At 49.1% G+C, this 141,736-nt stretch overlaps 4 protein-coding genes and 2 long non-coding RNA genes across 17 annotated transcripts in view; 3 read left to right on the top strand and 3 right to left on the bottom strand.

The window, feature by feature from the left end:
- Erich1 (glutamate rich 1) overlaps positions 1-4,044 on the top strand; it is a 136,719-nt gene extending 132,675 nt beyond the window's left edge. Inside the window, exon 7 of the mRNA XM_078030723.1 lies at positions 3,825-4,044. Coding sequence (XP_077886849.1) covers positions 3,825-4,021 — 197 coding nt within the window. The 3' untranslated portion in view covers positions 4,022-4,044. The remainder of the gene's footprint in view (positions 1-3,824) is intronic.
- A 5,962-nt stretch (positions 4,045-10,006) lies between these two features.
- On the bottom strand, positions 10,007-20,724 carry LOC144370244 (uncharacterized). Its single transcript, XR_013430134.1, has 2 exons — positions 19,674-20,724; positions 10,007-16,410 (listed from the first exon to the last, which is right to left on the bottom strand). It is a non-coding gene; the product is annotated as an uncharacterized LOC144370244 (long non-coding RNA).
- Positions 20,725-20,753: 29 nt separating this feature from the next.
- On the top strand, positions 20,754-52,667 carry Tdrp (testis development related protein). The gene is made up of 3 exons (XM_078030706.1): positions 20,754-20,985; positions 49,220-49,323; positions 50,292-52,667. Exons 1-3 carry the CDS (start codon positions 20,881-20,883, stop codon positions 50,635-50,637), a joined length of 555 nt encoding a protein of 184 aa, XP_077886832.1. The 5' UTR covers positions 20,754-20,880; the 3' UTR covers positions 50,638-52,667.
- Positions 52,668-63,729: 11,062 nt separating this feature from the next.
- Positions 63,730-116,229, bottom strand: Fbxo25 (F-box protein 25). Of its 10 annotated transcripts, XR_013430132.1 has the most exons (12): positions 116,101-116,229; positions 110,143-110,283; positions 87,069-87,172; positions 86,260-86,309; positions 83,651-83,743; positions 74,320-74,413; positions 72,671-72,855; positions 69,259-69,441; positions 67,259-67,402; positions 66,753-66,882; positions 65,238-65,264; positions 64,464-64,636 (listed from the first exon to the last, which is right to left on the bottom strand). XR_013430132.1 is itself a non-coding variant. In XM_078030705.1 (11 exons), the coding sequence occupies exons 2-10, from the start codon at positions 110,274-110,276 to the stop codon at positions 66,799-66,801; spliced, it is 1,071 nt and encodes a 356-aa protein (XP_077886831.1). In that variant the 5' UTR covers positions 110,277-110,283; positions 116,101-116,229; the 3' UTR covers positions 64,044-64,636; positions 66,753-66,798. The 10 variants fall into 10 exon arrangements, 9 of the variants coding, with proteins under 9 accessions (XP_021588172.1, XP_077886831.1, XP_021588169.1 ...); XM_078030705.1 differs by lacking the exon at positions 65,238-65,264 and having other exon boundaries at positions 64,044-64,636; XM_021732494.3 differs by lacking the exon at positions 66,753-66,882 and having other exon boundaries at positions 64,044-64,636.
- LOC144370243 (uncharacterized) lies at positions 87,173-110,136 on the bottom strand. The gene is made up of 2 exons (XR_013430133.1): positions 90,979-110,136; positions 87,173-90,207 (listed from the first exon to the last, which is right to left on the bottom strand). It is a non-coding gene; the product is annotated as an uncharacterized LOC144370243 (long non-coding RNA).
- Positions 116,230-116,292: 63 nt separating the features above from the next.
- LOC101972133 (zinc finger CCHC-type and RNA-binding motif-containing protein 1) lies at positions 116,293-123,959 on the top strand. Of its 3 annotated transcripts, none has more exons than XM_005334339.5 (3): positions 116,293-116,691; positions 118,242-118,373; positions 121,820-123,959. In XM_005334339.5, the coding sequence occupies exon 3, from the start codon at positions 122,722-122,724 to the stop codon at positions 123,373-123,375; it is 654 nt and encodes a 217-aa protein (XP_005334396.2). In that variant the 5' UTR covers positions 116,293-116,691; positions 118,242-118,373; positions 121,820-122,721; the 3' UTR covers positions 123,376-123,959. The 3 variants fall into 3 exon arrangements, with proteins under 3 accessions (XP_005334396.2, XP_021588166.2, XP_013217884.2); XM_021732491.3 differs by having other exon boundaries at positions 121,399-123,959; XM_013362430.4 differs by lacking the exon at positions 118,242-118,373 and having other exon boundaries at positions 121,399-123,959.
- The last annotated feature ends 17,777 nt before the right edge of the window (positions 123,960-141,736 follow it).

The raw sequence follows: 141,736 nt of genomic DNA, 5'->3' as shown, positions 1-141,736 counted from the left end.
TTATTTTTAAATAAATAAAGTACTGAGGGTCAAACCCATGCCTCACACAGGCCAGTCAAGCGCTCAGCCACTGAGCTCCAACCCCAGCCCCATCCTCGGAGGTCCTGAGACGCTTCAGGAAGGGTGCCTCTGGTGTTGTGACCCCATTGGCCCCTCTGTGCCTGTCTGTTTCTGCTCTGTGCTTTCTTCTCTGGTGAACTGCAGACCCCCCGGGTCTTTCACATTTCATCTCATGTCTGGCTCCAACGGCTTCTGCTCAGTGCACCTTCTCCCTGAGACCCATGGCCTCCACGTGTCCGGCTCACTGCAGAGACACAGGCCCTCTCACTCCCTAGAGCACATCAACTCACATAACCGTGAGTCCCAGGGCCTGAGCACAAGTCAGTCCCACACAGAGAGCAAGAAGCAGACTCTGCACAGTTCACAGTGAGCATGTGCAGAGGCCAGGCCTCTGGCACTCAGCAGACGTGCGTCGCCCAGGAAGCGCGGCTTCTCTTAGAATGAGTCCCTGAGACTTTGAGCACCGCTCGCTCGTGGTTTACCTTCTCTCCACTGGGTAACATCATGAATCATGCTTGGGGAATGGACGGGCAGAAAGCTTGGAGGAGACTTTCTCCTCCAGCATCATCCACGGGGACTTTGGCCAGAGGAGAGGAAGGTAGTGGCAGGTGAGGTGCAGGGTTCTCTGTGGTGCCTGGCACCTGTGGTGGTGGTCGGGTTCAGTCTTGGCAGCGAGACTAACGTCCTTGTTCCCCACCCACTGTCCCCTGGGGCTTCTCTCCCGGTGTCACTCTCCACGGCCCCGTCTCCAAAGCAGCAGCCAGAGCTGAGTCCTTTGCCATCTTTGACCTGATTTCCCTTTCACCACACCCAAAAAGCTCTCTGCTTCATCCCGCCATCCAGTGAAGCCCACTTGCCATATAACGCATCCCCAGGGCAGTACCGGGCAAATGTCATGGGGCCATCCTCCACTGCTGCTTAGGGCTGGGGCTGGCCTAGCGTGCCCTCCGTGAACTACAGAAATAAGGAAAGGAAACTTCCTTATTTCCAGAACCTCGGGCAGACCCCAGCCGCCTCCCACTGGGTGGCCGAGGGGGGACAGGAGCAGGGAGGTGAGACAGGAGGAGAGCTACAGCTCATCCAGAGACTCTTGCTTTTATAAATGTGACTTTTCCCTCCGCCTCTTTGTTTCCATACCTGAAAATGCCCGCTTGTCCTTATTTTGCAGGACACTGCCCCACCAGACTCTCCCCGTGTTGGATCCTACCAGATCTCCTTTTATCAGCTCCCTGATTCTGCAGGGCCTTTGTGTGTGTGTGAAATTCCCCTAGCATCCAGTGCATTCACAATGTCTCACGGCAGTGGTGACTCCAGAACCTTCCATCTCCCCAAAGACAGCCCTGTCCCCACCCCCAGTCACACCTGTGCCCAGGATCCCCCGCTCCTGGCAGCAGTCAGCCAGCTCTCGTGGATCTGCCCCGCAGGCGTCCGCACAAGTGGAGCTGCGCGGCCCATGGCCTCTCTCTCCCAGCGTCCAAGGCCAGCCCCCGTGGTCCTGTGTCCACATCATTTCCTCCTTTTTGTGTCTGAGTGATCATGTCCCTTGATTCTATGGAGAGACCATATTTTGTTTCTTCTTTTGTCAGTTGGTGGACATTAGGTTGTTTCCAACATTTGGTGCTGAAAATAATGCTTCTATTGACAGGAACAGACAGATGTCAGCAGTCGATTAAGGGAATAATTTACAAACTGGGCCCACTCACTGTGCTGATTCTCACAAGTGCTGATTCTTTCTTTTAAGAAAGAAAGAGAAAAAAAGCAATTTACACGCAGCTGTGTCTGGCTTAGGACATGCAAGACTGAAAGCCAAAATGTTGGGGAAAAACCACAGTGGGGGACAGTGAGGGCAGTGGGGACCTTTGTGACCCTTCAACAGACCAGATGCCAGAACTCAAGGAGAGAAGGAGAGTTCCCTGTAACTGCGACGTCTGTAAGAACCGGTTCCAACTGGAACCAGTCAGCAGGGGCTACAGCAACCCAGAGTGTGACCTGGAAGTGGGACGGCGGCAACCTCCTGTCAGTCAAGAGGCCACTGAGGGGACCCTCCTAGAAAACTAGAGGGACCCTAGGGCAGGAGGGGCCTTCCGTCTGCTCTCTGAGAGGTGACGTGAGGGCAGGCCATCCCTGCCTGAGTCACCTCTGAGCCATTAGACACGGCCTTCAGGCGGGGCCCGTCATGGCGGTCGTTGCTGTAGGTGGCTCCATTCTGGGTACAGGGCCGAGGCAGAAGGACTCATCCTTGTTTGTACCCGTAGACCACCACCATCTGCCCAGTACCTGGACTCAAAGTGGAGTAACTCGGGTTAGGCCCAGCCTAAAAACTGCTGTTCCTCCACCAAGGGGTGATGGGGGAATGCAGATGCGGGCTTGCCTGCTCTCACAGCCACTTTCCCTGCACCGACCCGTCACTCATGCCTGGTGCCGTGAGAACGGGCAGGTCTAGGCCCAGAGCACCACGTGCGTGTGGTTTCTCTTGGAAGCTGTGTTTTCAGTCTTCTGGGGCATGCGCTCCAAAGTAGACGTACAGGGTTCAATGTCAATCGAGTGACCCCTCCTGTTTTCCACAGCAGGCCCCCAGTTCACACTCCACAGCAAGGTAGGCAGGCTCCAGTTCTCCACAGCGAGACAACACTAGCTGTCCCCCTTTTAGAAAAGCACATGGGGGGGTATAACTGTCCTGGTGGGTGGAAGGGGTCTCCCATTGTGGTTTTGCATTTTCTGATATCTAATGATGTTGAGCATCTTTTCATGTGCTCGTAGGCCATTGTAGATCTTTGGGAAAATGTATCTCAATACTTTGCCCCTTTTTAACTGGGTTGCCGTTGTTGCTGTTGTTGTAAGAGTTTTTATGGTTTCCAGGTACTAGACCCTTATCAGATGTGGAATATGTGAATATTCTCTCCCATTCTGAGGTTGTCTTTCACTTTCCTCTTTGTACCCTTTGATGCACAATGTATTAGTTTGATGAAGATCAGTTACCCATCTTTTTTTTTTAATATTTATTGTTTTTAGTTTTCGGCGGGCACAGCATCTTTATTTATTTGCATGTGGTGCTGAGGATTGAACCCAGCGCCACGCACATGCCAGGCGAGCGCACTACTGCTTGAGCCACATCCCCAACCCCTCTTTTTGGTTTTTGCTTGTGTTTCTGGTGTCATATCTAAGAAACCATCGACAAACAAGACTGTGAAAATCTACTCCTGTTTTTGTCTGAGAGTTTTGTGGGTTTTGCTCTTCTGTTTGGGTTGATTTTTATGTATGACAGGAGGGAATGGCCTAAGCTCCTTCATCTCCAGGTGGATTTCTAGTTGTCCCAGAGGCATTTGTTGAAAAACTCTTCTTTCCACAGTGAATAGTCCTGCACTTCTTCAGAAGTTTAGACACACAATTTTAGCACTTGTAGATAATTTAATCTCCCCTTCTCTAATTTTTATATCCTATTTTGTTTCTTTTATCTACGTGCACCATTGCTAGTATGATATTATCTAATAAATTGTGCTGGTATTGGCCATGTATATGAGAATGTGAATGTGCTTCATACTAGAAACAGTGGCAAGAAAACACTCTTCTATCTCATTTTAAAGAAGGTTTAAAAATATACGTACAGTAACTGTGACATGATTTTTTAAAGCTACTGAGATGCACTGTCCCCACAGACACTCTTAAGAACCATCCTGAATTCTTGATCACTCCGCACTAGTTTCAGATCTTTGTTCCTGGTCTTTATTTTTGAGTTTTATTTACATCTTAATTGATATTTACAGGTGAGATGGGCTGTGCTGGAGGTCCCTGGGAGCCTGGAAGGAGCAGATGGGGAGTGGGCCGGACACAGAGCTTGGCCTGGTCCCCAGGAAAGGACTTCTGGTGTTCCTGTCCTGCTCCGGTCAGCTGGCTCTCCGCACTGAGCTGTTTCCCAGAGGAGAACTTCTTCAGGTCAGGCATCCCGTGTTTGGAAATGTAATAATAAAATTTACAGTAAACTGGGATGGGTGCAAGGCCCTCTGGACTCTCTGTTGCACAGAGCCCCTGTCCACCCACCGTGCTGCTCCAACATGAGCTTCCACACGCATCGCGGCGAGGCCGCTCAGCCACAGTGGGACAGCTGGGCCCACATCCTGCCTCCACGTGGTGGCTGCAGCGTGCCACAGTGGTGCATACACATATGTGCACACACAGTCACACGTGTACACGGGTGCACACTGACTCTCACGTACTGATTACAGCAACACAGCACACTGACAGACGTGTACTTGCTGACGCACTGACACACACTGATGTGTGGGAAGGTAGGTACAGAAACACACACGAACCATGGGAGGAATGATTTTCTCTTCTTTCATTGGTTTCTTGCTTGCTTGCTGTTTCTTGGGGGGGGCGTACTGGGGATTGAATGAAGGGGTGCTTAACCACTGAAACACCTTCCCAGCCCTCTTTTATATTTTATTTAGAGACAAGGTCTTACTGAGTTGCTCAGGGCCTTTCTAAGCTGGCCTCAAACTTGCAGTTCTCCTGCCTCAGCCTCCCGAGTCTCTGAGATGACAGCCATGTCACCATGCCTGGCCCTTTTGTAGTTCTTAACCAGGACTCCCTGAAAGCAACAGAAGTAGACCAGTATGCTCACAAAGAAGAAAACCCAGAGAACGTCTCACATCTACAGAGTCATCTTTGGCTGAAGCACAGAGAGGAGGGGGGCCCCGGGGAGGGAAGAGCCAAGGACAGCGAGATGGCTTGGCAGATGGAGACGGCCTCCCACAGGGCGACTTTCCAGAGCCCTCGGACACTGAGCCTGCCCTGGGATCGTCAGTGCCCTCTGCGGTGTGTCTGCTGCCGGCAGTCATGTTTCAGGGTGTTCTGTTCTGAGCCCCAGCAGCACCCACACAGAGGCACACTCTGCCAAGTGCTGGTCATCCAAGCCTGGGGAGTGCCTTGGGTCCAAGACAGCGGACACAATCACAGGTCACTGTCCCTGAGGCTGACCTGTCACCATGCTACCTCCCTGCAGCTCCTTGGCCCTGAACCTTGCTCTGGGGACACCTGTGGGGTATGGGGTGTGGAAATACGGGAAGAATAATCACCAATAAAGCCAGGAGAGACTATGGGGGAATGTGCCTTTAACACACAGACAGGAGATGTGGAAGCCACAGGAAATTATTTTTAAGCCGAAACAGTAGTTTCAGTCTCTTCTGGATGTTTAGACAATTGTGCTTGAATGAGGACGGTTTGTGATTATTCAGCCCATTTTCTCACCCCTAAGGATGTTAAGAGTTAATTAATGTAGTGGGAGTAGCACAGAGGAAGGCGGAATGGTACAGAGAGGCTCTCCTTGCCCACTTTGTAGCAAAAGACAGACCAACAAGAGAAGCGACAGCTCATGATCTACGTGACAGACTTCATCAGGGAGCAAGGGACTGGTGGCACCCACACCTGTGTGTTTTGCGCTCAGGGCTGTGGGAAACTGGACAGCCGTGCAGAGTGGGGTGGATCTCTTGTCAGGGGCTGGGGATGGACAAGGCTCTGGGTCCTTGTCCTTCTCTGTGCCCTGTGTCTGAGTTGAGGCAGGAGGAGGTGAGAGACCTGCTCCCTGGAAGCCCAACCAGCCAGCGTCCTGGACTGGATCCTCTGTCACCTGCAGGAATCGGGGGCTCTGCAGCCGGGAGCAGGAGTCCCATGAGAACCTGGGCTAGGATCAAGCCCCTACCCTCTGTCCTGCTTCCAACCTAGGACCAATCAGAGAAAGCCAAACACACTCTGCCAAGGCACACCGAGGTTCCCCCAGCGACTTCACAGCCGCCGGCCACAACCTCACCAGAGCCGGCTGCCCTTCCCACTGGGGCCTCCGGGGGTCTCTCAGTTCATCCAGGTGGCGGCTCTCTTGAATGACAGCCTCTGGACCTTCCCATCTGTGTGGGTCCTGCTCATTCCACCCTCAGGAATCCACAACTAAGTGCAGAAACCTCGGCCACCTGGGGCCCGGGACACTCCAAATGATACTTGTTGATGGATGCATCAAGAGCTCCACTGTACGGCATGGCTCTGTGTGACAAGGCCGCAGCCTCCTGATGCACCGTCTTGCAGGATGGGCCACTTCTAATCCCTTGTGCATGGGGTCTAATTTGGAGAAGATTTTTTCCAAAATAATGCAGCCGGATTCTGAGGTGTATCTGTAGCCAGCACTTTTTAGCAATAGGTTAAAATGGGGATATGAAATCGTCTCTTCCTCCTACAGAGATGTCGGCTGGCCACAGGAGGGTTCCATTCTGCAAAGAATTTTAACAGGTGGCCCATGTTCCCTCGATATGAACAGCATTAGGGAATCTCATTAGTGTCCTGGAAGAAAACGAATCAATGGGTTTAGGAATACTGCCCGCCCCGAACAGTGGCTCATGCCTGTAAGCCCAGCAACTTGTGAGGCTGAGTTAAGAGGATTGCAAGTTTGTGACCAGCCTAGCAACTTAGTGAGACCCTGCCTCAAAATACAAAAGGGCCAGGCTGTAGCTCAGTGGTAGAGCACTTGCTGCGAGAGCCCCAGATTCCACCAGTACCACAAAAATAAAATAGAATTTTAAAAGCCCTTAACACTGGCTGCAGGAAAACAGCACAGAACATAGCGCCCACTTGGCTAGTTGGTATCACGCATCCGTAGTTGTCAACCACTTCCGAGAAGCCAGCTGCCCCCTCCGTGCCTCATCTCTGCACTGACCTTATGGAGTGGTTCCCGGGGCCATTTAGACTCCTGTTCACGGGTGGCGGGAAGGCAAATGCTGAAAGGGCAGCCGCCGACGCAGGTCAGCCGCACAGCCCTGCTGGGGCTCTCTCCTGGCCACCAGTGGAAAAGATGGGCTCAGCCACTGACCCTGACTTCAAACTGACACCCAGGGACCTCAAGAGGCAGGTGTCCCCTCTGCAGCAAGGGGACTTGCCCAGGGTGAACAGGAGAGCAAACACAGGGATCACACTTTGTGCCAGGTATGGCCAGAGGAGGATGAGATGACCGCAGAGTGAAGTGGTGCTTCATAACACAGACGCATCAGGGAGGAGATCTTCCCATCTCAGGAAGTGACGTAGATCAGGATCCATGTTTTAGAGGCAAAGTCTCCCCACTGAGATAAAAGTTTCCAAACTGAGAATGAAGGCAGTGGATCACGCAGGGCCCAGCTGGGCAGTGGATGGTGCAGGCCCAGGTGGGCAGTGGGTGGTGCAGGCCCAGGTGGGCAGTGGGTGGTGCAGGCCCAGGTGGGCAGTGGGTGGTGCAGGCCCAGCTGGGCAGTGGGTGGTGCAGGCCCAGGTGGGCAGTGGGTGGGTGCAGGCCCAGGTGGGCAGTGGGTGGTGCAGGCCCAGGTGGGCAGTGAGTGGGTGCAGGCCCAGGTGGGCAGTGGGTGGGTGCAGGCCCAGGTGGGCAGTGGGTGGTGCAGGCCCAGCTGGGCAGTGGGTGGTGCAGGCCCAGGTGGGCAGTGGGTGGTGCAGGCCCAGGTGGGCAGTGAGTGGGTGCAGGCCCAGGTGGGCAGTGGGTGGTGCAGGCCCAGGTGGGCAGTGGGTGGTGCAGGCCCAGGTGGGCAGTGGGTGGTGCAGGCCCAGCTGGGCAGTGGGTGGTGCAGGCCCAGGTAGGCAGTGAGTGGGTGCAGGCCCAGGTGGGCAGTGGGTGGGTGCAGGCCCAGGTGGGCAGTGGGTGGTGCAGGCCCAGCTGGGCAGTGGGTGGTGCAGGCCCAGGTGGGCAGTGGGTGGTGCAGGCCCAGCTGGGCAGTGAGTGGGTGCAGGCCCAGGTGGGCAGTGGGTGGTGCAGGCCCAGGTGGGCAGTGGGTGGGTGCAGGCCCAGGTGGGCAGTGGATCACACAGGGCCCAGGTGGGCAGTGGAGTACAAGCATCTCATGCTCACTGTGCCAAGTCTCTTTTTTTTTATTTTAGCATATTCCTAATGACTTTATTTTAATGTTTCTATCTATACACATTCATCTTTGACCCAATTAATTTGTGTCCTGCCAGGAATCATAAACAAAAGGTATATGTGAAAGAGAAGGAATTTTTTTTTCTGTGTAACTTGCATTTTATTTATTTATTTATTTTTTACATACATGACAATAGTGGAATGCATTTCATTCATTATTACCCATTTACAGCACAAGTGTTCATAACTCTGTATATAAAGTATGTTCACACCAAATTGTCATTATACACATACTCTTTTTTTGCATTACAATTCTTTTTTTTCTTTACCATACGATTTATTTTTATTTATTTTTTTAGTCATACATGACAGCAGAATGTATTTTGACATGTAATACATACATGGAATGTACATACATCAATCATATTGCCTGTTCTATTCTGCTGCCCTTCCTATCCCCCTACTCCTCCCCTCCTCTCCCATCCTTTCTCTCTATCCAATCTAATTGCATTACAATTCTTAATACACCTATATACCACGATTTTTCATATCTCTGTATATAAGGCATGTTGGCACCAAATTCAAATCTTCATACATAAGGCATACATGAAGGGCATCTGAGTGGCAGGCCACTCCCCTTGTGCTGGGCCTGTGAGCGGCAGGATTGCTTACCCTGTAGGCACAGCGCCTGAGCATGAGGCCACAAGTTGGGGTCCCAGCACTGGCTCCATGGCCTGCTCCTCCATTGGTGGCCGCAAGGACAGTTGGCAGCAGTGGCATTGGTGGCTGCCTATAATCTGCTTAGCTTCTACCGAGTATATCTACACGGTAACTATGCAATGAAATCCCCCTGCTTCCAGCTTGGTCTCCCGGGGTCTTGGTATGTGACTCTGCAGCCACACTCTCCTCTATCTGTCCCATGGACCTCCTCACTGCACGCAGAGCTCCTCCTTGGATGCCTGCCTCCTGCTGTCTTCTAGGGCAGAACTTGTTTTCCTGTGTAGACTTTCACGGATTCATGTTTCCCTTTGGCTTCCTCCCCACCCAGTACGAGCGACCCTCCTGCCTGGTGTGCACACCTGTTTCACTTTCAGTGATCAACTTAAAGTGATTCTCTAACTTTCCAAAGACCAATCAGACAGCCCTGCCATCAGGAGGTCCTCAGGGTGGGAATAGAAAGGGCTGACTTTGTGAATTAGAAAATCTAAGTTGCTGCCTGTGTGAAAATATCACTGTGATTTTTCTTTGTTTGTTTTCATTTTCATTCAGAAGAGGATTAGGTCACAAGTAAATCAGGGGTACCTCCAGGACGAGGACACACACTGCGGCATCAGAAGGGAAGGAAAGCCACCGGGTCCCCCAGCTGAGGAAGGTCCTTCCCACCTGCCCCTCCCTACCCCTCTGCTAAGAATCCCTGGAATGTGTCCCTTTAGGCTGGGGAAGGGAGGCCCTTTTGAAGTCAGACCAGATTGGGCGGGTTTTATAAATCTGTGGGTAGATATTGTACTCACAAAGGAAATATCTACAACAATGACATAAACTGCAAAAAACCTGATTCCACACCTTTCCTGCGGGGCTGCGATCTGTTAGAGCCGGCTGCTGTGGAGCATCAAGGAGTGTGCCCCGGCCTGGGAGTCCCAGGCTCAGCTTCCTGAGGAGGACTGGAGTCCAGCCTCTCCCCAGGAGGCTCAGGAGGTGTGAGTCCCTGTCAACCAGTTCCTGGGGGAGGGTGCTCTCCAGGCCAAGGCTCCTCCTGTCCCCTCACTGTGTAGCTGGTGCTGAGCTGTGGGGAAGGTGTGGGGCATTTCCCACCATTCCTCCCCTCCCACTAGGTTCCTCCTGGGTGGGTCTGCTGAGTCCCAGACCACATTCTTACTGGGAGGAATAACTGGCCGCATCCAACCCTGAGCAGGACTGAACAGCAGTGACCCCATGATCCCCAGGCCACATCGTCCACCAGGACCAACTGTCTCAGTCACTGCAAAGCCCTGACCCTTGCCTGGGTGAGCCTCTCCAGCACAGCCACGTAGCAGTTGTCAGGTCAGGCACCAGTGGTCACCAGGAGGCAGCTGAACAAGGCTTTATTGAGATTCGCTCCAGTCCATCAGAGTGTGTGTGGGGGAAGTCGCACCCAGGCTCAGCCAGATTGGAACTTTATTGGGTTTAGGGCAGGCAGGGAGGGCTTGGGACAGGAAAAGGAGGTTTTTAGAGTCCCTTGTCCTCCTGGGGTTGGTTGTGGGAGCATCTTGCTGAGACCCTGCTGATTGACAGGTGGTAAGAGGCACCATCACTGCTTGTCTGTTGGCGCCTGATGGGTGGTTCTTTCGTGCACGCGGGCTGCCTGGTGCTTTGTTCCTTTAGCCACGTCAGGCTGACCCAACAGTAGCTCCCTTGAATGATGGCCTCTGTGCCTTCCCACTTGGGCTTTGCAGCAGGAAGCAAATCCCCACTCTGCTGCTGTCTACGTGCTGGATGTCCTTAGGCACTTGGTGCTGATCATCGTTAGTTTTTCTTCCAAAATACATATTCTTGGCGTCTCTAAACCACAATTTCTAGGGATAGATTGATGTGACTAGTTTCTACTTTCCTAAGCACTCCATGCAGCTCTGAGAAAAAGTACCACACTGGCCCAGCAGAACACGGACCACCAGCAAAATCCTCCTTATTTTGAACTGCTCTGTTAAGCGAGGCACAACTTGCTATCAAATTACTCAGCTCCTGCCCGCTGAGAGGGAGTCCTGTCGCTGAACCTGCCTGACCTTTGATATATCTTCTCTTGGGCGTGACACATTTTCCTCTGCTCCTAATGTTACAGCTGGGAACTTCCAAGACACCGAGGCAGCACGAAGGACCCCTTCAAACCCTGATTCTGTGATCAAGTCAAAGGTTTCAAACACCAAACACGTCGACATAGTTAAAGGGAAAGGGCACACTCTCAAGGGAGAAAGTGGCAAGTGTCCAGTGAGTCCTACTCAGGTCTCCCTTTTGACTGACAACAGGATGACATCAGACTGTCAAGTCCCCACTGCCATGACAACTCTAGGTCACTTTGGCCCCTGCTGACCAGTTCTAATTGTGTGTGTGTGTGTGTGTGTGTGTGTGTGTGTGTATGTGGGGGGGAGTACCAAGGATTGAACTCAGGTGCACTGACCACTGACCCCCATCCCCATCTCTATTTTGTATTTTATTTAGAGACAGGGTCTCACTGAGGTGCTTAGCGCCTTGCTTTTGCTGAGGCTGCTTTGAACTCGCCATCCTCCTGCCTCAGCCTCCTGAGCCACTGGGATTACAAGTGTGCACCACTGCACCCAGCTCTAATTGGATTCTTAAGCGAAAATTATTACAGATTTTATGGTTAGGAGGACTCATTCTTATTTCCCTGGGTTTTGGAAACTGCTCTCTGGAAAGTCCCCTTGGGTTCCCCTTATGGACATTATTGGGGGCTGCACTTCTCCTGCAGGTAACAGGTGGTTTAAGCCAGGTGGGGCAGCAGGTGGATTTCTTCTTGGAAGAGAGCATTTCCCACCACTCTGACCTCTGTGTCCCTTATCACTCGACTGGCTCCTGTTCACCCAGGGGCCAAGTTCATTCCATGGAGATATGACTTCAGAAGACCGGTCTCACCTCAGGAGCTTCCTATCAGTAGCCGCCCTGCGTGGCCATCACGCCACATTCTTGGGGTCAGGAACACAGAGGCATCCAGCCCAGGCACAGGCCACGTATATATATGTCAGCTCCAGGCCCTGAACTTCCCAAGAGAATCTCATTTTCAGGAGACAGGGACCCTTCAAGAGACCTCGGGACATGGTAGGATGAGTCACTTTGGGAACGATCTATCTGAATTGATTGGTCACCACTGCCCCATGACAGGTGGCAGCAAGAGTCTAAGCCCAGGCATAACACAGGTGGAGCTCTGCTCAAGGAACTTCCAGCCAGCTGGGCAAGATGTTCAGACCACGGCGTGCTGGGGAGGAGGGTCCCTCTAGAGACTGTTACGGAGGCCAGAGAGTGATCGGGAACATTCCTACAAAGACACACAGACTTACCGAGGACCTTTACTGTCATGGGGAAACCTTTATTATGTGGACTGACGTGAAGAAAGGCTGGATAAAAGGCATAATTTTCTTCAGGGGCAAGACAGAGTCGACAGCAAGTTCTCATGCACTGACATGAAAACTCTGTGGGATGTCTGTGCTGATGTCCCTCCTGGTTACCGGAGTCCCTGGGTCACAGGTCTCACAGGTCTCGGACCAGGGTGGGGCCAGTCAGCTCCTTCTGGAAGCTCCAGGGAGAATTCCGTCCTTTCTCGCTCTGGGGCCTGCATGTCTCTGGTTCTCTCTTCAGCCCCCAAACTTTCAACTCTCTCTCTCTCTCTTTTTCCTTCTGTACTAAGGGCTGAATATAGGACTGCACTACCACAGAACTACAGCCCCTGCCCTTTTAAAAATTTCTAAAATTTTGATACGGGTTTCACTCAGTTGCCAAGGCTGGCCTTGAACGAACCTGCCTCCTCCTGCCTCAGCCTCCTGAGAAGCGGGAATCAAGAGTTGTGTGCACCCTTTCCACTGACCGCAGTGATCTAGGATGATGGCCACAGGGGTTCACTTGATGCTTTGACTATGTCCCTTGTGGCTCTGAAACTTACATCCTTTTTCTTTTTCTAACCCTCTTCTCCATGATCGTCTCCCTAACTCATTTTCACCGAATCACCTCTAAAAAAGCCCCTGTTCCTGCGGACGAGCGGAATCAGGTCCAGTCCGTACCGGAGTCCGCTCTGTTTCTCCTTTGCTAGCAAAGCAACAGACCTCTTTTTCCTTTTTCTCAAACCACGTTCTCATTATTGGGTCGGCCTCAGAGACAAGCACCAAGCCTCAGCCACGTGCCCACTCCCTTCAGGTCTCCTGTGCTGTGTCCCTTCACAGTCACAGTCCTGGGATCAGGAGGGGTCCCTGCAGGGAGACCGTTGTCTTCCACCTGCTGAGAGGTGGGAGATAATACTAATTTCACTTTATTTCAGTGTTTTTCCCCCCAGATTCTTAAAAAAATGAGCACATGTAACTTTTTTAATATGTGTAAAATGTTAGTTTTCTTTTCCTTTAAATTTTAGGAGAATTCTTCTCATAAACAGAATTTAAATGACTCAATTGTGTTTTCTCATGTGGATATACACACCTGGATTCTCTAATAAGGCTCAGGAGGGAGGCCTGGCCTCCAGATCCTACCTCGGGTGGCTGCCTGGCCACATGGGGACAGCGTGGCACTGTTAACACCAAGGTACTTCCCCTGGCTTTCTAGGGCTGGGCACTCAGCCCTGACCTCAGGCCCTAGAGCCCCACCAGGGGACTCCTGCTGTCACCCGCAGCCCTCTGGAGACCCACTCACCAGGACAAGTGAAGGGTGTTGTCCACTCTGCAAGTACCTTTTCTTCCGGAGTGCGGACAGGGGGTGGCTGTGATGATGGCCCTGCACTGAGTCATACTGACGTGATGCACGACATCTGAACTGGGTATCTGAGCTCCTACCTACGATGATTTCTTATGCATGAATTTTGTGGCCATGAATCCCACCCATGATTGTGTTGGAGCCATGAACTATTTGCTGAGGGTGTGAGGGAGGACCTTTTTAGCATTTCCTTTCTGCTTTTCTTGTTGAAGTATCAAGTTTACCAGCTGGATTACTAAATTATTCTAAGTTGGTTAATGTGTAATCACTTTGTGCTTTTCATTAGATACAAAGTTGCCTGTTATCATTGCATCACTTTTTTTTAAATTTTTTTTATTTTTTATTTTTTTTTTAAAGAGAGAGTGAGAGGAGAGAGAGAGAGAGAGAGAGAGAGAGAGAGAGAGAGAGAGAGAGAGAGAGAGAGAGAGAATTTTTAATCTTTATTTTTTAGTTCTCAGTAGACACAACATCTTTGTTGGTATGTGGTGCTGAGGATCGAACCCGGGCCGCACGCATGCCAGGTGAGTGCGCTACCACCTGAGCCGCATTCCCAGCCCCATTGCATCCTTTTGTAAACAGAAAAGCACAATAAATATATTTTAAAATATTTGGGGGGGAGGGTTCCAGGGGTTGAACTCAGGGGCCCTTGAACACTGAGCCACATCCCCACCCTTATTTTATATTTTATTTAGAGAAACGGTCTCACTGAGTTGCTTAGTGCCTTGCCGTTGCTGAGGCTGGCTGTGAGCTGGTGATCCTTCTGTGTCTGCCTCCCAGGTCTTGCAGGTGTGCACCACCACAAAGACTACTTTAATACCAATATGGCATATGTTGCTATTAAATAGAATGAAATGGTGCAAGAAATATGTGTCAGGGAAAAATCCTGTAACTATGTAATCGGTTTTAAAAAGGAAAATACAGACAAACTTAACTTCAAAGTGCTGTCTGCAAACGAGTGTGGAGAACCATAAATGACTGTTTGCTACCATTATAACCCACACCTGAACTTCCCTAATTGTCCAACAGTTTTTTTTCTGGAGAATTGGATCCCATCTGACTTCCTTCCCTGGTCACTGGCTTTGCTGCAGAGAAAGAGGAAGGTTGGGGCTTCCTCTACCAAAGACTGTAATCCTGTATCCTGCTGTTGTTCTTTAAAAAAAGAAATATACTCTTGACATCTTAAAAAAAAAAAAAAGAAAAGAAAGAAATTCCATGCTGAAATGTATTTCTCCTGGGTCAGAGAAATCTCCTTCTTCTCCAAATCCCACGTGTGCTGAAAGTCAGGTCTATGTGTTCCCCACATGCACCTATGACTGACAGGGAGAGTGGGGTAGTGAGCTCCATTACTGGCACGTGTTGTGTGTGTGGCTGGGTGTATGGGGTGTTTATATAGGTGTGTGTGTAGGTCTGTGTGAGGTGTGTGTTGGGCTTGGGGTGTGTATACAGTGAGGGGTGTGTATGGCGTGAAACCCAGTGAACAGAAGGCCTGGTGCTCAGGGCTTTGCACACTGTCTGTGACCAGATGTTCAGGTTGGGGCATGATTCACACCTGTTTCGGGTGAGTTCTTATATAATCTGCCCAGGAATGCCCTCCCTTCAGGTGAGTAGGAAGGGGGCTGTAGGACCCTCTCAGCTCAGGCGGCTCTTGGTTTCCAGGTCCGTGGACAGCCTCCAGCAGGGCCTGTTTTGCAGACTTCTGGCCTGGTTTCCTGTCTGAGCACTGACAGTCAAGTGGAGAAGCCACAGGTTCTGTGCTAGCCAAGCTGGGCCTCCCGGGGCCTCCTTGCTGGAAAGGAAGGGACTGCCCTAACTCAGCCTCTTTGACCTGGCCCCTTTTGAATGAAGGAATGCAGAACTGCCCTGGTGAGCAGTGGTGGTGAGGGTCCCAGTGGGTGAAGAAGAAGAGGTGCACCTATGATAAGGACCCCACCCTCTCACCTGCTCTGCTTGGATGCCAGCGATCTCACCTGCTTTGTGGAGTGCACCCAGTTATCTCCCCACTCTGTGCAGGCTGGCTGTCCCACCTGCCCTGCAGGACCTACCTCAGCTCTATCCTCCCCCTGTGGCTCAGAACTGCTCTTCCCATGTGGGTGTGGCTGTTGCCTCTCAGGTACTGCAAGTCCTTTAGGTTAGAATCACAGCTCAGACGCATTGAGCACCACTGTGCATAAGGACCACTTGGAGATCCTCGAAGCTTTCTGTGAGGTAAAAGTTACTGCTTCACATAGGGAAGACCAAAGCACAGAACATGATATGGTTTCCCCAAGTCTCAGTGCTGCCGATGATGAAGCCTGTAGCCTGTCTGCTGGCACTGGAACCCAGGTCCTACCTCTGCTGCTCTGTGGCTGCAGATCACAGCCTTTAAACATGCTCGGTTTATGGGTCTGCATTTACACACGTGAAAAGCGTGTAAAGAAGATTATTTAAATAAAGACTGGTGACACAGAGTTTCTCCTCAACAGCCTGTCAGACCTGGGCTCTTTCCACTGGGCCTTGCCCATGGGCATGCTGTCTCCACCCACTTACTGTGAGAGCCCTGCTTCACCAGGTTAACCAGGACCCTCCTCTCCACACTCGACAGACCCCCCAACCCCCGCCATGGAACATCTGGTCACCCAGGCCTGCCTTCAGCTCCCAAGAGGTCAGTTTGCCTGAATCCCCCTCTCCTGGATTCTTTGCTGAGTGAATTTCCATCCACCAACTCGACCTGCTCCAGGCATCCATTCTCACTTGCCCACCCTGCACTTAGAGCTGAATCTACTCTTTCCCCCATTGTAAGACCCCAATGCAGTGGTCTCTGTACCTATTCAGGTGTCATCACTGCAGCAGTCTGCCTGATAGTCTGTACTGACGGTCCCTGAGTCCATTTTTTCACAGTGATGGTGCCAGGTGGGGTAGCCATCCTGGGCTCCCAAGCCCCTCACCAAGGACCGAAGCGTGCACCTTTGAACCTCCTTGTTCAGTCCTTGGGGTTCTGCGGGTGAGTGACTCCTGGGCCAGGTGCTCTGGACCAACGTCCCTTGAAGCTGGAAGGGGTAGATTTGGTTCTAGGTTCACTCTGGAGGTTGGGATGGGGCCCCTCTGAAGGGTACCTCCTGGGCATAGGCCTCCCTGGCTCTTCTCTGAGGGGGACGATTCTCCAGGGCTGGAAGTCTCCTCCTGGCTCTCTGTACCTCTGATGGACCCGGATGGACCCCTCCTTGTCCGTGTGGTTTTGCTGAGCTCAAAGCCTCCTTAGTGGCCTGGGGCTGTGGCTCAGTGGTAGAGCGCTCGCCTAACACATGCCAGGCCCTGGGTTCAAACCTTAGCACCACATAAAATAAATAAATAAAAATATTGTGTCCAACTAAAAAGTAAACACTCCCTTGGCCTGTCCCATCCTTCCCCTCCCATTCCAGCCTTCCGTCCTGTGGGCCTAGGCCCCTGCCCCCACTGGGAGTCTCAAAGGACTCGGGGACCCCAAAAGCCCCCTTGTGAGGCTGAGGAGAAAAACGGGGCTGTGAACCATGGACATCTTCTCTCCTCCGATGTCCTCCGTAAGGTCACATATCAGGGCAAAGAGAATCCCCAAAGACTCCTCCCTTGGCGTTGAAACAGCCCCCTGTTCCATCTGTCAGAAAACACCAAGTGGAGCAACCACAAGAGAGAACATCGTCGTCGGCCCGAGACACGGCCGAGACTTGAGAACAACACCCGAGATCCACTTGTGCGTCTCACGTTCACACTTGTCTAATAATGCACATTGCACATATGTGCTATTTTCTTGCCTCTGGTGGTATTACCAAATTAATTTCTGAAATTCCTTAAGGTTTTATTTAATTTGACTTAGACATGAATGAGCACTTAATTAAAAATTCCAAATCCCCAGAAATACTAACAACCCAAGTACTTTTTGAGTTCACATGACTCCTCACTCTTTGGTAAGATTAGTTCAATTTTGTTGGCTTAATAAAGACAGGTGTGGCTTTTGGGTTATTATAATTAAGTACAGTGCTTGAGGGTTTTTTTTGCAAATAAGATTAAAATATCTGATAGAGAAATATCTTGAGCTAATGGCTATCTTGTCAAATTTATATACTTCTGGCTTATAACATTTATACGTATAGAAAACCTTACTATGTATGGGTCTGTTAATAAGCATGCCCTTTTAGCCATGTTGAGAATTTGTACCATGAAACATCATGTATCTCAAGAGTGTGAGATGGCCTTAATAAAATTTCCTAGCTGGGGTTATAGCTCAGTGGTAGAGTGCTTGCCTTGCATATGTGAGGCCCTGGGTTACATCCTCAGCACCACATGAAAATAGACAAATAAAAGTAAAGATATTGTGTCTATCTACAACTAAAAAAAAAATTTAAAAAGAAAATTTGCTAGTCTACTTACAGAATGCTGACATATATCAGCCAGCCCTCAACCATCTAAATAGCTGAAAATGAGAAAATTCTGCATTTTCTATGCAAAAAAAGAGATTCCTTATGGGTGAAAATTATAATCAATGTATGTAAATAAAACAACTAAAAACAGCAAGAGAAGGGGGTCTGAATGAACAGTTTGCAAGAAAAGCAAGATTTTTTTTTTAATTTCTTTTTTATAGCACTAGAAATTGAATCCAGAGGCACTCTTCCTCCTGAGTTTTACTCCCAACCCGTTTTTATTTTGAGGCAGGGTGTTGGTAAGCTTCCCAGGCTATCTCTGAACTTGGCATCCTCCTGCCTCAGCCTCCTGTGTAGCTGGGGTGACAGGTGTGTGTCGCTATGCCTAGCAAGGTACGTTCTTGATGCGGGAAGGCGTGAGATATGAAGGGCATATACTTTGTTAAAGGAAGAAGAGTGATTTTTGTCCTACCCTTCTAGCTGGGATGACAGGTATGTGTCATTTGTCCTAATGACTGGTCATTTCAGGATGAAAAAAAGAGAAAACTACTGAATGGTACCTGAAAGGATATGGAAAGCAGCCAAAGGCGTTTGTGCGTTGTCCTGCTGGCAAGATGGAATGGATTTATAAGGTTTTAAAAAATGAACTTTCATATCAAAAGTACACTGGTGGAAAACTATAATTTGGTCTTTTTCCCATTAAAACTTTTCTTGGATTATTGATCATCTGGCTCTTAACCAGAGGTTGTAACAGGCCTGGAAGAAAGGCTGCCTTAGGAGACGACAGGCCTGGAGACATGTATGGAACCTTTGAATTCCAATCTTGTTCCCTTGGTGTTCTTTTGTGTCTTCTTTCTACTTATTTTTAAATATTTCCTCTACCCTTCCTTAGTAAGACTGCCTTTCTTCCATACTGCCTGGGATCTGCAGGGTTACAATTTAACTTCCAGTGACATGGGCCTGACAGCAACCTAGAACAGATGTGCCTGTGGCCATGTTGTCCTGGGCAGAGGGATCCTTCTGTTCCTCTGTGTCCTCAGTCAAGTTCCCACCTTGGACTGAAAGTGTCTTTGAGTAAGCTATGTTTGGACTCCGCTTTGTTTCTTTTTTGTTTCTTTGTTTCTTTTTTTAACTTTAATCTGTGTTTGTGCTACAGTGTCTCTGACAGCTCCCTGAAGCCATATGTTCATTGTGTGCTTCTCTAATCCTTAAGTTTTACCAGCCCAGAGCTGCCCATTCCATCTTGCTTGAAAAGGCACACAAGCTATATATATTCCCAATGTTCTTAAATATTTGTGCAGAAAGGAATTCCTAAATCTTCCTATATGGGCTGCTTGATCTTCAGCAGGTGCCTGTGCTTCTCAGATCTTGTGCTCTTTGGCCTGGTGGGTTCAGAGGTCTTTGGGGAGAGGCATGTGAAGCTGAGAACTGGGTTGGGAGAGGTGGTGTTATTGCCACTGTCTTGGTGCCCAGGTAACAGCTGATGTTCATGTATGTTTATGTCATGACCCTGTGCCTGAGTTCCTGGGCATCTTCCTATCTGAGTCCTGGACCAAGTTGCCACCCAGTTCCAACTTTAAAAGTTTTGTGGCCAGTCACTTTTGGAAAACCCACAAGTATACTTGATTATTTTTTAAGAGCAATCAAGTTACAAGGTTTAGAAAAGCCTTGTAGAAAATTCTGTAGTTTGGGATCCTAAATGATAAATTCAGTGTGAAAAGATAAGCAACATAGAAACATAGCAGGTAAAAATTTCTCCGTAGAAGCTAGTTTGCTGGGCAGGAGGGTATGCACATTAAAACTTTAACAGATATTAACAAACTGACTTCCAAAAGTTTGCACTGTTTGGCTGCCAAAAGTGAGTAAAGGTGTGCAGCAGGCCTCCCAAAGCTGCACCAGCATCTGTAAATATTTACCCTCCTGATAGAAGGAATGCTCATTTGCATTGCTCCTTTTGGATGAATTGTCATCATTTTGCATCTTGTTGCTTGGCTTTTCTGCAAAAGAAGTAAGAGTAGTTTGTCCTTCAAAGTGTGTGGGACTTAAGTGACTCTGGCCTGCTCAGGACCATCCTGGAAACGCCTTAGGGCAACCTGGAGCCCTCCCTCTCCCCCTCAAAGGCAGCCACAGCAGTCAAGATGACTCTGCCTGGTCTTCCCAGTGCAGTACAGCTGACTGCCTTGTCCACAGCTGGAAAACCAAGGATGTGACACAGAACTGACTGGTTACTGCCACCACGGCATGGCAAGGTCGGCCCTGTCTCTGCTCCTCTGGACCACAGATCCTGCGCGGGACCCTTGACCGTCCTCCCTGGGTTCATGGAACCTGCTCTGGAAGCTCGGTCTTCACTTCTCCTGCTTGGTCTGGAGTCCAACCACTGGGCCCACTGCAGGCTCAGAGCAGAAGCAAGCGCCTGCTGCCCATCAGGGACTAGTTCTTTTTCCCTGGGGCCTCCGTCCCCTTCCCAGCAAGCGCCGGCCCCCTACCAGTGTCCCACTCCTCTTTCAGCGCACAGACAGACCCCTGTGCTAATAGCCCAGGCCCCTCCGCCCGAGCCCCGCAACGGCCCCGCCCCTCTGCCCTGCCCGGAGCCCTCGAGGCGCCGCAGGCTGAGCATGCGCGGCTCCGACCTCCAAGTTGCCTTGGTGACCTGGGACAGGCCACGCCCCCAGGGGCTAAGGGGCTGGGGACCTGGGCGTCGGGGGTCGCAGGGGTCAGGGTCCGGCCCGGGGTGGGTTCTCTGGGTTGGCGGGGGTCCGGGTTGTGGGTGGCCCGCGTGGGTCGGCGGCTCGGTGGGATGGTCCTGCTGGAGGCCGAGCACCTGGGGGGGGGGGGAGTCGGGCACGACGGGGGCGGGGGTCGGCCTGGCCCGTGGGGACGGCGAGGGGAGAGCCACCGGGGAGGAGGAGGGCCCTGGAGAGCTGGCCGGGCTCCACCTGGGTGGACCTGGGGGGGCGGCCGCGGGGCGGGGGGGGGGGCGGGGGCTGGCCGGAGGTTGTGGGAGGGGGGCCGCCCGCCCGGCCCCGCCCGGCCACCGGCGGACGCCGCCGGAGCCGCAGGGAGCGCGTCAGCCGGGCTCAGGGCGGGGCCGTGGCGCGGACGGACCGGGTCGAGCCGCCCGCGATGTGGAAGCTGAGCCGGAGCCGGGTGCTCCTGGACGAGCCCGCGGAAGAGGAGGACTGCCTGGGGGCGGCGGCGCGGTCGGGGACAGCCGCGGCCCCGGCGCAGGTGAGGCGCGGGTGGGCTGGGGGCGCCGGCGGGGCGCGGGTGGGCTGGGGTGCGAGTGGGCTGGGGTGCAGGCGGGGCGCGGGTGGGCTGGGGTGCGGGTGGGCTGGGGGCGCCGGCGGGGCGCGGGTGGGCTGGGGTGCAGGTGGGCTGGGGTGCGGGCGGGGCGCGGGTGGGCTGGGGTGCGGGTGGGCTGGGGCGCGGGTGGGCTCTGGGCGCAGGCGGGGCGCGGGTGGGCTGGGGGCGCCGGCGGGGCGCGGGTGGGCTGGGGTGCAGGTGGGCTGGGGTGCGGGCGGGGCGCGGGTGGGCTGGGGTGCGGGTGGGCTGGGGCGCGGGTGGGCTCTGGGCGCAGGCGGGGCGCGGGTGGGCTGGGGGCGCCGGCGGGGCGTGGGTGGGCTGGGGGCGCCGGCGGGGCGCGGGCCCACAGGTGAGGAGGGCGCGCGACAGGGAGGGTCCGCCGTGAGGGGCGGGTGGGGGACGGGGTCGCGCTCGTGGGGGGCTGCGGCTGGTTAGGATCCCGGGCGTGAGGGGAACTTGCCGCGAAGCTCGTCCCGGGCCGCGGGTGCTTCTCGCCGTGTGGGCCCCGCGTGTGGTCAGTAGACGGCGTGGCCAGGGCCCCGCGGGTGGCCGGGGCTCCCGAGAGCCCCCAACGTGTCTGTCACCTCCCGGAGCCGGCGGCGGCAGGGCGCACGGCAGGGCGCACGGCAGGGCACTGTCCCGGCCGGCCGTCGGCGCTGCCCTGCACATTCCTGCGAAGGTGGACGTCTCCCGGCCCGAGACTGCGGCCGCGCCAGGTGCCGCTCGGTTCCGGGTGGAAGAGCCGAGAAGCCCTGACTCTCGGCGCCCGGGATCTCTGGTGGGGGCGCTAGAGGGTCGCGGGCTAAGTATTTGCACAACGCGTCTTTCCTTTGAACCTTGGGTTTTCCGAAGTTTGAAAGGCATTTGCTTGACAAATGTGGGGATATGTTTGGAATGGCTGGAATTTTTTGAGTAAAAAGAATCACAGGTGCTTCCTGTATGCATTCATAATCCTCCCCACCTTCTTTGCGTGTGCCTTGAAATTTAGGTCGGAAACCCAGCTTGCCTCCCTCCCTCCCTTTTCTTCCTCTTTTTCCTTACAATTCCTCCTTCCTTCTTCCCTCCGCTCCCTTTTTATTCTCTCTCTGTGGTACTAGGGATTGTATCCAGGGCTGCCCACCGCCACTCAGCCACATCTCCAGCTTTTTTTTTTTTTTTGTACTGTGCAGCATGCCTTTATCTTGTTTATTTTCACGTGGTGCTAAGGAGCAGACCCAGTGTCACACGTGCTAAGCGAGCAGTCTGCTGTGGAGCTATGGCTCTAGCCCCTCTCCAGCTCTTTTTGTTTTATATATTGCACCAGGGTTTCCCTAAATCGTCCAGGCTCCGCCTGGAACCTGTGATTCTGGGGCATCGGCCTCAGGGAGTAGCCACCGTGCCCTGCTAGCTAAAATTTCGTTTTGTGTTAAATTTTGAGCAGCTTTTATGAAAGCCAATGATGATTTACAGATCATTTCTTTCACAGTTGGAGTAGAAGAACTCTGAGACAAATTGTTTCATCTTATGATTTTTTTTACAGGAGTTCATTACCACTCCCAGTTCACAGAAATTGGAGTTGATTTCTTTCTGTTTCTGGTACTGGGATTGAATGAAGGGCTGGAGGTGTTGGTCAGTGGTGTGTTACCACTGACCAACACCTCCAGCCCTTGTGAGTTTTTATCCCCTGGGACCCCTGACCACCCTTTTCCAGCATTAGCAGGTTTATGTCATTCCCAGCTTACAGGAGTTGAAGTTGACTGTTGCATTTGAATATGGTCAGTACCAGAACTTGTATTAGAGAAATCACTTTTTGAGAGTATGTGGCCTTTTTACATTGACTTCTTTCACTCAATAATATGCTTTCAAGATTCCTTCATGTCTTTTTATGGATCAATAGCTCATTTCTTTTTAGTGCTGGATAATACTCCATTTTGTGGATGTACCAGTTTTGATCATTTTTCTTTATTATGGCATTGGGAATTGAGCAAAGGGCACTCTACTTCTGAGCTACATCCTCAGTCCTTTTAAAATTTTTTTTTTATGTGAGAAAAGATCTCAGTTGCCCAGGCTGGCCTGAAACTTGCAGTCTTCCTGCCTCAGTTTCCCTCTGAGAAGCTGGGATTACAGGTGTGTGTTACTGTGCCTGCCTACCACAGTTTATTCATCCACGTACCTACTTGTTTGCTTTCAACTTTTGGCTATTATGAGTAAGAGTGCTATAAACATCCGTGTGTGGGTTTTTTTTTTTTTTTTGTGTGTGTGTGTGTGTGTGTGAGTGTGTGTGTGTGTGTGTTAGGGCATGAGTTTTCAGTTGGTTTGGGTAAATGCCAAGGATGTGCTTTCTTGGTATGGATGTGGGTAGTTTTGTGAGACTGCTCTACTCCTTCCAAAGCAGCTCACCATTTGGCATTCCTAGCAGCAGTGAGAGAGAGTTCCTGCTGCTCCACATCCTCTCCAGCATTTGGTGTTGCCAGTGTTTGGATTTGGGCCATTTTTATTGGTGTGCAGTGGTGTCTCATTGTTTTTTAATCTGCATTTCCCCTGTGAAATAAAATATGCAGCCTCTTTTCACATGCTTACTCCCATCAGCATATCTTCTTTGGGGAGGTGTCTTTTAATGTCTTTGCCTCATTTTTAGAGTTTTAAGAGTTCTTTGTGTGTTTTGTATAACAATCTGTTATCAGATGTGTCTGCAAGTATTTTCTTCCAGTCTCTGGCTTTTATTCTAATTCTCTTCACAGTGCCTTTTGTAGAGCAGAAGTTTTTAATTTAAATGAAGTTCAACTTTTCAATTCTTTCATGGAATGCACCTTGGTGTTGCATCTAAAAACTTGTTGCCATACCATAGTCTTCTAAGTTTTCTCCTGTTGTCTTCTAGTAATGAGTGTAGACTGTGCTTTTTTGATACTTTATTAAGGATTGTCAGTATGTTGGAAAAACATTCAGTACTATCCAAAGTACAGGTATAAAGACACGAATTGGTATGTAAATACTGTGTATACAACCAGAGATATGAAAAATTGTGCTCTATGTGTGTAATAATTGTAAATTTATTTTTTAGGTATGCAATCTGAGATACTAAGCAAATTCATGTGGAAGCTGTCATATTAAAAAAAAGAACAGTAGAGAAAATATTTGTTAATTGTGGCAGGTCCTTCATACTTTTATTTCTTCTGGAGGATTGGTCTTTATCCAAAGCTAACTTCTCTTAGAATTAAATTTTAAAATTCATGACAAGTCTATCATACAACTGCTGCCTACAAATTTATTTAAATTTGAGAGAAGCAGAAACTAATATGTGAATAGTATTGATAGTACTGCAATTGATCACTTGTTTCATCAATAAAAGGTTTTAGAGTAGCAAAAAAAAATGCATGTAGTATTGAACGAGTCTGCTAAATTTGTTGTCTCAGTAGAAAGATGTTCTCAGTCCTTTTGTGCTTTCAACATGCAGGTTGAGAGTACACTGATGTTAGAAAGGTATTAGTTTACATTCATGCCTGTTCTGTCAGCTTCCTTGAAAATCAGGTCCACAAAGCTATAATCTGTGTGTGTGTGCATTAAAGAAAAAAAAATAGCTGAATGTTGGGTTCTAATAAGTTCAAATATGAGGTGCTCAAACTTACTACTTGGATCAAGGGACACTTTACTAAAGTAGTTTTAACACGGTGAAGAGTAAATTACCCTGTGATTCTCTTTAGGCCATTGACCTGTTTGGTCATAAGAACACAAATATTTTGATTAAAATAAGCAGGTTGATAAGGAGAACCACTCGTTGTTGTCATTCAACAAGAAGGAATGTGTTTTAATGAGTTTCATCTTAAGTAGGTCACTAAAGCACGTGGCAAAACCCCTTGGATACCAGTTGTTAGGGAACTTCTTCCCTCAGTCCTAAGGGGTGCATTGTTAATGTTTTTGTGTATCATGGAATCTGTATGCAGCTGTACAGATGCATATGTAAGGACACACATTTGCCTTCCCGTCACAGGCACCTCTCTGTCCTCAGATCGTCCGGTTAACAGTACCTGTCTCATGGAGGACTCTATTTTAGCATCGCCAGCTGAAAAGAGGTGAATTTTCAAGACTGTGCGGTGGTAGCTGTTTTTGGATGGATATGCCAAAATGTATTTGATGGGGCATATTGAGGGGCTGGGCTTTGTTTTGATCCTACCCCTGAGAATGTTAGCAGAGAGTGGAGAAGGAGATGCAGAGACCCAGCACTGGGGGTCTCCATGGGTGCATGCGGCTGAGCTGACTGCAGGCGGATTTGGTCAGCTGTAAGTCAGGGCCTTCCCAGACAGACCTTGGGGAATTTTCATGTTAAAAATATTTAAAGGGTTAGACATATTCTATAGGCATGGCCAGAAGGGATGGAGGAAGAAAAGAGAAAGAAAGGAGTCAAAGACTGTTTCAGGAATTTCAGAATCAGGTTGGAAGATGAAAAGAATGAGGGAGTCTGAGTCGAGACCCCCAGCATCCTCCTGTGCGGTGCTGGGAGGGCTCTTCTGGAGCTCGCTCAGCTGATGGTATCTGGGAAGGAAGGAGTGCCGTCACCTGGACAGTTGGTGGTTGGGTCCAGCGCCTAGGCCCAGCCAACCACCGCTGGCATCTGTCCAAGGGATGGTACAGTGGGAAGAGGCCCTGGTGTGCCTCAGATGTGCCTTGTCCACCATCCTGGCCTCTCTGCTTCTGTAGCTAACACATCGTTGCTGTTTTCCGTGAGTTGCCGCAGATGTGTGCCCTCTCCTGTCAGAAGCCCACGGCTTTCCCACTGGGCAGCGAGTGGCGATCGCTCCTGACCGGTGCAGAAAGAGGGTTCTTCTTCTTCCAGGCGCATTTTCTGTGTTCAGATGTTGAGTGATTGTATCCGTCCGTTTCCTCTGCTGTAGCAAGTGGGATAAACCGGAGGTTAAGTGGCACTCTCCACAGTTCTGGAGGCTGCAAGCTTGAGACAACGTGCTGGCGGCATATCTGCTCCCGCTGGCCTTCGGGTGGAGGGAAGTCGGCTTGGCCGCGGCCTCTCTTTGTGAGGACACTTATGACCGCTTTGACACTGACCACCGTCCTAACGCTTACCCCCACACACCATCCTCTGGGAATAGGGCTTCGAAAGGTGGATTTTGGAGGGACACGAACATTTAGACTTCAACAGGAGTGTTTGCTTGTATGATATACAGATTTTTCTTTTTTAATAGTCCTCTTTTGAGGACCTTTAGGAGCACATTCTAGTCTTGTCCTTTCACTTATATGAGGGAAATTTCTTCAAGTAGATCAATCATGAAACCCTTGAACAGTGAAGGTTAACTGCACCTCCCTTGCAGGGCCACCACAAGACTCTGCGGTGACAGATGGCAGCAGACAGTGCAGGCCCTCCATGGGGCAGCACCAGCACCCTCAGTCCGGTTCCTAACAGACCTCTGCTGAGCCCTGCTCACAGCACACACAGTACCAGGGGGTCACAATGTGAGAACTGATTAACATCTTCCAGTTTTGAACAGAATACTGTATTCCCAGGGAGAAAATTCTAGAGCTAAAGCTTCATTTTCTTTCTTTAATAGACACTTATTCATTAAAGAGCTCACACAAGGAATCCTGGAATCATGGGGGCCTTTCCCCTGGAGCCCTGGGCCCTCCTTACATTAAATTTGATACCCTTCCTGCTTCTGGTGTTTGGAAGTAACTGCTCCCTCCCTGCACCTGCAGAGAGCCACCGGCAGAGCAGGGACTGCAGGGTATGTGCCTGGGATCCACCAGCTGACAGAGTGAGCATGAAATGTCCCGTCTGCCTGCAGCCGACAGAAGACAGCTGTGCTCATGGTCTGTGCTCTCTGTCTGGATGAGACTCACCTGAAATCACAGGTGGGAATCCTCTCAGGCTTCCGCCTCAGTTTCCACCCCTGAGGCTGCTGCCCTTAGCCCCACTCCTCAGCCACAGCAGAGCTGGCCATCGTCCCCAGTGATCCACTGAGGGCAGAGGACAGCTGTGGACAGAGCACTCCGCCAGGCCTGCCGTGGCACGGAGCAGCTGCCCACTCCCACGGTGAGCCCGTAGGGTGTGAGGCAGTGCCCACAGGCACCGAGAAGGGCACTCCTCCAGGCCACGGAGTCCAGGGAAGACCAGCTAGAACTCCCAAGTTTAAAACTGGCCTTCACAGGTGCCCACTGCACAGGGCAAAAGGCAAGGCCTCCCTGATGAGCAGACCTGCACCTACAAGAAGATTCTAGAGCTGTGCTTTCCGGTTCCGTGGCCTTTAGCTGAAACTAGCTATTGAGAACCTGCACCGGGGCTGGGGCTGGGGCTCAGTGGGAGAGCACTCGCCTGGCACATGCGAGGCCCTAGGTTCTATCCTCAGCACCACTTACACATAAGTAAATAAATAAAATGAAGGTCTAGTGTCAACTACAACTGAGAAGTATTTTAAGAAAAGGAAAAAAGAATCTGAATTTTTAATTATTTAAATTTCAGTTTAAAAGCAGATATTTAATTTCAGTTATTGGAAAACTTTTCAGGATTTGTGTAACAATTCAGATAAAACAATCTACTTTTACAGCTGTGAATTTTATAACCCTTAAATACTGATCAAGTATTTCTGATGAAAATTTAGCACTGAAATTAAATGTAAAATCAAATGTAAAATGTGCCGATAAATGAAACACCACATATCTAAGACCAAGCATGAAAAAAGTACAATACATATCTCATGAACAGATTTTTATAGTTTACATATTTATGTAATTATATTTTGAAAATACTGATCTGAAATTTTGCATCAGAACTATTTTGATGAGCTACTAGAAAACACTGTTGTATGCATCTAAGGGACCGCAGCACTGCTGTGCCCGACGGGATGACCTCGGTCTCCTCTTTCTCCTCCTTACTCCTCTTCCCTTCCTCTGAATAACTCATCCAGGGAGAATGGACTAGGGCTCTTCTGCTGCGCTGTACCAGGTGTCCAGTAACAACCCTGTCGGCAGGTGTTGTCCGCTTACCCAGGAGAGGGGTCTGAGCAGGCGACCATCCTCCCCCCTTCCCCAGGTCTGGTGCCCTCCACTCGACCAGCGCCAAAGAGGCCAGCTCTGCCCTAGGGCAGCATGTCCTCGTCCACTCATGTCACAGGAGCCTGGCACCAGCATGTGCCTGGCTCTGCTCTTGGCGTCAGGGCGCAGCCTGCTTCACGGTCTTTTCTGTCGTGAATTTTCCAGTCCAGAACGTAGATGTCTTGGGACAAGTGAAACACGCAGCTGCTGGAGTCCAGCTGTTCCCCTTGCTGGCCGCAGCTCTGTGGGCAGCAAGCGTCCGCAGGAGTGCCAGCAAGGATGAAACATGAAGGTAGAACATTGCCTTGTTTAACCCCGGCCAGGAAGGAGCCCTTGCTATTCTGCACGTTTGCAGATACTTGCACGAGCACTTATTGATCGGCATGGGTGTTGGATGTGACAGGAAGAAGTAGGTATGTGAAACCGTGTCAAAACAAGCAGCAGGGCACAGAGGCAGCCTTCTGAATGGGATCAGTATTTCTCAACCCTATGTCTGATAAATGGTTAATATTTAATGTGCAAAGAACTTGTGCAACAATGAAAAAACAAATGAATTAAAAATGGGAAAGATCTATTTAAAGAAGGTAAACAAGTGCCCTATAAGCACATAAGATATTCATGACCAGTTCTCAGGGAAGTGCAAGTCAAAGCCATGAGAGATTACTTCACACTTGTTGGTGTGGCCACTGGAAAGAAAGAAAGACAGCCAGAAAATGACCAGTATAGGAGGATATGGGAAAATAGGACACTCATACACGATTGATGACTAGATAACAGGATGTAGCTACTTTGGAAAATGGTGGCAGTTCCTCTTAAATTTAAAATTGAATTACTCTATGATCTGGCCATCCTTCTTTTGGATGTATATCCTAAAGAAATGATTTCAAGATCACAATGAGGTATCTGCTTGCCCACATTCATTGCAGCTCTGTTCACAATAGCCAAGAGGGGAAAACAATCTAAATGTCTATGGATGGTTCCATGGTAAAGCAAATGTGATCTCGATGTTCGGTGGAATATTATTCCGTGTCTTATGCTGTGACATGGATCCACCTTGAGACGTTGTGCTTGGCGAATTAAGCCAATAATAGAAGACAGATAAGGCACGATTCTACTGGTGTGGAATTGAAAGTAATCAACTCTTAGAAACAGAGGCTGGTTGACAACCTCTGTGGTTGGTGGGCCTTGTTACTGGGGGTCCCATGTCCTACATGCTGATGACAACTGGGCCCGTGGTGGTGAGCTTGTCTCCAGCCCTCTCCTCCTGCAGTTCAGGGCCAGTGGTGGGGTCTGACTGCACCTTCCAGCCTCTGAGGGTGGGGTGAGTTTTCCAGGCCACCGGTCGTCTTGCCGAAGCCATCTAGGTCCTGTTCCGTGAGTCACCATATCAGCAGACAGTAAGTTCCAGTGGTTTTGGGAACTTGGCCGAGCCACGGATAAATACTAAATTTTGTTTTCATTTTACCACATGCTGAATTTTGATCTATTTGTATGGATTTCAAATTAGACTCTATTAAGATAATTATGTGAATGACTTAAAACTTTTAAAAAGTGATGAAATGCCCCAGTCTCGCCCTGACCCTTGCTTCCGGGCTTAGGTAAGTATTCGCTCCAGTCTTCTACTTTCTTGTGGCTTCATTTAAAAGAAATAAGTTCAATCTGCTTAGAATTATTTTGTCACAATGAAATGGATCTGTGTTTTCTCTCAGAATAACCAGTTATCTCAAATCCATTTTGAAGTGAGCCACTTTTCATTGTGAATCGTGTCTGTGTTTGGGGCTGATCGGGTTTTCCACCTGTATAGTGTTTCTGTCTGTTTTCATTTTACTTCCACAACTTTACTTAGTAAAGTTTTATAATCCATGAATTACTGGGTAATGTAAATTGATTTTTATTTTAGACTTGAGAAAATACATCCGCCTTAGCATGTTTATTATTAATTTTTTTGGTATTATTAAGCAATTCTATTGTCTTCTCCTTTTTCAGTAGATGACTTTTTAGAGCACTTTTGGGTTTACAGCAAGATTAAGTGAAAGGTACAGAGATTCCCTGTAATCCCCCGTTCCCACACCGTCTCCTGGACCAACATCTGCAGAGAGGTGCGTTTCTCGGTCAGTGAACCTGTGGAACTCCTCATCACCCAGAGTCCACAGCCGACCTGCGGGGCCTCTTCTGTGTGCTGCAGTCTGTGTGTGGGCAGATGTGCGACGGCAGGGTCCACCGATTCCCTGCTGAACACCGTTTCCCCTGGCTTCCTCCGTCCCTGGCAACCACTGACCTTTATTTTATTTTATTTTATTCTATTTTATTTTTTATTTTTTTATTGTTGGTTGTTCAAAACATTACATAGTTCTTGATATATCATATTTCACATTTTGATTCAAGTGGGTTATGAACTCCCATTTTTACCCCGTATACAGCTTGCAGAATCACATCAGTTACACTTCCATTGATTGACATATTGCCATCCTAGTGTCTGTTGTATTCTGCTGCCTTTCCTACCCTCTACTCTCCCCCTCCCCTCCCCTCTTCTCTCTCTACCCCCTGTACTGTAATTCATTTCTCCCCCTTGTATTATTTTTCCCTTTCCCCTCACTTCCTCTTGTATGTAATTTTGTATAACCCTGAGGGTCTCCTTCCATTTCCATGCAATTTCCCTTCTCTCTCCCTTTCCCTCCCACCTCTCCTCCTTGTTTAATGATGGTCTTCTTCTCGTGCTCTTCTTCCCTAGTCTGTTCTTAGTTACTCTCCTTATATCAAAGAAGACATTTGGCATTTGCAACCACTGACCTTTGCACTGGCCCTGGGTTTCACCTTTGAGGGGTGTGATGTACTTGGCACCGCAGTGAGCGGCCTTTTGGAATGGCTTCTTGGACTCAGCAGTGCGTTGCTTTCTTACGTGGCCTCTTTTTATGGTTGATGGTTCATTTTTTTTTTTTAATCACTGAGCACTTCCTGTTATCTGGATGTACCACAGTTTACGGACCCCCTCACCTACTGAAGGGCATCTTGGTTGCTTTGGAGTTTTGGTGATGAGAAAAGCCTATCTACACGTCTGTGTGCTGGTTTTAGTGTGGACACATGTCAGCTCTTCAGGGCTTTTGAGTAAGTAGCAGGGAACGTGCCTGCTGGGTTGTAAGGAACGGACAGACTGTCTTCCAGGGTACATGTGTCATTTTGCATTCCCGCCCGCCGCAGTGGATGAGAGCGCCTGCTGCCAGCACGTGGTGCTGTTTGTGTCTGGAGTCTGGCCGTGACGGGTGTGCAGTGCACCTTACCTGTCTGTGCTCCACACCACAGGTGCTGACTTGCATCTGTGTCTCTTCCTTGGAGATTGCTGGTCAGGCTGTTCTAGAAGAGTTCTTTGTGTATTTTTGATAGCAGTTCTCAGTAAGATATCTCTTGCAAATATCTTTTCCAAGTCTGGGTTTCTCCGCATCCTCTGCAGTGTTTTATTTGCCTCATACAGTCCTGAGGGACATGCTTTATCACAAGAAGTGACAACAGCTTACTGTCTGGTTTTACTTAAGAAGAAAGGAACAGACGAAGATCTTGTTTCTGCTTTATGCTCTGCCTTCCTCCCGAGCACCGTGCTGTAACACCTAGACCACTCCTTGGCTTTCAGACCTCTGGATGAGCAGGCAGTCCTGATGCCCATGTGCACTCGCCAGGTTTAATCCGAGACGTTGGTAAATGTGTGCCACAGAGGATGTGGACCAGAGGGGAGGGAGTGGGAGGAGGGCCGTCCTGCGCATGTCCCTCATCAGGGTCCACACAGCAGCTGTCAGTGTGTGTGTGTGTGTTGGGGGTGACATTTGGGCTAGGAGGTCACAGAGTGGGTGAGCAGGACCAGCCACCCAATGTTCAGACGGCCTGTGGCACATCGGGGGGATGTGGGCACCTCCGGGAGGGAGCCTGGAGCCGGCTGACCGCTCACCCTCCACTCAGTGGTGTGTAGCGTGCTGTGCCTGGGAGCCTGAGGCCCTGGAGTAAGCGGCCTGGTGCTTGTGTCCACAGCGAGGGGCGGTGGGAGTCCAGGGAGCTGCTCACAGGGCCTTGCAGTGCTTCCTTTCCCTGGATGCAGCTGCCCTCAGGTCCACGGGCTGCAGCCCTGTGGTGCTGCCACCACTGCTTCCGGGTCTGGTCTCCGCTTCCCCTGACCTTCTCCCCCAGCAGCTTCAGCTTATTATTTCAACCTCAGGAAACGTGGAGCCTCGTCCTGCCCAGTGTTATCTTCATGAGATCGGCAGGCCTGTTTCTGTCATGCTTTGTTTGTAATGTGGTGTCATCTATCACTAGAAGTCCCTGAGCGCTGTCTGGCCCTGCGTGGGGGGGTGTGGGTCGGGGTCTTCCTGGCTCTTTTCCATCCAGCCCTCATGGCAGCCCTCCCTTCCCCCAGGGTCTCGCTGGCTTCCGTGGTGGCTGGTGGCATCTCTGGCTCATGGCACACCGCAGCAAGTACCTGCATCTGTGGTGGCCAGCGCACACACTGGGCCCTGGGTCCTGCTCTGTCCCTGTGTCTCTAAGCGGTGGTCCAGGCATTCTGGGGGGAGAGCAGTGTCTTGGCACACTGGCCTGAGAGGACTCCAGCTGTGAGGAGGCTGGGTGTGGCTCCAGGGAGCACTGTGAGCCCGGGCCCTGGGTCCTGTGTGTCCTCCTCCTTGGGCTTGTCCCAGCTTGCTGGCTAGTCCTGTCTATCCCTCTGTGGCTCTGATCTTCACCTCCCTCTCCCACCAGTAACAGGGGACATCTGGAGTGTCCTTTTTTGAACAGGTGTCTGAACCTACTCAGTCTGCCTCCTGGGAGAGGGGAAGGGCATTGGACTGGCTGTTTGTGCTGGACCTGGCTGGCCCCTCACGCCTGCCCGTGCTCTGCCTGAGGTGGCTGCAGTCTCTGGCAAACCCTCAGTGCAGTTGTACCCTGCACCAGTTGCCCTTGGGTGACCCCTGGACACGGGGCCGTTGATCAGAGCTGTTCCCACCGTGGTTTGAGGTTTCTGTGCTGTTAAGGCGTGGGCCTGGCTTCCTGCTCTCAGTGAGGTACTGATTGCCCGATGGCACTGGTTTTGTTACCTTTTGTACCCCCTTGCTGTGGCCAAGGAGGATGTCGAGACACTGTGGGAAGAGGTGGGAGCAGGTGGAATTAATGCCAGCTCTGGCCACAGGTTTGGGTCTCATGCCACTCCTTAGGATTTTGATTGGCAGAAGTAATGGATTTAATGGATTATGTTTCTTCATTGGGATTGCCTTTTCCAGTTTCTTTAAAAAAAACAGAGAGATATTTTAAGCATTTTCAATATTGTGAAAACTAATATTTATCCCTCTCAACTCAAAGTGGACAAGGACCTAGGAATTAAACCAGGGACACTGCGTCTATTAGAAGAAAAAGTAGGCCCAAGTCTCCATCGTGTGGGATCAGGCCCCAACTTCCTTAACAAGACTCCTGTAGCACAAGAGTTGATATCAAGAATCAGTAAATGGGATGGATTCAAACCAAAAAGCTTCTTCTCAGCAAAAGAAACAATCTGTGAGGCGAACAGAGAGCCTACTAATTGGGAACAAATTTTTATTATATGAACATCTGATAGAGCACTAATCTCTAGATTATATAAAGAACTAAAAAAATCTTAACTCCAAAAAAAAAAAAAAACCTAATCAATAAATGGGCCAAGGAACTGAACAGACACTTCTCAGAAGGTGATATACAATCAATCAACAAATATATGAAAAAATGTTCAACATCTCTAGCAGTTAGAGAAATGCAAATCAAAACTACTCTAAGATTTTATCTCGGGCTGGGGATGTGGCTCAAGTGGTAGCACGCTCGCCTGGCACGTGCAGGGCGCTGGGTTCGATCCTCAACATCACATAAAATAAAGATGTTGTGTCCACCGAAAACTAAAAAATAAATATTAAAAACAATTCCCTCCCCCCCCCTTTAAAAAAAAAGATTTTATCTCACTCCAGTCAGAATGGCAGCTATCATGAAAACAAACAGTAAGTGTTGGCGAGGATGTGGGGAAAAGGTACACTCACACATGCTGGTGGGACTGCAAATTGGTGCAGCCAATATGGAAAGCAGTGTGGAGATCCCTTGGAAAACTGGGAATGGAACCACCATTTGACCCAGCTATCCCACTCCTCAGTCTATACCCAAAGGATTTAAAAACAGCATACTACAGTAGGGACACAGCCACATCACTGTTTATAGCAGCACAATTCACAATAGCTAAACTGTGAACCAACCTAGATGCCCATCAGTTGATGAATAGATAAAGAAAATGTGGTATATATACATAATGGAATTTTACTCAGCATTAGAAGAGATAAAATCATGGCATTTGCAGGTAAATGGATGGAGCTGGAGAATATAATGCGAAGTAAAATTAGCCAATCCTCAAAAACCACATGATTTCTCTGATTTAAGGATGCTGATCCCTAATATGCTGCCTGAGGTCGAGGGTGGGGTGGGAGTGGGAGGATTAAATGAACTCTAACTAGGGCAAAGGGGAAAAGGGGAGGGAGAGGAGGGGGCATAGGGGTAGGAAAGGTGGTGGGATGCGACAGTCATCAGTACCCTAAGTACATGTATGAAGACATGAGGGATGTGACTCTACTTTGTGTAAACCAGAGATATAAAAAATTGTGCTGTGAATGTGTAATATGGATTTTAATGCATTCCATTGTCTTGTATAACAAATTAACATTAAAAAAAATCAAAAGACCCCTCTCATTTCCTGAGTTTCACAGGAGGGCCAACCTGGCGAGCCGGTTATAAAACAATTAGCATTTAATGATGAGGTGTGCACGGGTTGTATAACGCGCGGATGGAGTATTCCAGAGTCTTGCTGAACAAAAGCACATTTGTACAAGGAAGGCCATGCACTGCTGTTTTAGGTTTGTAGATCCATCTGCTAACTGGACAATCTCATGGTTTTTCATTTTAGATTGCATAAGCAATTCCAAATGTATTAACTAACATGTTTTTATTAGGCAATGAGATTGGGTGAAGGTTAGAATGTATATTGGTTACATAAATTGAATCTCAAAGCACTATTTAGGAAAGACTAATTTTTATTTCAGCAAAATACTTTATTTAAAAATTTAGTGTGGGAATTAAATTTTCCTCACTACTCCAAATAAATAATTACCATTACTAGGAGTAATTAGCCGTTTAGTTTTCAAATATGTTTGTTTGAAAAGGACACAAGGTGGAGGTGCTCAGAATGGGATGTCTGGCAAGGCAGCCCACAGCCACAGACCACGGAGTTGGCTGAGGAACGTTGAAGAAGCAGACGTGCCTTTCCTGATGACTGTTTTCACATGACCTTTGGGCGTGGACTTTGTTGGTTAGGATTTAAATGGCATCTCCTCTTCTGTTGATGGCCCTGGCATCAGCTGCAGAGGTGAGGGAAGGCGGCTGGCTTGGGCAGTGGCTGGCCCTGCAGGGAGGGCAGCCCGGGCACATCTGCAGCTGGTGGAGGTAAGCTCCAGCTGCTGTGAGGCACTGGGCCCCAGGACTGTGGCAGAGCCCGCCCTCTGCTCTGCACATGAGGGGCATTGGAGGGCGGCTCAGCCTCTCCCCACAGGGAGGAGTTGTTAGGACCCTTGCCTTCTTTGTGCCTGTCTCTGCTCTCCACCTTTGCTTTAGGGCCCCTCACAAAGGGCTCATGAGACGGTGACTGGTGAAGAGGGAACAATCACACAGGACCCGTCCTTGAGCACACCACAGGACACACAGCTGCCTGCTGGCGAAGTGTAAAGGTGCCTTTACAGAAGTGCCTGCTAGAGGTCCTGTGGCATGACAGGGGGGGTTTGTGCCCAGGACCAGGGCAGCTGCTCTGCTGTGAGGAAGCCTCCTGAGCAACAGAGATGGGGGTCAGCGAGTCCTGGCTGAGGTGTCCTCCGCCTATTTGGCAAGATCCGTTGGCAGGAGGCCTCCAGAGTGGTGTTGTGTGTGTGTGTGAGGAGGGCTGAGGCTGAGAGGCCAGAGGATAGCTCCAGATGTGTCTGTCTTTCTACAGGGAGGGAGCTCATGGTTTGGGCTTGAAATGTGTCCCTTCCAGGCACTAGGCTCCCTCTGCAGTGAGCAGGATCTTGCTCCCGTCCAGAGACTGCACTGGAGAGGGCACACGCACCTGCTTGTGTTCCAGCCAATATGAATGGGGACAGGCCTCAGGCACCAGCTCTACTGATTTGTGAGCACAGCCTGAGTCCTCACATTGGCTGTGTGTGGTCCTGAACAGAGTGTAGGGTGTGTGTGTGTGTGTGTGTGTGTGTAAGAGAGAAACCTGGGGCAAAGTATGTGCATGTGTGGTGTATGTGTGAGAAAAAGAGAAAGAGATACTGGGAAAATTGCTGTGTGTGTGTGTGTGTGTGTGTGTGTGTGTGTGTGAGAGAGAGAGAGAGAGAGAGAGAGAGAGAGAGATATCTTGGGCAAAGTGTGCAGTGTGTGCGCCTGTGATCCTGGACATGTGCATCTGGTGTGTCTGGCTATGATGCTGCATCCGAGGGCACCTCGGTGTTGTGATTGTGCTGTGCCATTAACAGACAAAACTCTTCTGTGTTTCTACAGTGCCAGAACTTATTGAATAACAATATATCCACAGGCTACTGAACTCTCATCAGGGGCAGTTCTCTGGCCACACGAGGGTCGCCTGGCAGTCCCAAGCTGGGCAGTCGCAGGTTCTTGTGTTCCAACCTTAATATCTAGAATCTGAAACACACAAGCCACACCTACTTCACACAGTGATAGAAAACAGGTCACAGAGAGACTCAGGAAGGGCCAAGCCACTGCAGGGTTGCAGGATGCTGAGCCAGGCACAGGAGAGGCAGGAGTGCAGGGTCCAGGAGTGCCTGGGTGGGCAGACAAGGGTTTCAGGAACGGTTCCCAGAGGGGGTCGAGGCCGAGGACCTGGATGTGAGCAGTTTCAGTCTCAGAGCATCAGCTGACTGTCAGTGTGGAGTGGGCCATGCGTGGTTGTCACAGGCGGGAGAAAGCCTGCTCTCCTAGGTTCACTGCTGTGGCAGTTATCCTGGGTGAGGCTGTGATGAGTGACAAGGAGATGGGGTCAAGATGCTGCCATGTCCTGTCTTGGGGTGCTCCTCTTATGGTCATCCTTGAGGTTGATAATTTCTTGTGCTGGGTGTTCCTGATATGATTTGGGACATCCAAGTGTCCAGGTTTTCCTTGATTTAGTTGGATAAGTTGGCAGGTGAAAGTTATTTATCAGTTTGTGCCTGTGGCCCTTGTGATGTTAGGCTGGTGGTGGTTGCTTACATGTACAATCAAGGTGCGGAATCATTACACCTTGGTACATGGACTCAAAATGGAATGGGTTATGGCAAACTGCTGCTTTATAAGATGGACTCACCAGGCCAAGCACAGCCTGAGAACTGCTGTTCTACATACCACAAACACACCTGGGGCAGGCACAGCCTGAGGACTGCTGTTCTACACACCACGGAGTACCTCAGGGCAGGCACAGCCTGAGGACTGCTGTTCTACACACCATGGAGTCACTAGGGCAGGCACAGCCTGAGGACTGCTGTCCTACACACCATGGAGTCACTAGGGCAGGCACAGCCTGAGGACTGCTGTCCTACACACCATGGAGTCACCAGGGCAGGCACAGCCTGAGGACTGCTGTTCTACACACCATGGAGTCACTAGTGCAGGCACAACATGAGGAATGCTGTTCCACACACCGTGGAGTCACTAGGGCAGGCACAGCCTGAGGACTGCTGTCCTACACACCATGGAGTGACTAGGGCAGGCACAGCCTGAGGACTGCTGTTCTGCACACCATGGAGTCACTAGGGCAGGCGCAGCCTGAGGACTGCTGTTCTGCACACCATGGAGTCACTAGGGCAGGCGCAGCCTGAGGACTGCTGTTCTGCACACCATGGAGTCACTAGGGCAGGCACAGCCTGAGGACTGCTGTTCTACTCACCATGGAGTCACTAGGGCAGGCGCAGCCTGAGGACTGCTGTTCCACACACCATGGAGTCACTAGGGAAGACACAGCCTGAGGACTGCTGTCCTACACACCATGGAGTCACTAGGGCAGGAACAGCCTGAGGACTGCTGTCCTACACACCATGGAGTCACTAGGGCAGACACAGCCTGAGGACTGCTGTTCTACTCACCATGGAGTCACTAGGGCAGGCACAGCCTGAGGACTGCTGTTCTACACACCATGGAGTCACCAGGGCAGGCACATCTTGAGAGCTGCTGTCCTACACACCATGGAGTCACTAGGGCAGGCGCAGCCTGAGGACTGCTGTTCTACACACCATGGAGTTACCAGGGCAGGTGCAGCCTGAGGACTGCTGTCCTACACACCATGGAGTCACTCAGGGCAGGCACAGCCTGAGGACTGCTCTTCCACACACCATGGAGTCACTAGGGCAGGCACAGACTGAGGACTGCTATTCTACACACCATGGAGTCACTAGGGCAGGTGCAGCCTGAGGACTGCTGTTCCACACACCATGGAGTCACTAGGGCAGGCACAACCTGAGGACTGCTGTTCTACACACCATGGAGTCACTAGGGCAGGCGCAGCCTGAGGACTGCTGTTCCACACACCATGGAGTCACTAGGGCAGGCGCAGCCTGAGGACTGCTGTCCTACACACCATGGAGTCACTAGGGCAGGTACAGCCTGAGGACTGCTCTTCCACACACCATGGAGTCACTAGGGCAGGTGCAGCCTGAGGACTGCTCTTCCACACACCATGGAGTCACTCAGGGCAGGCACAGCCTGAGGACCGCTGTTCCACACACCATGGAGTCACTAGGGCAGGCACAGCCTGAGGACTGCTGTTCCACACACCATGGAGTCACTAGGGCAGGCACAGCCTGAGGACTGCTGTGCTACACACCATGGAGTCACTAGGGCAGGCGCAGCCTGAGGACTGCTGTCCTACACACCATGGAGTCACTAGGGCAGGCACAGCCTGAGGACTGCTGTCCTACACACCATGGAGTCACTAGGGCAGGCACAGCCTGAGAACTGCTGTCCTACACACCATGGAGTCACTAGGGCAGGCGCAGCCTGAGGACTGCTGTTCTGTACACTATGGAGACACTAGGGCAGGCACAGCCTGAGGACTGCTGTTCTACACACCATGGAGTCACTAGGGCAGGCACAGCCTGAGGACTGCTGTTCTACTCACCATGGAGTCACTAGGGCAGGCACAGCCTGAGGACTGCTGTCCACACACCATGGAGTCACTAGGACAGGCACAGCCTGAGGACTGCTGTTCTACACACCATGGAGTCACTAGGGCAGGCACAGCCTGAGGACTGCTGTTCTACACACCATGGAGTCACCAGGGCAGGCGCAGCCTGAGGACTGCTGTCCTACACACCATGGAGTCACTAGGGCAGGCACAGCCTCAGGACTGCTGTTCTACACCATGGAGTCACTAGGGCAGGCACAGCCTGAGGATTGCTGTCCACACACCATGGAGTCACTAGGGCAGGAACAGCCTGAGGACTGCTGTCTGCACACCATGGAGTCACTAGGGCAGGCACAGCCTGAGGACTGCTGTTCTACACACCATGGAGTCACTAGGGAAGACACAGCCTGAGGACTGCTGTCCTACACACCATGGAGTCACTAGGGCAGGCACAGCCTGAGGACTGCTGTCCTACACACCATGGAGTCACTAGGGCAGGCACAGCCTGAGGACTGCTGTCCTACACACCATGGAGTCACTAGGGCAGGCTCAGCCTGAGGACTGCTGTCCTACACACCATGGAGTCACCAGGGCAGGCACAGCCTGAGGACTGCTGTTCTGTACACCATGGAGTCACTAGGGCAGGCACAGCCTGAGGACAGCTGTCCTGCACACCATGGAGTCACTAGGGCAGGCACAGCCTGAGGACTGCTGTTCTGCACACCTTGGAGTCACTAGGGCAGGCACAGCCTGAGGACTGCTGTTCTGTACACCATGGAGTCACTAGGGCAGGCACAGCCTGAGGACTGCTTTTGTGCACACCATGGAGTCACTAGGGCGGGCACAGCCTGAGAACTGCTGTCCTACACACCATGGAGTGACTAGGGCAGGCACAGCCTGAGGACTGCTGTTCTGCACACCATGGAGTCACTAGGGCAGGCACAGCCTGAGGACTGCTGTTCTGCACACCATGGAGTCACTAGGGCAGGCACAGCCTGAGGACTGCTGTTCTGTACACCATGGAGTCACTCAGGGCAGGCACAGCCTGAGGACTGCTGTCCTACACACCATGGAGTCACCAGGGCAGGCACAGCCTGAGGACTGCTGTCCTACACACCATGGAGTCACTAGGGCAGGCACAGCCTGAGGACTGCTGTCCTACACACCATGGAGTCAATAGGGAAGACACAGCCTGAGGACTGCTGTTCTACACACCATGGAGTCACTAGGGCAGGCACAGCCTGGGGACTGCTGTCTGCCTGGGACAAGTGGCCCCTGGGATCTGTTGAGTGACCACGTTCTCTGAGCCTTCCAGCCCAGGGCTTGTGAGTTGGCCACAGCCTCATCATCAGTTCCCCTGTCACCCGGTCCTCCAGGCTGGTAAAAGGCCTGGCTTTGGTTTCACAGTTGATGCCTGAATTCCTCCGGAGTCACCCGTGTTTCAATACCTTGAGTGTTTAACATTATCTGAGTTCCAGAGTTCAGAATGGCTGGAGGCAAACAAGGTCTCTGCCTCTCTGTCCTTCTGGTCAACCCCGCCTGGTGCCCGTGATGGCACCGGCTGTCTGTGGCTCACACACCGCCTTGTGGTGACTGTCGTTCTCTTGAACAATGCAGGAAGCACAGCACTGCGGTGGCTCAAGGCGCTGCCCAGGGGAGTGGCCGTGGGGTGGCTGGCTTCACTCCATCACCAGAGCACACAGCACGGACGGTGCCACTGCTGTCCTCCTGATGAACAAGCTTCAGGGCACATCCAAGTCCCAGTCCCTCCCTTTAGCCAGAATGCCAGCCTTGTTCAGGAATGTTCTGGAGGTGTGGCGGGTTCCTGCAGGATATGGGCCGTGGGCTGTGTGTCCTGCTGTCTGCATGCTGCTCTTGTTCCCACCCAGAGGCAGGCTGTGTGCCTGTGACCCCTGGGGCCAGCATCCTTCAGTAGGTGCTCATCCTCAGTGAGACCTCCTGATGTCCAGCAGAGGCCCAGATGGTGTCAACTGCCCGTTGCTGTCCATGCCTCAGAGGAGGCTCAGTGTTCAAGTTTGGCACGGGAAGAGGTTGACAGCATCACTTGACACCATCCAGCAGGTGTAACGAGGAGCTGTCGTGAAACAGGCAGTGTCGGTGTTGTTGCACTGTGGGTCACTGTTGACTAGTAAGGGTTGCGTGAACACAGGGCCCTCCAGCTGATGATCCCTGGTGCTCAATGACCAGCCTGCAGGTAGAGTGCACAGAGCAGAGGAAGGTTCACGCCCAGGTGAGCCAGAGCGGGTGTGAGACTCCACTGCTGCTCAGAGTGGAGCCTAGTTCATGGATCGCTTCTGGGTCTCTCCATTTAGTGTTTCCGGATTCCATCATCGTGCACCTGATCCTGGAAAGAGAGCTCTGGGAGAGCCTCACACCAGCGCGGCTCCCAGGCCCCGGGAACCATGTTTCTTAGGAGGAAAGTGGCATGCACAACTACGTTTTCTCCCTGCCCATGAACCGAGGGGCAACCTGAGCTGTCCAGGGCTGGGTGCCTATGTGGCAGTGTCCCCAGGTCAGCCTTTGCCAGGTGACTGAATCCCGAGGACTCTGATCTCCTCTTGAGGAATCCGTTGATGGTTCTTCATCTGTGGGGCTTGGGAGGTGAGGAAGTTTAGGAGGTAGGCTCAGTTGGAGGGAGGGTTGTGCGGGCGTGTCCTTGAAGGGGACAACCTGTCCCCAGCCCTTCCTCTCTCCACCAAGTGCTCCCCACCATGACATTCTGCCTCAGAAAGGCCCAGAAACAACAGGTAACTGGACTGAAATCCCTGAAACTGTGAGCCAAAATAAACCTTTCCTTCTTTTATTTTTTATTATTATTATTATTTTTTAATATTTATTTTTTTAGGTGTAGGTGGACACAACACAATGCCTTTATTTTCATGTGGTGCTGGGGATCGAACCTGGGTCCCGCCCATGCTAGGCGAGCGCTCTACCGCTGAGCCACAATCCCAGCCCCCTTTCCTTCTTTTAAACTGTCGTCAGGGATTTTGTCACAGTGATGGAAAGCTGAGTAACAGAAAATTTTAATATAAAATCACTACTACTGAAACTTTGAAATTCTGGGCACCTGGACAGAGCAGGCATGCAGGCTGACCAGAGAGTGATTGTCCTGATTTCCTGCTCACTCGTCTGTGTGTCAGAGTTACTTGGTATTGTGTTTCCTTTGTCTGCCTCGTTGAAATGGCATTTTCCTGTGTCACATGCAGTCTGTCCCTTTCCTCGCCTGGTGAACTGAGCTTGATGGCCTGTGAGAACAGGGCCTGTACCGTGCAGTCTGGGGTCTCACCAGTCTTCACTTGGACCAGTACTTTAAGCTAGTTTTATATCTGAGGAAAATAGAAAGTGTCAATGATACCTTATCGTGGTGTTTAAGTGACATTGGGACACTTGTTGACATCTTGACGTTCTGTGCTGAACTGACAGTGCAGGATGGCACATGACCATCTGGCTTGGAGGCCCAGGGTGGCAGAGTTAGTTTAAAACCTTCTGGGATGTCCCCAGGGTAGGTGCCCTGGGTGCCGGGTGGGCAGCTGGGCTCTGCACACTGTGCAGACCCCCCGCACAGGGAGCTTCAGGTGAACAGTGGATGACGAGGCTTTCCCCATGGACCGGGCCCCTGGGGTGGTGCTCGGAGCTGGAACGTCTCCTCGTTCTGTGGCTCCCCTCTTGGGTTCCACACCACGGCTACTTCGGTTTTCAGTTGTTACTTTTTCTCTAGTTTTGAAGAAGTTTTTTGCCCTGTTCCCCAGAGGTCTTTTGGTTTGTTGTGACCTTCCCAAGAGTGGCTCTTGAGGGAAAGAGCTCTTGGGAGAGGAGAGTTCCGTGCCATACTCTAAATAGTGCCCGTCCCTACTGCCCAAGGTCCAGCGCATGCAAGGACCGATGGTGTCCTCTGGACCTTCAGCCCTGGCACCAGCAGGAATGCCGTCTGGGCGCACAGGTCCCTGCTGGCTGGGGGGCTGCAGCCCTGCCCCGACTCCAGCACAAGGGAGGACAGGCCCCCTGCAGGCTCCCTGCTTTGCCTGTGTGTGATGCCTCGTGAGTGGGGCCTCGGCTCTGGGGCTCTCTCGGGACGCCCAGCCAGGCACACCACCAAAGGGTACTGCAGGGCTGCAGGACGCCAGGCCCAGGCTGCGTGTTGCTAGGTGAGACGGGCATGGTGGCTCCTGCCAGAGCCCAGGAATGGACCTGTAGGGGCACTCTGGTCATGCCAAGTCCTTGTGCTCAAGGACCCTCGGCCTGGATCTACGCTGCCCACGGGAAGCGCCCTCCTGGAGGCCAGGCAGCAGCAGCCTTATGCCCGTGTGGTGTCCTGTATGTCTGAGCAGTCATGTGTGGGTAAGCGTGCGGGTCTCGTGGGGCAGCGGGGTGCTGGCTGACTGCCCGTCCAATCTAGGACGTGCTGCCAGGGCCTGCTCAGCTGCCCAAGGCCTGCTCAGTGGCTCAGGTCATGTGGACTCCGAGCATTTGAGGGGATGGTAACGGTCTTCAGTACATTCAGGCATCTGCTGCGCCTGTGCTGCTCTGCAGCATCCTCTCAGTGTCCAGCCTCCTGGCCATTGTGGTCTGCTTCTGCTGCAGATGTGAGCCCCAGTAGGGTATTGACACCAGCTCCAAGGGACAGGAATAGAAAGCGGCTCTCAGAACAGGCCTCAGCCTCAGGTCCTGAGCCTGTGCCTCTTACCACCTAGGTCTAGTTGAAATGTATAAATTTAATGAACTTTGACAAATGCTTAAGTCTGGAAGGATTTGACGGCACAGGGATGCTGCCAACTCTGCCTGTTTTGGTGGAAACAGCTTCAGTTCATTGGAGAGGATCCCCATAAGGAGGGGTCAGGGGATGCAGGGTTCCCAAAGTCCCAGGACTTGTGGAAGGTTTGTGTGAGAGACTGAAATGCTACAAATGAGGGTTTTATTAACCCTCCAGGAGTATATGTGCAAGGATAAGGAAGCCAGCAGGATGCAGGAGATGGAGGTGGTCTGGTCTTGGGGGTGGCTTGGTCCAGTGGTTGCTGATGCGCTCTGTCGCATCTGAAAGTGCGGTGGCCCACTTTGCATGTGTAGAACCGAGGGTTCTGGAGAAGCCTGTTCATGGAGAGTCTCCAGCCTGGTGACCTTGGCAGGTGGACAGGAGCAGTGCCCTGGCCACCCTCAGGCACTGAGTCAACGTGGATTCTACAGCAAGGTCATAGCCTACCCCCAACCCCAGGATTGTGCTTCTGGGTTTCTTTTTTTTGGGGGGGGGGCGACAAGGGATTGAAGTCAGGGGACTCAATCTCTGAGCCACATCCCCAGCCTGATTTTGTATTTTATTTAGACACAGGGTCTCACTGAGTTGCTTAGCTCCTTGCCATTGCTGGGGCTGGCTTTGAACTTGTGACTCTCCTGCCTCAGACTCCTGAGCCACTAGGATTACAGGTGTGTGCCACTGCTTCTGGCCCATGCTTCTGGATTTGCCATATTCAAGGCAGTAATTTAAATTCCAGCTGGGCATGGTGGTGCACACCTATAATCCCAGTGTCTCCACAGGCTGGGGAGGAGGATCGTGAGTTCAAAGCCAGCCTCAGCAACTTAGCAAGACTCTGACCTAAATAAAATATAAAAAAGGGCTGGGTATATCATTCAGTGGTTGAGTACCCCTGGTTCAATCCCCGGTCCCCCAAAGAAAAATAAATTCCAGTGCTTCTCCTTTCCTGTTGACTTTTGTGGAGGTGCCAGGAGAGGTTGCAGGTAGGGCCCATTGGGTGCCTGGGTGGGGAGTGAGATCTCTGTGCAGCAGGGAGCCGCGGGAGCCACTGTCCATGTGCTGGTAGGTGTGTGCCCTGTGGCACTTGGACAGGGGACACTGAGGTGGCGATGAACAACCTCGCCCAAATCCTGCATTCAGCCAGCCTCCTCTGTAGCTGCTGCTTCAGTCACATGATGGGCCTCCCAGTGCTCATAAAAACAGGGTCACTCTCTGGGTTACAGCTGCCGGGCAGAGATGCTTCTTCACATGGAGCTGGGCATGTGGTGGCTGCAGACCATCCTCCTGGTCGGCACAGCGCACAGTCTAGCGCTCTGTCTTCTTGCTGGTCTGGATGGTGCACAGTCTAGAGCTCTGTCTTCCTCTTGGTCTGGATGGCGCACAGTCTAGTGCTCTGTCTTCCTCTAGGTCTGGATGGCGCACAGTCTAGAGCTCTGTCTTCCTCTTGGTCTGGATGGCGCACAGTCTAGTGCTCTGTCTTCCTCTAGGTCTGGATGGCGCACAGTCTAGCGCTCTGACTTCCTCTTGGTCTGGATGGTGCACAGTCTAGCGCTCTGTCTTCCTACTGGTCGGGACAGCGCACAGTCTAGTGCTCTGTCTTCCTCTTGGTCTGGATGGCACACAGTCTAGTGCTCTGTCTTCCTCTTGGTCTGGATGGCACACAGTCTAGTGCTCTGTCTTCCTCTTGGTCTGGATGGCGCACAGTCTAGTGCTCTGTCTTCCTCTTGGTCTGGATGGCGCACAGTCTAGTGCTCTGTCTTCCTCTTGGTCTGGATGGCACACAGTCTAGTGCTCTGTCTTCCTCTTGGTCTGGATGGCGCACAGTCTAGTGCTCTGTCTTCCTCTTGGTCTGGATGGCACACAGACTAGTGCTCTGTCTTCCTCTTGGTCTGGATGGTGCACAGTCTAGTGCTCTGTCTTCCTCTAGGTCTGGATGGCGCACAGTCTAGAGCTCTGTCTTCCTCTTGGTCTGGATGGTGCACAGTCTAGCGCTCTGACTTCCTCTTGGTCTGGATGGTGCACAGTCTAGCGCTCTGTCTTCCTACTGGTCGGGACAGCGCACAGTCTAGTGCTCTGTCTTCCTCTTGGTCTGGATGGCACACAGTCTAGTGCTCTGTCTTCCTCTTGGTCTGGATGGCGCACAGTCTAGTGCTCTGTCTTCCTCTTGGTCTGGATGGCGCACAGTCTAGTGCTCTGTCTTCCTCTTGGTCTGGATGGCGCACAGTCTAGTGCTCTGTCTTCCTCTTGGTCTGGATGGCGCACAGTCTAGTGCTCTGTCTTCCTCTTGGTCTGGATGGCGCACAGTCTAGTGCTCTGTCTTCCTCTTGGTCTGGATGGCGCACAGTCTAGTGCTCTGTCTTCCTCTTGGTCTGGATGGCGCACAGTCTAGTGCTCTGTCTTCCTCTTGGTCTGGATGGCGCACAGTCTAGTGCTCTGTCTTCCTCTTGGTCTGGATGGCGCACAGTCTAGTGCTCTGTCTTCCTCTAGGTCTGGATGGCGCACAGTCTAGTGCTGTGTCTTCCTCTTGGTCTGGATGGCACACAGTCTAGAGCTCTGTCTTCCTCTTGGTCTGGATGGCGCACAGTCTAGTGCTCTGTCTTTCTCTTGGTCTGGATGGCACACAGTCTAGTGCTCTGTCTTCCTCTTGGTCTGGATGGTGCACAGTCTAGTGCTCTGTCTTCCTCTAGGTCTGGATGGTGCACAGTCTAGTGCTCTGTCTTCCTCTTGGTCTGGATGGTGCACAGTCTAGAGCTCTGTCTTCCTCTTGGTCTGGATGGCGCACAGTCTAGAGCTCTGTCTTCCTACTGGTCTGGATGGTGCACAGTCTAGTGCTCTGTCTTCCTCTTGGTCTGGATGGCGCACAGTCTAGAGCTCTGTCTTCCTCTTGGTCTGGATGGTGCACAGTCTAGAGCTCTGTCTTCCTCTTGGTCTGGATGGCACACAGACTAGTGCTCTGTCTTCCTCCTGGTCTGGATGGTGCACAGTCTAGAGCTCTGTCTTCCTCTTGGTCTGGATGGCACACAGTCTAGAGCTCTGTCTTCCTCTTGGTCTGGATGGCACACAGACTAGTGCTCTGTCTTCCTCCTGGTCTGGATGGTGCACAGTCTAGAGCTCTGTCTTCCTCTTGGTCTGGATGGCACACAGTCTAGCGCTCTGTTTTCCTCCTGGTCTGGATGGTGCACAGTCTAGAGCTCTGTCTTCCTCTTGGTCTGGATGAGGAACAGTCTAGCGCTCTGTCTTCCTCTTGGTCTGGATGGTGCACGGTCTAGAGCTCTGTCTTCCTCCTGGTCTGGATGGCGCACAGTCTAGCGCTCTGTCTTCCTCTTGGTCTGGATGGTGCATGGTCTAGAGCTCTGTCTTCCTCCTGGTCTGGATGGTGCACAGTCTAGTGCTCTGTCTTCCTCTTGGTCTGGATGGCACACAGTCTAGTGCTCTGTCTTCCTCTTGGTCTGGATGGTGCACGGTCTAGAGCTCTGTCTTCCTCCTGGTCTGGATGGCGCACAGTCTAGCGCTCTGTCTTCCTCTTGGTCTGGATGGTGCATGGTCTAGAGCTCTGTCTTCCTCCTGGTCTGGATGGTGCACAGTCTAGTGCTCTGTCTTCCTCTTGGTCTGGATGGCACACAGTCTAGTGCTCTGTCTTCCTCTTGGTCTGGATGGTGCATGGTCTAGAGCTCTGTCTTCCTCCTGGTCTGGATGGCGCATAGCCTATCACTCTGTTTTTGAGAATTCAGACTCCACGGGGTCCTGCCTACAGCTGCACCATGCCCTGAGCCCTGCGCAGGGGGACCAGCTGCTGCCAGGACTCTGCCAATGTTGACATGCAGTCCATCTCTCCTTGGCTTGTGACGTCAGGGTTCTCTGGGAGGAGGCAGCGGTGTGCTCGTGAGCAGCTTGTCTTTACAGTGGGTAGTTGGAGGCCTGCCTGAGTCTGCTCTGCTGGGGAGAAGTGGCATCCCACTTCTCTTTCCCATGGTGCCTGGTTGGTCTCCCTATGTCTCATACCCATGCTGGGTTGCGTGCTGAACCCTGAACTCCTGCCTGCCTCAAGGGTCTTTGTAGTGACTCCAGCCTGCCTCAAGGGTCTTTGTAGTAGACTTTGTAGTGAACCACCTTTTTCCACTGCCTCCACATTCAGTTTTCAAGGCAGCTTGATTTCTGTTTCATTTTTAACATTTCAAAGTATTTGAAGCAAGGCTGCCCCATGACACACCCTGCTCCCCAAGCCAGTCCTGTAGCTGGAGTGATGGGCACAGGGAAGTATTAAGCCGTGGGAGAAAGCCACATTTTCAGGAAACGCTGGTCTCTCTGCATACCATTGTTTGTTCTTATAGTATTTTATGGAGCCGGTGCCATTGATTGTAAGATATTCTGACTTCAGAAATGAAAACTGCATGAAGTCCTTTGTTAAGAACCAATACATATTATTTTTTCTCCAAAGCCTGCACTTGAGGTTGGGGTGAGGGCCACTGTCCCTCACAGGTGCTGACGCCCAAAAGTGGGGCAGAGGTGCTGGGGCCAGGAGCATCCTGCTCGAAATCTCGGTCAGGGCTGTTCTCCAGGTTCTGGCTGCCAGGGTTCAAGAGACCCAGTTCTTCCTGCAGTGAAAGCCGTGTCTAAACACATGCCTCGTCATCAAACCTATGAATGTGACTGGAGGAGAATGCATGCGGGACACAGGTGATGGACAGGTAGGCAGGACGCCGACACCATAGTCACCACTGGCAGAAACCTGGTGTGTGCCAAGGTGGAACAGGTCGCCCCACAGTGCAGCCTCATGCTGTGGTGGATGCTTCCATCCATGCAGGCTGCAGTGTCCCGGGAGATGGTAGCAGGACCAAAGCATCTCCTAACCTAGTGACATCGTCACCATCTAAAGCCCCAGGGCAGTGCATTACACGCTGTGATGCTGGTGTGAGCACACCCAGAGCATCCATCAGGTGTGTCAAAGTGCAGCAGGTGGGCTGTGTCCATGACCTTGACGAGCAGCCACGTCACCAGCTCATTGGTTCAGGGTTCATCCAGCACTGGGGCAGCATCGTTACCTCATGTGTGGGTGAGCACAGCTGGCCCACCTGTGTCCGCACACTGTCATGTTCGTGCTTCTCCCCAACCTGCCTGTCCTTAAGGCAGACTCAGACGATGAGTGTCGACGTCAGCAGCAATCTGATGCTCCCTTAACCTTTCTTTAGGTTCAGGGAGCAGGTTTCCGAGGTTGGAAAGAAGTGACTTCTCTGTTTAATAAGGACGATGAACAACATCTGCTTGAAAGATGTAAATCTCCAAAGTCTAAAGGGTGAGTCACCTGTGTGTGGAGGCGTTCACGTCTCGGGCAGCAGTCACTGGGCGGTGGAGCAGCTGTGTGACCGCAGGCCCTGAGCAGCCATCCTGACTGTGCTTGTGGAGCCTGGGGGCTCTGCCTGGAGCACAGTTGCATTCTGCCATGGTGTGGAAAGGTGAAAAGATCTCCAGGTCAGGTGCGTGTGGCTTTAAGGCCGTCCAACCTGCTTGAGGTTCTTAGTACTTTCAGAAAACAAGGAAAGCTCTATTGAAAATGCAAAGGCTGAATTGTAAACTGAAAGGTCTTAGAAACTTAGGCTCATGTATCACTGACACTTTATTATAAATATTTCACAACGTTAGAAAGTGCATTTAAAGTTGAAAATCAAGGCCACAGGCTGCATGATGGAACTGCCACTGGCACAGCTGTCAGGGAAGCCCTGCGATGGAGGGTGCATGCTGGTGGGCCTCAGTGGCCGCCTGCTATCAGGACCGTGAGTGCTGGTGCTCTTGAGCGGGAGCCCTTACTGTGCCCATGAGGTGCACTCTCGCTGTGGGCGGCCGGCTGACCAGCGTCTGCAGTGAGGCCTGTGGCGTTCTTTCCTTTTGTAGGATGTGTTCTTGACTCCCAGGTGCTCAGGTAGCTTGCTACTTGAGGAGCCTTGTTGAAAACCTGTTTGACAGGCCTGGCCTCCTAGTTTGGACCCTGGGTTTTCCTGGGAATCTGTCTGGTCTGGATGGTTCAAACCTTGTCTGGACTAAACGTAGCCTCTGCAGGTGATACCCTAAATAGCTTTTACCAGCTTCCTTACAACGAGAGAAACTGGTTTTCAAAATTTCCTTGTTAATTTTGATCCATATTCAAGCCTGCACACATAGGGTAGCTTTCTAAGCAATTTAAAACTTCTAGGCAACAGCTTCATAGATGAGTGCATTTATGGGATGACTGGGTCACCAGCATGTAACTCTTTTTCTCTCCTGCAGATCTAACTTACGTTTAAAGGAAGAATCGAAGACAGAGAAGAAAGCTGGATTTTGGGACAATTTGGTTTTAAAGCAGAATATGCAGTCTAGAAAACCAGATGAGATTGAAGGCTGGGAACCTCCACAGTTTGCTGTGGAGGATACAGCAGCTGGCATGGGGGACTCCGTGCACAGCCAGCAGCTCTGGACGGGCTGGGAGGGTGAGGACAAGGGCTCCATCAGGTACAGCAGCCTGACCAGCTCAGCCAGCAGTGCCAGGTGGAGCCTCCGGTCAGCGGGGAGGTTGGTCAGCCTCAGACGGCAGAGCAAGGGTCACCTGGCAGATGCCCAGGAGGAGGTGGAGTGAGTGAGTAGTGCCCAGTGCACAGCCTTGTGCTGCCAGGCGAGCCAGGTTTTGCTGGCCTGCGTGGCCTTGTAGCACACCATCCAGCTACGAAGCCTTCCCCCACGAAGCAGTAGACTGCTGGGTCCCTGCCCGTCCCAGGTGGAGCCCTGTGCTCCTGCCCTTGGGGAACCCGGCAGGGCCTGGGTGGTGCCTTATGTAGAAATGCCCACCTGCCACAGCCCAGGCTGCGGGAACTGGGTGTTTGACCCAGTAATGACGCACAGTCTGTCCCCCGTCGTGTGTCCAAGGGTCCTGCCCCTTTTCCTTCATGTGACATGTGTTTGGGCTGTGACTGACCCCTGGTGGCTTGCTACCCTCTTTTCACCAAAAGGTGAGATGAGTCTCCCAAAGGTCACGACACCCTCTGGCATGCAGGCTGTACCTCACCAGATTTAAAAGAGGTGTAAACAAATGCTGGAAAAGCAGAGGACACGTGTGTGTGAAACGGCAGCACCTTGAATGCACGCTGGTCTGACAGTGGGTTTTCCTTTGAGATTTTATTTTTACTTCTCGTGACTTCTTCTTTTTTTATCCTGGGGATGGAATCAAGGCCATGCACATGCTAGGCAAGTGCTCTACTGCTGAGCTGCACCCCCAGTCCACTCTTGAACTTTTAAATATTGCTTTTTATTTTCTTCAAACCTTCTGTTCACTTAGTTTACAGATTTAGGAAATTCTATAAAATGAGGCTAATTTTAGCCACTTGATAATTTTGTTTGGAAAACATTACTTGCTTATTATAGAGCAAGGTGAAAAAACTATACTTAAAGGTAAAAAACTGTACTTAAGACACTGAAGTGCCTATTTTCTATTCTTCCCAGGTGTTTAGTTTTTCAACACAAGATACTGTGATTGATGTTAGGTCTGTAAGTTTTGTTTCCCTCAAAGAGTAACTTTGGCTAACTCGATAGCATCTCACTCTGCCTGTTTCTGGACATGCTAACCGTCCTCAACAGTGTGATCCTGTATCAGGTGTCTTTGTCAGGATGACCTTAGTGTCGGGTGGGCCAAATAGCTACCTTAGGTGAAAGTGATAGGCTAGGAATAATTTTCTTTGTTTTGATTAAAAACAAAAGCTTCTAGTTACACTGTGCATTCCTTTCCTGGAAAAACAAAGCCAAAAAAAAAAAAAAAAAATCCTGCCCTTGAGTGTTTTAGTGTGTATTTCTGTGCTGTTCCGTGTACCTGGATGTTCCATTTAGTGTGTCCATGGAGAACCAGCTTTGCCTCGCGGCTGAGCACACTGTGGTATGTCAGAGCATCTAACTGCATTCTTGATAGAACAAGTTTACTCGATCCATTCATCTGTTGTCCCTTTATCATCCATGGCTAGCCACCCCTCCATACTTCCATCCATCCCTGCACCCACCCATCTGCCCATTTCTCTCTCCATCTGTCCATCTCTCCCCACATCCATCTGCCTACCTATTAATCTCTTTCCATCAGTCCATCCATCCATCCATCCAACTTTTAGAAAAAGAACAAGTTTACTCACTGAGCCTTGAGAAGAGGAGATGCTAAGTGCTATTCAAATAAAAACTGATCTGTTAGAGACTGTTTCATAAGGCAGAGGAGAATCAGAATTTTTGTGCTGTGGCTGGATAGACAGGTGCAGGCACCATCAGGTCAGAGTCTTAGAGTAGGGGCTGTGTGGGTGAGTTCAGGTGGATACCTGAACTTCCTGGGATACCGCCTGCTAGGATGGAAGATAGGACCCAGGCCCACGTGACGCCAGGAGCTGGTCAGCTTGTCTTTGGCCAGTCGTCTGTGTGGTGCACAAGTATACCCTTGTGTTTGTGTCTCTGGAGCGTGTGGGGCATCGCAGTCCTGGGGGTCCAGGTGGTGGTGGCTGCTGTGCCTCTGTTGTGTACCTCGCTGACATTGCTGTGACTGGAATATGCACTGTCAATCCAACTTTTCTTACCCACAAAGATCAATGTAAAAATGGCTTTTTTCTCTGTTGTATCTGATTAAAATAATTGTTTATGGTTTTTGGTGTAAACATTTATTGGTGTGCTTTGGGGGGAGGTGTTTCTCTGGAAAGGACCCCTTGGCAGCATGCTGTGCTGTGTTCACCCACGCGGCAGCTCTGAGACGTGTGCTCTCTGTGGGTCCAGGGGTTCTGACAGGAATGCAGCTGGCTTTGGGGAGGGACGGTCCTCCTCAACGCTTCTGTCTCCTTTCCCTGTGAGTTCGCCTGATTATCAGCATCAGCTTCTGATGACGTGACCTGACCGCAGAGCTCATGGCACCCCCTGACCCTGTGGATCTCACACACGTTGTCATAAATAAATGAGTCCCAACGGAAGCCACCGATGTGTCTTTTGCGTATCTGAACTGCTTTCTGGGTGTCCCGAGTGACCAGGTGCTCAGCACAGCGTCCGTCGGCACTTGCTGGTGTTTCTGGTCCTTGTGCAGGTTTTACCTTCTTGACAACTTAACAGTGGTACAGCATTTTACCTCATCATTTAAATTTGTATTTTGAAAGGTGTGTCCATCCCTTGGAAGTACATCTTCTGTGGAAGACAGTGGCCTCTGGCAGACGTGTCAACTCCCCTGAGTGCTGGACGCCCAGACGAGGCCCAGTGTTGTGTTTCCAGGGGCGTGCACTTTGGGCAAGAGGCACAGGGCCACACTGGCACCTCATCAGATCTGATTCCGGCAGCTGGCCCTTCCCCCTGGCCCTGCCACACTGCCCACCGTCCTAAGTGCTGACTGTGCCTGGCCATGCTGGTTCCTGCCATCAGGTTTGCCCAGCCGCAGCCCACTCCACCTGGGTGGCCAGATGAGAGCCTAGGCCAGGACTGGCTTCCTAGCTCATAACCGTCCCTAGGCGGTTTAAACAGGCGCATCTCCACCCTGGCTTATTGTGGGGCACGAGAGTTGAAGCCCTCGACCTGGTCCGTCTAGCACTGGCCGGAGCAGCGCCCTAGGGATCCGTGCGGCAGCATGATCCTGAGACTCGTTTATGGTCATGGAGCCAGCACTGCAGAGTACTGACTGGATGGGAGTTCAGTTTGTTTCAGGTAAGCGATTCAGCCATCACGGTCTGCTCCTCAGAGCCCAACCAGGCTGCACGCTTCCCTTCAGGCAGTCCTCCAGGGACCAGCCCTCTCCTCGCTGTTGGGGTCTGTTGGCATGTTGCCCAAGCCCCTGGGGACGGGCCTTCTCCCCTGGCGCTGGCCATGGGACTCATTAATCTCCCAGGGCAGCTGGGGTACAGCTACCTGAGAAAAACCATCTCTGGCACCTGAGTGCCTCCTGCAGAGGAAGAACCCCACAGGGGCAGACCCTTATGATTTCCGCTAGTGGGAAAGTGACGGGGTGGTTTTCTAGTATAAAATTGCTACTGAAAGGTTCATTTGAGCTTTATTATTCCCTGGAGCAGAGAGAAAGCCTGACGGTGCTCAGGCCATCAGCTTGGTCCTTTGAGGCCCTGGACAGGAGCCCGGTCTCCAAGGGTCTGCAGCATCCCTGGGGTTTCGTGAGTGTGAAGCGGGACCTGCTCAGGACTGAGAGGAGACGGCAGTGTGCTCGAGTGGGTGAGACCCTGCGATCCGGGTGCTCTGTGGTGCTCCCTGCCTTGAGCTGGTCTTGAATAGCTACAACCAACAGCCCTGTGAGTGAAGACCTCCAGGGCTGACAGCGGAAGGCAGATGTGCTGGATCCCTGCGGAGGGCTGGAGGGCTGGTGCCGCAGCTGTGTTTGGGTTGTTCGGCTGGGAGGCAGGTTGGGTGCTTCTGGGGAGCTGCGCAGGAGGCTGGGGGTGTTCACAAGGCCGTCCTTTGACAGTGTCCTGGGATCCTGTGGCTGTTCTCAGTCTCCACATCCAGAGCCCTGTCTTTCCCACCGGGAGTTGCCCCTGCTAGTGGGACTTCAGCAGATGTGTTACCTTTTATTATACCTCTCCATTTTCAAGAGGGGGAATATCAACTTCCTAGCTGGACCCACAGCCCCATGAACCCAGGTGGCCACATTGGGCTTGTGAGGGTGAGTAGCTACGAGAGTGGACTGGGCACTGCAGATGCAGATTCCCTGAGGGCCTCTCAAAGCCGTGAGCCTCAGGCCCAGCTGCTGTGGGCTCTCTGTGCAAAGTCCCCATCCTGCCCTTAGACCCTACCTTTTGCAGTTTCACCCACGGCCCTGACCCCATACACGGGAGGAAGGCGGTACCACCTGTCCCCAGTGACTGCTGAGAGTGCCCACCCCAGACCTGGGCCCCGGGATGGCTCACGGGCCACCCGTGGCTGGTTACGTGATGGCAGGGACACCCTTCTGTACCACTGCATGGTCAGGCCAGAGCTGGACAGAGCTGCTCTTCCCTGTAGACCTGGCTTAACAGCAGGGGCTTTTCCTCATTTCATTCTTCCTGCCAGGGAGGGAGGAGCCTGGGGAGAAGCCCTGGCAGAGAATGTGGGTGGCACGTGGGTGTCCTGGATGGGGGTGCCTTCTTCCCCTGCTGCCCTAGGCGGCTCCACCTGGGGGTGGGACGAGAGGGCTCACAGGAGCTCTGGAAGGAAACCGGCCACGTGGATGGGTGGTGCTCACAGGAGGCTGCAGACCGAAGGCCACGCTCTAGGTCAGCGGTTCCACGGCCAGGTGTTCCAGCCTCTTTTAAGGGTCAGCTGTCAGTTTCTTCAGGGTCACTGGGAAGCTGTGTGGTGTCCCTGGGTCCACTCTCAGCTCCATGAATGTCTTCAAGCCTCTCTTCCGATTGCATCAAAGACAAAGAGGACGTGCTAGAGCGGCAGCGTCCCCAAGTGGTCAGTGTTCACACTGAGTCTGCTGTGCAGACAGTGTCCCTGGCAGCCTGGGATTCTGGAAAGCTCCTCCCCACGGCTGAGATGACCATGCTGGTCCCGTGCTGTCTCTGTAAAGATTCACGTTCATGGCACGAGCAGCCCCAGCCGGCTGTAGAGCAGGCGGCCTGGGGGTGGGGGGCCGAGTAGGCGGGAGTCTCTAGGAGGGGGAATGGTCTAAGGGACCAGGGTCCTGGGGTGGGGTCTTTCTCTCTAAAGGGTCAAGTTTCCAGGGGGTAGGGCCTCAGGGCTCCAGAGTCTCAGGGGGCCAAGGACCAGAGGGGCGGGGGGATGCCGTCGGGGGTCTGGGGCCTCTGGGTTGACTCTTCTCTGCTGTGTGGATTTCTGAGAGCATGAGACTGAGTGGTGTTCATGAGAGCAGCCTGTACTTCCTGGCGTCTGTGCTGGCCTGGCCTTGATGGGAGGGTTCCATCTCTGTTTGTGAGGCCCCCACTTCTCTCAGACCCACGGAGGAGGAAGTGACATAGCAGACCCAGACCACGTGGTAAGTGCATGTTTTAAGTATGTTAAGACAAAGGGAGAATGGAAGACATTGAAAATAAGAACACAGCCAATTATTAAGCACTACGTGTTCGTGACTTGAGGTGTTTTCTAAATGTGGCATTAAGAAGTTCCGCATGCCACACCTAAGGGCATGAGAGTTTACTAGAGGCAGAGGTCAGCTGGACCAGCCCCATGCCACACTGGGGACCTGGCCCCAGCCTGTCCACTCCGTGTGTCCTGACGGCTTAGGTGGACCCCCCACCGAGCTCCACTCAAGCCCTGAAGCACCAGCTCAGGAAGCCTTGGCAACCAGGCACTTCTCTGGGCAGCCCCAGGTCCCCTCTGCACAGGTTTCAGGAACTGGTGCGGCTCGGGGTGGTGCAGAGACTGGGCTTCTCACATGGTGGACAGCAGTATGCCATCTGGGCTCCGCTCTTCCTCTCTCGCCTGTGCATGTGGTACTTAAAACCCTAACCTAGATGACCCTGAATGAGGCAGGGGCCACTGCAGGAGTGGGGGGATAAAACCATCGACTGTCTCCGAGTTGGAGACTCCAGTCCACACCTCCAGCCCTGTGGACGAGCCCCTAGATTTTCTGTAGAGATTCCAGCTGAAAACCCAAACAGGAAAGGAGCGAAGCACACCAGACACTAAGCACTGAAGTCGGTTGAGTGAGACAGCAGTGGCAGTGGCCAGCACTCTGCCCTCCCTGGGGGGCTGTCCCTGTGTCTCCTCTCCACACCTGCCCCTGCTGGGCCCTGGGCCCATGGGACTCAGTGCTTTCCCTCGGGGCTGGGCATGCTGAGCCACTTTGGTGACAGGAGGCAGGAGCACTGGCTGGCAGCAGTGGAGCAGGTTTGTTGGTGTCTGGGAAGGCTCGGGACCTGCACCTCCAGGCCTTGGTGGGGCAATGCCACGTGCCCTAAAGTCTCTTGTTCAGGCTGGCAGCTGCCAGTGTGGGACTGGGGACACTAGAAGGTGCTGAGGGCCGGCTTCCTGGCTCCTGGGTGTGCGTCCTGGTGAGCAGTGCCAGCAGCAGGCGGCAGCCCCCGTGGGCCAGGGCAGGGTCAGGCTGCAGGCTCCATCTGAGGCAGATGTTCTCACCATGCAGATCAGTGCTGTTGTGCCCTTTGCGTGGGCCTGAGCCTCTGGGCCTCACAACAAACAGGAGCAGAAAACAGACCAGGAGCGTTGGCCAGCTCCATGCAGAGGTCTTAGAAGGGAACTTTAGAATCCCCCTGCTGTCCGGGGCATCCTTCTAGGTCCGTTTTGTCCTGCAGCCTGGTGCCTGTCCTCACAGGAGGCCACAGGTTCCCTCCAGCTCCCTTGCGACTCCAGTCTGCTCAGTCTCCATGGGGCCTGGAAAGGGCGACGCCCTGAGCAGTCACCCAGTGTCGACCCAGACCACTAACCTCCGGGGAGGAGGGCCCCACCTGGCAAGGACAGCGTGTGCCCTTGACCTCCGCTTCCTAGGCTCTGGGCTGGAGGGTGGAAGGTTGGTTTTGCTTTTCTCCTGTAAAGTGTCTTCCATTCCTGACCCTCGAGGGACTGGCAAGGAATTAGGACAAGAGGAACACATTATATCCCAACCTCTAAGTGACGGTTAGTTGTCATAGTTACTCTGGCATATTTTAATTCGGCTCATTTTAGTTTGGGCAGAGAATATTTATTTGATTTTTAAACTTTACAATGAAAGTATACAAAAGCAGAACAGTTCCCTGGATACCCACATGCAGCTGTGGGTTGCGTGCATGTGGTGCTAATCTGTGTTGCACCTTCTGCGTGGTGCAAGGCTGTCCACTCCTGGGCAGGTGTGTTTTCTAGCTGTCTGTCAGACCAGAAGCTGATCAAGAATCATGCCTGGTACATGGCTGTTTTGTATCTGCAAGTTGAAAACGGGAACCACTGGCAAACCTCTCCTTCCCAGTTCTTTCTGAACATGGCTTCATTCTTTGTGACATTTGGCTTATTCATCTAGGTAAGGCATGGCTGAATTCAGGCTGAATCTTTGGCATGGACACTCCTGGGGCCTGCTCCCTGCAGCCTTGTGGTGTATGGGCTCACAGCTGCGTCACAGCCTAACCAGCTGCTGGGCATGAATCACGGGAAAGCTGCCGTGGACATCTGAAGCAGCCTCACCACCCTGAGCCCAGAAGGCCCAGGAGAGCTAGGCTCCACTGGCTCCTAGACTCAGCTTTCTGTGTGCCATGGCCAGCACCTTCTCTCCACCACTCCTGTGCACAGAGGAGGGAGGCAGGGAGAGCGTAGGAAAGAAGAGCATCTACCACTGTGGCTGAGCGCAGCCCCAAGGCCACCAAACCCTGCCTTTCTCCACCAGTGAGAGGTCACAGAAGTGGGGGAAGGTTGCATGTTGTGACCATGCAAATAGGTCCTGGCACTGAGAATGGCTTTGGGATGTCATCAGTGGCTCAGGTGGATGCTGGTGCCGAGTTGTGGCTGTGGAGAGCTCAGGGAGGCGCCTGTCTGGCTGGGCACAGGAGGGAAGCCAGTGTGGTAGTGGGAGTGTGTCTCTGGGGAATGGCTCCCTCAAGACCTCAGCAGGATCAGATTTGCAAGAGGGTGACTGACCCAGGGGCTCAGGAAAGACTGTTCACGTCCCATGTGGAGCGTGGGGCTGTGCGGGCTCCTGCCTTCCTCCCCAAATGCCTCCGGCTGCTGGGTGGTGTCTCTTCCTGAGGTCTTTGTGTAGTCCCACCCTGTGCCACACTCTGGGACTCAGCCCACGCCCTAGTGTGGGTCTTGTCTCTTTCAGGTGCGTCACAATAGTGGCTGCTTGTCCAAGAGGCCATAAATTTGGAAGTTAAGTTTGTGTTTCTAGAAACTGATGTCTTGGCGTGCTCTTGGGAGTTGTGCATGAGACGTCTGCAATCTAACCATGAAGGCTAGGGGGAGTGATATCAGTTCCTGTGGAATTACTCATTAGTCAAAATCAGTGTTGGGAGTTTTAGGGAAATATTTTTAAGACTCTGAAGTTACAAAGTTTATATAACCAAACTGTACTATCAAGAAAACTGAACAAACTGGGGTGGGATCGAGGTGATGTGAAGTGCCATTTGCTTTATTTGAGTTTTCTCTTGGAGAAGTGATCTTTTTTTTCTTTCCTTCCCTTTAGAAACCAGTGTTCAGAAGTCTTCTCCCTGGAGACTTCACAGCTGGCATTCTGTAAGGGGTCTCCACGGCTCGGCACCCAGTTCTGGGGGAACCCAGCTTGGATCTGTGCTGGCTACTTCTTCCTAGGAACCCAGGTATTTGGTTCTGAGCAGCAGGGAGAATGGTGCAGCCTACCATGTACCTGTTTTCACTTTTCACAGGGAACAAGTTATGAATCTTAAAGCAACATCAGAGAAAATATTGGAAAGCTACATCGAACTGTTAATAACTACACTGAAGTAGAATCATGGGTAACATTTTAAATACTTTTGTGTTTTGACTTTCTAAAAGAATTTTCTACAGTGAACATATTTTTGTCATCAAAAAACAGACTTTTTAAGTGAAAAATATCAAACATACACAAAGAAGAGATCATACCAGGTCAAGGCCTGCAAACCACAGCCTGCTGGCCAAATCTGGTTTTGCACAGCCCATGAGAGAAGTTCTTAGGTTTTTAAATAGTGAGGAAAACGGCATGACCTTCACGAGTCAGTGTCTGTGACGTGTGTGGACTGGCTGGCTGTTCCGCCCAGCGGCCCAGCAGCCAGAGGGACCACATGGCTGCCAAGTATCCACTGTCGGCCTCTCTGCAGAAAGTGTTCAGACCTGGTGTGAACTGGGAGTGCCCGCCCTCGGCCCGGGTGACAGTTCCTGACCAGCTTTGTTTGAATTACATTGAAGTGATACCCCGACATCTTAGGGGACAGTCTTACCTTCATGTTGTATTGAAAACTCACTAAGACCATGAACGAACCAATGCACCAAGCACCAAACTCCAAATGCACGAGCAAACCAAAGGACCAAAAAGGGCGCTCCAGGGCGAGGGAGACCCTCAGCACCTCCCTTGTGGGACCCACCGAGGCAGCAAGCGGCATGTGACCGCCATGCAGGGGGCCTGACACAGGCACGTGGGACAGTCTCCAGGACATACACTACGTGAGCCCATAAAAGACTGAAATCATAAAAAAGTTTCTGGTCACAGTGGGATGAAACTAGGAATCCACAGCAGAAAGAAAAGTGAGAAGTTCACAAATTTGTAGAAATTAAACGACAGACAACAACGAAGAAACCACAACGAAGACTAGAAAGTAAATGAAAACTAACACATAACATGCAAACATTTAAGTATGTAGTGAAAGCAGTGGCAGGAGGGAAATTTATGGCTGGAAACATACCTAAAAAGATGTTTTCAAATCAACAAGCTACATTTACATCCTAAAGAAGCAGGAAGAAACTCCAAAGCCAACAGAACGCAGGAAACAATGAAGATGAAGCCTGAGTGCAATGCAGAGTGAGGAGACAATAGCAGAACTGAGGCGTCAGGAGGCAGTCTGCAGACGTGGGAAGAGAAGCAGGGTCCAAGGCACTCACGGGACTCAGCCGTGAGCACACCCAGCAGGACACGCCCAGGCCCGGTGGCTGCACTGGAGAATCTGCAGTCCTTCTCAGATGTCAAACACGCACAGAGAACACCTCCAAATGCACGCTGAGGCCAGCATTATTCTGATACTCATACCAGACAAAGATAATCCAAGAAAATGAACAGTATCCGTGATCAACGTTTTTATATCAATATTTGATGAAATACAAGCCAATAGAATTCCACAGCACATGGAAAGGACGGCATATGACAGCCAGGTGAGCTTTGCCCTGGGGCGCATGGACAGGCGAGCTGTGCACCGCCCCCCTCCACTCTGCAACATCTCTCCACATGAGCAGAAAAGCATCGGCGGCCATCTCAGTAGAGCCCCACACCCCTTCATGTAAAAACTCCACAGATGAGGAACAGAAGGAGACAACCACCCACGATAGGGTCACAGGCAAAGCCACAGCACACATCACATTCAATGGGAGGAGTGAGGCAAGGTGCCACTCTCACCGGCTCCACTCAACACAGCACTAAAGCTCTAGCCAGAGAAACGAGAGCCAGCAAGAGGAAGAAGCCTCTGTCTACAGAGAACATGATCTCTGTAGAAATCTAGGTAGAAAACCTCAAAGACTCCATACACACAAAAAAATGAATAAATGAATTCAATAAAGTTAAAGGATCAAAAAATCAACATGCAAAAATTCAATAAGAAATCCAAAAGGAAATTAAGAAAATTTCATTTATAATAGTAACAAAAAGAATGAAATACTTGGTACTAAACTTAAACCAAGGAGGTGAAAGATTTGTCAAACTACAAAAATACTAGGCTAGGTCTGTGGCTCAGTGGTAGAGGCCTGTGTGAGGCACTGGGTTTGATTCTCAGCACCACATATAAATAAACTAGTAGATAAATAAGGTCTATCAACAATTAAAAACTACAAAACACTGATGAGAGGAATTAAATAAGACACCAAAAAAAAAAAAAAAAAAGGAATACCTCCTGTTCATGGATTGCAAGAACGCTGTCCACATGATCTTCAGATTTAAAGCAATCCCGACCACAGGCCATGGTACGTTTTGCAAAAATAGAAAAACCCACAGTGAGGTTCGTATGGAACTTTAGTGCAGCCCAGGGGTGCAGCCCTGCTGGGATGGATGGCCAGTGCTGCACAAGGAATCACCCTGTGTCCTGGTTGGGATGTGAGGGGTCCCCCAAAGCTGCTGTTAATGCAGGGATGTTGAGGGTGGAATGGTTGGTGGTGATGATGGCGAGGGCTGCAACCCCTCAGTGGTGGGTGTGGCCAGAGGAGATGTGTCCCTGGCTGTGTCTTCCTTGCAGCCTGCTCCCTCTCCCGGCTTCCAGGCTGCCATGAGCTGAGTGGCCCTTCCTCACCTAGGGCCCAGAGCCAGGGCGTTGCCACTGATGGACTGACCCTCTGAAACTGCGGGCCCCAAAGAATCCCTCCTCCTCTAAGTTGTTCTTGTCAGATATTTTGGTCTCAGTGACATGAAAGCTGACTAAAATAGCAGGTGAGGCGGCAACCTCACTTAGAGTATGTGCCCACAAGAAGCCAAAGCAGAGTCTTGAAGAGAGATCTAGACACCATGTTCTCAGAAGCCAAGAGATGGAAGTAGCCCAAGTGTCCACGGTGAATGAAAGAATGGACAGGACATGGGACGGCCACACAGTGGAATTTAACTCGACCTTAAAAATGAAAGGAAGCTGGGTGTGGTGGTGCACACCTGTAATCTCAGTAGCTCAGGAGGCTGAGGCAGGAGGATGGCGAGTTCAAAGTCAGCCTCAGCAATTTAGTGAGACTCGGTTTCTAAATAAAATAGAAAGTAAAGAGAGCTGGGGATGTGGCTTAGTGGTTGAGCACCCCTGAGTTCAATCCCTGGCGGTATCAAAAAAAGGGGGGGAGGCCTGATTTGCCAAAGCATGGACGGGCCTGGAGAACACAAGCTGGTCCCACGGTCCCACACACAGGGGGTGCCACAGTAGAGGCTTGTCAGGGGCTGGCAGAGTGAGCAGGGAGTTACTGTTTAATGGGGACAGTCTTCACAGAGGTGACTTTCCTTGATGCCACAGACCTGTGCCCTCAGGAATGGTTAAGTTCCATGAATCTTTTACTACACCCTACAGTCGGTGACCGACACCAGATGAGTCACCTAGAGTGAACCCTGAAGAGCGGCTTGCCACCACCTGCAAGCTTCCCGAAGCCTGTGATCTGGGGGTTCTACGCAGACGCCAGGGAGGCCTCTCCTGTCCCAGGATGAGCTGAAGAGTGGATCCCTACATACGCCAGGGAGGCCTCTCCTGTCCCAGGAAGAGCTGAAGAGTGGATCCCTACAGGACAGTACACTTTTCTCTGCGAGAAACTGCTCAATTCATGCAAGTTAAATGCAGATGTAGTGGTTCCTCAGCACAGCTGAACAGCACTGTAATAAATTACAACCTTTCAAGAAAAAAACCATACGAACAAGACAGCACCCAAGAGAAAACACAGAGAGCACAGTGCCGCCCGCAGCCCAGCATGTCTCTGAAAGAGGACAGCTGGAGATGCGCTGGTCACCTTGGTCCTGCTGTGGATTGCCCCATGCAGGCTCAGAGGCTACCCACTGCTGACCTTCACAGCAGCCAGGGCTTCGAATGACACAGGAGGAGGCTTCTGGCTGCAGCAGCCAGGGTGTTTATGATTTCATGAAAAGCTCTCCTCTGGGTCTACACACAGGGGCTGACGGTCTGCATCCATCTGGAGGGAACCTGTCATCTGACGTCAGGAAACTGTGCTTGAGCTTTTATGTCAGCTCAGCACAGAATGAAGGACCGAAGATCCAGAATATGTTATGCCTATTCACAAGTTTTAACACGCTTAGTCTTTTGTTTATTTACTTACTTTTGGTTGTTTTTGTGGTGCTGGGGATTGAATACAGCGCCTCATACATGCTAGGCAAGTGCTGTACCACTGAGCTATTTCCCTGATATTTTGAGGTGGGCTCTTGGCTCCTGAGTAGCTGGGATTGCAGGTGTGTGCAACTGTGCCCAGGGGAAAGGACATTTTAAAGAAATGACTTGCCAAGGTCTCTCACCCCACGCAGAGATGAGTGGACAGTGGTGCAGTTCCACACAGCAGCTGCTGAGACTTACTTGTATTTGCATTATGGAATTAGGGGTGATATTTATTTTTTTACATACCTTCATTTTCAAAATTTCCTAAAATCGACATGCTTTATTTTAAAATAAAACTCTTTAGACTGATGTGAATGACATCAATTGGCATCGTCTTCAGTCGGATGCACACTGGCAAAGCCACCCCAGGACACACGAGGCCACTGTGCTCCTGTGGCGGCCGTCTTCACGTTGTGCTGCTGCCCTTCTTGGCAGAGGCCTTCTCCTGGGCTTGGCTCCCCCAGCAAGGCTAGGGACAGTCCGCACAATCCACGCCCCGCCCCGCTGATGGAACATGCTCAGTGCTTCCCTGGGTCCCTCTGATACTGGAGGACTTACCTGGCATCGCCAATGCTTTTGTGAAAGTAACTGTGTGTGATATTTATTTTTTCTTATAATGTAAATTTACAAGGATCAGTGTTCTCCCCTCTTCCCCTGTGGGGTGGAAGATGTCCATGGAAAACTGTCACTTGACACCCCAGAAGCATATTCTTGGTCATTCATATCTATTTAGCACAGAATGTAGAGTTTAGAACCAAAAATCTTTTTGATCTGATTTATAAATATACAAAATTGCAAATTTTAAGATGCTTAGAAGAAAAGAAGTTTAAAAGGAAGAACAGAAATGATTTTCTTGGGTCTCCTGACTCCTTCAAAGACAGAAACGTACACCACCATTCCTGCTGCACAGCCCGGAGTGGCAGTTTTCATGTTCTTTCCAGTTCTTTCCAGAAGTGTGGGCCTCCAGATACGGCCAGTAGCAGAACCGTCCTGGTTTTGGTCACGAGAACACTCCACCAGCTAAGCGCAGAATGCGCGGTGCTCACATCTGACGGCCCAGCAGGGTGAGGGCTGCCTTTAGAATTTGAAGAGATCGATGAAGTGCTGTGGGGACACGGGCGTGAAGCAGCTGTCCGGGTCAGCCGCAGTGCAGGGGTGACCTGAGTCCTGTGGGGAGAGGAGCTGGGTTAGGAACTTGCCACTACCACTGTCAGTCACAGCTGCAGAGAAGACACCAGCACTTGGCAAAGGGGACCCTGACCTCACCCAGTGGTGTCATGGTACCTCCTTGGTGGATTCCTGAGGCCTGCAGTGGAGCAGGACACCAGTGCTACCCTGAGTGTGAGGAGCTACCAGTGCGGGGGCTGCTGGTCTCCCTGCCCACTCCCTCCCACCTCCTCCTGGCCCATGCAGACCTTGCAATTGGGATCCCTCTACTGGGCACAGGCCAGGGGAGTGGCTGGCCTCTGCCCACCTGGAGCCCTTAGTCAGGAAGGATGGAGAGAACCCAGGGTGTGCTGCCCGGTGCTGCCCACGGCCAAGGAGACAGAATTGTAGTTCAGAAGTGAGAGAAGAAAAGCAAGCCTGTGAAGAAGCAGACGCCCTCTTGGCAAGGCCGCGTGGGGCAGCACTGGGCTCTCCAGCCCCCCGGAACCGAGTGTGTTTTTATGGATGGTCTCCAGCTTTCCTGAGGGCAGGAACCTGAGCAAGGCTGTTGCCAGGCAGGGCGAGGAGAAGGCACGCGCAGCGCAGTGGAGACAGGCAGTACCTTCAGGAGCCAAGCGAGATGGTAGTCCTTAGCACGCAGAAAAGCCCGCGGGAGGCAGCAGAGAGGAGAAGGAAAGATGGGTTAGGAAGAGCTGCACGTGGTCATTCAGGGCTGTGCAGATTACTTATGAAAATAAAAATGGTAACTAGGGCAATGCAAAGTACGAAAAGACAGGAACCACCCGACACCCCGAATCCCATACAACTGAAGATAGTTTGAGAGAATTAAAAGGAAATAGAGTATCTGTGTCCCAAGACTGAGAACTCACAAGGCCCCTGTGCTAAATCTTCACAACTGTTCACCGAGAAACACAAAGCAAGGCTCATGTTTCAGTGTGCAAGGGACATTTGGGAAAGTCCTTCATTCCTCCTTTTCCCCGAGGGTCTACTCCTCCATGCTAGATAACGGGTGTGTGGATCTGGACCTCCAAGTGTCTCGTTCAGCCTCTACCAGGAGGACCAGCAAGCCTGCTGCTCCCCACAGGCCCCAGCCCTGCGCTCCTAGCCCCTCCGGAGGGTTCCCACATTCTCCCTGCTCATGAGTAGGGGCGGCTGGTCAGAGTGCTCATAGGAGATGTTCCCAGACCTGGGTGCTGGACAGGTCAAGCCTGCCTCACCTCAGGCTCTGGCCACAGCTCTGTTCCTGGAGCCCACAGGCACCTTGCCGAGTGTTCTGACTCAGGAAACCTAAGCAGCACCTCTTTCACTGACATAACCACAGAAACTCACGAGAAAGTATGTGTTTCTTTATTAACTACTTAGCAGATAGGGCGAGCTCCAATATTCTTACATATTCTTGTAAGAATGTTGATGTCTTCACCAAACTGAAAGGTTTCTATACCATGAAAAGTTATTTCCACGTATAGAATCATCATTACTTTCATCGTTTCTATAAAATCAAGTAATATGCTCAGGAGAAAAGAGACAAGCAACCCTTATCAGCATCAGTTCAAACTAGACGCACCGACTGCCACCAGCTGTGACTGGGTGGGAGCTGCGTTCTCAGTAGTGTGAGCAACTCAGAGCATCCCCTGGGCCTGGCCTGGCTCCCACCAGGTAAGGAGTCAAAGCAGGGTGAGAGCTGCTGCACAAGTCCTCTCCTTTCAGGCCAGGGCACCGGCAGGTGCCTGTGCCCATGAGGGGGAGGGATCGGAGCCATGTGCTCTGCTGGGACCACCCAAGACATCAGGACACAGGACATTCCCTGCTCTTTACAACAGGCCCCTCACATGGTCCACTCAGCGGTGGACCACCATAACAAGCCAGAGCATCACCAGTGGAGTCTGCAGTGAAAGCAGCTGTCTCTTTCCAAACACTCTAGAGCTTGCCTGTGACCCAGTCAAAACAGGATCTGCAGCTGCCCTCAATTCAGAGACGGGGAGCCAGACACCTGTTCCCAGGAGAGGCCAACCCTCGCCCAGCCTGGAAACAGTTGGGCAGGGGCCCTGGGCAGTGGGTGGGCAGCGGGGTCAGGACCGGCACTGCCATCAGCGTCAGGCCTCCGTAGTTTGCACACCTTTTCCCCACTGAAGCCCCAACATCCACACCATCAAATGCCAGGTTCACCACCGAAACGCATTCCAGGATGAGACAGTAACCAGCCAAGAAAACACGTCATGCCACCGAAGGGCCTGCAGGGCTGTTCCCTGCAGACAGAAAGCATGTCATCAGAGAGCGGGCACCAAGTCTAAGACCACAGTGGGCACAGGTGAAGGGCTCCAGCTCTGCTCTTCTGACACAGTGGGTGCTGTAGATGAGCAGATGATGTGCCTAAGTTTTTCACCAAAGCCTTGCTGATAAGTAACAACGTTCAGGAGCCACCTCTGCTCTTTCTCCTGTCACTGACATCCATGGGGAGAGGACACGGCATCTGTTTTCAACAGGCTGACTCAACAGGGCTGGTGAAACATGCCACAGACAGCGTTCTCCATTTTATTCTTACCTTTCCACTTAAAATACAGATGAATGATCTGTTTTGCTGCATTACAGCCCTCACATTCCAGGAGACACTTAAATGATTACCTTCCAGAAGAGGATGCTGCAGTGCCGGCAAAAATGCAAGGTGTCTCCATACTGCTCCTTGGTTGGGTAATACTTCTGAAGTGTGAAATACATCAACTTCCATTCTACATGTCCTTTTTCTGAAAGAATCAAATGTCTACAAAACTAAACAAACAAAATTCTGTTGAGAATTGGCAAATGATTTCCAAAACAATATAAAGCTATTTTTAAAAGGCAGCAGAGTTCACAAAACAATTATTTGAAATTAAACTTACTTGGATTACACCAATAAGGGACAAGTCAATGGTGGGATACCTGTATACTGATACCACTGCAGCTGTGCGACGGGTTTGATGACCCGGAACTGGCAAGGGACTTGTATGCAGAACACATCAAGAACACAATTCAATACAAAGACAGCCCCATGTAAGAATAGGCAATAGAATGAAAAAAATAAAGAGGTGCCCAGCCAGCCAGGGACACAGGGCACAACACCCCTCACACCCCACAAGTGTGGGACCCTAACGCCCCTGCCGGGAGTCGAGTACGGAGACAACTAGCCGGTTCCCCAGGCCAAACGCAGCCACACCTGGCCAGCAGCTCCACCCCTAGTAACACACCCTAGAGAAGGGGAGCATGTCCACAAACCTGGAGGTGAGCAACTGTAACAGCACAGGTGGCGCAAAGCCAGCGTCCCCCAGTGAGGAGTGGACAAAAACACCGGGGTGTCCACAGAAGGACAGAAGCTCGGTTTGTAGGACCGCATGAGCTGAGGGTAAGAAGCTAGATGTCCAGAACAGGGATGTCCAGAACACGGATGTCCAGGGACAGAAAGCAGACATGGGGTGATGATGCTTGACCCCACACTCGTGGCAGGGACAGCCACACAAAGCAACAGCATCATAAAGGAACGCTACACTCTTTTGGTTGTGGGAAAAGAGACGAGCTCTTCCGTGGTGCCCACAGAAGCCCAAGGTGCACCCACGGCCACAGATGGCAGAGCCTGCCGTCCGTGCACACCACAATGCCCTCACTCTGTGCCTTGCTCCTAAGAGCAGTGCTTTATGCCATACTCGAGCTGGGTCCCTGTTTCTGGGGACTCTGCAAATGATGATGGAGTCTGTGAGGAAATGTGCTTCTCATCGAGACGGAACCAGGGCAGCTTGAAAAGTAAAGGGGAGTCCTGACATACCCAGCTGTAAACAGCAGTCTCCTGGAATAAAAGCAAGCTCAGTTGCCCCCTCTTCTACCAGCACGGTGCCCACCCGTGCACAAGGGGAGCAGCCCACTCGCCCATGTTTTCTGACTCTGAATCCCTCACCCACATCAGAAGCTCAAGTCAAGCCTGTTGGTCACTTGAGATGACCGGTCCAAGCTCACTTCTGTTGGTTTCACCATGAGGATGCTTCCCACCTGCGCCCTGTGCACACATTTCTAATATGTCTGCTTCTTTTCCAGGGTCTGTTACTAAGCTACGCCTGGCCCTGAAAGCGCATGTTCCGTCCCACACCTGCACACACCCAGTGCTCACAGTACTTAATTGGAGTGATGTCTGATGAGCTGCACAGGGTGTCATCTGCCCTCCCCTGTGTGCAGAGTCAGCTCTGCAGAGGCTCTGAAGCAGTCCAGCAGGACTTGGCCGTGGATGGGGAAGGCCCTAAGCAGGCTGCCCTGAACACATGTCTGTGCCTGGGGACTCTCGGGTGAGAGCTGTGAGTGGGGACAGGAAGCCAGGCCTCCCAGAGCTGTGAGGCTTTTCCAGGACACAGAGCTGGAGATTAGCTCGTTAGATAAGGGGACCCTGGGGAACTTGTCACCAACAAGTGGGACAGAGAACATGCTGTGGCTGTGCTAGTTGTTTCTGGGTGATTTTCAAAATCATGGTTCTTTTTAATATGGAAAATTCAGCCTGATCACCCTGATGCTCAGAACTGGAGCCTCAGCCCCTCTCTCTAGTGGCCAGGACAGACCTGGCAGGGCACACGGGCCTCTGCAGCCAAGTGTGTCATGCACACACCCACCTGCTTTTCAGCAAAATGGTACTGACACAGCTTCTTCCACAGTTGCCTGTCCTCGCTGAGCACGTACAGGGTGGGCGTCACCTGGCCCAGGGTGACGACATCCCACCCGTCTGAGAAGCGGTGGAGGATGTTGCTCAGCGTGTGTAATGGCAGGTCGCTGAGGGTGAGGCCATCATTCACCTGCTGGAAGGAAACATGGACAGCATCTCGTTGAGGCAGCAGCAGCTGTCGTCACACAAAAGCACAGATGTACCCCAGTGATGCCTGAGAAGGTGGAGGCACAAGCCCTCCAAGGACGGTGGGCCACACCACTGAGCTCCCACACAGCGACCTGGGGCAGGACTGGTGCCAGAAGGCCACACACTCCACACACCAGCTCTATGCTCACGTTCAGAGCTGAGAGTTTCACCGGCTGTTTCAGGGCATGCCCAGGAGAAGTGGGCTCCAAACGGGGGAAGCGTTAATGTGACCAGAACGTGTTTCAGAGACAGTGTCTTCACAGGCCCCTTCAGCATGATTTTAGCTATTGTTTTACTTTTCTGTATTAAGATATAACTAGAAGCAGAACTTGTCTGTGTGTGTGTGGGTGCAGCCTGATGTCTGAGGCATAGGGGTTTGGTGATATGGCTGCGTGTTACATCACACAGCAAGGCCCACTCAGTGCGTCTGCAGTGGACTCTGCCGTTACCTACAGCCATCTGCCTCCATATGCTCCCCTTCTGTGCTCACCCCATAAGCCCAAGGTGCCCCTCTGGCTGCCAGCCCTATGTGAGTACACACACACACACACACGCGCGCGCGCGCGCGCGCGCGCGCAAAGCCATGTCCTCCCTTCATGCAGCTTGAGCACAAGCATGCTGTGCCTGCACTTGAGGGGATGCAGAAAGGCAGAGGCCGGGGTAACATGAAGCCTGGGTGGTGGGCCAGCTCAGCTCCACTGTGAGGCTGACCAGGTGATTAGTGGGGTTTGGGCTCACCCCCTGGGCTCTTTGGGCCTTGGTCCAGCTGTGTACCGTGGTGTACCACACCCTCTCTGGAAGTACTTCTTCCTAATGTCCTGAGATGATGCCTGGGTCTGTGGCATATCGGCAGCTTCTGGTTGTGCTTCCTGATTCTCTCATCCCCACTGGTCACTGCACTCTACTGTGAAGACCGCTGGCACTCTTCCCATACTCCTGCAGAAGTGGACACTGACCATCTGGTTTTGCAGGAGGAACTAACTTTGGGGTTTGGTTCAGGAAATCACTAGATTTCTGGGAGTGCAGTGTTCCTGCCATCATCCTCTGCAGGAGGACACTGTGCCCTGACATTCCCGACAGGACCCTGTGGTCTGTTTCTGTCTTCTCAGCTGATGGGACCAGGGTGGCGGCAGCAGCCCCACCCTGGCTGTCGTCCAAGAATGGGCGAGCATCCCTTGCCACTGACGAGCCAAGTGCTGGGGCTCAGCGGAAGCCATTCCCGTCCCTGCTGCCCAGCACAGGGCAGAGTCCCACAGGAGGCAGGTGCGTCTAAGCAGACCCAAACAGTGGCACTTTCTGAGTCTGTCCTACTGCCAACGCCATGAAGATTAGGCACAAAGCAACAGAGAGACTCCTGGAGCAGTGAGGTTCAGAGCCAAGGGCACGTAGCACCTGTTCCCAGGTCCAGCTTAAGGGCCCCACTGTACCTATAAATATGCAGGCCATTTGCAGGTGAGGCAGGGAGGCCTCCTGGACACTGCTGTGGCAGGCAGAGCCCTCTGCTGACTAGGCCAGACTGACCAAGGAGCAACACCCTTTGGGCTGTGGGATGGGCCTGGGCTGCAGTGAATGTCACCAATCCCACCTCTGGAAGCCCTACAGTCACAGGCCCCTTTATGTCATGGAGGACTGGCACCAACATCAGTTGGCCTGGACAGTGCCTGCCACCTCAGGGTCCTGGCCTGCTCCCACCCCACCCACAGGCAAGGCCCGGGCACCAGCGTACTGTTCTCTCCCCTCTTGCCTGCTTCAGAGCCAGTAAGGCCCATTCCCTAGTACCCCATGCACCTGCATTATCAGGTCCTCAGCAGCCCCTAGTGCAGGTGCTGCCGGCCCCTGGGCTGGGAGACCTCTGCTGGGAAAGCCTGCAGTCCCGACAAGCACCCTGGAGCCAGTTCTGCCACATGGAGGAGTTCTATGGACCAGCTGACCTCTGGGTGGCCTGAAGCCAGCACAGTGAGAAGCTATCGAACGCTCCAGATCAGTGCCACCCGGAGACCACCACCAAGCCCAGCCAGCACACACCAGCACACACCTCTGTCGCGCTCTAGACAGTGAGACAGTGCGCTTGCTGCCAGCTCCAAAAGCACAGGCAACAAAAGCAAGAAATGGCAAATCAGGCTTATCAACTCAAAGCTCCTACACAGCAAGGGAGACCACAGCAAGGAGCAGCCCATCCCATGAAGTAAGACGTGCAGAATGGGAGAAGTGTTGCAGCTTGCTCATCCAGCAAGGAGTTAATTTCTGGAACACACAGGAAACTCCAAAAAATCCAGTTAAAAATAGGTCAACTAACTGAAACAACATGTCTCAAGAGAGGACACAGAAATGGCACAGTTGCATGAAAACATGCAGCGTCACTGATCCTCAGGAAATACCCCTCACCACAGTCCTAATGGCTGTTATTATCTGGAGAGGATGTGGAGGAAGGAGGACTTGAGACCTGGTTGACAGGAGTGCCAATTAGTACAGCCATATGGAGAACAGCGTGTAGGTCCCTCAAACCTCAAACAGACCTTCAGTGTGATCCAGTCACTCCACCATGGGCTACACATCCAAAGGAACCCAAGCCCATGGGGTGGGGAAACTCCTGCCCGGCACATCCTCTGCAGCGTCATTTGCAATAGCTATGATATGTATCAACCCTGGTGCCCACTGATGGATGAATAAAGAAAATGTATACACACAGTGGGACACTATTCAGCCCCAAAGATAATAGAATCCTGTCATTTGCAGCAAAATGGATGGAACTAGAACATACTATGTTAAGTGAAATAAGTCAGGCCCAGAAGGACAAGCACCACGCCTTTTCATTTATGGAAGCTAAAGCTGATCCACAGAACAGAGGAAGAGTGGTTGCCAGGTGGGAAGGAGGATGGAATAGGAGGTAACAGGTCCAGGTGCTGCTGAATGGGAGGGTCATGGCTCATGTTCTGTGGCACTGGAGGATAATGATGATTGACAATAACTAATTGAATATTTCAAAGCAGATAACAGAGAATTTTGAGAATTTTCCCAACTCAAAGAAATGGCACTGAGGGGACAGCTACGCCAATTACCCTGACATGATCGTGATCATTGCACTGGACACACTAAGTGCCACTCTGTACATAAGTGCATATAGTTATTACGTGTCAATTAAACAATATTTAAAAGAAGAAAGACACTCATACCTTCGTCATCTGAAGGTTCTGTAGTTGTTGTTGCCAGTTAAGGACGGTTTCTAAACGGCAAATCCAAATGTTGATGTTGCCCACCAACACTGACTTCCCTACCCCTCTAATGAGGGTGCAGAGGGTGGAGCTCAGGTCCTGCAGGAGGTTCTTGATCAGGCGAGGGTTCTGGTGGTCACAGAGCACTGGAAAAGGAACACAAAGTGACGGGCTGACGTAATGAACCACACTGTACCCTGGTCTAGGCTCACACCCAGGTGTCTACTGACCATCCTCAGGATGCAGTATCAGCCTTAAGCAGAGGTGCCGCCACACCACGAGCCCAGAAGACCCTGTGTGGAGTGAATGCAAGCCTCGCAAGGACAAAGATGGTGCACTGTTGTGGGCAGGTGACAAGTCATTGCTTTGAACTATGTGAGGCCCTGGACAGTGAAACACTCACTGCTCTTGGAAACTCGGAGTGCAAGGGTGCCTGGGGAATGCCCATTTGCAAGTTGATTCCTTCTATGTTTGCCATGGAACTCACTAGTTCAGAAAGGCTTAATTTCAAATCACAGCTGCCCAGAGGTAGAGGAGATGGGTGTAACCTGCCAAGCCCCAAACAACTTATTTTTCCCATCTTCATCCTATTTTCCTCAAGAAGCTGGTCACACTGACACACTTTGATGTTCCTACCTATGAAAATGAAATACAGACTCTTGTTCTTTGTTAGATCCAGTCTCATCAGAGCTGGTCCCCATTGGATCCAGCTGTTTCACTTATTTCTCATATCTTTAATATTTCTAATCTGACTCACTGCCCTAGTTTGGGGAAACTGAGTAAACACCATGAAGTATCAACAATCAGAATCATATCAGAACACAGAGTGTGGATGCCAGGGGCCAGAAATGGTGTTCCATGGGGACAGAATTCAACTGGGCAGCGAAGATGTTCTTGAGATGGATGGTGGTGATGCACGCAATGCTGCCGAACTGCACACTTAACAATGGTTAGAGTGGTAAACGTCAGATGTATTTTACCACAATAAAAAAACAAGTGTGTAACTTTATTACAGCCTAAACTGGCTTCATTTTTGAGATATCCCAAGTATAACGAGATTTTTAAAAATTTTACATTTTATCAGCAAATCTTCAGGTGGAGCTACAATTTTGCCTTTAAAATGGTCAGTATACACTTTTTTTGTACTTGTCATAAAGAGAATATTTAAGTTTTACATGTGCACTAAACTAATGGTATAAAATTTAAAGTTCCCTCTACTGACTGCTGCTACAATAACAAAAGCAAGCTCATTAAATTTAAAAGAATATTATTATAGAATTATTGGCCAGAGTGAATGAACCACCATCTTGCTGTTTGTGGAGCCAATCAGCCAAGTACAGTGTAGCTGGCTGACCATGAGAAGGCACAGTGGCTCTGTAGAACTGGGAGACTGGTTCTCTGGGGTGCCAAGAGAGACTTCAGAAAGAAAACCGGCACCGAAAGAACTCTGGGACTTCAGGGACAACCTGCCTTCCTGTCTGACGCTGTCATGTGTCTGTATTGTTGTTTTTCACTACATAAATACTGGGGAAAGAGAAAAGAAAAATCTCTTCTTGCCCTAAATTTCTAATGAGGATTCAGATTATTGGAAACATCAGTGAGTGTCTTACCCTTCTGAACAATTTTATCCAGAATGTTGAAGTAATTCTTCTGTGCAACACCACTCAATGAAGTTAACTGGGATTTTGCAATCAGCTGCAATAGCTAAGGAGAGAGGGAAAAGAAAGCTAAGCATCTTCAAATCCATGTGACATGGAACACAAGTATGATGACAAGGCACAGTGCAGAAGGAGACACCTGGACCAAGGCTGCTGGCCAGCCCTGGGCAGTCTGCATCCATATAGGAAATGGCTATCACCTGTCTTACCCTGGGAACACTCCAGGAAGGCCATTGTGCAGGATGCCTTCTGCCCTCCAGGCCTGTGCGGGTGCTCAACAAGAGGCTACAGGATGGGGATGTGGGTGTGCCTGTCCTGATCAGACCCACTGTGATGCTATTTCACACCCAGAGTCACGGCTGTTTGCTGACCACACAATCAGAAAGTCAACAGGCCCTTCCCTTTGGAAACGGAAAGACAGAAGCCATGCCATGCTCCAGCTCTTTCAGCAACACTGGCAGAACATCGAGGGCCCCACAGTGAGGACCACTTGGGATCTGCAAGGTGCAAGCCTCACTCCACCTCTGCCTGCCCTCTGGCCTCACAAAGCTGAGGTGCTTTTCTTCGATACCTCTCCTCCTGGTTTGAGCCAACGGCCCTCCCCCAAGAGTCTGCCTTTAGGTGTGCTGCTCTGGCACAGCCTGGAGCCGCTCCGCTTTCTGGTTCTATCTGGACACCTCTGGCCTAACCAGCCTATCTTTACTGATTCAACGTGGGTTTGGCCTTATTTGTATGACATATTTTTGTTTGGTAACTTTTAAAGAAAGTCCTCATTTTCCTTTAGAACTTAGAGAAGTTTGTGTATTCAGCCCAGAAGTTACTTTTGTAATTTAACCCAGCACTGCTCTCTCACCCTCCTGAACCCCGACAGCACGTCTCAGCCCCAGTGGTCCCCAGCACTGCTCTCTCACCCTCCTGAACCTCGACAGCACGTCTCAGTCCCAGCGGTCCCCAGCACTGCTCTCTCACCCTCCTGAACCCCGACGGCACGTCTCAGCCCCAGCGGTCCCCAGCACTGCTCTCTCACCCTCCCGAACCCCGACGGCACGTCTCAGTCCCAGCGGTCCCCAGCACTGCTCTCTCACCCTCCTGAACCCCGACGGCACGTCTCAGCCCCAGTGGTCCCCAGCACTGCTCTCTCACCCTCCTGAACCCCGACGGCACGTCTCAGCCCCAGCGGTCCCCAGCACTGCTCTCTCACCCTCCTGAACCCCGACAGCACGTCTCAGCCCCAGTGGTCCCCAGCACTGCTCTCTCACCCTCCTGAACCCCGACGGCACGTCTCAGTCCCAGTGGTCCCCAGCACTGCTCTCTCACCCTCCTGAACCCCGACGGCACGTCTCAGCCCCAGCGGTCCCCAGCACTGCTCTCTCACCCTCCTGAACCTCGACGGCACGTCTCAGTCCCAGCGGTCCCCAGCACTGCTCTCTCACCCTCCTGAACCCCGACGGCACGTCTCAGCCCCAGTGGTCCCCAGCACTGCTCTCTCACCCTCCTGAACCTCGACAGCACGTCTCAGCCCCAGTGGTCCCCAGCACTGCTCTCTCACCCTCCTGAACCCCGACGGCACGTCTCAGCCCCAGCGGTCCCCAGCACTGCTCTCTCACCCTCCTGAACCCCGACGGCACGTCTCAGCCCCAGTGGTCCCCAGCACTGCTCTCTCACCCTCCTGAACCTCGACAGCACGTCTCAGCCCCAGTGGTCCCCAGCACTGCTCTCTCACCCTCCTGAACCTCGCGACAGCATGTCTCAGCCCCAGTGGTCCCCAGCACTGCTCTCTCACCCTCCTGAACCTCGCGACAGCACGTCTCAGCCCCAGTGGTCCCCAGCACTGCTCTCTCACCCTCCTGAACCCCGACAGCATGTCTCAGCCCCAGTGGTTTCCAAAAACTCAGGGTAAAGCTGACATTCTCTTGCCCCTCCCCCTTGCCCTGTGGCCCTCCCCCCACCTGGTGCTGCAAGCTGCACCACCTCTTCCCTGCCAGGGTCTAGGACATTCACTTCTGTCCTGCACCCTGGTCCTTGCATGTCACCTCCCGGCCACAGTTAGTGCACTGGGCCACTGCTGATGTCCACTTCTGTTGCCACTGCTTTCCTAGCCATCTCTTGATTGGTTGAAGTTAGTTTCCTCAAAAATGCTCATGATTGCCAAGGTCTGGACTAAAAACAGGAGCTGTGACCGTTTCAGACAGATCCTTCTACACTACCTTCCAGAGGAAACTCCTGAAGCACACAACTTACGAAGATTGAATCAGCAGGAAACAGAAAACCTGTACAGATCAACGGTGAGTAACAAGCCTGAGCACGGAGTAAAATCCCTGTCCCAGAAAAGTCCAGGACTACCCAGCTCCACTGCTGGGTTCTGCCAAGCACTTGAAGAACTAACTGCATTTCTTCTCAGACTACACCTAGGAGGGGAGGGATTATTCTAATGCATTCTCGGAGGCCAGCATGGCCTGGTGCCGAAATCAGGCCAGAACACAACAGAACACCACAGCCAGCATCCTGGGGGACAAAGGCCCACAGAACTCTAGCAACCGGGGCCAGCAGCATGTCAAGACGACTCACCATGATGGTCAGGGAAGCAGTCAGGAAACATGCACACGACTCATCCAGGGCAAAATCCACAAGGTTGCTTGGACAGAGCATCTGATGGAAGTCAACATCCTTCAGGACAAAAACCATTGACACAAGAGGGACGGAAGGCACACAGCACACGCCCCCAGCTACCAGCATCCTGGAGGGGCAGCTGAGAATTCTCTAGTCTGGAGGGGACCAGATGCCCACTGTGCACTGTCAGTCAATACAATCCTGGAAATCCTAGCCAGGGCATCCGAACTGGACCAGAGGAAGTCAAACTGTCACCGTTGGCAGATGACAAGGTCTGACTGCCAAAATACTACTAGAACTAATCATCAAATTCAGGAAGGTGCAGGATAAAAATCAGTGTACAAATGCAGCCTTTGGAGACAACACCGATAGAAATGGAAATGATTGTGTTATGTGAAATAAGCCAGACACAGTCTCTCTCATGTGGAATCTTCAACAGCTATTCTCACAGAAGACAGTACCACAGTGTGAGCAGGAGCTCGGGAGGGTTAGCAGAGGCTCGGCTGACCTGTGCCACACTACAGCTGGACAGGAGGAGCCCTGGTGTTGACAAGCAGAGTAGGGTGAATGCCCTTAACAACAACACCATGGATCTCAAAACCAGCAGAGTGATCTTGAATGTACTTGCCACAAAGAAATAATGAATGTGTGAGGAAATGGACAAGCTAGTTATAAACTATGTGGCCAGAACACTGTACCTCACAAATTTGTTCAATTATTATGTGACAATTAAAGTTTTCTAAATCTACTCAAAAACAATATTATCTGTGTTCCTATGTGGTCAGTGCTCCTGTCTGCAGCCTCCAAACAAAATGCTGTTTAGACACAGAGTCCACGAGGATCTGGCAAGGACTTCTCCATTGCCTAACGAAGAAGGAGCAGTCTGAGGGCCCATTCTTCCCACTCTGTGAGGACTCTGGTTTGTTTCCCTGCAGCAAGTCCCTTGCTTTGCCTTAGGGCCTAGCACCTGGGTGGAGAGCAGCCGACTCACACACAAGCCACCTGCCTGGGTCTGCTCTGCCATGGGGAAGAGGGCCAAGCCTTCCCTCCAGTGCTGCTCTCTGAGGATCTGGGGAGGGCACCCACCACCCCTCGTGTCCTCTGCAGCTGTGCTGAGCCTCTTCGTCCCGAGACGACCATGTGGCTCCGTTCTGATGGTCTGCGAAGCTTTCACCTCTACCCCCCTGGGCTTCTCCAGTCCCCCAGTGCCTCTGACTTTTTCTGCAGGCTCACCTGCCTCTCCCCTCACCTCCTTGGTGGTGCTCACATCTTTCTTCAGCTTCTGTCCTGAGCCTGCCTTTGCAGAACTGCCTCACTGGCTGGTTTCTGGTCCTCCATCATGTTGAGATGTGGTTACGGCATCCACCCTGCTTCATGGATATATTTTTCTGGTGTTCATTTAGCTGCTCTTTCCATATTTTCTTCAGAGAATGATCATGTGGTAAAAGCTATCTTCTCTCTTATGTCTGCTTCTGGGTAGGCAGAATCTCCTGGGCCCTGTTCTGCAGGACACTCCAGGAAGAGAAGCAGGGCAGCTGCCAAGCTCACCTATGTCAGGCTCCCTGCTGCATGGCTGCATGTGTGGACAACCCTGGAGCCCATCTCTGATATGACTGGCTGGAGAAGCCCTTCGCAGCTAGCCTCACACTAGCCTCTGCTCTTACTGTGGCCGGGTCCAGTACCCAGGGCTCCTCATGCAGCAGCGGGTGGTGAGTCTCTGCCACCCAAGCACATTTGCTCAGTCTGCCTATGGTATTTCTACCAGTACTGGCTGTGTGGGAGGCCTTACGCATCTCACAAAGTCCACGAACTGCATCTGTCTATTTCTTGGAAAATGGAATTTGTCATCCCTTCCTTCTTCTTGGGGGATTTTATTTCCAGAGAGAGAGAAGAAAATGCTAACTCACACAGCCTACAAACAACATTATAAATACAACAGTCCCATGGTCATCTTCTGAACAAACATTCTGCAGCTTCCATGTGTTTCTATGGGAGAACTCTGTGCTGAAATGACACAGAAGCAGAGCCAGGGCTTCGACCAGAGGACAGGTCAGGCATGAACCCAGTGAAGCTGAGAAGCCAGGGCTGAAACTCAGTCCTGTGCCGAAGCTTTCAGTATGTGTATGCTTTTGTGCACTTGCTGTGGTGTGCTGAGGATGGAGCCCAGGGCCTACACATCCTAGGCAAGCACTACACCACTGAAACACACGCCAGCCCTCCTCTCTTCTCAGTTCAGAGTCACACTGCAAACTAGGTCCTTGTCTATCCCTTGGCATAATCGGCACTGTAAGGCCCGGCCTCAGTGGAGAGCCAGTTCAGAGACAGGATTCAGTTCTATATATAGGTTATTAGCTCTGCTGCTAATAAAGCAGGGTTGACAGAAGGAACTTAAGATCTGCACGACAATGGACGTCTTGTCCATTCTGAATTCTGGACTGAAGTGGAGCCTCCAACACCCAAAAGCCATCCCACACACATTCAATCTGAGGACATGAAGGAAACAGACCAGAACACAAACAGCTCCTGTTCCTCAAAGGAAAGAGAAAAGAAAGTCATCATACCCTGTGTCTCACCGTAAGACCAGTGAGGGCGCAGAAGGGAGGTCCTGCAGCAGGCGGGGCTTCTAAGGTCAAGATCATTTCCATCTCCTGCCTAGGATGCCTGCCTCCTTTCAAGCCAGCTCCAGGCCACCTCTCATGTGGCACGCAAGGAGGAGGACTCTCCTATTACCCGGATAGCCAGAGGATGAGCAGAGCAGCACGCCAAACACCGAAATAGGGAGAATCACACTCAAACCTTCTTACCACCAAATGCCAAATATCAACAGATCGACTCCACGAGCCACCCCTTGGTGTCCTCAGTCCCCGGGGAACAGTGCGAGTTACAATTGAGCTCCAGGGGAGGAGCCTGCAGGGACAGTAGCAGGTGTCCCAGGAGATGACGACCCCCACCTCCAACACAAATGACACTTTCCAGTATTAGGCCTGAAAAATGCTTCAGAAAGATGCCAAAGTCATTCGCACAAGGCTTAGACTGGTCACCCCGGAGGGCTCACTCACGGACCCACCTGGGCCAACACCAGCATCTGCAAACTAAGATGATCCCGGGCAAAGTGACAGTTAAGATAAAAGGGCAAAAGACACAATTTACAAAGAAAATATAACAATCCTAAGTTTCGATATAGCTCTAAAGCAAATTTTTTTCGCATTTTGAAAATCTTGTTTAAAACAAAAATATTGTGGAAGATTTTTATTTATCTCTTAAAATTTGACAATTTTAAACAAGGACACAGAAAAACTAAGTAATCACCAAAAATTAATCACCAAAAATTATATCTTAAATAGTAAAAGTTATATCCTTCAAATAGAGAATTTGTATTACTTCATATGTCAGAATATTTATGAGAACCATCTGTGAAAATGGCCACAGAGGGGGCTGGGGATGTGGCTCAAGCGGTAGCGCGCTCGCCTGGCATGCGTGCGGCCCGGGTTCGATCCTCAGCACCACATACAAACAAAGATGTTGTGTCCGCCGAAAACTAAAAAATAAATATTAAAATTCTCTCTCTCTCTCTCTCTCTCTCTTAAAAAAAATAAAATAAAAAAGTCCATCAACAACTAAAAAATTTAAAAAAAAAAAAAAGAAAATGGCCACAGAGGAAAATGTGATCATATCAAAGAGGCCAGTCTCTGTTGATCATGAAGCTCAAATTCAGTAAGGCCAAACAAAACCATGGCTTCTGACCCCCTGGGCATTAGAGGGTGGAGGAGGGCAGCCAGCCTCAGCTCTGTCTTATTTCTAAGTCCGTCTCACAGCACCATGTGCACTGGGCAGAGCAAAGCAGCTGTGCTCCAATCTGACTTCTGGACTCACCAGATTCCCACGTGAGCATGAACTGAGCTGCAATCACAGAGGCATCACTTGAAGTCCTTGATTTGATGGCCCTTGATTCTCATGATGCCTGTGAGGCAGTGGTCACCATCATCCCTGATGCATGGATAACAGAAAAAGATGCAGAGAGAAAGAACAGCCCAAAGTCACAGCTGCGATGGGTGGAGCCAGTGTAGCAGGTCGGCTTCAGGGCTCCCCACCTCCTGGCTGGCTGCCCTGTAGCTCTCCATAACCTCCCATGGCATGAAGTTTGCTCATTTGATTTTGAGGTCATTTTCACTGTCTCTAGCTCAAAATGAACAGAACCTGTGGTCCTTGGGGCTGCTGACTCTCTGAACCAGTGTGCAGTTTGTGGTTTCGAGGGCTGCTGGCCAGAGCCTCAGCAGCTACCTGCAGACCTCCACAGGCTCCCGCCTACGACACAGCCCTCAGGTGCTCTAGCAGAGCTCCCTCCTGGACCACCCTTCATTCACTTACAATCCAGACGGGACTCGCCTTGTCCACAGACTTATGGCACTGGCAGAAAGACAGAGTGTTACTTCCCCCCAAGCCAACTACTTTCTAACTTATGTTCTAATTTTGTAAAAGCATCCTGAGTTGCTGCATTAGGCATGATCCACAAGTCACCTTGCTGAGAGGATAAAGTTGCTGAGTTAAACAAAAGCAAGAGGGTACAGCACTTGCAAACGGTCTCAAGGCGATTCCCATCTCAAATGGAGCTTAGGATCCACTGAAGACAAGCTTTTGTCAGCCCTCACTTGATGAACCAAGCCCAGCCTACCCCCATCATTGTCAATTATGCCCAAATTTTCTTGAAAGCACCAGAGCTACATGGTCAGATTCACTTCAGTTGAGGTCAGACGCCCACGTCAGAAGAGAGGTGCTCCCTTCAAGTGAAGCTGACTCCCACAGGAGGCCCCAAGGCTGGTCTCTCACTGTCCTTCCTCTTTGACAAAACTTGTCCTTAGGAGCATTAACACATTTTGCTCATGTACTTTCATCCAGCATGTTTTGTTTTTTAATTTTTATTTTACTTTTGTTAGTTGTTGATGTACCTTTATTTTTTATTTATTTATATGTGATGCTGAGGATGCAACCCAGTGCCTCACACATGCTAGGCAAGCACTCTGCCACTGAGCCACAACCCTAGCCCCTAGCATGTTTGTTAAGGGAGAAAATTATATAAATACCTGGAGTTAATCAAACAGGCTACTTTCAATCACAAATCAACCACTTAATAAAGGTTTTCAAAATATATAAATGCATCCTTTTCTGCATAAGAAATTCTGCTAACTTGGAAGATGGGAGGACATCCTTTTGTGAAGAATTTTCTTAAAAGGAGAAATAATATGCTCCATGCTTTCTAAGAAACAAGTATTCTTGAAAAGAGAAGGTACTTGTACTTGGCAAAAATTTTTGACAACTTTAGAATGTCCTACTAGCCAGTGCATACTTTAAGCCAAACTTCAGAGAACCCTTAACAGTGGCAAAAGTCAGTGGAGCACCTTACAACAAGCCGTGGGAAAGGTGACTGGTCTGCTCTTCTCCCACTCAGGAATAGGAAATGCCTACTGTGTTTGAGGACTCTGTGACACAGCAGGGCTCCGAACGCAGCATGACAACAACACATCAGCCCTTGACTTGTCCCTGTGGCGGCCCGCGGAGCAATGTCCACACAAGCGTTAAGGTCGGCATCTTTCAAGACTTATGTTGACCGACACGGTTTTCAAACGTCTTCTGACGACTGAGGAGCCACTGCTTTCTATCAGTTTACAGAATCATGGGAAATGAAGTGTCAACCACGTCTCCTGGTGCCAGGACAGCGAGATTTGGTTTCTGTCCTTGTCTTCTCACCCTGCGTCCTGATGGTGAAGGACCTACTATGTGCAGCCTAGTCCTTGCCCACCGCCACCTCAAGAGAAGCCAGAAGACGAGGGAGTAGCAGCAGCCCTTAAGGTGGGTCCCAAACTCCCACACACCAGGCACAAGGAGGCTCAATCACTTTGAGGTCCCTTAGCAGAGGAGTGGAGCCGCTCCCCTGAGCGGTCCTCCACAGGTGCTCGGCCTCTGCATCCTCACACGCACAGCCAAGGAGGCTGAGGCTACTAAGCCATCCTCAGCAGAGAGGTGAAATGTCTTTAAAACCTCATAATACCAGATGCCTTGGCCCACGGTGTCTTTCTAGGTTTCCAACCTCATTACTGAACAGATCTGAGAAACTGGGAGACAGGGACGAGATCTCAGGGCTAAAAAGACTGGGGAGTGATTCCCAGGGTTGAAAAGTCTGAATGAAGGCAAGAGTGACCAACTCTACCTACAGTAAGACCAAAGGGGAAAATACAATCATGCATAGCAAAGAAGGGTTAGAGGCTCGACCAAACACACCGTCTCTGATGTCCTGCCTCATGACCCATCTGCAGGCATAGCAGGACGTGCTGGAGAAAGCCTGCTTTCCCAGTAACTAAAGCTAAGGTGTGGCCCCTGGGAACTCAGAGCCCAGGGTGGCAGGGATAGCCTGCGGGAGGGAGGTCCCTGACTCCTGTGTTCCTTCCTGAATATGCCTCCTACAGCCAGTGGGAAGACCACTGCAGCTGCAAGAAGCATCTTGGGTACTCATATTCATCATCTTCAAAACAGGTATGAAAGAATCATCAAAGCATTTTTTTTTTCTCCTTCTATAGTACTGGGATTGAACCCAGGGCCTAGTGTACGCTAGGCAAGTGCTCTCCCACTGAGCCGCATCCCAGACTTAGCAAAGCTATTTTTGAAATAGAAAACTTACTTTGACCACGTATGTAAACCTCCGGATATCCTGGATGGCACTGGAGAAGTCCAGGCGGTTGAACGCCTCCCCTAGAGTGCAGTAGCCGTGCCTCTGAAAAGCAGTGGAGTGAGATTAGTCAGTGGTCAGCACAGTCAACAATCAATGGCTGCCTGGCCAGGTGGACATGTTTTAAAGTTGATGCAAAGTACATCTGCTTTCATACAGAAGATTTCTTCCATATGTATTTACAGAATCCCTCAGTGGCTTCTTTTTTAAATTTTTTAAAAATGTTATCCATTTATATGCAGTAATGAGAATCGAACCCAGTGCCTCACACTGTTAGGCAAGCGCTCTACCACTGAGCCACAATCCCAGCCCCTGGCTGTCTTCTTCTGCTATGGACAGGTAGGGCAGATACAAGTAGGCCCAAGGATGCTGGCATTGCACATGCTAGAGAAGGATTCCCCTGCAGGGGGTCTGCACTGCCCAGGGCTGGGAGTGTGCTATGGTAAGGTGGGTCCCAAACTCCTACACACCATGCACCAGGAGGCTCAGTCACAAGGCGCAAGGCTCCGAGGGCCCCCTGGCTGTGGGTGAGAGGTCTGAAGGCATGTGGTGGACCTGAGGATGGCAAGTTTCCAAGACAGGGGTATGGGTGCTGGTAATGAGGTCAAAGGTCTAACTGAAGAGTACTATCCTACCCTGCAGACCTCCCTTAATGGAGCACCTTGTACTCCCCAGTCTGCAGAACTCACTTGAGGCTCAGCAGTGCTTCTGAACTCCACCTTTGTTTCAAATACCTAATGTCTATAAGTAGGGTTGTAATTCAGAGTTGTGGGGACATGTAAACTGGAGGACAATGACAGGAACTATAAAAAGTGACAGATGACTCCCCAGATTCCAAACAGGCCAGTGGGGCTGGACTGGGGGCAGCTGGGGCAGCAGAATGTCTGCTGGTCTCAGATACGGCCTTGGAGGCACTCCTGGTTGTGTGTCCACGCCAAGGATAGTCCTAATGTGTGCAGAGACCAACCCCACGCTTATCTGAAACAGTCAACATACGTGTCCACTGAGCACCTCTTGTGCAGAATGCTTTCCTAGAGCATTTCCATTGTATGGTGAAGCCAAGCATAAACAGATACAGACTGCAACCTAATACATCAGATACATCCCAGCTTACAGTCTTAATTTCTTCTTTTTTGAATGAATGAAATTCTAAATGTTGGTGCAGACACCTCTTCCAGACAGCTATCATCCCACAACAGGAATGGGTCTGGTTCAGAGTGAACCACACAAGTGTGCTTGCCTTTGCAGGCCACGCGGGTGTATACCAGGTATAAGTAGGAAGGTGTGTGGGGGGATGAGGACCTATTAGCTTCCAGTGCCAGTCCTGAGCAATCCCAAGCTCATTAGACACTAACCAAGGACTCCTGGACATCCCTGTTGCCTGAAGACAAATTCTAGTTGTGATTTGTGCAGTAACACACAGAAGGTGAAATACTGAATCGTCTTTTACAAGCTCCACACCTTGTTTTGTACAAAACAAGGTTAGATTCTGTCAATCTTCCCATGGCGTCCCAGAGTACGTGTTAAGAACTAGAGTCATGTTATACCCATTTAACAATACTAACCACCACCAAATAGGTCAATAGTTTTCTTTCTCAGAATCTAATCCCTAAGTTTCTAGGCTGCTGGGCTAGTTTAAAGATATCCACTGTTAACACTTCCAGGACACTTAACTTATCCTAACTTTTACCATGTTAAATAATTCCTCCCCGAATTACTTTCCCCAACTGCTGTGAGTGGAAGCAAATGCAAAGTTTTGAGAGGGGTAAATAAGGGCCAGGCTTCCTTGGCACTAAGGAGAGAGAAAGGAAACGGAGCTGGAAGCTAATGAGGGCTTGATGGCTCTTAAGGAAGCTTTGCTGACCTGGAAATCAAAGGCTGGCAAGCATTCCAACTGCTCTGCTGCTCCAGTCGAGAGCAATTCCATAGGAGTCAGTCTCCACACAAAATGAGGGGCTCAATGGTCACCCTCACTCCAACACACACACATCAGAGCAAGGAGCATCCTCACCTGTAGCCATGGCTCCCACCAACAGAATATACCTCACAACCTGGTCTGAAATAACCACCGTGGGTTCAGAGATGTACAGGGGATCATGCAGTGTGTGCGCAGACACACACACACCACGCATGCACACGAAACAAATATGCAGAGCAAATACCACAAATACCACACATATGCACACACCACACATCTGCACACACCACACATCACATATATATATATATATACACACACACCCCACATCCCATATATCAGATGCATGACAAAACATACACAACACACAATGCATATATGCACACACAACACACACATTCAGGTAGAATATGCACTACAAACACACCCACATATGTGCACATGCACACATTCACAACCCACAGTCATACCTATGCACACGCACACAACTGTGATCATCGCTTCAGACGCTACTCACATATACACACCTATCAGAATGTGAATCACAAACCTGATATTCAAAAACAATAACTTCTTTAAGGTGACATTACATATTCAACAGAGGCTATGCGGGATAGGCTCCTATTTATAATAAAATACTTACTTCTTTTGTGCTTTCTTTATGGACATAGATCCATTTTTCACGATAAAAACCTGAAATAAAAATTAACTCTGTTTTTAAAATATGCAAGTTATTTCAAGATGAAGATCTTAAAGGAACCTCAGCAGTGGACATGTAACTAAGTTACTGGCTGCATTATAGGAACAAAGGTGCTTTCCGTGGGGCAAGGGAAACTGAAATGCCTTGTCCCTGAAGGGCTGAGGGTGCTGAGAGACCGCAGTGGAAATGACATCAGGTGACCCCCATCTCAGCAGCTGGAGAGAAAACTAGTGCTAGTGATGGCTGCAGGGACATCGGAGCGTGAATAACGAGGAACTACACATTCAACCCTCCTTCTGCACCTGGACGCCTCTGTGTTCCACAAACAAAAGCCTCTCCCTGCCTGCCTGCCTGCTCACACCGGAGAGGTGTCAGAGACTACGCTGGAGGCTGCCAGGAGAGTTCCGCCACCTTCCTGTGCCCTTCTACCTGCGCAGCCTCCCACGTCCCAAACTCCAGCTCCTCCCCTTCTCTGCTGGCTTCCCTGCTCAGGAATGGACTCAACGGTGACCACCCTCAGGATGGGGGGCAGCGTTGTGGGTTTTGCCATCTTCTGTCTGTATGAACCCTAAAATTCAAACGATTGAGATACACAACGTCTGATCACTAACTCAGCAGGCAACACTGGACAGAGTGCTTGCTGACACACCCATAGCACTGCTTATTTTTAAAAGGTAGCACAGCCAAAGCAATCAGGCATATCAACATACTCAACAAGCACAACATCGCAGTATTGTGGAAAATGATCTTACTTTGAGTATTTGTGTCATTTCTGAAATGGTCCTTTTTCCTTTTTTTGGACGCATATTCACATTCTTCATTATTGAATATCTCTTCATCTTCACTATTTAACATACTGAAATAAAGATACATTTTTTTAAAAGAGAGAGAGAGAGATAGAGAGAGAAAATTTTTTTAATATTTATTTTTTAGTTTTCGGTGAACACAACATCGCTATTTTTTTTATTTTTATGTGGTGCTGAGGATCGAACCCAGTGCCTGGCGCATGCCAGGCGAGTGTGTTACCGCTTGAGCCACATCCCCAGCCCCTAAAGATACATTTTATTAAAATATTTTCCCAGAGAGACCTCTACTTGGCTTTTTTTATAAACCACATAATAAGTATCTGATTTGCAATTCAGACACCAAAATAAAAATCATGTTAAATCAGAGATAAATCATGAGCTTCAATGTACCAGGGTAAGGTCTAATATTCTGTTTTCACTTTGAGAAATCAGGGATGTGCCCGGGTTCTTCGAGAATGTTACATGCATTAGAATCTCCCAAGGGTTCTGAGACGTTCAGTCAAGGCAGTCTGAGACATCAAAATGCTCCATCAAAACAGAGACCAGACACAAAACCATGAATTTTGTGGCCATGTAATGCCTGATCTGCTGACCACAGATGTGTCAGTTGCACCCTGACACATGTAGCAAGGTCAGCATCCCTGCCGTCCCCTCATCCTAAAGACATAACTGAGGCTAGTCAGCCTGTGGAACGTTTGCTTGATAAGCACCAACCAAACCAGAAGAAACAGACATTTTAACCACTAAAATATTCTGAAACTTTCTAATACTTCTCCTTTTTTATGAAATAAGGAAATAAAACCACAAGGCAATAAATAACTAAGCAATGCACACACCTATTCTTCAGAAAGTTTCTCCACTGTAGTGAGAAAAAACACAAACTGCAATCCACATCATCAGCACTCAGGATGCTTGAGATTTCTATTTTCAACACACTGAGCACCGAGGCTATTCTTGGCCTGGAAGTGCAGAGGATGCACTGTGGGGAGGAGCTGGCGGGTGGAGGCAGGGAAGCACTCAGAGCCAAGCCAGCACTGCCTCCTTGCCCTCCCGTGTCCCGGGAGAGAACTGTGAAGAGGTCCCTTTCACTCACCAGTGCTGGCTTCCCCCTGAATCTGCTCACCACTGTCAGCACAGGCAGCCCTGGACAAAGTGCGCCTGCCCGCTGCCTCCCCGGCACCTCATCCTACGCTAGCTGGTGTCACTGATTCAAATACTGAACGGAGACAATTTTGAACCACAAAAGGTTTTCCAGCTAAAGTCACAAACACACCAGAGGAAAAGCAGAAATTCACTGCTCTCCAGAAATAGTGCCATAAAAACAAGCAGGAGGCAGAAAAGGGTGGCTGACCAGGCCTCCCGCCAGGGGAGGCACACCTCGTACACCCCAGCACAGGGCAGCACAAGTCCTACAGCCAGATTTAACCTGCCCACAGGTGGGAGGCCACTTCCACAGAGGAAAAAATCCGCCTTGTTCCTGGCTGCCTGCAGTGACCTGCCTTCCATCACCTGGCGATGCCACACCAGTGGGCCCTGCAGGGGCACCTCCTTGGCACTGTGGGCACGGCAGGGCTCAGAGGACTTTGGGGTTAGGCCCGGAGCCCTACAGTGATATCCAAGAGAAGTAGCCAGTCTGGAGAAACTACACTTAGTTTCCATATTCATAAAGTATTGAAAACAAGGGGTAAAAGGCCATGATTTTGGGGAGTGGGTGTTATACTGTCAGGTTAACTAAAATGTAGAAGTGGGAAACAAATATGCTGCCTCTAAAACTAACCTACAATTGCATAAATACTAGGAGGGCAGTACTTAATGTTGCACAGGTCGTTCACTCTGCATGCACATAGCAAACACTTCCTCTTCTTATGGCCTTTAGCTTTATGAGCAATAAATATCACCTACCCTGGCTTAAAAAACCAAGGAAGCTTCAACAAACAAAACCCAACAACTCAATTAAAAAATAGAAAAAGGACTTCAATATTTTTCTCAAGAAGAAATACGAATGGCCAATAAACACATGAAAACATGTTCAGCATCACAATTAGATATTACCTTACATTCAGAAGGGCTACTGTCCAAAAACAGAAAAAAGCAATCCACATGCCCACTGACAAACATTGAATAAACAAAAGATGGCAAGTCCACACAGTGGACTATTACTCAGCCTTAAAAAGTGACAGAGGGCTGGGGATGTGGCTCAGTGGTTAAGTACCCAAAAAAGGGGATACTGACATGCTACAATTGTGCTGGGCAGACAAGCCAGTACAGAACAGACGCCACCTGTTTTCACCTCACGAGGTGCTTAGTCATTAAATCATAGAGGCAGAGGGTAGGATGGGGTACTGAGAGCTGAAGGAGGGACAGGAGTTGGTGTTTAGTGGGCACAGAGTATCGGTTTGGGGAGATGAAGGGCTCTGGAGGTGGAGGTGTGACAGGAGCACAGCAATGTGGCTGTCCTTGTGCCATGCCCCTGAACTGAATGCCTAGACGTGGCTGAGGGGTAAACTTTACGTAGTGTGTATCTTGCCACATGGGAGGGGGCAGCATGCTTGACTTGTCCTGTCCAGATCGTCCAGGGGGTGTGCTGGGCAGGAGGAAGGGCTGATCCATGCGACCTCACACAATATCATGAGTGGACAACACAGGCTCACACACTTGCAAGAACCCCAGGACAGTTGCACGTTCATCTGCATGCCTGAGCTGGCAGCTCCCCCTCCTGCACCCACAGGCCCTCACCTTCTCCTTAGGAGCACACTCAGAGCAACAATCCTTCAGGGTTGTTCTATAAACCATGGGGCACCACTTTCCCCAGTGCAGACAAATCAGTAGACGGCTCCCAGGAGGAAGCACAGAGCTCAGCACTCAGCAGCTCGTTCCTGCAGCCCAGTTCCAGGAGTGAGCAGTGCTTCGCTGCTCCCCCTGTGACCTAACACTTCCCTCGGCCACACGTTCTGACAGGGACATTCCAGGAAGCACGTGTTCTCTCAGGTGACATTTCCTGAAAAGGTGTAACAGGTCTTTGGCTTCACGGCCATTCTGTGACATGCGGCTTAGGCCATCTCTCCAAACTGCCTTCACTCTCCACCTGCGTAGAAGATGACAGGAGGGGAACCTCCGGTTTCTACAGTGACCAGCTGGGTGTAGCAGTTCGCAACTCACTGTGGTAAGATAGATCACAAACACCTGTGACCTCAGCAGCTCGGGAGGCTAAGGCAGGAGGACTGCAAGTACGAGCCTAACCTCAGCAATTAAGCAAGGCCCTGAGCAAATTAGCAAGACCCGATCTCAAAATAAAACATAAAAAGGGCTGAGGAGGTGGCTCAGTGTATCCTCCAGGTTCAATCTTCAATACCCAATTAAAAAAATATATATATATATATATACATGAAATAAAACTTTTGCTGCTATTAAAAAACATTACCAAGATTAACATTCTTGCAAACAATGCAAGAGTGTGAAATGAAGAGAATCCCTGGCTGAACTCACCCCTGAATCAGCTGAACTTGTAGACTCCTCTTTTTCCCTTGAGCTGTCTATGAAAGAGAGCTTGATGTGGGTGGGCAGTTCGCCTCCACAGAGGCCAGCTCTCTCCCTCTGCTCTCTGCCCACCTGCTCCGAACATCCCAGTGTGCCCCAGACAGGACAGGGTCTGTGTGAGTCTGGTGGCACTAACAGTCCTGTTGTGACTACTACTGGATCCGGGTGCTGCTGACCAGTACCTTGTGCCTCCTAAACTCTGAACACCCCCACTCCTGGGGCCTGGCCTGACCCTGGCCATGGGGCCTACTGCTTCCTGTGTCTCAGACCCTTTCAGGGAGCGTAGCCCCCATTTCTCAAGAACATAGATTCTTCCTACCAGAAACAGAGCCTGGGGTCCCGGATGAGGGTGTCGGAGGGCTCCCTCATCCCTCCCCGGTTTTCAGGCAAGCCTTCTCCTGTGTCCCCACAGGCTCTTCCTCTTCTGCTTCCTACAAGGACAGTCCCAGGATCAGGATGCACGCTCACAAACTCACCTCCTCGACGGCCCCTAAATACAGCTGGGGGTTGGGGGTGCTGTGACATTTGGAACATGTTCTGTCCACAGTGCACAAGAGAGTCATCTTTTTACCCTCCTAGGGTTTGACACAGAAGGGGAGACTTCTTGAAGTCAGAATCTCATAAACTGATTGAAATACTTTGGATGATGGCTCCTCCAAAGACATCTAAGCTGTGTGACTCTATTTAGAAAACAGATCTTTTCAGGGAAGGACACTGAGACGAGGCTCTCTTGGACTGGCCAAGCACTGGTATGTTCTTGAGCAGAAAACAGCTGCACAGGGAGAGGCATGTGACAGCCAAGGTGGAGAACGGGGTGGTGTTTCCACCAGCCAAGACAAAGGAGGTGTGGGTGGTGCTCTCCAGAGCCTGAGAGGACCAGCTCTGCCTGGCCCCTGATTTGGGACTCTGGCTCTGAACCTGTGAGCACAGGTAATCTCTGATGTTTCAAGCCACTGGGCTGAAGTCATGGGCCCTGGAAAACTCTCAGGCTGACTCTGATCTTGAAAGTGTGCTGTGCCAGACACCTGCCACCCACAGGGGAGACCAAGCAATAAGCAGCCATCTGATACTTTCTTTGAAGGCAAAGGCTCGCATCATTCATTTTCCTAATATAATGCTACTTTGTTGCCGTTGTATTGTATGTAAAAAGATATTCTAAGGGCTGGGGCTATGGCTCAGCAGTAGTGCACTTGTCTGGCATATGTGAGGCACGGGGTTAGATTCTCAGCACCTCATATAAATAAATAAAATAAAGGTCTATCAACAACTAAAAAAATATTTAAAAAAGATATTCCAAAAGAAAAAGTCCAATTTTCTATAAGTTCAAAAGAAAGAGCAAAGCGAAACCTATTTTTTTAGATTCATACTTCTTTTCTCACATGCAGTCTAGGAACCTAAGGGCACTTGTTATGTGGCAGGAAGGCGAAAGAGCCAGGGTGCGTGGAATAGAGGTAAGGGGCCAGGAGCAGATTCAGGACCCGACACACTCACTGTACTGCACACCAGACCATCAGCCGGAGGAGAACACTGTGAGCTTCCAAGGGGACTCTGCATTGACATCAGAGGAGGAAGCCATTAAAGCATCACATATGTACAGGGCAGGCAGTGCGGCCCTCACTCCCGACTTCCCATGAGGTGCCGGACCTTGCCCCCTGGACCATTTCACCTGCATGGACAGAAGCTCCCCGGATCACAGCGGCCTGTCACCATTGCTGCGGGGTCTATAAACTTCTCCCGCCTCGAGCAGGTACGTCCATGGAATGGGGATGAGCAACCTGAACTAGTTGGCAGTTCTGTAGGTCCCCAGGCTCAGTAATGTAGGTAAGATATCCAAGGGAAACATGGGAGCCAAAGATTTAAAATCTGAATCAAAAACTGTCCAGGGTACAGGCCAGGCTTTCCTGAGCATGCAAACAAGCAGTGCTGTGACAGGCTCCAAGGCCAAGCTAATAGGCCGAGACCACAGAACCTGGTGGTGACAAAGGTGTAACAGGCAGTGGCTCTGCTCAGATAAGCAACAGACAGACAAACAACCCAGTGGTGTGGGGGGATGTATCAGATGCCAACCAGGCACAAAGGGGACAAGGCCACTTTGGAAAAGATGTGGGGAGAGGGGGCCAGCAGATGACTGCAATACCATGGTCTGTCAGCAGCCAGGAGGAGGTTCCAAAACCAAGGAACTAAGGGCAGGACATAGGACATCAGCACAAACATTAGAAGAACAGCCACCCTAACTGCCAAAACAGCAAAAGCAAATACTTAGAACACAGTGTGATAGGCAGCCTCCAGTTACTTGTGATGTTAAAAAATATACATACAAAGAGAGATGCAGATGTAGATACATGCTGCACACTGAGATGTAGACACAGGTGTGCAGACACACAAACATGTTACGTACACATACACAGATGTACATACACATTATGCACAGAGACGCAGGCATAGACACATGTTACAGGTGGAAAGATGCAGACAGACAAACCCAGAGATGTAGGGCTGGGCACATTTCATGCAGAGATATGCAGGCTTGGGCAACATTACGTGCAGAAAGATGCAGACATAGGCACATGTTATGTGCAGAGAGAGACATGCAGACGTGGGCATGTGTAACACATAAAAAGCATTAACCTGAGACCAGAGGCCAAACAGAGCAGGGTGTTCAACAGCTCCTCCCACCTGTCATAAGGAAAAGAGCTTAAGACTGACTCACAGAGCAAACTCAAACATCACAACTGAATGTAAAATTCAGCCACAACAGGTTGGGGAAGGCTAGGGTTGCAGCTCAGTTGGTAGAGCACTTACCAAGCCTGTGTGAGGCACTGGGTTCGATCCTCAGCACCACATAAAGCAATAAAATAAAGATATCATATCCATCTATCATAAAAAAATATTAAAAAAAAAAAGTTTGGGGAAATGCATATGGACCTAAGAAAAACAGTGAGCACAGAAAACTATAGCACCAAATGTCTATATATAAATAATGAGAATAAATTATTTAAACATATAATTTAAAAACTCGTGAATGTTAATGAAAAGAAGGGAAAGAATTATTAAAGATAAAAGCATATTTAAAATAAGACTAGGGGCTGGGGTTGTGGCTCAGAGGTAGAGCGCTTGCCTAGCACAAACGAGGTACTAGGTTCGATCCTCAACACCATGTAAATGTAAAATGAAGATATTGTGTCCACCTAAAAACTAAAAAAAGTAAATTAAAAAAAAGAAAAAAAGTTTTTTTAAAAAAGACTAGAAATAAAAAAGTAATCTAAAAACTATTTATCTGCAGAAAACAGTCAAGAAGAACAAAAACTAGATATGTTAGGGAAAAAATAAAGTACAGATACATGACAGCATCAACGATGAGAGGAGAATCACAAATGCTAGCTGATAACTTATGAAGTAAATAAGCTAGAAGTAGATGAAGTATTATTTAAGAAAATATATGTGCATAAATTTAATGCTATTCCAATAAGATGGCTATTTTTTCTTAGAGTTAGACAAATTGACCGTGGAGCTCATTCCCAGAGTCCTCTGGCCACCCCAGGTCTAAACTGCCAGGAGTTTCTTCAGGGTTCCCGCAATGCAGAGAAGCGACAGAGGGGCAGTCTGTCAGAACAGAGACCAGGCAGTCCCAGCCACCTAGGGAAATTTGACAGAGGACAATGAGACCTTCCACACTGCTGAAAAGACAGGGGAGCCAGTAGGTATAACAGCGGGATGCTACCTGTTCCTGCTCACACCCAGGACAAAGCCCAAAGGGATTAGATGCACAATTCACACACAGCGGGATAAGAGTGTTTTTAGTGGGGCTCAGAGAATCTGCCCTATAATGAACCTCATGTTTCTGCCTCCTACTCCTAAACAGCTCCTCTCCAGATTCTGGGGGTACTCAGGCCCCTGGGTACCCCAGGGCTCCTGGCAGCACAGCTCGCATGCCTGTGACACTGCTTCTTACCTCTGTCCTGCCTGTATGTGCCCTTGGTGAGGACTAGCAAGCCATTCAGATTTCCAGAACGAGTGGTCCTGGGTTTGCATCCAGCCTCCCCTACTGTCACACAGCCATGGAGCCAGGACCAAAGCCAGGAAATGCCACCAACTCAGCTGTGGCATTACTCGCTGGTCTCCCATCAGTCCCCAGGGAGTCCCCAGGACCTACCCTGCCTCTGGATGACCCAACCCTGTGCCATGACAATTTCAGTATGGTCAGTTACTCTGCGGAGTTTATCAGCCTGGCTGGTGTTCTTTCCTGGGAAGAATGGCACAGGCGACTGGTGGTTCCCAGCCACATGTGTGCCGCCAGCCCTGGGAGTTGGCGAGGTGGCACTGCCATACAGAGCTGTCGACTGCTCCTTGGGATGAAAGGTGCCCTGGGGTACTGCTGACAGATGGGTTGCTCTAGTCTTTCACCCATCTGCTGGGCACCTAGGAAGGCTGGGTGGCAACAGCCATGCTTTCCTCATGGTCACTTTACATCCTTCTTCCTCTGAAGTCTTCCGTAAGAGAATTCTCCCTCATCCCTCATTTATTCATGTATTCAGTTATCAACTCAAACTCGGGAATATTTACTTTCTCTTATGGCTATAATTCAGTACTATAAGGTCTATTTTACTTATTTTTATTTTTTAAAGAATGAATATTCTTTACTATTTCCTTTATGGAAGTCCTGGATTTTATGCAATTTACCAAACAATTTGCTTTTAGGGCTCCACTTTTAATTGATTTTAAAAAATAAGTGACAGCGGAATGCATTACAATTCTTATTACACATATATGGCACAGTTTTTCATACCTCTGGTTGTATGTGAGGTATGTTCACACCAATTCATGTCTTCATAACATGTACTTTGAATAATGATGTCCATCACATTCCACCATCATTGCTAACCCCTTTCCCCCTCCCTTCCCCCGCCGCCCTATCTAATAGAGTTTTGTCTATTCCTCCCATGCTCTCCCTCCCTACCCCACTATGAATCAGCCTCCTTATATCAGAGAAAACATTTGGCTTTTTTTTTTTTTTTGGAGATTGGCTAACTTTACTTAGTATTATCTTCTCCAGTGCCATCCATTTACCTGCAAATGCCATGATTTTATTCTCTTTTATTGCTGAGTAAAATTCCATGTGTATATATGCCACATTTTTTTTTATCCATTCATCTACTGAGGAGCATCTAGGTTGATTCCACAGTTTAGCTATTGTGAATTGTGCTGCTAGAAACATTGATGTGGCTGTGACCCTGTAGTATGCTGTTGTTTAGTCCTTTGGGTATAGACCGAGGAGAGGGATAGCTGGGTCAAACGGTGGTTCCATTCCCAGCTTTCCAAGGGATCTCCATACTGCTTTCCATATTGGCTGCACCAATTTGCAGTCCCACCAGCAGTGTATGAGTGTACCATTTCCCCCACATCCTCACCAACACTTATTATTGTTTGTCTTCAATAATAGCTGCCATTCTGACTGGAGTGAGATGGTATCTTAGAGTAGTTTTGATTTGCATTTCTCTAATTTCTAGAGATGATGAACATTTTTTTCATATAATTGTTGATTGATTGTATATCTTCTTCTGAGAAGTGTCTGTTCAGGCCTTTGGCCCGTTTATTGATTGGGTTGTTTTTTTGGTGCTTAGCTTTTCAAGTTCTTTATATACCCTAGAGATTAGTGCTCTATCTGATGTGTGAGGGGTAAAAATTTGCTCCCAGGTTGCAGGCTCTCTGTTCACCTCACAGATTGTTTCTTGTGCTGAAAAGAAACTTTTTAGACTGAATTCATCCCATTTATTGATTCTTGGTTTTAATTCTTGCACTACAGGAGTCTTATTAAGGAAGTTGGGGCCTAATCCCACATGATGAATATTAGGGCCTACTTTTTCTTCTATTAGACACAGAATCTCTGGTTTAATTCCTAGGTCCTTGATCCATTTTGAGTTGAGTTTTGTACATGGTGAGAGATAGGGGTTTAATCTCATTTTGTTGTATATGGATCTCCAATTTTCCTAGCACTATTTGTTGAAGAGGCCATCTTTTCTCCAGTGCATGTTTTTGGCACCTTTGTCTAATATAAGATAAATGTTTAAGACAATATGAGATAATATATTTATCTTATATTTAAAGTAATATAAGATAAATGTTTAGTCTCTGTGTCCTCTATTCTGTACCATTGGTCTACCAGTCTATTGTGGTGTCAAATACCATGCTGTGTTTGTTACTATTGCTCTGTAGTATAGTTTAAGGTCTGGAATAGCAATACCACCTGCTTCACTCTTCCTGCTAAGGATTGCTTTAGCTAATCTGAGTCTCTTATTTTTCCAGATGAATTTCATGATGCCATTGGGATTTTGATCAGAATTGCATTAAATCAGTATAGTGCTTTTGGTTGTATGGTCATTTATATTTATTTATTTATTTTAGTTGTAGTTGTATTTATTTATTTTTATGTGGTGCTGAGGCTTGAACCCAGTGCCTCGCACATGCTAGGCGAACACTCTACTCCTGAGCCTCAACCCCAGCCCCAAGTATGGTCATTTTGATAATATTAATTCTGCCTATCCAAGAGCAAGGTAGATCTTTCCATCTTCTAAGGTCTTCTCTGATTTTTCTCTTTAGGGTTCTGTAGTTTTCATTGAATAGATCTTTCGCCTCTTTCATTAAGTTGAGTCCCAAGTATTTAATTTTTGTTTGAGGTTACTGTAAATGGGGTATTTCCTCATTTCCCTCTCAGAGGATTTGTCACCGATACACAGAAATGGCTTTGATTTATGGGGGCTGATTTTATATCCTTCTACTTTGCTGAATTCATTTACTGGTTCCAGAAGTTTTCTGGAGGAGGTTTTTTTTGGTCTTCTAGGTATAGAATCATATTGTCAGCAAATAATGCTAATTTAAGTTCTTTTTTTCCTCCTTTAATTTCTTTCATCTAATTGCTCTGGCCAGTGTTTCAAGAGCTATGGAAGTGGTGAAAATAAACAGAAGTGGTGGGAAAGAGAGCATCCCTGTCTTATTCCAATTTTTAGAGGGAATGCCTTCAGTTTTTCTCCATTTAGAATGATGTTGGCCTGAGGCTTAGTGTAGATAGCCTTTATGATGTTGAGATATGTTCCTGTTATCCCTAGTTTTTCTAGTGTGCTGAATTTTATCAAATGCTTTTTCTGTATCTATTGAGATAACCATATGATTCTTATCTTTGAGTCTATTGATGTGATGAATTACATTTATTGATTTCCGTATGTAGTCCCTGGGATGAATCCCACTTGATCATGGTGCATGATCTTTTTGATATGTTTTTGTATTCGATTTGCCAGAATTTTAGCATCTATGTTCATTAGAGATATTTGTCTGAAGTTTTCTTTCATTGATGTGTCTTTGCCTGGTTTTGGCATCAGAGTGATATTGGCCTCATGGAATGAGTTTGGAAGTGGTGCCACATAAAAATAAATCGAAGAGTATTGGTATTAGTTCTTCTTTAAAGGTCTTGTAGAACTCGGCTGTGTATCTATCTAGTCCTGGGCTTTTCTTGGTTGGTAGGCTTCTGATGGCATCTTCTATTTCATCACTTGATATTGGTCTTTTTAAATTGTGTATGTCTTCCTAGTTCAATCTGGACAAATCGTATGACTTAAGAAATTTGTCAATGCCTTCAGTGTTTTCTATTTTACTGGAATGTAAGTTTTCAAAATAATTCCTAATTATCCTCTGTGTTTCTGAAGTGTCTGTTGTGATATTACCTTTTTCATCACGTATGCTGGTAATTTGAGTTTTCTCTCTCCTTCTCTTCATTAGCATGTCTAAGGGTCTGTCAATTTTATTTATTTTTTCAAAGAACCAACTTTTTGTTTTGTCAACTTTTTTCAATTGTTTCTTTTGTTTCGGTTTCATTGATTTCAGCTCTAATTTTAATTATATCTTGCCTTCTACTGCTTTTATTGTTGATTTGTTCTTTTTCTAGGGCTTGAGATGTAATGTGAGGTCATTTATTTGTTGACTTTTTGTTCTTTTAAGGAATTAACTCCATGCAATGAACTTTCCTCTTTGTACTGCTTTCATAGTGTGCCAGAGATTTTGATATGTTGTGTCTATGTTCTCATTTATATCCCATATTTCTTGAATGTTCTGCCCATGGTTTCTTACCATTATCACTGTGTAATCTATGTTCTTTTCAAGATTATATATTTTATCTTCATTGTCTGATGTCCTCTCTTTCAAGTGGTCTACTCTGTTGGTGATGCTTTCATTTGAGCTTTTAATGTGGATTATTGTTTCTTTCATTTCAAGAATTTCTGTTTGTTTGTTTGTTTTAGCACCTCTGTCTCCCTGTTGAGGTGATCTTTTGCTTCTTGTATTTGTTTATGGAGCTCCTTGTCAAAGTGATCTTTCACTGCTTGTATTTGTTCTCTTGTATCTTCCTTGAGTTCACAGAACATTTAACCACACACACCCTGAACTCCTTCTCTGTCATTCCTCCTGCTGTGGCTGCCAATGATCCTCATGATGTGGTGTCTTGATCTGTTTGGGGCACTTTCTTCCCTTGTCTATTCACGTTGCTCCTGTGTCTTCCTTTCCAGCTCTGTGGGCCTGGGGTGTTAGTTGTTTTTACCCTATAGGTAAATTCTCTTATTGTTGAATTTTAAGTGTAGATAGCCTTTATGATGTTGAGATATGTTCCTGTTATCCCTAGTTTTTCTAGTGTGCTGAATTTTATCAAATGCTTTTTCTGTATCTATTGAGATAACCATATGATTCTTATCTTTGAGTCTATTGATGTGATTTTTTTTTGGTAATGCTCTTGTAGGGTCCCAAGATCCCTCCTTTGTGGGGAAGGACAATGTTATCAGATCCCAGTATCAACGATATACCATCTATGAACAATCTGTTGTTGTTAAGACATTTACAGTTTAGTCTCAATGTTCAGAAATGTTGGGTCCAATTATTATCTAAAATATAATCAGTAGTTTTGTAAAAGGGTTTAGAGTTCCTCACAGTGGACAATGAACTGGGGGTGGGCGTAGGACGATATGCTGAGGATGTAGGACGTGAGGATCCAGAGTTAATACACCTTAGGAAGTGTAAAAGAGAAATCTAATGAAGAGGGTTAGTAGCAAGAAAATAGATAGGAAGTAATTTAGGGTAGACAAGTACATGGGAAGACAGCAGAGTACATAAATAGTAAAATTTGGAGGGGAAAGAAAAATGAAAGAAAAAAAGGCATATACAACACCTCTATATAATTAATATTATTCAGATGACTCAGTCCTCAAAATCCTATTTCTTGCAAAGTTCTTGGTTTCACATATGTTGGGGATGTGAGGGCTGGAGGATAGACAGGTAGAAAAGAAAAAAAAAATTGAAGGAAGAAGTGAAGGTTGTTGCTAGTTTCAGAGATCCGTATCTTTTCTGCTTCTCTTCTCACCAACAGGTGGGATTATCTGTTGTAAGCTGGTGTCTCTGCCCTCAGGATGGTGGAGGTAACCAGGGTGGGAAGACTGGTCCTGGTGTAGGGCGCCTGGAAGTGGGGAGTGCCACCTGCCAGTTCCCGCAGGATGATTACACCTCACAGGTCTCTTAAGTGCCTGGTACTATTTCCCTCTCTTGTTTGGAGATTTCCCAGTCCGTGGTCTCTCTGTTAGGATCCAACCTTTAGCCCCATCTCCCTCTCCCTTAGTTCCCACCTGCGGGACCTCTCACACCGAGGCTCATAGGAGGTGGGCAGCACCCTGGTTGCACTGCACACCTACCCAACTCAGAACTGTTTTCTGTGTTGGGTGGTTACTGTGCCATCACCACTGAGCTGCCCTCACCAAATATGGCAAGGAAGGTTACCCAAGATGGGGGCGGTCTGCCTCCAGCGCTGGGGTGTTTGGTGAGGCGGGGGGAGCTGGGTGATAGTGTTGTACTGTGGGTAGGTAGTAGCCAAGTGCTGTGTGGGAGCATAGCAAAGTCTGGAGTCCTGCAGGGGTGCTGATAGGCGATTCTGATAAGGCGCTGGCAAGCCGTGTGTGGGCTAGAACTGTGGGCTTTGGGTTGTGGGAGCCAGGAGTCACAGCACTGGTGATTTCTGCAAAAATCAGGTGTAGGGGGTCCTCTAACATTCTCAGAGGTGCAGTATTCCGACTAGGTGAGATCTGGATCATGGAGTGGCACAGAATGCTGCCTCCCTCTGGCCTGCCATCTTCTTTTGGTCATGTTAATTTTATTGCTCAAACTGTTCCTGCTTTGGCAACTAGGGCACTCTGGGCTGGTGTCTGCCCTCATAAGTTAGAACCCCTCGTTAGATTTCTCAGCTCTCAGGCCTGCCTCTTCCCCACTCCAGCCCTGGAGTCCTCTCAGAAGGCCTGGATGCTCACCAGGGCTGCTGGTGCACAAGGCCTTCATGGACACAGCTGTAAAAGGGGTGCACTCCACTCACTCTGTGCCCACAGATCCATCTCTCTCTAAAACACAAGCAAGCTGGCTCCTATTGAGACCCCAACCCTGTCAAAGACCACAGGGTTCTGCCACAGCGTTTCCTGGCTCCCCACTTCTTCCTCTAAAGTGAGAAACTGGCTCTCATCGCCCCACTCGCTCATGGCCGTATGCTCCAGCACATCTCTGAAGAGGTTCCAGGTGCTCAACCCACACCGCGACAAGAATGTGCCAACCAGCCTCCTGTCTCCAGCTGCATGGCGTCCGGTCACAGGGCCCAGTCCCTCACAGGCCAGCTCCTTCACATCCACCTCTAGTGTGGCCATCAGACTCTGCCAAATGAGACCCATCGTCACAGCCTGCATCTAATGGAGTCTTCGGGGCCCCACAGAAACTCCCTGCTGATTCTGGTAAGATCTACAGCTTGTAACAGTCACAAATGTAACCACCGTTCGGGTACCCTAGAGCAGTCCTTTGCCTTTGGTAATCACCCCCAGACCCCATGGTGCTGTCACAATTTAGAGGTGAGGTATCTCTCACAGCTCATATGTGGAGAGATGCAAGAAGGTTTAGAGGGAAAGTGACTGGGTTGTGAGAGCCTTAATCTATTCAGCACGTCAACCCTTGACAGGGTGGCAAATACAGGTAGTTAGGGAGTGGCTGAAAAAGTGGGTTGCTGGGGGTGTGCCTTGGAGTTTATATTCTACCCAAGGTGAGAACTCTCTCTGCTTCCTGATGCAATGTCCCCAGCTGTTTTCCTCCTCCATACACTTTCATGGTGATGTTCTGCCTCACCCAGTCCCTGAGGAATGGAGCTGGCCACCTATGGCCTGAGACCTCTGAAACTGTGAGCCAAATGTACTTTTGCTCCTTAAAATTGTTGGTTAGGTCTTTTGGTCACAGCAGGAACACAGCTGACTAAAACACCTGTGGAGGCCTCTGGGTTAAGTTTCCCAAGACTCATCCACACTACCTTGTTGCTCAACAAGCACTCCTTGCTCCTTCTGGGTAGTCTGCATTGTAGAGATGTTTCCTGTTTGTCATCCATTCATTAGGTGAAGGACAGAGGGTTCTGTCCAACCTTCAGCAATTACCGAATAAAACTGCCATTACTGTTCATATACACATTTTGTGTAAACAGTTTTCATTCGCCTTGGGTAAGTGCAGAGGAGTGAGGTTGCTGGGCCATACTGCAGCTTAACTTAATAGCAAACTTCCTAACTGTCCTTCAAAGTGGCTGTGCCATTCACAGTCCACTGTCCTCATAGGAGTCTACCCTGGTCAGCCCCTGTGTACTTTGCCGTTGCTGTTCTCCAACTTAGCCCCCTGATAGGCAGGTGTGTGGTGGTGCCTGTGTGGAAGGTGACGCCTTCCATATCACCAGGAATGAGCAAAGGCCCGCCTGGGCCTGCAACAGTCCTACTACTCTCCACACTTCCTGCCAGACCTCAGTGGGTCACCGGCAGCCACAGCTAGGTGGGGACTCCTGTAAGCGCCCTGCTTCTCCCCCAATCCCCACCGCCCCCGTACTCTCCAAGGACAAGCAAGTTGAGAGTTGAGCGTGTGATTATTTTTCTCTGCTTGTTTTCCTGGCTTCTTTGCAATTCGCGAGTCTCCTTTGGTGAAGCACAGGTTTAGTTCTTTCATCCCACTTCCTCCTGGGTTCTGCTTGTTCTCTTATTATTGAATTTTAAGTACGTTTTGTATATTCCAAATAATAGTCCTTTGTCAGATATGTGGTCTACAAATATATTCTCTCAGAGAAAACATTCTTGATAAAATGTAAATCACTGATGTTTTTCTTTTCTGGGTTGTGCTTCTGGTGTCATATCTAAATGATCCTGCAGACTTTCCCCTGCGCTTCTTGCACAAGTTTTATTGCTTTACAATTTACAATTGGCTCTATAACCCATTAATTCTTCTATAAAGTGAGAGCTGTAGGTCAATGTTCATCTTTTTTGCACATAGATGTCCAGTTTTCCATCACAATTTATTGACAAGATTATATTTTCTCCATTGAATTGCCTTTGTGCCTCTGTCAAAAATCAGCTGACTGCATATGCATGGCCCAACTTGGGGCCTCTCTGTGCAGATGCACTGAATGTATGTCTATCCTGTCCCAATCCACAGACCACTCTCTCTGACCACACAGTTTCACACTTAGCAGTAAATCTTAAAATCATGTTCTTATTTTTCAGAATTGTTTTGGCATTCCAGTTCCCCTTCTTTCTAGTGATGACTTTAGACAAGAAATTTTTAAAACTGAATCATGGTTCTCTGTTCCCCAGGTTGTGACAATAGCCTCCATGTTTTCCCCCTTGAAGCTTGAGTTTCAACTTTCACAGAGCATTCTGTGACCCACCATGTCAATGCTGTGACGGAAGGGGGGTCAGCAGTGAGGCAAACCTGAGAGCCTGCCTTTCTCAACTGGACTGTACTAGTCAAAAACACTTCTTCCTCTGCTGGTGAATTTGGACACCTGGGTCGAAAACACCCGACTTCACACTGGAAGACCCTTGTTTTGAACACTGAACTGTCTGTCCTCACAGCATTGCCATGCTATCTCCATTATTTCCAAAAAGCAAAAAGAAAAATAGACCGACGCTGGAGTGCAACAGCAGACTTTAAGTCTACGAAAGAGTGGCTGACACACTCTGAAAAACAGTTTGGCATAACTTAATGGTGCCTGGGCACTCACTCAAGGCCCCACTGTCACAGTAGTGGGGATATTTTCAGCCAAGAAAGAACTCACACATAAACCTGAAGACTTATACAAGAATGTTCACAGCAGCACTCTCTGTAAAATCCCAGTGAAAGCAAGCAGGTGCCCATCCCTAATAGAACGAGCTGGCAGCAAGTTCCCTCGGCTACAGGATAAACCTTGCCAACAACCACCATCCAACAGAGGCGAGACACTGCAGAATCCATCAGATGAAACCACACTACAGTGTTTAGACATACATCACTAGATGCTCAACTGTAAAAAAGCAAGAATGGGGTGGCTTTTGGGACAGTAGGCACATCTTTGATTATGCTAGTTACTCTGACACATTCTCTATGACGTATCACCGAATTAGAACTCTTGCTTTGTACACGTTCTCTGTATGCTACATTTCACTAAAATAAAAGGTGGATGAGGAAAGGGGAGGAGAGAAAATCTAGAAATTCAGGTATTGAAAATTTTAAGGCCTTTTTAGTGCCATACCTCAAATAAGAGATGAGCGTTTTGAATTAAAATATGGATACATGAAACAAAACAAAATGAGAAAGAATGCCTTAGAATAGATGCTGTAAAATCATGGGAGCTGATGAACGTGCCAAGCTTCAAGAATGAACTAAGATCTGAGCCTGTCTGGGCAACCCAACTTTGGATCAGGGGGACTAAGCAGGGCCCTGTCTCCATGACCAGGGTCCGCTGATTGCTCACACTAAACAACCTGCATAAAGCAAGTGGGCAGCTTTCATCTGCAGATACCACCCCGCAGATGCAATTCAGGCCTCAAGGCACAGCCTGGTGATCTGCACTGGAAGAGGATGCTTCCTCTCGGGTCCTATAGGCCCAGCATGACCATGCTACCTGTGGCTAGCAGGACATCAGTGATAATTCAATTCAACATAAAAACAGTAACTCGGCCCTCTGCTTTTGGAAGATAAATCAGTCAGCAACCAAAACAAAACCAATTTTGATGGCTAGTCTTGGTCTCTGCTTTACTCAGTCACTTCCATGTATATTTAAAGTTCTATGAACATGTCTCCACACTTATGCAGACTCTAGAACCCTGATTTTATCAGCACCTATTGCAGCTCAAGTTGTGATGGGAATGCTGTGCTCAGATTAAAAAAAAAAATCAAAACATGTAAACAAAGTATATTCACACCAATTTGTGTCTTTATACATACATATACTTTGGATAATAATGATCATCACATTCCACCATCATTTATAACCCCATGCCCCCTTCCTTCCCCCCAACACCTCTGCCCTATCTAGAGTTTGTCTATTCTTCCCATGCTCCCTCTATCTGAATATACTTTGTATACAACCAGAGATATGAAAAATTGTGTTCTATATGTGTCATAAGAATTGTAATGCATTCTGTCATATATAAATTAAAACAATAACAACAAAAAACAACACGTAAACACACATCAGAAGTATGCGTAGCCTACTTAGAGAACCAACAGAGTGCTGCTCAGTCCTTCAAAGAGGAAAGGAGAGCCAGCAACGTGGACACCCTGTATGTGCCAGTGAAGCAGCAGCCCCAGGAGCAAAGGTGCAAAGGCTGCTCACCCTGCAGGTGAAGGAAAACAAGCCAGCCAGGGGCGGGACGGGTTTCCATCACTCCTCTACAATCCGCCCCTTGTGCACAGGGGCAACTACTCTAATAGACAAAAAATCTTGCTGTAAGTAGGTTCTCCTTTTGTATACATCAGTTTGGATTAGGTTTTTCTCACTTGAAGGTAAGAACCTAGGTCATTTGCCAAGTCTTCAAGCTCTGACCTATCTATACATGCTCGGTCACCTCCATGTATACTTAAAGTTCTAGTATTGCCATATTACCTGCAAAATTTTGTATAATACTATTGAAAGTATAAACTGGTATAATTCTATTAGGAACTTATACTTTGTAAATATCATACAAGTATGCAAAGGGATACACACAGGTAACCGAAGCTACCAGTCAGAAATAATGACAAACAGAAATAACTAAAGTGTGATTAGTAGAAGCTTGGGTAAACAAGACATGCTATATCTAAACAATGAAACGTGGTCATTATAAAGAATGAGGCAAACCAACATGTGCTGATGTGGCACAACTTCCAAGAAGTGAAAAGTGGGGGAAGGACGATGGCTGATGGAGCCACGCAGTGAAGGGCCATGTGACGTGTGGCCCATCCAAGCTGCTCAGGCAGACCCTGGGCCTGTACCAGAAGTTCCTCAAATCAGTGGGACTCATCCTTCCAGCTATGCAGCCAAAGGCCATCCTCCTCACTCCTTTAGACTACACCCTGCGCATCCTACCTGCCTGTGAGTCCTACAAAATCCCAACAGGATCCGAACCCTTCATAATCCCACCTCTTCCTCTCCAAGCCATCATCTGGCTACCTGTGGGCAGGCAGAGCAGGAGCTGAGGGAGGATGGGGAGGACTCTGTGCCTCCTCTTCTATGCTTTTGAGATTACATAATTTTTCTGTTTTGTTCATTTACAATGAGCAGATATTGCTTTATAAATGAAAAAACCCACAAATCTGGGGATAGAATAGTAAAATGAAGTTGGAGACAAGAATGTGCAAACCAAAGAAAATCACTTACTAAAAGAAATGACCTGCTTATGTAACATGTGCAAAATCCTGGGTTCAATTCTTAGGACCACACACCCACACACAACCTGTCCCCTGTACGTGTACACACACACACACACACACACACACACACACACACACACACACGGCAGCAATACTGCCTAGAATGCTATTTGCTGAGTGTGATATACAAACAAATATTTTACATCGTTTACTTACATTTTGCTTTCTAGTCACCAAAGAAAACATGTAAGAAAGGTCAGGTGGGTTTTACAAACCTGTAACAACAGTGTAAAGATCCCTGGGGGATTGTGCTTGACAGCAGGGGCATTTATGCAAAGGGACATAGGATGGCTGGGGGTCCAGTTCCTACTGCCCAGGAATTCCCACCCCATGAATTCCCACAGATGCTTTTATAGTGTTCAGCTATCTCCAGAACTATGGCTGAAGGCAATTTTGGTGGAGCTCTAAATTCACAATAACCCCCATGACTATGCCTACAAAGAACAAAGTAACCATGATAAACCTGAAACATTTGAGTTTGAATAAGAGAATAGAATGCTTAACAAGTTTTAAAAAAAACAAAAAAAAAATGTGCTAAGAGTTAACACGTTGAAGCAAAGGGCAAGTCCCAGAGTACTAGGTGGAGCCCGTGTGGAATGCATCAGTCCACAGGGCAGCAAGGCCTTTGCACGTCCCCAGCAGTGCTCTTAGTGAGGAGATCCTGGAGATCTGCTGAGTGGGGGGAAGTTCTGAGACACACCCCTGCAGTGCTTCCTCCACACAGATCATGCCATACCTACCAGCAATGCGAATCATGCGATGAAGAGCAGGAGCTAAAACCTTAATATGCTTCATCCCATTGGCCTGCAACCTTTGCTGACTCTGCCAGTGGTATACACAGTCCCTGCCTGGTGAGAGCCCACCAGTTCCAACTGGGCTGGGCCACTGGACCAGGTTGTTTGCTCCCTCCCACTCCTGTGTACCACCCGCTGCCTTATCCTGCATCTGTGGCTTAAAGGGGTGCAAGGTGAGCCCCTGTGCTTCAAGCTGCGCTCTGTAGAAAGACATTTCCTAAGTTCTAATGAACAACATCTACTCAATGAAGAACCAAGCATTCAGAAGAGGGCTTAACTCTATCATCAAGGACCTTGGCAGTATCACAAATGTCACCTGAAAGAGCACCTTAAGCAAAGGTCTGGAGCAGGAGCTGAATCAATGCATCCTTTTTTATCTATTTTTCTCAGAATTTTCAATCTTAAAATGAGATGAGAATAAGCAGGGGACAGTTAAAGGTCTATTTTTAATGTCCATTACAAACAGAAAAAATATTAACAAAGTTAGGATCTTAATCACTTAGGCCATATTTTACCATAACAGTTCTAGCTTTAGAATGCTCACTCCACATCAAAGAATTAAAAGGGCTGTTTCCCAAACACACATGGAGGGAGAGGAGGTGCTTTATGGAGCCACTCACACTGGGGTTGTTCAGAGCTTCATCTTAGTTACAACTGAGGTTGAAAGTTAGCAGCTTTTCCCTTTCAGGGGAGCAGGAAGCACTAGAGCCCTTTTGCAGTCCTGCTCACACCCAGACCCCCACAAGTCTGGCAGTGAGTTCTAATGGACAGACAGGGAAGAAAGGCAGAGTGGGAGGAGAAGGTCTGAGGCTTCTGAGGCAAATGGAGTGGTATGGGAGAGAGAGCACAGCCCTTCCACGCTGTCCACAGCAGCAGCCGGGCTGCTGTGGAAGCCCTCTCTCCAACTGCAGACACATGGCTTCTTTGCCCGAAGCAGAGGCACATCTTCAGTGTGCCAAGGAATTAGACACATCTGCAAGTAAGTTTCAGAGGGTGGGAGAGTAGTAAGTGTGCTGGGAAGCAAGGGAAGGAAAGGGGCCCAGAGAGCTGCCAACACATTTGGATTGAATTCTTCAATTCTATGTGTACGTAAGAAAGTGAATTGGGGCTGGAGCTGTAGCTCAGTTGCAGAGCACTTGCCTACCATCATGTGTGAGGCACTGAGTTTGATCCCTAACGCTGCATAAAAATAAACAAAATAAAAGCATGCTGTCCATACACAAATACAAAAATAAATTAAGAAAAGTCAATTCTCAGACACTAAAAACATGTTTGGGATGATAGGGAAAAGAATACATAGGAAAAAAACAAGAATTGGGCAAATCCTTTAATACAGAACTAGCAGAACACGGGTTTTCAGTGATGGCTTTTTAAAAAAAAATATGTATGCTTTTTAGTTGTAGATAAACACACAGTATCTTTATTTATTTTTATGTGGTGCTGAGAATTGAACCCAGTGCCTCATGCATGTGAGCCAAGCACTTTACCACTGAGCTATAGCCCTGGTACTCAGTGATAGCTTTTTTAAAACTGAATTGTGTGACCTGTTTCCCTATCCTAGATCTGTGAGTTGAGGAATCTCTATGCTTAACAGTGACCATGTGGAAGAAATGAGACACCCAACATTTCTAGATATATTTAACCAACTTTAAACTTAAATAACTCGCTATAAAAATTGTAAGACAGGGCTGGAGTTGTGGCTCAGAGGTAGAGCGCTCATCTGCCATGCATAAGGCACTGGGTTTGATCCTCAGCACCACATAAAAATAAAATAAAGATATTGCGTCCACCTATAACTAAAAAATAAATAATAAAAAACCGTGAGACAATAAAAAACCACCCAAGAAATTTGCAATTGTCTAAAATTAATTATCTAATACCAATAGCACAGATAATTGCCACTTTAAATAGATTTTCCAACCTTCAATATTAATAAAACACAGAATGGCAGAGAAATGCCACAACATAAACTCATAAATGAGTATTATGTATTACCTTCACTATAACTGAAGTATAAGATTAATTCCTGCTTCAACTATGCAAAAACCAGTCTCTGGCCTAAAACTACTAAACTTAAACAGAGGGACCATCACACACACAAATGATAGAATGCAAAAGCCAAATAAGAACCCACACTAAAACCAAAGCCTAGACCCAGGCGCCCCAGAGGACAAGCCTCCACATTCTCAACAGCTCGGATCAGGGACTGCTAGGGATGACTCCAGGGCCATCTACCTGTTCCCGTACCCACGTCATCTAGGACAAATGGCCTCACAGCAGACCGACTGCCACCCCAGCGTCCCCGCAACTCATGCTCTAGTCAGTGAGGTGCAGGCAGCCGAGATCCAGGTAATCAAGGGCTATGTATGCCATAAGTGCAGGAGTGTGTCCCGTCCACCACCAGCCGGAAGCAGATGTAGCAGGCAGTACTGCCCCTGGCACTGAGCAGGTCAGACAGTGGGTAACATACCCTCTGGACCCCTGCAGATGGGCCTAAACTACAGGATAGGAAAGCAAAAGAGAGAATGCCACTCAGCCCCTGGTGATGTCACGAGCAAAGCCACTGCATCAACTCAAGTTGCCAGAGAGAAAAAAGACTTCTTTCTTGTGCAAGCCACTATTGCCACATCCTCGACACTGGCTGCCAGCCTCAGATCCTCAACTACACTGTAAGGTTAAAATAATTTCTTTCTCTCAGACTGTCATGAGGATTAAATGTTCTAAACAGTAAGAAAAAGGAGCATCCATGTGTGGAAGTCAGGCTAACTGCCAAGCTCATTCTTTAGCTAAATAAGTCACTTCCTCACATCAGCCTCCAAGAGTGGACAATTCTCAGCAAGATGACAAGTTACAGAGCTCTGTGGTGACCTGAAAAGCAGGTACAGCCATAAAGGTAAAGAGGCAGCAGCCTGACTCTGCCGGCCGTGACTCACACGTCATGGCTGAGACTACACTGGCTGCTTTCTCTTCCCAGCTCCGGATTGCAGGACTCGCATCTTTTCCAGCCATCTTCAGTTTTAATCCAACTCCACCCAGGAGATCTCCAGTCCTGACCCAGGAATGGCATAGTTCTCCTATAAAACAAAAAATCAATTTGCATTAAAAGTATAAATATATATAAATAAGTAATCAAAGTTTCATTTAGAAAATTTGTTCACTGATTTTAAAGAACAAAATACTTATCACCTAAATGTTGGCAGGTCATCGGGGATGAGACAATGAGGACAGCACAGCACCTTGGGGGCTCTACAGTGATAACGGTGGAGCATAACAGGTGGGTTTTCCAGCTCCGAGGTAACAGAGGCTTACACCCGAAGCAGCAGCAAGAGTCAAGGATGTCATTTCAAACCATGCACTCACTGCAATCAGAGGCAACACAGCCTGAGACTCCTCACGTCCATCTCCTCCAGGCGGATCAGTTTGGGTGCTTGGCACAGAAGGTGGGAGTGGGAGTTGCCAGAGTGAGAAGAAGAAGTCGGGATGGCCAGATGAGGCAAAGGAGCTGGGCTTCACTCTGAGAGCAAGGGGAACAAGACAGGGACTGACACATGGTGGATCCTGAGCTGAAGAGGGCTCAGGTGTGCTATGTCAGCAGTGGGAGGTGGAGAGGAGACCTCTGAGTGCCGGCCTTCAGAGGAAGGAAAGGAGGAGACTACAGCAACACTGAGGGGGCAGAGTCAGCAGCACCCGAGGATGGGTGGCCACGTGGGGAAAGAGCCAAAGATGATGTCCAGATTCTGATGCTGAATGAGGCCACGAGAGGCAGCAGGCTGGGGAGGGCAGGATGGGGCTAGGACACTGACCTCAGCTTCAGACATGCTGTCAACTAGAATCTAGAAATAAAAATTATAACTTAAAAAGGGAAACAACAGATATTACTACTTCTAAGAAGCTTACAATTTGATGAGAGTGAGATCTGGAATTCCCTTTCTGATAATCGGTGGATTTCAGTTTGTGAAGTGCCTGGTCCCCTCTCAGACCAATTAAGTATGAGTACCTAGCGGGGAAGACTAGGAGTAAGCAGCTTTTAAAGGTACAGAGGTGATTCTCTGCACAGACAGGGCTAGGAACTGGGGATCTGAAATGTCACCTCCCCACAAAGGCTTCCCCGACCACTCGGGAAAACTCCTCCGCACCTCACAGGGCTTGGCATTGCCTGGTGTCCACATCCCTCAAGGGCTGCCTAAAATCACTCATGTATTTATTTTCCTAAAAGCGAATGAGGTCTTTTTCAGTTCTGTATCCCAATTACCCTGAACAATGCCAGGCACATGGCAAGAGTTCAAATATCTATTTACTGAATTAATTAATTAATAGATCAGAAAAAAAAGGTTAGAGAGAAATATAGGAAAACTACCAGCATTCAGAGCAATTTAAGTCATGGAAATAACATCGTAGAGTACGCAGTGTAGAAATCAAGACCACCAAGGAGAGAACTCAAGAAACACCAACAGGTGAGGGACCGTGGCTTGAGATGAGTCAAGAGAGAAACTCAAGGAAGAGTCGGGGGTTTGGGAAAGGCGGAAAGCTAAGAGAAGCATGCATTTTAAGAAAGACATGATTGACAGAGAGGAAAAACACTGTAAAGAAGCCAAACACAGTAGATGTTCAAAAGCAGACATATTTTAGTTTAGCTACACCAGGAAGCCAAAGACTTACACAAAATTCATTTCAGCTGAGCAGCATCTATGAATCTTGTATCCAAAGTAGACTGGCAAGGGCTGGGGTACAGCATTTGACTAGTACTCATGAGGCCCTGTGTTTGATTCCCCAACACTGGAGAAAACACACACACACACACACACACACAACCAAAAATCAAAGTAGGCCTGGAGCATTTCACGACATAGCATATTATATCAGAGAGAGTTCTTGAAAGACTGAGTCCAAACTACATGTAGTGTAACTAACAATCCAGGCTATCAAATGGGCATTTATGCTAACTTAGAAGAGACAAAAGAATTAGTAAGGAAATTACACAAACATCACCATTATCCCTAGGTCAACTCCAAGCACCCAATTCCTGTACTGGTATAAACTATGCATTGAAATAATTCTTCCTTACGAAAGGATCATGAAACCTTGCTAAGATAATTTATAGCCTGGACACACCCTTTTCAGGCATATATTGATTGAATTCTTGCTTTAGAAGATCATTTTAAAACGTTCTTTAAATCTCAGCACTACTGTGGTAAGCCTTGTCTTACAGATCTGCTTCATAGCTATGGATCATTCCAAATGTGAAGGCCACCATTCATGTCCAATCAATCCAGAGTCATCTTATGATCCACAATATATCTATATTTAGATATGGGCCAGAGGACACCCCCAAGACATGGAAGGGCCCTGAAGAAGCAATGTCTACTTTACATGACAACTTCAGTATCATCAAATGTACACCACAAAAACAAAGCTGCTCGACAATCTCTGAAAACTCCCAAAGTACCTCTCAATATCACAATGGAACCATGGATTCAAAAGAAAATCCAGTGGTGACCCTGAAATGACCATAAAAAGGGTCACTTCATGACAAACACTTGTCACTCACTAAATATTATAGTAATGGGTGTCCATGCCCTTAAGGTGTATCATGCAACTGAGGAACTAAAAACAAAAACAAAAACAAAACAACAACAACAATAACAACAAAAACCCAAAGCACACATATGTAACATCAAGCATGTGTTTACCTGTATATCCAGGTGATCCTATAACATGGAAAACAAAGAAATGGTAAAGAGGGAACAACTAAAAGAAATTTAACCATGTAAAATAGTAGTGACTACAGAAGGAAGGTCAGCCAGGAAGGTTCCAGGGAGGACATGGGCTCAGCCTTCAAGCCTGGTTAATTTCATATGAATGGAGAGGCAAGGAAAGAAATATCAGTCACAGGGATGGTGAGGGGAAATGTACGATCAGGATACATGTGACACAACCGAGAGAAATTCAGAGGGTCAAAAGACTCTGGGTAACTATGTTTTTGAGCAATGTGTCAAGGTGAACAGTGTTGTTAAAAGAATGATAACCTCCTAGGGCTTAGATCTAAATAGATCTAAGGACAGATCTATATGGAGAAGGAAGACAGGTAAAAGATAGATAGTATAGATCTAAATGGAGAAATGAGACAGGCCAAAGAGCCCCACAAGCAACAGACTCTTATCAGTGTCCTGTGCAGACCTGTGTCCTCAGCCAACAAATTGTCTTAAAGTTAACCTGTGTAGGCTATTGTCTGTTCCCCATTGAGCACACTTATTTTCTGGCTTCAAAAAATGACTATAATATTTATGTAAACAGCCAGTGTTGGCTGGGGATGTGGCACAGTGGTAGAGCATTGACTGGCACGTGTGAGGCCCTGGGTGCTAACCCTAGCAAAACACACAAAGAGCCAGCGTGGTGTGTCCAATAAAATAACCTTTTTAAAAACACCTCTACCCATATTACAATTTTGACTATAACAACTTGGGAAGAAATTAATATGATTTGGAGTGAATTTTTCAGCAGTTAAGTGATTCTTTCCTTCCTTCCTGTTTTGGATTGGCCAGTAGTGCAATGAAGCTAATGGACCATGGGAAATAAACAAGCCCATGCCCCAGATTTTTCAACAGAAAAAAAAAATAGCTCTTCAGCAGATGTGTGTATTTCATAAATTTGTAATGGTAAAATCTCTGGATTATCCTGAGCTTTATTTTAAATTTATATAGTTTAAGAACTAAACAGATTTTTTTTTAAAAAAGTAACAAATAAGTCAGTCACTGGGAAATGCAAAAAAGAGAAGTTGCAATTTAAGAAGCCCACATGTTAAGTTTTCAAAAATACTCCCAATCTGAGCAACTGATTTTACAAATCAGAAAACAAGCTACTTAATTTTTAGAATGATACCCTACAACTTTGTTCAGGAATTTATCTGCACAGCTAAAAAATGTGAATTGCTAGAGTTTTACAAGTTTATTTTAATTAAAATTACCTTTGAGAATTTGCAAATACAAAAATTAAAACTGGAAATTATTTCTGAAAATTAATACAAAATAAAAGAGTGACTATTCAGAGTCTACTCATTTTGTATAACAGCAATATTTAAGCACATCTTATGCTAACTATGTCAGAGAGCATATAGGGCTAAACTATTTTAAACCTCCTGTTTAATATGGCAGGACATGAGAGTGGAGTACTGCAGAACAGGACTATGAAATACATTTCTCAGTGGAAATTCCTGGCATGAAAGAATCTGAACTAATCAAGAAATGTCTTTTCTTCTTATAAGCATAGGTTTTCCTAACTGGTAAGACTAGTGATGATAACATTTACCAGAGATTAGTATGGGGTGGACATCAATCTAAACAATTTACAGGCATTATCTCATTTAGTTGTCATACTACCCAACAAGATAGGAAACGTCATTCTCACTTTACAGGTTTAGTTCTCTTCTGTATATGAGAACATCAAGGCAAAGAGTTTGGTGGAACAGGATTCAAAATTAGGGGCTCTAGCTCTAGAATGCATGCTCTCAGCCACTATGTTTATAAAAGCAGTTCCTGAAAACCTTAGTAAAAGATGCCATATATTTACAAGAGTTTTTTTTTTTAAAACTTATGTGACATCACCAACATAATCTAAAGTAATGATTCATTTAAATACAACAGTACTAAGACAAGGAAAACAAAACCCTAATACATTTTAACAGGCCACATGTGTTTCCTTATTTAAGCTAGATGAAAATAGTACTTAATGCAACTATTAAGTTGGGCTTTAAAAACAATAAGAACTGTTAAACAAGAGCTACAATAGCATACACAATAAACAAAATAGCAAGTCAGTTGCTATTCAAATTCAGAAAAAGAAGTTAGTATAGGAACTTACTTTCCCCCTTCTTATTTTTCATTGTTCTGAAATAAGAAGGAATAACTGGTCTTCAATTTGATAAGCATTCTATTTTTCTTTATTGCGTTTTCTTATGATGTTTCCAAATAACTTAAGATCAAACAATTTTGGGTCAAACGTTGGTTTGTAAGTGTGAACAAATTTGATTCAGAGAGTACACCAAAACATTGCAAATTAGAGGCTGAGAGTCAAAAGTGGGATTCACTCCAACAAGGTCTGAAAGACAATTACTGATGCTTCACGGAAAAGGAAAACAATGCAAGCAGGGGAAAAGCTGTATGAAAGAGAAATCAGGTCTTTTCTGATTAGATAGTAAAAGAACTGGGAATAGGCAAAAAGAGAACTTCACTGAAGACAGTTCTTCAGACTCCTAGTTCAAGGTGAGTCTGAATAGGCCCTGGAATAGAGATGGAATTCAAAAGGCCAAAATGAGCTGTGAAGGGAAGGATACACATTCTCAAGTACCACCTGCAAGAAAAATAGTAGGTAGGTACACAGTGGCGTGGAGGAGAACGGGGTCATTCCCAGGCATATGTCACAGAGAAGGTGCACAGGAACTCAAGAGAACAGGGAGAGGCCTAGGTTTGCAGAGCAGCTCTCTCTGGGTCCAGAGGGAGGCAGACAAAGCAAGGACCGACAGAGGACGCCTTGGAGCTAGGTGGGGACTAGGTGAGCCCTATGGCAGGTCAACCGAGGGCAGGCTCCGCAGTGCACCGCCAAGGCCCCGGTCCCACCTGGCGATCCCTCCCCACCTGAAGGTCCCCTCGTCACGGGCGGGCCCACGACTTCTCCCCACCTGGCGATCCCCTCCGCACTGATGGGCCCCACAGCTCCGGTCCCACCTGGCGCTCCTCTCCCCACTGCTGGCCCCCAGGCGCAGTCCCACCCGGCCGTCCTCTCCCTCCTAGCGGGCCCCTCCCCACTGGCGGCCCACGACTTCTCCATACCTGGCCACCCGCTCCCCGCTGGCAGACCGCGGCCCCCAGCCCCCCTGTGCTCCTCTCCGCACTTGCCTGGCCTCACCCGACGCGACAGCCTCAGTGCGCACCGACTGCGTTGCACCGAGAATATTGCCGGAAGTCGCCCGCCGTCACCGCCTCTACGGGAAGCCCCGCCCCCGGCCGCGCTGATTGGCCGTCGCGGCTCCGGTCGGTGTTGCTAAGAGCTGGTGGCCAGCAGCGCGCGTGCGCAGTGAGCGCCGCCTCGCCCGCTCCTGCGGGGCTCCAGGAGAGGTGCCCTTTGGCCCGGCCCTAGAGGCGTGGGCGGGTCCGCGCAGCCGGGTTTGGCGGCGCGGGGACCCAGGCTCGGCCGCTCAGTTGAGCACGGGGGCTGGCCGGCAGCCAGCGGCCAGCGAACCGCCCAGCTTCAGCCTCGCTGGGCGTACGGGGCGTGTGTGCGTGTGAGCGCGGCCCTCCCGCGGCGGACTGGCCTGGCGGAGCCCGCAGGGCGGGCAGAGGCCGGCTGCTCGGGGATTGCTTTGTGCGTGCGCCAGCGTCGTGCAGAACACCTGGAAGCGCCTCGTGTGCAGTCAGCAAATATGCACGTTCAATTTAGTGTCTTCCCTTTCAGAACGAGTTTCTGTATGTGGAACGCATCACAGGAAGGTAAGTATTCATCTTTGAAAATGATTCTGTGAGTCATTTCTAATACTGACTTTTGGCTACTTTACAAGTCATGTGAAACCCATCAGGGCCAAGTGGGCAGTATTGCGTACACCGCCTTCCCCTTCTTCCTTTCCTTCACACAGTGCCCATCGACTGTGTTTTTTCTTGTTTGTAGTGGAAGTGTACTTGCAAGGAAACCTCTATAGTTGGGACTATTGGATCAAGGTTAACTGCTTGTCGAGTTGATTAGATATTGGCAAGCCAAGATTCTGCCACTACAATGGGGCCGTAAAACACAGGTAGTCCTTAGCTTGCCGTGGCGTTTTATCCCCATAAACCCACATAAGTTTAGAATATTGTGACTCAGAAATGCATTTAATACACTCAACCCGCCAAATGTCGTGCCTTAGCGCAGCCCACCTTAAACATGCTCAGAACATTTACAACAGCTTACAGTCAGGCACAGTCATCTATCACAAATCTTACTTTAAAAGTGTTAAATATCTCATGTGACTTATCAAATAGTGTACTGGAAGTGAGGAACAGAAGCATGGCTGTACTTTCACATCATACTAAAGTCAAATGTCATGTAAGTGCCATCTTGTAAGTTGGGGACCATCTGTATATATGTTAATCTAATTTGCTAGCATCCACACAATTCCTTATGAAGGAAATCTGTTGGCTGTGTTGAGGAGCCAAAATGATTTCAGAAACTCACAAAATAATAATAGTTTATAAAATAACACCAGAAGTACAAGAAAGCCGCGATTTAACAACAGAACCCACAAAGCACAATAGCCTGCAAGGTAATAGCAGGAGCAAAGCAATAGTGTGAGCCCACAGAGCAAGAGTAGACACCTACAAAGTAACCACAGGAACTCAGAGGTGGTTCAGGCAGGTTCAGATGGACTCACATCCAGCGAGTCTTTTGCTACAGTACTTGGGTGCCCTTGTAAAGATTAATATGTTTGGTGACCCCTGGACTGTCACCAAAGGATGGAGAGGAAAGCACTCATAGAGGAAAGAAAAAGGCTAGACTTGTGGTGCCACTGGGGTGTTGGAGAAGTGGCCCAGAGACATGATGAGCAGAAAAGAGATGCCCACATGCTACATATTTGGGGCATTTGACTCATTTAACACATTTACATATTTGGGAAAAATGTTTTGTTTTGTTTCTTTAAGGCAGTCTACTCTTGACAGTATCCAAGGAGTTGGAGATATTTGAACTAGTGGTTGCTGCCACAGGGAGGTCTCATGGCAGTGAGCAGGTAGTTGCTGGGTACAAGCACCTAGTGGTTCATGCCTCCCTGAACTCAGCATGCTGGCTTTCCCTGTGCTGCACATGTGCTGGCCTTCCCTGTGCACCCTTGCCCTTGGAACTCTCTGGACTTCATGCCCTACAGGCTTACTCATCCTGCACTTCCCCTTTGGAACACAGAGCGTAGTATATCTGGTGGGGTCTTCGCGCAATGCGTGAAGACCACTTTATTCTCTGCAGCAATAATACTGCAATAGTAAGTGAGTCACCGGATTTAATGTTTAATTCCCAGGTGTGGCCATCCCCTGCAAAAAAAAAAAAAGGAAGGAAAGGAAAAAGAACCACATCACCACCTGGGCCACTCCAAAGGAAGAATTCCTGATCTTTGGGAACTCCACCCTCTGCAACATGGTGGCAGTACTAGGTGAGAAAGCAGGCAGTGAGCACTGTGAGTGCACACATGTGCAAGGGGCGATGCAGTGACAGCTGCTCCTGGAAGGGCAGCAAGTAGTACAGTCTGTGGGCTCAGACACAGTGGGCAGCCAGGGTGAGGTCAAAGACAGGAGAAGGTTAGGTTCAGCATGCCATTGCTTATGTCTTTCATCTCTTGGTTAGAATAGGATTTCAGGGCTGTACACCTAGGTGCCTAGCAATTGTCACACATGGAATGTGTGCGGTTGGAACAGGAAGGCCCATGTGAAGACCCCATGGCCACCCAACTTGTAGCTCATCCCCACTCTGATGCCTAGACCTGCGTATGACTCCACTTTCAGCTCCCTGTCCCGTGCACAACACGCAAGGAGCAACAGGTGAAACTAGCGTCTGCATTCCAGCGGATGCCTCTTGGGCCCATAACCTTCCTAAACCTGTTTCCCACCTCTGAGAGGCACATGGAGCAGCCAGGGGTGGGTCCAGGTGGGACCAGGCTTTGTGCTCCAAGTCTGCTGGTCTGTCCTTCCTGCAAAACACCTATTGACCAGCGATGTCAAGTGCCCCCTCTGCTCCCACCCCCCTGGGGTGTATTGTCCTTATTGCTCACTAGACCATCATGGCATCTTGTGATTTCTTTCAGTTATTTAAATCTCAGCTCAGCCCCCCTTTGCTTAAAAAAAAAAAAAAAAATCCCGGTTCCCCATAAAAACTAAAAGCTCTGTGAAGGAAGAAGAAAGTTTTTCAGGAGCCATGAAAGCCTGTCTCAACTATAGGAAAGGTAGGGAGAGACATGCAGCAGACAGGCTGCTAATCCCAGATGGAAATGCTGGATCCAAATAGCTCAAGTCCTCCTGACATGCTGGGATCAAGTTCAGACTTTGAAGTCACATCAGATATGGCATCAATGTAGTTCATCAAAATTATATTATTTCCAGTGTGACATGCTTATCCTGCTTTAGTATTGCTTTAGGTGAGATCCAAGCAGTGAAATAAATGAGCAGTAGAGTGTTAGGACCAAAAGGGACCTTGGTCTGCCTAAGCCTCGTGGCAGACAAAGCCTGCACATTCACAGTATCAGACAGTGAGCACGTGGCCAGCAGGGCCTCCCCCTGAGCCAGGTCCTGACTCCCTACCTGGCTTTCTCCCCCCAAAGGAGGAGGGTGTCTAGCTCAGATACCATGGATCCTGGAGTCCTAGAGCCCTCTCCCGGGTCCTCAGGTCTCAAGGACAGGGTGCTGAAAGTGGGACTTGTGGTGTAGGCTGGGCTGGCCCTGAGACTGCTTCTGGCTCGCTGGCCTCTTACCTGTCATGACTGTCCACTGCTGCGTGGGGCTGACTGACCTCATTCTACTGGGAAGAGCATGAAGTTCCAGGCTCTGGAGTCAAATGAGCAAACTTTGAAGGGAACTTGGGGATGTAGATGTGGGGGGAAGCAGGTAGCAGAAGGGCTCTGGCAGGAGACCAACCACCCACAGGAAGAGGCCATAAGTTGCTGACCACATGAACAGAGGGTCAGCCTATACATTCAGATGAAGCTTCAGCTCCGTCGAAGGCTATGGTAGCACCCCCAAAAGGGAGATTTAAGCCAGGAGCCTGATCCCATCAATTAGACCTGGGAGCCATGTGCTGCAGGGAGCAAGGAGAGAAAGCCCACACATAATCTGGTCACCCATTGGTGGATGAGTGGCAGGGATGGGCCAGAGGTGAATTGGGGTGTCGAGAGCTAAGGCCTGAGGCACTGTGGAGTTCTGGAAAGGCAGTCTTCTACCATGAACAGTGGGGATGGTCTCTCCGTGCCTCTGGCCTGCGTGGTTTGATAAGAAACACACTGGCAACCTATTGAGCTCCCCCCAATAGCCTCTCCCTTATGGCCATTCGCATTGTTTTCAGATTCTTTGGTTATGATTTGTCTAGGTGTGAATTTCTGAGTTTATCCCACTGAAGGATACAATGTCGAGGTGTTGAGATTCTTAAATATGTAGATTATTGTTTTCCTTCACATTTTAGAAGTTTAGAGCACTGTTTCTTCACTCATTCTGACTTTCCTCTCTCCCCTCCTTCTTGGACTCACTGTGCATCTGTTGGTACAACTTCACTCTCTTTTTGCATTTAGGTGTGACACTTTCAGAAATTCTACTTAAGAGGGATGGAGTTGTGGCTCAGTGGTAGAGCGCTTGCCTGGTGTGAGGCCCTGGGTTTGATCCTCAGCACTGAATATAATAAATAAAAATAAATCTTAAAAAAGATCCATTTACAACTAAAAAATATTTTTAGAAAAAGAAATTCTACTTAAGAGGAAAGATGCCCTTCCTCCTGGGATGTGGCTCTAAGATCTGGCACTGCACCACCTGTCCTGGGCCTGAGCTGACCTTAGGGATGGAGACCCCCTGCCAGAGATCTGGGGCCTGATGAGCTTCTGGACCCATCATGCTCTGGGCCTGCCAACGTCCACACTACATTTCTGAATTTCTTTTGTGTGAAAGAGAAATAAACATATATCTGGATTAGCTATTATTATTTTAGATTTTTTAAGACATATATCATGTAACCCATGGAATTATCTAGTGTAAATTTGCCATGAAACATAAGATACCACCAGTTATGAGGAGTCAGAGTTCTTTACAAGGACTTTAATAATGGTAAAAATTGTAGGCACAGTCTCGTGCAGACCCATTTTCCAGGACATTGCTTCCCGTGGGTCTCCAAGACACTGAGTAGGTATTTATACATGTGGAAATGACCATTCAGGTAGGTTTGACATCAGGAAACAGTGGAGCTTTGGGGCCTCCTGTCAGGAAACCATGATTTGCCTTGCTCTTCAAGGTTTTCCTATAGGCCCCTCCCCCCCAAATTCGTGGTAATTTCAGGCCATTTCTCGAATTGTTCCTCCTATAAAACAAAAGTCCCTCATACTTGTTAACTTCCTAAATCCTCTATCTTTCTACCATAGCCTCTAATGCAGCTGAGGTTTCATCTGAATGTAGAAGCTAAGTTTCTGTGTTCTGACTTTATCTTAGGCATCTGCATCTCCAAGAAACAGAGTGTATGCACCAGTGGGCACAGCACTCTTGTTGAAGCTGCAGCTGAAAGTCATGTCTCCTTAGTGGCTACTCAACTGAGCTGCTAGTTAACTTCTCTGGTCTCAGCAATGAGTCAGCCTCCTCTGCCTCTTCCTTGGGTTGGTTTGCCTCAAAGTTCTTCAAAATGTTTATAAAACATGCAGTTGGCTTTCGTTTCCTAACCTGAAGATGTTCCTTACTCTGGCTTTTGCCATTTTTCATTCCATCTCACTAGAGCATAGTAGAGAAGTCCTTCAAGGAAGAATGCTTTCAACAGAGCAGCTGCCAGCTGCTGTACATTTTCTTTACCTAGTCCTAAATATGAGACCTTCAGCAATACCCTGCTCACTGCTGGCTCATGTCATTTATATTGCCCTAGGTTTTATGTTGGAGAAAAGACAAGAAAATATGTGGAAACAAGAAGCAAACTTGTTGACTTTTTGACATTCTTGCTTACACACACGGAGGTGGACCACAACACCTGAGTGAGCTGAAGACAGGGAAAGGAAGAGGCAGTTACTAGGCTGGGAACTGCTTCTCACCACTGAAAGTCAGGAGCTCTGAGCTGGCTGCCTCTGGCAGCTTGGTTCCTTCATACACTGAAATAAATTCTGGTCTCAGGCAGACTCATTCTCCAGGACGCTGTGGGTGTCAACCAGCCTGGTTCTAAGATGACATCAGGGTCCTGGCTAAAATCTCCCCTTTCTGTCATGCTACCATAGCCTTAGATGAAGCTGAAGCTTCATCTGAAATTATAAGCTGTTTTTGTGTTCTGATTTTACCTTTTCCACATATACCTTATACATCATTATAAGGTTATACCATAGTATATTATGCTTCCAAGAGCCCTGAATCATTTGTTTTGACAACTTTCCCCAGTTTCTAATGTCATAAGGACCCCTGCTAATTGAATTTACTTTAACTTCTCTTTTTTCCAAAATTTATTGGAAGGATGTTTAGTGTGGACATTAACCATGTTATCATTTTTATGCTCATAACCAAATCAGAATTAAATTTTCCAATACGTGTAGCACTTTATCACAACAGCTTGCTACAACTCAGATACATTAAAAATGTTGCCTTGGCCTGCCTCCGGGCCCCGGGTCTAAGGCGAACCGGGAAGGGGTACGGGTGGCCCTACCGCCCGGTATTTTCCTCTGACCCCTGCAGGAACAGGTGATGCCAAATCCACTGCCCGCGGCGAGGAAAAGTCGGGGTTGAGCCCCAGCCGAGCCGAGGCTGGTGGTCCTCTGGTCTCCCGGGCTCGCCCCACCTGAAGAAATGAGTGGTGGCTTAGCTCCAAGTAAGAGCACAGTGTATGTATCCAACTTGCCCTTCTCCCTGACAAACAACGATTTATATCGGATATTTTCCAAGTATGGCAAAGTTGTGAAGGTTACTATAATGAAAGACAAAGATACCAGGAAAAGTAAAGGGGTTGCATTTATTTTATTTTTGGATAAAGACTCTGCACAAAACTGCACAAGGGCAATAAACAACAAACAGTTGTTTGGTAGAGTGATAAAGGCAAGCATTGCTATTGACAATGGAAGAGCAGCAGAGTTCATCAGGAGGCGAAACTACTTTGATAAATCAAAGTGTTATGAATGTGGGGAAAGTGGACACTTAAGTTATGCCTGTCCTAAAAATATGCTTGGAGAACGGGAGCCTCCAAAGAAGAAAGAAAAAAAGAAAAAAAAGAAAATTCCTGAACCAGAAGAAGAAATTGAGGAAGTAGAAGAAAGTGAAGATGAAGGGGAAGATCCTGCTCTTGACAGTCTAAGTCAGGCCATTGCATTTCAGCAAGCCAAAATTGAAGAAGAACAAAACAAATGGAAACCCAGTGCAGGGGGTCCTTCAACATCAGATGATTCAAGACGCCCAAGGATAAAGAAAAGTACATATTTCAGTGATGAGGAAGAACTTAGTGATTAAAATTGTATTTATTATGTAAATATTTTAAAAATAAAATCTTGGAGTATAAACTTAATTTGGGAAGTAAAGATTACTTTTAGTATTTGAACATAAGAATACTTAATATCAAATAGTTTTGTACTATAAAATAGTTCATAGGAAATTTAAAAATAATTTTAAAGCATCATGTTTCTCTTTTGCCTTAGCAAAGTACAGGTTGAGCATCCTTAATTCAAAAGTCCAAAATAATTCAAAATGCCCCAAAATCCAAAACTTTGAGCACTAATATGCCACCTGAGGTGGAAAATTTTATACCATAAAACTTTGTTTCATCCACTTTATTAAATATATGTATAAGCCATATGTGGTGGCAAACACCTATAATCCCAGTGACTTGGGAGACTGAGAAGAAGGATCACAAGTTCCAGGACAATTAAACAATAGCAAAACTCTATTTTTAAGATAAAAAAATATAAAGGGAATATAGTTTCAGTGGTAGAGAGCTTCTGGGCTCAAATCCCAGTACTGCAAAAAATAAAAATTTGTTAAAATAAAAAGGTTTAAAATTACCTTCAGGTTATGTGTAAAAATATAGGGAACATCAATGAATTTCATGTTTAGACTTATGTCTCATCCCTAAAATATCTCATTATATATGTATAAATATTCCAAAATACTTGTGGGCTCAAGCATTTTTGATAAGGAATTCTCAACCTGTACTAAAAATCAGGATTTGTTAGTAATAATCTTGTAAAGAACTAATTGTAATAAAAATAAGAAAAATATGATAGTAATATTATTGTTATCCCATAGGAAAAGGCAGATATTCAAATGACATTTAAAAACTTGATATTAAAAGCTTTATTAATATCCAATTGGATTATATGAGGGTTTGCAAATAAATTTAATCTCAAAACAAAACTTCATACAGACTGGAAAGTTGAATGGTTTATTATTAGGAATGTTAAATAAACTTTTCAAAAAAAAAATGTTGCCTTCCTATTGAGTCTGCCTTTTTAAATTCCATCAAAAAAGCAATAAATTTCTGCTGACAAAATTGCCTGGGAAGTGCCATGTGGCTTGGCCCATGGTCCTGCCATCTGTGGTTTATTAGGCTCCCAGCTGCAGCCCTTGGGACAGGCTCTGTGGCAGGTGGCCATCATTTGTATAGCTTGGAAAATCCCACTGTTAGACACTCTGGCACTTGGGAACACTCCTGTCAAGACTGGTAGGATGAAGTCTCATGAAGAAACACCAATAGCTGCAGGAGGCCAGTGTTGTGGGCTGCTCAAGGTGGTTCCAAGTCCTCAGCTGGGACACTGGAAATTGGCCATGGCTGGAGAATACACAATACAGAAGTTAGAAACACTACAAATACAAACTATGCACACTCTGACCCTCTTCTACAGAGCTGGCTCACCAGCACCACTGGACACACCCCAGTCAGGTACCTCGCCATCACCACGGACTGAATGTTGTGTCCCATGCACTGTCAGTGACTGTAGGTTCCTCTGGCCACACAGAAGCAGATTTTTCTGTCCAGCTGTGGTGAGTTTGGCTATGGTCAAACTTTTTCTTTTACTCCTCCCCCCTCCCCCCACCTTTTTTTTTTTTTTTTTTTGGCAAATCAGACCATTTAACTCTCATTCAGGGCCTGGTTAAGGAAAAGAGGCACACAAAATTGGCTCTGCCCAGAGTGCTAATGTTGCAGTCCACTTTGCATAACTTTATTTTCCAGCCTTGTAGCAGAGAGCCATGCAGAGCAATAAGGAAATAACTCTGGGTCTCCTAAAGGCCACCTTAAAATGGATGTATAGCAACTAAAAATCTTAGAATTATCAGCAAATAATGATGTTTACTTGTGATGATGTTAAAAGAGAAATGAGACCAAATAAGTTTTCCTTCAATTAAACTCCAGATGGGCATTTCCTGGTGTCTGAATCTTCTGACTCACCCAAGCACTAGGCATAGATTTCCCCTCTGAATCACCAGGTTGTCAAATGCCGTAGCCTTTCTTCTGGGAGGGGACTTGATGATAGCAAGTCCAAAGCTCACAGATAGGAGAGCACAATTAATCCACTACGTGCCAGGAGGGACCCAGCCGAGGTGCTCCAGCAACAGGGCAAAGTCCACAGACACTGGCCAAGTGTGTGGGCATTGGTCCCTCTGCCTCCCGAAACTCGTTGCTGCTGGAGAGACAGAAGGAGTAGAGTGTCTGCCCTTGCTTCTGCTTTTCATCCCAGCTGTACAGCCTTCCCTCTCCATGGCAGTCTAGTCCCCACTTATGTGTCCTGTGGATAGTGGAGTTCTTTAGTGTCGAGTTTTCAGGAGACACATGAAATGCTGCAGTTATGAGTGCTCAGGTGCTTGTCAGGGTGTGGATGCTGGCTCTGACCAAGTACAAAATCACGTTGAAGAAAGCAGAGAAAAGAAAAGCAAGATCAGTGTCTCGAATCCTATCTTGCGGCAGGGGGAGGGGGTGGCTGGGGTTGTGGCTCAGTAGTAGAGCGCTTGCCTAAGTGTGTGTGATGCCCTGGGTTCGATCCTCAGCACCACATAAAAATAAGTAAACAAAACAAAGGTATTGTGTCCATCTACAGCTAAAAAATAAATATTTAAACAAAGATCCTATCTTGCCCTATTAAGAGGAAACTGCAGGGATAGAAAATCCTCTGCTAGTGTGACCACTGAAACAGCCTTGGAGGTCCACAGGAAATAGCATGTATTAAAGAAAAATCTTGATAAAAAAATGACATACTTTCTGCAGCTATTTCTCTGAGTGAAAGACAGTGTGCCCTCACAGTTCCTGTGAGAGCTATTGAACGTTAAAAGGGCATTTATAAGCAGGAAACAGATCTGCTGTGGCTCCTGCTCTTGCCAGTGGAGGGCCTCTGGCTTTTCCTTTTATGATCCCAGGTTGAAAGGAAATTGCCTCTGGAGTGAGTGGAACCTTTGTAGGAGAACAGCCCTCTCTGGTTTCTGTTTCCTGTGTGTGTAAGCCACAACTCTGCTCCAATGACTGGGTTTTCAGTGAATATGTAAAGCCAGTGCCAGCCCAGTTGCTCTGCTGGAACCTGAGATACGGGCTGCTACCCTTGGCTGGGTGGCTGGGGGTGAAGGTGTTCTTCTGGCCAGTGTGTCCACAGCTAGACTGAATCACAGCCTCCCTATGGACAACCTCACTGCATTCTTCAACCTGACCTGCAGCAAAGGTGACCAAACATCTGCAGAATGAGCTTCAGACAGGCAAAGCCCTGTTTGTTCCAGTGCTCATCCGGTTCTGGAGCCTGTCCCAGGGTGGGTGCCAAGATTTGCATGAGAAGAACAAAGTTAAACTGTTCTGACTCCTCCGTGAAGACACTCTGCACTCATAAACCACACGTGCTTGACTCCTATCTACAGCATTTCTGCCCAAGAGCATACAAGGGCAGTCCAGCAGATGCCGTAGAACAGTGACCACACTCTGAGGCAAGTCGGATACCACCTGTCCTGGGCCAGATCCTAGGCCTCCAAGGAGTATTTTCATGGTTACCAAGAACTTTAGGCAATGCCTTGTTTGACGGATGTGGAAGGAGAGGGAGGGAGGGAAGGCAGGGAGGGAAGGAGGAAAGAAGGCAGGCACCGCTCTGCTGTTGAGTCCTCCCTCCTTCCCTCCCTTCCTTCCTCCCTTCCTTCCTTCAAACCAAGCAGGTTTCCTTCAGGAATGCGGTGGTAGCTGGTATGTATCTGTTTTTATGGCATTGTCAAGGTCTACTGATAGCATCATGCAAAAATGCAGATAGAGAAATTATTTTTCTGAGCTGGGCTTGAATAAAAGCTCAGAAACATGCAGTTAGGTGTGCTCTTCTCCGATAAGAGTCTGCATGCTGTGCTGTGAAAGGAGCCATGACAAAAGGACCCCATGCTGGCTAGGCCACCTGCAGTGATGACAAAAGGACCCCATGCTGGCTAGGCCACCTGCAGTGATGACAAAAGGACCCCATGCTGGCTAGGCCACCTGCAGTGATGACAAAAGGACCCCATGCTGGCTAGGCCACCTGCAGTGATGACAAAAGGACCCCATGCTGGCTAGGCCACCTGCAGTGATGTCCCGGCTTTCACGTGGGACCATGCGGAGTGGAGAGGGACTCCAACCAGCGCTCTCTGCATGCAAACTGTGGGGAGCTGGAAGCACTTTGACTTCTGTTTGTGCCTGATACCATCAGGTGACAATGGGGAATCCAGAGGTGTCATGTGGACACTGACCTAGTGTGGAAGATGCTGTGAGGGCTCAGTGGCCATGTCTGGTGGCCTGTATCCAAGCTTTCATCATGGATGGGGACGCTCAGGTCCTGGACTGCAAGAGGCTGTGGAGGGTCCAGATTTTCACTGTAGGTGGGGACAGACACACTAGGAGGAGACCTGTGCCCAGCTTGTTCACTCAGGGTGTTGGCCTGAGCTTGGGGTGGACTTCTGCCTGCACTGGTGGACACTCTGAGTGAGCAGAACTGAACATCACATTGTCCGACCAGGGTCCCTGCTGGCATGAGTGATGGGCCCTGGGGGCAGGGACACCTGTCCATTTGTCTGTCGGTGTTCGCCCTTCCCCTTTGCAGCATATCATTGCAGATTCCCTGGGAAGAAAAAACACGTTGGAAACGAGGGTGCACAGAGGGCATGTCAGCAGCTCCTATCTGCTCATCTTGACTCCAGAGGAGCTTTTCTGGGTTTGGTGGATTCACTGTTGTCTGGGAGATGAGGCTGATAGCATATGATAGGGCAGAGATGAGGGGAAGCAGTTCTTCCACTGCTAACTCTCACTGGTCTTCTTCCCAATCTGCAGTGGAGCCTCCTCACTCCTAAGATCAACTGTGAGTAGGTTACCAGAGTTTCCGAGGAGGACTGTCACCCCCCTCACAGGGGGATTCTCAAGACACAGAGCAGACAGGCGCAACCTGCTCAGACACAGCTGTGCATCTGGGGGTGCAGAGGCACATGCAGATGTTAGGCAGCAGTGAGGCCCGGGAGCACACCTCACAGGGTCTGTGCAGACGGCCCCACCCACTCAAGGTGGCCTGCTTGAGACGGGATCATTCTACCCCCAGCTCCTGTGGGATGGCCAGGGGGGCTGAGGCCTTGCAGGCCAGGCAGAAGCCGTGGCACCATCTCAGTCCCCAGTGAAGCCTCAGGACCCTGAGCGCCCTTCCTACAGTCTGGTCTGAAACTGAAATGTGCTTAATGTGTGGCTTTTGGTTTACCTTGTGCTTAGATGTGCTTGTGGTGAATAAAATAGAAATATGAAACGTTCCTGAGCAGTAGTCTCTTTGGTCTGTGTGAACACAGTAATGCTGAGCATGCATTCACAAGGAATTTTCAGGTAAAAGAGGGTTTTCATCCCAACAAATGGGAGCCTTCACAGCCGCAGGAAAGTGCCTCGGGTCTTCCTGAGTGACCTGCATAAGCGGGAGCCTTCGTTCCAGTTGGTGAGCAGCTGCCCATGAGAAGGCACGAGGCGGGTGGAAGCACCCTTTGGGCCTTGCAAAGCTTGTCTGATGAATTCTGTCTTCTTGTTCCGTCATGGACACCTGTGCTCAGGGGAACCCACTGTCCTGGGCACCACCCTGGGGTGGTCAGCTCCTTGTCCTTGCTGAAGAGGGCTGCATTCCAAGAACTCTGAGCAGGGTTAGCCACCATGTCACCACAGCCCTCACCTGTGACTCCCTGGGAACCAGGCTCTCGGGGACAGAGTGACAGCACAAGCTGCTGCTCCTAGGTGTCAGAACCTGGTGTGTCTGCTGGCCACATCCCATGGTGGAGCCAGACCAAGGCTGACGGTCTAGCATCAGGACCTGGGGCTGGTCAGGCTGCAGCAGGACAGATGAGGAACTAGCAGGAAGCGGGCTTATTAGCTGCAGCAGTCCAGAATGGCTATTGTCTAAAAATCTCTGGACCCCAAGTCTGGAAATTCTTTAAACTTTACACCCAGTGGGGTGGATCATGTCAGTCAGTGGGTACATAACAGTGCACTTTGTCCCATATTTCTAGGCTGGACAGAGGTTTCACAAGTTTTTACCATAGAAAGCAGAAGTTGGGTTTGAGGCTCAGTTACAGCACTTGCCTTACACGCATGAGGCCCTGGGTCCAGTCCTCAGCACCACGTTATAAAACAAATAAATAAAAAATAAAGATTGTTTTCAGGTACAACTGAAAAAAATTTAAATAAAAGAAAGCAGAAGTGCTAAATTTTTTGTACTTCACTAAGTGTGCTGGTATATTTAGCTTTTGCATGAAAGAGCAACTTAGTCCTTACAGAAAATAGAAAGTTTCAAACCACATTGAGTTCTTTGCAGAAATTTTTGCTAATATCTTGTTAATAAGAACAATGATGGTGAGGGTCTCTAGAAAAGCCCACCACGAGACAGTAGTAAAGGCCACTCAGGCGGCCCAGCAGAGCCCAGGACTTCACAGCCAGCCTGGGACCCGGGCTGCAGTTTTCTCTCTGCCGAGACAGGGATCAGGTGGTGCCTCCCTCACAGTGATGCTTCGACGGATAAGGGGGCGCCAGCACTCCTCCTGAGTTTGGTGTGGCAGTCACATGGCCCTTCTTGTCACCTGTCAGCAGGTGAATCTACTCTCCCTTGTGGCACAAATGCCACCCACTGTCCTCAGCCAGGCTGGAACTCACTTGGAGAGGGTGGATTTTGAGTTTGAAAAGGTATGCAATGTTTGTGGGATGCCATTTAAACTTTTAAAAATGAAAATAGGTACAAAGTGAACAGAGAGAGTGGAATGGATGGTGGAAGCTGTGATCTCTGAACCTCTTACCACCCAGCCAGGTGTGCAGATGAGTCAGGACAATGCTGCCACTCTGCTCCTAGTGACCAATGGATTTCAAGGTGGACATTCTTAAAAATAATAATAATTATATATATAGAGTTGTAGATGAACAATACCTTTATTTTATTTATTTTTTTATGTGGTGCTGAGGTTTAAACCTGGTGCCTCACACATGCAAGGCAGGCACTCTACATCTGAGCTACAACCCCAGCCCAAGTTAGACATTCTTGACCCTAATTTAAGGCCTACTTCAGTGGTATAACAGGGTGTCTAGAGAGAACACTCCATTATTTAAGAGAAGCATTGGTAACTATGCTCAGTGGAACTGAAGTCAGAAGAAATGAACTGGTGGCTGCTGATATTTCCTCACCTGGCACAAATCCGGGGAACATGGTGGGGAGGGGCTAGGCAGCCTGGAACAACATCTCCATTTTGTTGAAAAGGCATGGAAAAATACTTCTAATTAGCAGAGAGCTCGGCATTGAAGGGCAAACGCATAAGATACTGCAATGTTGCTAACTGATGCCTTACAGAGCCTTGAATGAGTAGATAGTGACTGCTAACTCCATGGCAATAATCTCTGGCTGTAATTGGAGAGCTACCCTTTGGAAGCAGAGCTCTGGGAAATACCTGCAGAAAACAGTATGAGAGAGATCTGCCCCTGTCTTGTCTTTGAGAATGTTAGCCCCGCTGTTACAGCTGCTCTTCTGACAGGCCTTTCCTGCTCCTTTCCGACTCACTTTCTCTCTGCTGCTTGTTTTCTATTGGGGAATGTACTGCAGTCTTCTCCTGAGGCTGAGGCATTGGTTATGTAAATGTCCCCAGGAACAGGGAGACCAGGAGAATAACCCGAGTTCTGTGTCCCTGGGGTCTCAGGTGCCAGGCTCAGGAGAGAGTAGGGCTTCAGCCCAGCAGGTTTCCGGCAGCCCCAGGCACTGCCCCAGCCTCCTGCCCCCACACCTCCCCACCTGAGGGCAAGAGCAGGGCAGGATTCAGAGAAGAGGGGAGTCAGGGAATGGGTTCTGCTGCTCCCTGGGCGCCCAGCACAGGGCTGAGTGTTGGAGGAACCCCATGCACCACTCTGCCTGGGACACGGCACTATGTGACCACTCAGCGGAGGACTCCTCACTGCCCTGAGCCTGGACTGGGTCATTGAGAAGGAGGAATGGAGATGCTCGGAAGACAGCAGGGTCTGAACGAAGCTGTGGCTTGGCACCAGTTTCACCGTCTGTGGTCAGCTCTGAGCAGCCTGGCGTGAGAGGCTGGGGAGAAGGACAGCCATGGGAAGCTTGGGAAGCCTGGGAGCTGTCTCTGAGGCCAACCAGGCCTGAGTCCTGGAGCACGCTGCTCTCTGGGCTCCCGCCCTGCCCTCCTCCTGCCAGGCCAAGGGCGGAGCTGCCTCCTTGTGAGTATGAACAATGGCGGGGTAGGAAGTGGGCTGAAGTTGGCCAAGGCCATGTGAGGTGAAAAGCAGTGGGCAGATGGGAAAAAGGCACTAGGCAGATGGCGATCAGGAGAAAGACGATGCTGCCGAGTCTATCTGCTCCTCTGTTTAGCATTTCCTTTCTTAATATAAGCGTTAAGAAGGTTTGACAAGGGCTGGCGATGTGGCTCAAGCGGTAACGCACTCGCCTGGCAGGCACGGGGTGCTGGGTTCCATCCTCAGCACCACATAAAAATAAAAGATGTCACGTCCACCGAAAACTAAAAAAATAAATATTAAAAAATTCTCTCTCTTAAAAAAAAAAAAAAGGTTTGACAAGGAAAATAGTTAAAACTTTTCTGGGGGCCTGTGGGAGCCAAATTGGGAGAATGTATGAGAAAGCAAACTTTTTGTGAAGGTATAGTGTTCTCTACTCCATGGTGTGTAGAATAGCAGTTCTCAGGCCGCACCTGCCCCGAGTGTTCCCGTGGTGTGCAGAACAGCAGTTCTCAGGCTCTGCTTGTCCTGAGTGATTCCATGGTGTGTAGAACTGCAGCTCTGAGGTTGTGCCCAAATCTTTGTTACTTTATCTTATAAAGCAGTAGTTTGCCAAGAGCTATCCCATTTTGAGTTTTAGTGCTGAGGTAGAATTTTTCAATATGCTTTTTGTACAAGTAAACAATGACTGTCTGCCTCGCACAACCATGAGGCAAAACTGATAAATCAGTGTGCTGATAAGAATGATCACCTGCCGAGGGGCCTGCCCTTCCAGCATGGACTATAGGGAGATTGAGGGCACGGAGAAACCCCTCCGGAGATGGTTTCAGAGAAGAGCGTCTGCTTTATTGCGCAGCAAAAATAGCTTTTATAGTGGGTATGTGCCAATTTACATGTGACGGTCATGATAGGCCAGAAGTGATACACAACATATCATCTTACGGGAGCCCAGACACCAAGAGTTCAGAAACTGCCACGCAGGCTGCCCTTGCACCAACAGGGGAATAACTCCTTGTCAAAGGAGCCAGTGTTCTGACAGCACTCTGTCCCACAACATAATGTTCTGTATTAGACCTCCCTGCTGCACAATGAGCGAGATAAGCATTTCTCCATGTAGGTCCACGGTCAGGCCCTGCAATAATCACCCTGCACTTATCAAGTTAATCAGAAGCACATGGATACATGGGTGTATCAAACTCATGTCGGAAAAACCAGACCCATGAGCTCATTGAACAAACACATTAGATCTCCAAATGATGCAACCTCTTTACTCAAGACCCATAGAAGGGCAGGCACCCCCAGACTGGACATAACAGTACCCTGACATGCTCACCTGGTCACTCGTCATAACCCTTGCCCAGGAAAATCACCACAGCAATAAACTTCCAAATCTCTGTTTTGGGGCTTTAGTGGAGTGCAGCTTCTCCTGCCTGTGATGGCCATGCACAGCCCACTCCAAGCTGACATCTCAAGCTAAAGCTGTGGACCTGCGCCTAGGTTAGGTTCCTGCACTCTGATAGCTCTGTGCCCTAAACAGTTTCTTTGGCTGCTTCCTAATCTCATCTGACTACCTGCCTTAATCTTTCTCTAGCCTTTTTGTAACACACACACACACACACACACACACACACACGTACATATATATAAATGTGTGACACAAGTGTTACAACCACTAGAAATTAACTCAGAATAAAAGAACTTTTGATGGCCCAGTTTATGACTACCAGGTGACATACCAGTATTCAGTGAAATGCCACTGATGAGAGTGGTATGGTCTGTGAACTTATTGCTATTCAGTAAATTCTGGCACTGTGGAAAGACACATATTTGGTCCAAGTTAATGAAATAGCACATTCATGTCATTTAGCAATGGCAGAGATGTGACATCAGTACAGGGAAAGAGAATAGTGGGGCAGAACTGGGAGAAAGCGGAACAGACACCACTTGCAGGAAGCTGGGGGTGCACACCTGGGGGCCAAGGTCCTTGTGGAGCCTCCTGTACTCCAGCTCAGAGGGGACTTTAGATAAATAAAAGCCTAAATGTGAACATTCAAACTGGCAGGATAAAATATAAATAACGGGTTTGGTGCTAGTTTCACACACTGTGAAAAGAAGATGCAGAATACCAGATATAGCTGGTGCCACTTATGTAGAAATTCAGATAAAAAATAAATGTAAATAGTGATCTGTGCAAAAGTTTAAAAAGGACTATAAAAATGCAATCAAACTGCTGGCTGCTGGTGAGGAGCTGTAGGCGTTCAAAAGCCTGCAGCTGCCTCTGTCATGTCTTCTTTGTTTTCCAAGGACTGAGAACAAACAAGACAGAAAACCTTTGCTAATTTGGGTCACAAAATTCTTTATGCTTTTTCCGTCTTTTCAACTTTTCAAAGCTGAAAGAGACAAAGAAGAAATCATCCAAAGAAACAAACTCCCTGAAAAAGATGAGTCAAACTTTGAGCAGACAGAACTATTGGGAAAGCAGAGGCCTCACCACACCAACTGCCCCTAGGGGTAAGGCATGTGAGTGGCCACAGGGGACATGACCTCGGTGGAGCCAGCTGCACCATTGATGCTACTGGGGAGGAAATCAAGGTGCAAGAGCACCAAGGGTCTCGGATGATCTTAGGTTCCAAGAGAGAAACAATCCCTGAAGGCCAACATCTCGCATGTCTGAACTGGGCCTGGAGGGATGAGGCCAGACAGCAAGCAGTGTCAGGCAGAACGCTCCAGCCAGCATGTAGCTCTCACAGGGCCCAGCGCTCACCTTGGCTGGGCTGCCACCTGTGCCCTTTTTGGCTCTGGGTGGATTTCAGTCATGCCTGTGCTCCACTTTGGATTTTCACCCCCAGGTCTTTAATATGATCATTTTATGTTGCTAGTGGGGCCAGCAGCATAAGAATAGGGAGGTGGCCACTCTGGAGCTGGGCAGGGCTTTGCATTATGCATGTCTGTTTTGGTATGCTGCTTCTAGATGCACACTCAGTCCAGCCACAAATCTGTGAGCAGGGCTTGTGGCAAGAGCCTGGGCCCTGGTTCCACCTGTGTTCTGCAGTCATATGCAGACAGGTGGGAGAAAGGAGATATCACCTGACCCTGTACTCTGACCTCAACATCTTTGTGAGGGAGCCTGGATGCAGAGAGGCTGACCAGCATATTTGTCTGCAGTGTGGACAAAAGGGTAATTCATGTCCCCGGTGGGACGTTGTGAGGAGTTGCCAACTTTCATCACAGTACACAGAACTTTGTGCAACTTAGAACTTGCCACTATTTATTGCTGGAATTTTTCATTGAATATTTTCAGACTGTGGTTAACTGAGGGTGACTTAAAATGCTGAAAGATATGCAAATGCCACACTGCTTAGGCGAGAGAGACTTTTGGGTTTCTCCTGCTCAGACACACTGAATCCCAAGACAGAATCCTCCTGTTTTGTCCACTTCTGTCTCTGGGTTCCAGGTCCTGGTGAGTGTCCAACGGACAGCTCCCAGGGAGAGCTCATGTGCTCAGGCTTGATTATGCCCCTGGGTTTCCTCAGCAGATTGTCAGTGCCCTCTTACACGAGAGCGTTCTCCGTTCTTCTGAAGAAAGGAGGCATCTGCAGGGCCTCCCTGAACTGATGGTCAACTTCCTTATAGTGGGCTTTGGGCATGTGCAGCCTGGCAGCCTCCCAAGCTCCTGATCACATGGAGCACTGCTGTCTCCCCTCACTAGAGTCCAAATGGGAGGGGGACAGGGTGAATGTGAGGCAGAGCCGCAGAACAGGATGCCCTGTGACTGGGAAGAAAATGTCCCAGTCTCCACGGTCCAGGAAGCCAACTCCTCCAGATCCCTGGGAAACTGGGCCCCCAAGCCCTGCCCTGGGGAATGGGCTTCTCTTTCACTGATAAAAATACATTTACCCCAGCCTCAGCAGCAGAGGTATTAGGCTTCTGCAGGAAAACTGGGCCCCAGAAGCCTCCCATCATCCCTGCAGTTATCCCAAGTTGATCTTTAAGGGTTCACTGGTCCAAGCTCATAACATCTGCTTTGCTGTGAAAGCTGCTGCCTCCCTGAGAGTGGCACTTGTCTCTGGCCTCGCTGGGCATAGCTGCGTCCTTCGGCAGAGAGCCGTGAGCAGCACTGCCTAGTGCTGAGCTCAGGTCAGGAGGTGGAGGCACTGATGGGGTTCTGGCCTCCTGACCTTGAGAGCAGGGATGGCCAGGATCCTCATGTACAGAATAGGCTTATTCACTGGCCCAAGGAAACAGCCTTTTCAGGCTTAATTTACTGTGATGCCATTTGAAAATGTAATTTGCAGTGTGAAGGAGCATCACTATCTGCCCTGAGGGTCTCTTTTCAAAGCCATCTTCCTGCCAGGAAGCACAGCTGCACCGTGTTATCCCAGTGCCTTTGAATGAGTTACAAGTTTGGGGAAGCCTCAAATCTAGTAGGAAGGCCTTGTACCTGTATTTAACCAGGTGAGCTTCCTCTTGGGGTCCCCAACTGACAGATAAGAAGCACCTTGCTCTGGAGAGCAGCAGAACACATCCTGGTTTTCTAGCCACTGAGTTAACCCAATCCTCTGCATGATTGGCTTGATAATCCTTTTGAGGCAGCCTTCCTCCTTGGACCACATCCTTTCCTGGAACAATTTCAGGCTGAACCGGAGGAGCCCAGGGGAGGGGACAGTAGGGCTCAAGGAATGCCCTCAGGGCCAGGAGCCCACAGCTTCCTGAGCCTCATCTTCATCCCCTCCAAAGGCACCGACCACCCAGGTGCACCTGCCTGACTCCCCTCCATGTCCCGCCTCTGAGCTCCCTAGCTCTGTGCCTTTTCTCCCAGCTGACTTTGTCAATCCTTGATGTAGGCTGGAGAGTGCGCTGCTGGCACCTGGTAGCAGAGGCTGCTGCTGCTGCTGAGTGTCTCAGGGTGTACAGGATGCCCTGTAGGGGACAAGCTGCCCCAAACAACAATAGCAGGAAGGTTCCGACGCACCCAGATCAGAATGAGCACTGGAGGCAGATGCAGTTACAAACTCTCTAGTAACCACAGTAAAACAGAAAGAAACAGAGGAGTTATTTTTCAAAACCTATTTTACTTAATCCAGAACATTATTCTTTTAATATGTATGCAATATAAACGTTATTAATGAGATATTTACTTTTCTTTACCGAGTCTGAAACCTAGCCTCTGTTTTACTTTCTTGGGTTCAGACTGGCCCCAGCCCCAGTCAGTGGCTTCTATGTCTGCTGGACAGTGCTGGTCTGGACAGTGTGGTGCCCTCTTTTCTGGGTAGTGCAAACTGAGATTGCTCTCTACCTGCCTCAAAGATTTCCTACCATCAGGTTTCCCATGTTCCTTGTAATCTAGAGCCCCAAGAGCAAGAAGGTATAGGAGATACTACACAAATCCTTGGAGCTCAGTCTTCACCTGGCCAGAGCCCCTCTCCAGGTGCCTAGTCAGAGTCCCAGGTAACTGGCCTTGGCCTCAGCACTGAGCAGCAGTGCTGAGAACAGCTCTCAGAGAGCCTGGAAGCACACACGTGACTTATGTCCTCCACCCCTGTGTGGTACTGCCTCTGGGCCCCCAGCTATGAGAACTTGGCACCCTGTGCAAGTAAGGGCCCTTGCTGCTCATGTGGTGCTGCTGTTGGGGATAGTTTGTCCTAACCTGTCCTGAGTATAGAGAAGGGTTACTGCAGGTGGGACAGGAGGCCATGCCTGGCCTGAAGACTCCCCAAGGAGTGTTACACATGGGGTGGGTGGCTCTCTGATGACCAGCGCTCAGTTCCACTGTAGCTACAGGGAAAGGCGCCGAGGCTTGCCTCCCAGCAGCCAGCCTCACCTATAGGCACACAGAAGATCCAGCTGGACGAGGGATTTGGGAGTTTGAAGCTTCTGGGATGCTGAAGTCACAGACCCTGGTAGTAAACCCACCAGAGGTGGTGGGCAGGAGGTGAAGGCCTCCTTAACCTGTACTAACCTGCCAAGACACTTGAAACCTCAGCTCTGCAGTCTTCATATGCATTAGAATCCCTCTGCCTCACTGCCTCCTTACCACATGGGACTTGGGCTGCGTTCTCCAAGATAGAAGACAGCTGCCTGAATTATAACTATGATGAAAGAAAAAGGTTAGTAGCAATTAGACAAGGAAAGCAGGGGACCTCAGCTGGAGACTGGAGGCTTGGAGGCACAAGAGCTGCAGACTCGGGCCCAGGCTTCCTGGAAGTTGCTGGCAAAAGGGCATCATCAGGAGCCACCTTCCTTCAGCGTCACGGGGAACTTGCTGCTCTTCCTGGTAACAAAGGTGGCAGGAAGGGATTCCTCTTGGGAAGTCATATGGAGGCCACTGCTGTTGTGTGGAAAAGCACGCACAGTGACATGCTGAGGACAGTCCACCCCAGCTCCACTGACCAGGGCATGAGAGCTGGCCACCATGCTGCAGCACCAGTGCACCTGGTCAGAGGAGTCACCCAGGACCCTTGAGAGGCTCCGTGGAGTCTGTCTATCATCCTGAATCTGCTAGACTGTGCTTGGTCACCACTGCTGAGGGCCCTTGACAGTTTTCACATATAGAACTAGTTAACTGCACATCAAACCAGCACTTGCTATGTGACCATGAGCTAGACACTATCCTTAGTGAAGAGTCTGAAAATAAATGTCTGAATTGTTCATTTGAAAGCAGTGAAGATGGTGAATTGTATGTTGTGTATATTTTGCCATAATAAAAAAGTGAAAATGAACAGGAAACCCTCCCCCTGTACTAAGGGGTTCACAGTCTGATGGGGGGTATCAAGATGGAGAGAGAGTGGCTCGTCTATGACAGATTCCACAATGGGAGCAGGATGCCGACGGAAAAGCCTTGTTTCCAGGGAGGCTTGTGATCAGAGGCCTCTAGAAGCTCAGACGGCCTCCAGATCCTGGACTCCATAGTTCTGGTCTGCGTGGGAGCTGGTCCAGTTCTCTCTCTCTGGTAACTCGAAGGCCAGCATTCAACAGTCAACCTGCTTCCCATGCTCAGAGGAACACCGCACATCGCAACGACATTTTCTCTGTCCTTGTCTAAGTGATGTGATTGATCGAGGCGGAGATCCTGATGTTTTATCTAGACGACAGGACATAGGTTCACTGTGTGTTATTGCTATACCAATCTTAACAATGAGATGTTGGCCTGTCATTCATTCTCCTGTGGGCAGTAACAGAGAGATAAACCTGACAAAGTTCTCAGAGCCTTTAGGCTTTGGGATGTGCTGCTGGCTGGGAAAGCTCTGAGACTCACAGGAGTGCCCAGGTGCCTGTGCTTCTGAGGTGGCCCCAGTATCAGTATCAGTCCAGCTTCTGGGGCACAGAAGCTATACAGCCACATGTGTGGAGTGGATGGTCAGGCTGTTTACCCTGTTTCCCAACCTGGGATGGTCCTGCAAGTGTGACTCTGTTTGCTTCAGATCTCTGCAGCTGCAAGCCAGGGGCTGCTGTGGAGGTCAGTTCTAGAATCTGTCACGTGGTGTCTGCCATTCTGGTCCTGCTGCTAGTTGGCTGTGTGCCTGTGACTCACATCCTCTATCACTGTGGGCCTGTTTCCCTTCTATGCAAAAGGTGCTTTGCAGATCCATAGTTATGGCATGCCACAGCTGTGATGAAAGAGATGACAAAAGATGACTGAGAAATGGAACCAAAAAAAAATTGCCTCTCTGTAGCACTTCAGCACTTTCCAACTGAAGTGTCTTTTCACATCTCAGATTCCACTGTTTTTGTTTTGTTTTGCCTTCTTGTTTTAAGATGAGGTATCACTATACTGCTGATCTGAAATTCATGGGCTCAAGTGATCCTCCTACCTTAGCCTCCTGAACAGCTGGGACAATAGCCATGCAAAGATACCACTGTTTTTATTAAAGAAGATAAATTCAGGTAAAAAGAGGTAACTCAATAATCTAGTTTCCACTTCAGATGATTATTGCATATAAAACAGGCATTACTTTTCTCTTGCTATTTGGGTGTGCTTAACTCATTGGACCAATTTAGAAAGCATAACATTCTTTTGAAAATTAAAAAATGGAATCTTGTAACTTGAAATCATGGAAATGTCCTTGTTGGTTTATTAGAGGCTGTATCGTATACATGGGATCCACAACCAGTGAACTCCAAGACCTTGTTCCCATTGGTGTGGAGTAAATGTCTCTTGACCCTCAAGCATCTCAATGTTTTAAATGCTAGGGTTAGGCTTTTAGACTCGAGACTGATCTGGCTGGGATGTGGGAAAGCTCTGACACTCACAGGAGTGCCCAGGTGCTTGTGCTTCTGAGAGTTGCCCTTTTCTTTCCACAATCCCAAAAAAATGACCCCAAATGGAGAAGCATCTTTATGTGAAGCACGAATTTTAAAACAACTATTGACTTACCAGAAAATTTGAGGACTTACTGGAAGATAGTAAAAGCCACCAGATTGCGTGCAGGGAGGGCACCCTGGCACCTGCAGGAGGGAGATGATGCTTCCGGGCTGTGAGGATGTGCCCAGGAAGGAGTCTGGTGGCCTGCTCGGGGCCTACAAGTGCCACGAGGAACAACACTGCACCGGAATAATGACAGGTACTAAGGCTGTTACTGCGTAGAGCTATGTTAAATAGTTGTACATGTTTGTGGAACCCAAGTTAATGCAAATAACGCTCATTCTTTGGAAAGAGAAGCTTCTTAATGTTGAAAGAATTTGAATAATTTAACACCAAAATGCAAGACAATTTCAAAAACCTTGGAATGTAAGGGGAGATCAAAGATACATTTAAAAAAGAAAGAACTTTGAAGAAGTGCTGAGAGTGGAACCTAATGCACCAACTCCTCTCTCGAAGCTAGAAAACACAGCCTCACATTGGCTGCACACAAACCCAAGTGCACGGCTTGTGAAAGAAAGCAATGCAAAGTAGCAGGCTGAGTGGCAAGGGGTGCTTAATGACCTGCACAAGCTGCTCGTGGACTCGTGGAATTCACATTTGCAAGCACAGAGAGGAGGGGAATGCTGTACGCAGTCCTTGGCCACGTCAGTAGGCTACACGTGAAGAAGGGTGAGAAGAATCTGAATTTGTAAGCTACAGAAACATTCAACTTCAGGTGGAAGACACGCTGCTTTCACTTGAGAAAGGCAGGGTGAGGAGCTACTAAAGAAAGAATCAGATGTCGGGGCTCAGGTCACCTAATGGTGACTTCAGAATGGAGGTCCCTGGGACCTCTGTGCTTCTCCCTCCTCTGCCGGGAAGAGCTTTCTGTAAGACCCCTGCTGCCTGAAGTCTGGACGCACTGAAGAAGCAGCCCTGCCCTCAGGCGCAGCTCCCCCACCTGAACGCGTGTGGCAGAGGATGAACTGCAGACTCTTCATCCTGGACAGATGTTTGCTTCTCCTCTTAACGAAGTCTGACTTGAAGTATCGATGCTTCCACAGCATGAACAGGAGAGGAGAGAGAGAAATTGCTGTAGCACAGCAACTGCCCCACAAACCCAGCCTAAAGCTGGGCCAGGAGGCCCAGAGGTATTCTGAGCTTCTGCACCCTGACGTTCTCCTGTGCTTGCTAATGATTGAGTCAATGTGACTGAAACACAATCTGGGGCCTTGGGCTTGTCTCCCCCACTGATGGGCCTATGCTCTGACGACATCGGCAGCAGGAGCATTTCTTCACCTGGGCCCTATCCTGGAGCTGCTGCTGGAGGGAACGTCACCAAATGGACCCAGAACACTGGCAGGGAAGATGAGGGCCCGTGAGTCAGGAGCACCGGGGGCCCGTGAGGAGTCAGGAGCACCGGGGGCCCGTGAGTCAGGAGCACCGGGGGCCTGTGAGTCAGGAGCACCGGGGGCCTGTGAGGAGTCAGGAGCACCGGGGGCCTGTGAGGAGTCGGGAGCACCGGCGGCCTGTGAGGAGTCGGGAGCACCGGGGGCCCGTGAGTCAGGAGCACCGGGGGCCGTGAGGAGTCAGGAGCACCGGGGGCCCGTGAGTCAGGAGCACCGGGGGCCCGTGAGGAGTCGGGAGCACCGGGGGCCCGTGAGTCAGGAGCACCGGGGGCCGTGAGGAGTCGGGAGCACCGGGGGCCTGTGAGGAGTCAGGAGCACCAGGGGCCCGTGAGGAGTCAGGAGCACCGGGGCCCGTGAGGAGTGGGGAGCACCGAGGGCCCGTGAGTCAGGAGCACC

The sequence above is a fragment of the Ictidomys tridecemlineatus genome, chromosome 14 (assembly GCF_052094955.1).
Source record: "Ictidomys tridecemlineatus isolate mIctTri1 chromosome 14, mIctTri1.hap1, whole genome shotgun sequence".
In the NCBI taxonomy this organism is placed as follows: domain Eukaryota; kingdom Metazoa; phylum Chordata; class Mammalia; order Rodentia; family Sciuridae; genus Ictidomys; species Ictidomys tridecemlineatus.
The sequence above is the reverse complement of the archived record's forward strand: the minus strand, read 5'-3'. Positions and strand labels throughout refer to the sequence as shown.

What these genes read in the sequence shown, in the direction of transcription:
- Tdrp (XM_078030706.1), top strand. Translation starts at nt 20,881, where the DNA reads ATGTGGAAGCTGAGCCGGAGCCGGGTGCTCCTGGACGAGCCCGCGGAA. An exon ending in CAGCCGCGGCCCCGGCGCAG is followed by an intron (nt 20,986 to 49,219) that starts GTGAGGCGCGGG and finishes ACCTTTCTTTAG; the next exon opens with GTTCAGGGAGCAGGTTTCCG. An exon ending in AAATCTCCAAAGTCTAAAGG is followed by an intron (nt 49,324 to 50,291) that starts GTGAGTCACCTG and finishes TCTCTCCTGCAG; the next exon opens with ATCTAACTTACGTTTAAAGG.
- Fbxo25 (XM_021732494.3), bottom strand. Translation starts at nt 110,276, where the DNA reads ATGCCATTCCTGGGTCAGGACTGGAGATCTCCTGGGTGGAGTTGGATT. An exon ending in GGATAAAATTGTTCAGAAGG is followed by an intron (nt 72,856 to 74,319) that starts GTAAGACACTCA and finishes TTCCTTTTCCAG; the next exon opens with TGCTCTGTGACCACCAGAAC. An exon ending in ACCATTTTGCTGAAAAGCAG is followed by an intron (nt 67,403 to 69,258) that starts GTGGGTGTGTGC and finishes TTGTTTGTTTAG; the next exon opens with TTTTGTAGACATTTGATTCT.
- LOC101972133 (XM_013362430.4), top strand. Translation starts at nt 122,722, where the DNA reads ATGAGTGGTGGCTTAGCTCCAAGTAAGAGCACAGTGTATGTATCCAAC.